Genomic DNA, 135,486 nt, shown 5'->3' with positions numbered 1-135,486 from the left:
TTTCATTTCCGTACAGTTCAGAACCGTGAACCGACTTAGAAAGGTCACTTTTATTTGGCAGTTCAATGTAATCGTCCACCTCGTTGGTAGGTGTTGCGCAAACCTTCCTTCCAACGTATGCCGGTTTCGTATCCTTTTCACCATCTGCAAAGAAAAACGCTGAAAACTGGGCCGTTGTTGTTGTTTTTTTTGTTTAAATTTTACACAACGATTTAGTTTTTTTACTGGTCTGGTCTCATTCGTGTCCCTCCGTTTGCTCGCTCGGGGTAGGAAGGAAAAATCTAGTCGCGACTAAAGTTCAGCCAAAAACGTGCCTGCCAAAAAACTATAATCGCACCTTTCCTGTGCACTCATCTTTTTCTTCTTCTTCTTCGCAGACGTGAAAACAGACGACCCGTAACTGCAACCAGCGGCGGGCGGCAGCACCACCCGTGTGTCTTCCCGCACTCCGCCCCCTGTCGTCTACCACGCGACAACCCCCAACTTTCGTTAGGCCACCCGTTTTTCGATTGCACCGTGCACAATCCTCTCCTCCCCCACCAACCCACTCTTCTCAGGCCGGGGCCGAGGCCGCACAATCGAAAAAAGCAAAAGTGTCGAAAGTGAAGTCAGCTGAAGCCGCCGGCGTGAAGAAAGCACCGGGCGAGTGAAGAAAAACGAGACGGGGTGTGACGGGCGAGAAAAAAGTGTTGGGAAAACGAAGAGTCTGTGATTAAATTCAATTAGAGGCACTTGTTCCGATTTTTACTCCTGTAAAGTGTCATCGCATCGTCGCCGTGTCGCGGTGGTCAGTGTGTGAAGAAAGGAAAGTGTCCAGCGGTGGTGTGGTGTCCTCCCGGGGGGGAGTCGTGTGCTGTAATATAGAGTGTATGGTTAAACCGTTTTGAACTGCAGTATATCCCGCGGAAGGTGCATTGGGCAATAAATCAGGGGACTGCACTTCTCTGACCCGCTCTTCGGAAACCACCTCAGCCCCAGCACGAGTCGGTGACGTGGACGGTGGAAAATAGTCGCCAGGCAAGCAGCCCCAACTCCAACATCCGCAACACACAAACACACCGATCATGGAGTCGATGGAGTACGAAGAAGCGCGGAACATGACGCTGCTGTTCTTTCTCGAGCGACTGCTCGATCGAGGCGAACCCCGGACCCTGCACGATCTGTCCTGCCAGTTTGGGGCACGCGGGTTCACAAAGGAAATGCGTCAGATCGCCGGCGGAAGTCAATCAGGTCAGTACCACCGTTACCGTATTGTTAGGGATTATTGCAACACGGGACAAAGGTTGGTCCGGTAGATTATTACCTGGGTAGGGGGATGTCCTTTTACACGGAGGTTTATTTTCAATCCTCTGGTTGAACTTTTATTTCCTTCCCTTTGCGTGAGGCCACCAGGCCCGACCGAGATACAGTCTGCTGCAAGTAAAATCGGACGCTTGAAAAATGAGACGGTCTGCTGTCTTTCCGCAAGCCTACAGCATTCCCGGAACCGAATATTGACCTTCAACGTATACAGTTCTATTCATTAACTCTTTCACTATGTAAGTAAATTGAAAACGAAATCAAAATCGATTGTTTTACTGAGATACGGCTCAAAATATGCGCGAAGACCCGAAAAGCGGACACGCAAGTAAAATCGGACAGCTAGGTTTCTTTGCCGTTTGGTGCACTTCAAGTGGTCGCATGTCGTTGTACCTGCACATTTATTAGTTGGCCACTATTGTTCTTTGCACTTGATTTATAGGTACCCAAATTATCATACAAAAAACCCATAAAAAATAACGATAAGCTGACGAGAATGCAAACAAAGATTGTTACTATTTCACTGTGGATTATTTGTAATGTTTTAGTTAAAATTTAACTAAAAATGATTTTTTATCATAAGTTTCTCACACAATTCACTTTATGCAATGCAAATAATCAAAACAGGTGTTTGAAATTCAGCATTTTCTCAAGTTTTCACTTGTAGCTAAAAAAAACATGTAGCCGTTTTGGCGTGCTTTCAACTTATTTTTTGTAATTTTCTTTACATAAACTCTTTAGTTTACGTCTTTCAATTATCACAAGAAGTTTTAAATTGGTTTGTAGTCGTACAACCACCACCATAAGTTCCTACAAGTGCTTTGTTACCCACAAGTGTGTTGTTATTGGATGACGGTAGTGAGCAGTTTGGGCAGTTGAATAATACCCATAATCTAGTATCCAGCAATGTGTGTTTTGGATTATAGTCTTGATAGAATACAAAATATTACTTCAAATGTTAGTTATTAAGTGCTAGATTTTGACTTAATTTTGAAAATATTGATGTAATACACCTTGTTCATGATGCCGTGTATGACATGCAGCTTCCCAGGAACTTCGACGGAGTTACGATACCATATGATTGATCAATCATGTCCAAACTTCAAGATTTTTTTAACTGATATGAAAGCTAATGGTTAATACCTTTGACTGTGTTAATATATATGATGAATTTTCTTCATTTAACCATTGTTTTCTTACTTTAAGAACTCTTCTTCCCACGTTTCCAAGTGGGTTACTGGGTTATGCTTCATTGATCTCGTTAAACTCAGGGCTTCAGTAATGAAATTAATAAACTTTCATTTCACAAGATTATCCAATCCTATTCTGGTTTCCTCGTAAGTAGTTTCCCTTCATGTTTGGATCATCTTACTGATCATAATCTGGGCCATAATCCCATCTGATACTAACAAGTTTAAGTTTGTTGCTTCTGTGTAAAATTTGAGTATTTTTGTTTCTTCATTTTGTTGTCTACCTTGCAACTACAAAGAACAATAGTGGCCAACTCATATTTGTGGTACTAGAACGACCTAAAGTCACTTGCAGTGCGCCAAACGGCAAAGAATCCTAGCTGTCCGATTTTACTTGCGTGTCCGCTTTTCGGGTCTTCGCGCACATTTTGCGCCGAATCTCAGTAAAACAATCGATTTTGATTTCGTTTTCATTTTTCTTACGTAGTGAAAGAGTTAACGAAAAGAATTGTATACGTTGAAGGTCAATATTCGGTTCCGGGAATGCTGTAGGCTTGCGGAAAGACCTTCTCATTTTTCGAGTGTCCGATTTTACTTGCAGCAGACTGTACCACCACCCGCTCGCTCTCTGGCATTAAAATAGGCTATCGATTTACTTGTGTTCCACATCTTTGTTCTTTTATGCTGGTGCCTAACCGCCGAGAACTCCCAGCCCCCTTCATGGTTGGTCCTTATTTTGAGCACGACTTCCGGTACCTGGGGATGTTTTATTTTCCGGGGCGACACAAACATACACACACACACACACACCTCAACAAAAGATTGTTGAGAAAGGTGGTGCACCTAGTGGAAAAACTGAAACGGAAAAAAGGTACCGGTAAGCCACAAACCGCCGAAGAAATGGATGAGCGTGAGAAGGCCATAACTTCCTTTCGCTGCTTTAGGGTGGAAGGTCCTTGCCTCCTCCTTGGACCGGTCCCTCGAGGGGGAGAATATATGTATGTGTATAAAAATATACTCTAACAAACAAAGCTTACTTTTGGAGGAGGTCGAGGCGGGTTGTTGTCGCAGCGGAAATCTAGGGCAACACTACACCGCGGCTATAATTGGCTTATCGGCGAGAATTGTTGCTGCCAGCAAAGGTTCCAGCTGCTGCTGGTGTGCACTATGAGAACCGGTCTTGGTGAAGCGTGGATGTAAGCAGTCAAATATTACTTTCGATAAAGATTGTGTTTTTGACAAGTCCAGATTTGGCAGTCGTCCCAAAACGTTTGTTCATAGGTTTTAGTCTGTGTAGAAACCTTAGAAGGCATCATGATTGTAGAGTTGGGTAAATCATGAATCAGAATAACTCCAAGAACTGTAACGAGAAATTAAAATCTTTGAAGATTCGTGAATATTTGCCATAGTTTCAATAATTTCCACACAATGATTTGTAGAATTGGAAACGGATGAACGATTCGCATCGAGAGATTAAAAAACACAATTCTATAAAATTGACCTTTAAAGGTTGGGAGTACTTATTTCATGCAATTTTTTAAAAACATTTCTTCTATGCTAATCCTTAACATCGTCCATCGAGGTTTCGGTAAAGTTGTGAAAGAGGGCAGATAAAAATAAATTAAAGACTTCGGTCCAAGTATCTTTAATTTATTGTAGCGAATTAACTGATGATTGTCCCCGAAGTTAAATTCTGTTTTGCACCATTTTTAATTCAAGCGCAGGAGGAATACTTTTTCCCTTAACTGCTAACCCTATCAATTTAGAAAATAATCGGGTCGCGATAACATCTGGATTGATATATTTAGGAACATTTTAGGATTGACGTACCGTATTTTTAGGTTGTATAACGACCCGCCTAAAAATATACCCAATGTTTATGAAAAAAATGTTTTTTTTTATAATTTTCACCAGTTTTTATAATTTTATTCCTATTTGAATCATCACTCTATGATGGTAGATCTGCTTGGAAGTGATCTAAAATGCTTCTATCCCGCATGATTTCCATTCATTTTTGAGTATTCAATCATATTTAACTTGAACTTTGTTGGAGGCATCTTGCTTAAATTGCGCGAGTTTGAAGACGAATACTAATTAGTTGTCAACAAATCTGTCATAAAAGTCTCGAAAAGTCCAAGTTTAAATCGACCGGTAATCCATAAAGCTAGAGTCGAAAAGTTACTTCCCTCGTATAACGAGCTCTTAATCTGACTTTAGTCATTTTTGAAGTAAAAAGGGGTCGCTATACACAGAAAAATATGGTATTTACGAAAGTATTTGGTAAATTAATTCACCACTTATTATTCCACTGTGCGTTCCTTGTGCCAAACTTCTTGAACGAACGCCACGAGAGGACATCGAGCGGTGGACAAAGTTCTTCGATTGTCGCTGGCGTCTTGTTGCCACACGGTGGTGGTGCCCATGTGGCCCGTGGTGGAGGCCAACCCCAGAAGTGGTCACAGTGTCGTCCCCATACCGGGCCAAGTGCTTGCCCGTGTCTTTGTCTTATCGCAACCCCCGGGATGCTCGGCGGAGTGGGTTATATTTTATTATAGTTTATTGTTTCCTGATTTACATTCCAAACGGTAGTCACTGCAGAAATACGGCATGATGGCAGCAGCGCGCACCCTCTCCGGACATCTTCCCGGGGGGTGGTGGAGCCCATTGCCGGGCGGATTGGCAGAACTTCTTCAAAACTTGTTGTGTTTGTGTGTGTGTGTGTGTGTGTGTGTGTTCGCACACCGGCCCAGTTTGCAAGACAAGGTTATGTTTGACTTGTTCACTCGAGTGTAGGAGAAGCCTCCAGCGAGCCCCGGCGCAGCAAAACCAGGGGCGAAGAAGGTCGGACAAGATTTCTAGACGGCTCAGTGCATAAGGAGCATGTTGTTGTTTTCCTCTCCGATGCCGTTGTGTGCTTCTGCTGCATACGCATACACGCGTGTAGCGTACGGGTATGGAAACCGTTGGCCCACGGCCAATACGAGGGTGGCTTGGGAAAACACAGGCCTCGGAATCAAACAGGAGGCTTGTTGTTGTTAATCTAACCCATGTGTAGTTTGTAAACAACGTCGGCTCAATTTGGTGGAGGAGGGATTCCATCGCCTTGAATTGCCCGCCGCGGCCGATGATCCCTCTTCCAGGAAGACTTTCTGGAGCAGTTGTTGCATCTCTTTCGTCACAACCCTGCTCCACACCTTTCCCGGCATTTATATATATCCTTCGTCCACCTACGACGATCGGATCCGATTCCAGCGAATTGAGGCTCAAGAAAACGGGAGTAAACATCGACTCCAACATGCCTGCCGGGGGAAAGTAATCATGCTACAGCTACTGACCAGTGTTTGGTGCCTGGGGCGGGGTAGGGAGGAGGCGGTGTGTGCCTCGATTTGGAGGCAGGATTTTATGGCAGCCGCACTCTGCCGCAAAACCGTTCGGGTCGAATGCGGGCATGCCGCCATGTAACGAGACCTGAGACGTGTGGTGTAGTGGCCATGGTCGTGGTCGGGTCTGGCCGTAATGGACAATAAATTATATCAAAAATATATACACACCATCAGCTTGAGGGTGCTTTCCACACCCTGTAAAAAGAGAGAGAGCGAGAGAGAGGGTAAGCCAGGGCTCGAATGTCGGTGTGCGTGTGCCGCCTGCAATTGCAGCAAAACAATCAACCAGCAATTGCAACGGACAAGGGCGGCCTTTTACTACGGCTTTAGTATTCCGCCGGCGTTCCGGTGCGCTTTCGAACGATGGCGTGGAGGGGGAGGGAGTACACGAGGAGTTAAAAATGGTTTACGGACTTGAATTTAGCTTCCCTTCGGATGATTGATTTGCGCCGAAGGAGCTGGTCAGTCAGGTTGGCCCTTGATATTTTTTGTTCGTTGTTTTAGTTTGCCGATAACAAGATTTCTGTAGCATTGCGGTTGTGATTAAATGAATGGGTTGCAGTTATTTTCCATCTTGAATTTCCATGACATACATCATGCAGTGGAAGGGTTAGTAAATTTTGTGAAATGGCTTATGTTTTAATGCAGGAGCTTAACATTTTCTAAGATTCTCATTACTTTCGTCACGCTAAAGAGTGCAATGTTTCACTTCAGAAGAATTACAGAGCTATATCTAGGGCTCGATAGTGTCAGTAGTTTAGCGCAGGGTATTTCTAGGCCAAAAGTAGATTAAAAAAACAAATAAATTGAAAAATAAGTTTTGATTATCTCTAACAATCATAAAAGTGAAAATATAGTTGTGAACCACCCGAAGAAAGTTGTACCTTCGTTCCTATAAGAATGGAATAATTTAACCAGTTTCAAATGAAAAATCATAGACCGATCTTGTATTTAAATAGCTAAAATACTTAAGATTTCATTAAAAGTTTAAGTATGTAATTTCTGGCAATGTATTGATATAATTGTTTGTTAGTTTTGGAAACTTTAAATTCATTTGGAGGGTTCCGAATGTAGGTTAAATGTTATGGTAATTTTGACATATTAAAAACAATACCGAGGAAGGGCAATTATTTAGACTTGGGTTATTCAGATTGAGATTCATCAATCTGAATGACTCTTTGCATTGATTTCGGGATTCATAAATCTTTCAATGAGAGATTCATGAATCATTGTATAACCGATTCAATTACACGGGGAACCTCTTGTTTTTGGTTGCTCAATCCATGTAGGGGAAGGTGGGGCAAGACGCCCTGGTGGGGTAAGATGTCCCGGCCTGTTTTAAGCTGAATTAAGCCATTTAAAAATAATTTAAGTAATATAATATGTTCATCAACGTATCTAGTGATGCAACACTACAGCCTATGTAAATTTCACTGCACGAAATAACCATTTCAAAAAGAAAACGAGAAAAAACCAAATTGACTCTAAATGATCTAATATTTTGTCACTTTTATGTAAGGTATGGCATACTTTGATATTATATTTTTTAAACACCCAGGCCTTCTTATACTACCTGATAATGGTATTTAACGAATACCGAAGAGAAACTGTTTTAAAATTCTCAAAATTTTAAACAAATTACATAAAACGGACGATCCTCAGAGTGAGGCAAGATACACCGGCCGAGGGGGGGTAAGACGCCATAGCATTCCAAATGTAAACAATGGGGCAGGACGCTCCATTAAAACAAGAGGAAGTCGCACGGTGCCTCCATTATCCACGCATTGTTGATTTAAATATGTCTTATTTTAAACATGTCATATGAGTTTCATAGAAACGAATAGTTTTTAGTTCTTCATATGAAATTTGTGTTAATTTTTTATGATGTTCAACTGTGTTTTCAAACCACAGATCATCTGGATTACAAAACGTCAAATTTTAACTCTGTCAGAAGTGCTACCTGCAAGGTTGATGTAATTGTAAAGGTTGTACTAAGGTGGTTTGTATAAAAGGTCAAAAACTGATCCGTGAAAATATTCAATAATTGTTCGGAAATCAGCAACGAATTTATACCCAAACTGTCTTTTGAATGCTACACCACAGAATTCAATCCAATGTGGGTTACATGGGCTCAGTATCAGACTGTTACTCGTGCCTCTGCATAGACTAACCTTTCAACAAGCAACCTTGGTCCATCTCCTGCTTGTTTTGGGTCGTCTTGCCCCATGTTTACATAGTGGTGCGTCCTGCCCTACCGGTTGGGCCATCTTGCCCCACTATTGTCAACGGAGCAAAAACTGAAAGGCCCTCCGAAAATCTTATTTAATATGAAATTGATTAGTTTGATATAGTGTTTAATATTTAATAGTGTCAAGATGTTCATTTATCTAACTATGAAAGTTAGAGGCTTTTCAATGAAAGGAATAGAAGAAAATAATGTTTTTCGCTTAAGGGGGGCGTCCTGCCCCACTTTACCTTACTTCAGAGAATCGTGAAGATTCATGAAAGATTCATTCAGATTCAGGGAGGCGTAGACCGAGTCATCAATGCTTTGAGATTCGAATCTTCGAAGATTTAGGAATCAATCCGAATAAATCTTGTAACTCATTTGAATGAATCTTGTCAAAAGATTCGTTAGGCAGAACACCTGTCGAATTGAATATTAAGTTACTTACAAGCTTGAAAGGATTCTGATTCCTTGAGCATTTCATAACCTAATGAGCATTCTATCGAGTGAACGGGAGGGAATATAACTAGTCGTCGTCGACCAGGCTACGTCCGGTCTCTGGACAAGTTCCATATTTCTATCGATAATGCGGTTTGACAAGTTATGTTTTAAATAAAAAAAAAAGAGCAAGACCAAGAAGTGGCGAACCTGTTCCGCATAGATATTACGTGCTGGGACTTTCTCGCCGTTACCTAATATCTCTCCGATCCCCTCTCAGGAAAGGAGAAGGGCACGGGAAATGGACACCTGCGAGATAGTGATGGTTCCAGGTTCAGTCCAAAAAAGGCCACGGGCGACTTTTCGCTGGAAAGAACCCGACACACCGATAGGTTTTCAACGGTGTCAGTTTCGCCTCGTCGATGGGAAATGATTTACCTTCGGGTTCTTGGGTGTTGCTTGGGTCATTCTGGTGCAGTTCTGTAGAATCACTGCACGCAACTTCTCTTGCCTTCACTCACTCGAACTGACGCAACTGCGACGGAACAAAACGACGGACGGTGTGGTTATTTAAAATCCGTTTTAAGTCAAGTTCGACTTGTGCGCGGCACTGTTATATTTTTCCTAACGGCACCGGGGGAACTACGTGACGGGAGCACACCTGCGTCCATTCGGGGTGGCAGTGTGGTAGCATAATATGTTTACATGTGGATACTTTTTTCACCTGGGACAAAGGAAGCAAAAACCCAACCAACCCCCCCTCGTTGGTCCTGCGATCGTAAGCAGTTTTTAGTGTGCTGCACGATTCGGGAAGAGAGGAGGCCACCCGGTTGGCCGTTAGTTCCATCAGGAAAATGAACCCGCGTACCTTGTGGCTTCCTTCCCTCAACTCCCCCGCCCCTCTCAGCATGCGTTTGTGGCCTCACGTCGCAGAAATAAACAACGGCGTTTAACGAGGGGCGCACGCAAGACAAAAAGCTGGTAAGCGCGCTGTCCTTGGAGGGTCAGACCTGCTCTTGGACGTTATGGGGTGATGTAACTGGCGTGTACCTCACCGCCATAAGAGAAGTGGGGGTCGCGAGCAATCATGGTTGAAGCATCCGCTGTGACGATGTTACTCTGCAAGTATTTACGGATGGAATTATTCTGCCAAGAATGTGCCACCCGGTTTTTTTTCTTTCTGAGGACGTTGTTTTGTGTGTACACAGACGTGTCAACGCACACACACACACTCTGTTCGGGGTCAGAATGGGAATGACGATGCATATGATGGCGATAAAAACGCGACAGGAACACTCTTGCTGACATTAGCCACCCTCAAGAGGGTTTCTTCCCCATGTGGAAGACTTTTCTTCCCAATTCAACATTTTGCCAAGCCATTAACTTAGCCGAAGGTACCGGTTGACGGTATGAATTTTTGCGTGCGTAATGAACATTTTTTCTGAACCTTCAAAAAAGAAGTATACTGAAATGGCACTGCCCACGCGTCAGCATATGTGCGTATTGTGCTCCACCATTCACTCATCTCTTGGCTCTCCAGTACCAATTCGAGGGAATGGAACGTCTTCGAGGGAATGGAAAGCGGATCAAAAAAGCAGGATCTTACGAAAAATGTCTTAATCTTAACACTAGAATACAGCGCTTTGGAATCTTGTTCGAATGCTTTTTAGGGGTCATTTAGACCCTTATTTTTAAAACGCTATAACTTCACTATTTTTGAAGATTTTTCAAATCTGTAAACTGTTACTGTTTGTTGTGTATATTTGTTGACTACATTTTAGCGTTTTCATTTTTTTTTATTTACCACTTCATCATTCCGCTAGCTCGGTGTAAAACAAAAAAGATCGATGTGAATCAAATTTGAATACTTTTCAAATTTTAGTTTTTCAAATTGTATCATGTAAATTCAGAAAAAAAGTGTGTGCTGAATAGGTCACCTTTAAAAAATAGTTTCATATCTTTAAGATAACCTTGAAGATGTGGATTTTAAAATGTTTCATTGGTTGTTTCCGTCCTGTGGCTTTGTTCCGTTATTCACTACGCGAGCATTTCGAAGCGTTATGTGGGATACGTTACTATGAGAGTTGGCGTTATTTTTGATCTTTGAGACCAATTTATGGAGTCATTTGTAATTGCAAAAATATTATTTTATTTTTTTAATGTTCCTCAACATACTAACTATCTAGCACACACTTTTTTCTGGATTTACATGATAGATTTCGCATAAATAAAAGCTGAAAACGTCAAATATACTACAAGGTAACAGTTGACGGATTTGAAAAATCTTCAAAAATAGTGAAGTTATAGCGTTTTAAAAGTAGGGGTCAAAAAGACCCATAAAAAGCATTCTAGGGAGGATTCAAGTTGGTTTTCGAAACTGGTCGAAAATAAAAATCTGAAATTTTTGTTTTTCATGTAGCTTGGGATTTTAAGAAAAACCATATTTTTTTGTAAAAATATTCAGCCGTTTTCGAGATATTAAAATCGAAAATTGCGTTGAGGTCAATATGACCCCTATTTGAATTCTAGTATTAATTGTGCAAAGAAAAAACATAAAAAGATTTGACTGAAAATAAAATATATAACTTCAAGGGGAGAGGACAGGTTAGATAAAGGAAAGTCGAATAGAAAAAACAGCATTCGCACGTGTCGTAGCGCAATTGGGCGCGAGCAAAAGAAATGTAAGACTAACAGCGCCCAAGCACAACTGGTCAACGAAGAAACAAAATCGAATGCCATCGAATGTCCGTATCGCGCCACGCACCAGGCAGGGGGCGGCTGGTGGCCAGTGGTCACAGGAAGGAAGGGAACCGCATACACATGTTGCTTGATGGAAGGTGGAAGCGGACGGTGGCGGGGATGCTCGAATTTGCGTGACTTTCCTTTTTCTGGGTTTGTTGGTTTTTTTTTTAAATTTCTTTTCGATTTAGATTTGACGCGCGCATATGAGAGAGACGTTGGCCAAAATTCATTTGGTCACGACCGGGGGGGAAGGGAGGCTTGAAAATCGCGGCCGAACCCAACTCTAAGCCTCCAAATACGGTGCATCGCGTAAGTGCCCGGAATCGAGCAAAGTACGGCAGGAAATGGTTGGGAAATCTTTTTTTTTGTTTGTTTGTTATCCTCCGGAAAAGTGCATTACGATTTCACAATGCGTCTACGGTAGTGCTGCACCAGTGTGTTGTGTTGCGGTGGAAATTGCGTGAGGCCAAACGACCCCTAGGAAACGTATGGGTCTTGTGTGTGTGCCTGTGTGTGTATATAAGGTTCCATTTTGGAGGAAAATGCCAACACCAAGTGTTTTCGCCTTCGCGTGGTGGTCATTCGCTCGCTTTTGACTGCTGCATAGTTTTCCTCCTCCTTTTCGTTGCCGTTTTCCTCCGTTGTTTGGTGTGAAAGTGAGTGGACCATGTTTTGGCGTCTTTTTTCCCCTTACCTCCCCGTCAAACGTCACCAATTGACTTTGGTGGCTGCCAAAACGTTCACTTCCCGGCTTTCGTCACGTGTAGTTGGTACGGACCGTGGACGGTGGAAATTCCGAGGCAGGGTTGGTGGAGTGTGCGTGATTAGAGACATTTTCGGTGAAATAAATCTAAAATCGCCCCTCCTCCCCTAACTACCATCACGAGCGGGCATGGGAAGGGGGAGGGAAATAGGAAAATTATACTAACCGTGATTCCTTCCAGTTTGGTGGTCCAGTTTGTGGTCGATTATTTATGTTTTTGGTGGCATTCGGGGCGAATGTTAGATTGTTGTGGTCGAGGGGTTTTATTTGCCGTGTTTGATGGATTTAAATCTCGTCTCATTTGTGCCTCAGGGGGGAAGTACCGGGTTAGGGTTGTGTTAATTTGTTGCTAATCAATCTGGCTTTGCTTTCGGTAAAGCGCATCATTCGTTTCGGGTACTTGTTGCTATGTTAACGAGCGGCAGATTTAATTTGAAAACATAATTAGGTAACTTACCGGTGGAGTGGCGAGCCTTTTTATGATTAAATTAAATTAAATGAACAACAACAATCCAACAGCCGGGTTGTGTGTGTACCAAGTAAGAAGAAGGGAGTGAGTAGCAGCTTGCTAGTTTAAAAATCTAAATCATCTCGGTCGGTTTTTGTTACTGTTATGTAATTTTGATACCAAGTAAGCAAGTCCCAAACATGTATTCGATCAACAAACATTCCTGAAAATGAAAAAGTAAATGAGTAAATTAAAGAGGCCCCAAGGAGGAATTCTAATCCCCTCTTGTATGACCAATGCTAGTTTGAGCATATTCTAATTCTTAATTGAGAACACTTTTATATACTATTTTTAGATTTCAATCTGGGTTGTAACAGTAAAATACAAACCCATGCTAGGATTGTCCTTTGGGATTCAAATATCTGTTGCGACCAATAATTCATTATGCGTGTTTTAAATCACAAAGGAGTTTATAAACGATTCGAATCATCACAATGTATGTCTAGCATGATTCAAACGTCTAAAAAGAGTTATTATTCCCATCACTAGCAACATCACTAACACGCGCCTTGCAAGCGTTCTAGTAAAAGAGACCATGCTGGCTGAACAAACAAATCGATGTGCTTCCAAAAGTATGCCATCTCCATTACGACCGAGAATACAAAGGCAAATCAAACCAAGTTAAGAAAAAAAACAAACAAATAAAGAGTATCAGAGCAGCGTCTCAGTCATGCAAAAAACCGATCAACTAACGCGCGATAAGACGATCGACTCCGTTCACCCATGACGAAGGAATGCGGAGCGGCAACATTGGTGTTGGTGTTGGAGTTTGGAACTGGGTGGCAGTTGGCTTTATTACTGTTGGATGGCCGTTTGTTTTCCGCGCCCTCTTTCCACCTCATCATCTACGGACGATGCGACATCTCTTTGGTCCTCCCAAGATGACGCTGGAATATGGCCGCGCCTTAAGTTTGTTTTTTACCTTTCTTCCGCCGGCCGCCTTCGTTGCCCTTTTTTGTCACCAATTTACACCGCCCGGTGTGTGTTCGGTGAGAGAAACCTTCGTTGTATGCAGCCGGTTTTTGCGGACCGTTTGACAGTTTCCGGCCTTCCGATAATGATGCCCTTCGATAGTAGAAGCCTTAAATTGCAAAGGAAAGGCGTTATCAATCGGTGGTAGCGGTGGTGGTGCGTGTGGTTCGCTAATTTTTCCCATGGCGAAACTCGATGCAGCTGGAAAATTAAAACCTTTTCAGGAACGAAAAACAAAAAACCGGGCCCACGATTTAATGAAACACAAATTGTTACGCTCTGCTTCCGATTTATTTTGTGTGAGCCCCCGGTTAATTGGATCTGCCGTGTTCGGTGGCGGGTTAGTTGTATCCTCTACCCGTTTGTTTTTCTCCATAATCGAAGAAAAAGGTTTGTATAAATTTATGCTCCATGATAGTTTAATTTGTGTTTGCACAATATATCAAACGTAAAGACCTGTTTCGGATGTGTTTATGTTTCATTCATTCTTTTTCAGCCCAACTGTGAATTTGTTTCCGTTGTTGTGGTCTGTTTTGAAAATGTGTTGCCTGGAACCAAATTAATTGCATAATTGAAATATGTTGCAACATGAACTTGTTGAAACATATGTCCAAACAACAGCTTAACAACATAATATACATAGCTTTCCTCACTCAACAGGCCAAACAAATTAAAATGTTATCTGAAAGCAAAAAAAGCCACTCGGTTCGATAAAGTTGCAGACATAAAAACACAATCCGCCCATATATCCGAGCCGTTGAGTGTGGAAAAGTCCCACTCCTTTTTCGGGTCCCTCCCAAGGAAATATGTTGCGTGCGTTTTGTCGATATCAACGGGGAGGCCAGATAAAAACGGGTTGATTTTCGTGGCAAACAAGGAGCCCCCCCGGGGGGGGGGGGGGGGGGAGGATTGACTTCTTTGATCGGGTTTTTATTTGCCGCACTGATAGAACCCTCGTCCGTCTCTAATCACCGCAGATACACACTGGTTGTCTGTGTGAGTGGCCAACAACTAAGGCAACAAAAAAAATGTGAAGAAAAGAGTTGCGAGTTCAATCCACCCGCGCTTACATCTCGCCGGAGCACGGACCGGGGAAAATGATACAGTTTCACAACTGTTTTTTGGGTTTTCGTTCGGATTCGCCAACGTTTGACTTTCGATTTCTTCGGCACCAAGCACACATGCGTTGTTAAAAGTGCACGATCGGTGCAAATCGTTTGGCGGATCTATCGCCGGCGGATGAGGTGGGGATGGGTGGTATGGCGGTGTGTGGGCCTCTCAGTGAAAAATCTCGTCCAATCTCGCCTTGCGCGAGTTTTCCTCGACGCATCCCCAAAAACACGCAACCAACTGGACAGGGTTTGCTCTGTAACGACTCTTACATCGATTTAGAGCCGAAACATTGCCAGTATGTGGGTGAGAGAGAGATATATAGGGGGCGTGTGGTTGGAGAAAATTGGTGGAAAAGAGGTGAAAATCGCGTACCGACTGAAAATAGCGTTGCTAGAGACGACTTCTCCAACGATCATCGATTCCGACACGTAGTCGCTTTTCCGAAGTTGCGATCTTCACTCACTGACCGACCCCCTACCCCCCAACCTTCCTCCCTCCTCTTTCTCACCCCATTCTACCACACCAGCTTCATGGGTCCGTTAACGATTATTATTCAATTAATTGCCATTTTCTCTTTCTCGCGCGTCAAATGTTGTTGGTCTAGACGGCGCGCGCCGTGTGCTCCTCCGGAAAAGCGGTAATCTGTCCGAAAGTGGGAAAACTTATCGACAGGCCCGTGGACCCGCGAGATCACGTGGTGACGTGGAGGGTTTGTTGTTTCCCTTCCCCGTATACTTCGATACCCTCAAGAGAGCTGGTTACTGGTTAGTAGCATCCCGTCCCGAACGGGGGTTGATCGGTTTGATTTATTTCCGCCGGCTTCACTTTCGACTTGGTTTTTCACTGTTGCCTAGACACTGTTACGATGGACACAGTTTGATTGTGTGCTATCCGAAAGAAAATCCCGCAAAAGAAAGTGCAATTCAAGTTTCGTTAGTTTTATATCCTATTTTCATTGAGTGTTTAAAATTAATCTCGATTTACTTTCAACTGTGGGTAGTGATGTTTTAACAAGCCTCCACGGTTATCGTGTCATGCTTTCGAATTTTAAAAAGACCTTAAGTGACACCTTCTTATTCACGTTTATTGATTGAATGTTGTTGTAAATTGACTGAACCATTGTCCATTATCAGAATCAAGTAATTAACCTTGGTTGTTGTATTTTAAATTTATTTATTTCTTATAGCTATGCTAAAAGAAACAAGATGGTCATACGAAACATAGCACACATTTGCGCTTTGTTCATGTTGGTCAAACTACATTGCGCCAGACCTGACCCAAATTCGGTACACAGGTTTGTTGTGCGGTGAAGTTATTTCGATCTCTTCGCCCGTTTGCAAATATTTTATATGCTCTGTTTTTTTTCTCCAATCACTACTTTCTTCAGCTCTAGCCCCCTTGTGTTCGTCGCGTTGTTCGGCGTTGGAAAGTGGAAGATTTTCCTCGTACCGAAGCCTACGAACACACGCCGCCGCCGCCGCCCGGTGCACGTTCGTCGTCGTGCCCTTCGCATAATAAACACTATAAAAATAATCATGCAATAGTTATGATTACATGTTTATCCCCTCGCCGCCGCCGCCACCAGGGATGCTCAAGGAGAGGGCATGCGGCTGGGGGATCATGCGGGCACGATTGAGTGGAGAGAGGGGAGTGTGTTTTTAATCGGAAAAACGAGGAAATCGAGCCGGAGCACGAACGAAAAACCGGATCAGAGCAGCAAAATGCTTCTCTCTAATGGGAGCAGAACCGGTCCAACCGGGGCGCTACTATCACGGATCAGCACTGGCCTTACCCGCCCCACCTTCCCCATGGTGGGATGATTATAAGGTGGATGGCTGGCTGGCTGGTAGGTGTTTTTTTCCTTGCTTCATTGATGACTTTGATGTCGGTTACGCCAGCGCGATCTGCTCGTTTCTGCAGGATCGCCAGCGGTGATGAAGGAAATGCATCTGTTTAATGCAACGAGGATGGAGGAGGGAGCGAGTGAGGTTTATGTGTGGTCTAAAAAAGGAGCGCAAGAGGTACTTCCGCCGCCCATCGGCATCCCGAGCCGCTTGTCTCTCGTCGATGATGATCACCACCTCCACCACCACAGCATCATTTCCGTCGATGAGCCAGCAATGATGTGCACGATCGCAAACATTATGCATCATCCTCTTTATGGATCGCACATACTATCACCGCCTTGTGGCGCAGGATTTCTTCGCACCAAACACCGTTGAGTGATTGATGCTCCATGTCTTCGTTTTCTGATGACGAGCTAAATCCGCAAGACACATGACGTGAATGTTGACTGTACGAGTGCTGGAATGTTGACATCTTGGGGAGAAAAACTTGATCCCTCGTGGCCTCGACACAAATAATCCAATATTTTCGGAAGAAAAAGCAAAATGGCGTGATGTCGTATGTAATTTCAAGGAATGCTGAATTTAATTACTTAATTAATGTATTTAAATAATTATTTAATATATTTCAATAATTGCTGAATGGCGGGATCTGCAAGATAAATGTGAACTTCAATTCATCTGCAGAATGAAATAAATCTGATACATTGGTAATTTTATTTTTAGAGATTTATTGATTTTCCAATTTATCTTATACGCTCCGTTTGGAAAATAAAAATAAGTGTTAAATAACGATTGCATTAAAAAAAACACATTTCAACGACTTTTCCTGCAAAAACGGAAAACGATAGCAAATTTCTATTGAAAGCAAAATAAAGAGTAGCATTTCTTTTAAATTTAGAACAAGTTTGACAACTGTATCACTTAAATTGAATCCACAAAAACATAAAAAATTAAGCTTTATCGCGGACCACGTGACCAAAGATTATTTAAAGCCAAACGGGGACAAGTGGTAAAAAATCCTGGTACTGTATGTTGCTTTTGAAGCTTGATACAGTATATTTAAAATATTTTGGAGTCCCTCAACTCCCATAGAACGCCCACATTTCGGCCAATTACCGTAAGGCCGGCTTACTGACCGTTGGAATATTTTTTGAAAGTACTTAAAAGATGTAACTTTACTATAAAATATACGTCATTCAATTAGCTTGGTAAACTTTTTTATTATCACCGAGGAAAGTATGTCTATGTTTTTTAATGCAAAGGTTATCATTTGTTAAAACGTCGTGTTGGTCAGCTAATTCTGTTTGTTTTTCTACAAATATAAAATCCAGTCATTTTAATAAATTGAATAATAGGACATAAAGTTACTGCCATAAATTGGGTCCATAATGAGCTCATCGTCATCAGGGCATGTTACTCTGCAAAGTATAGAGATTATCGACAACCATGGACCGAAACTTGTTGTACCATCCTGCTGTAGTAGCATGCATTATGAATTATTCAGATACAAATATTTGCCTCCTGCTTCCCGGCAGGACCCAGCGAATGGAGGTCGTAAATTACCCCTCGGTGCAATTATTATTAATTGCTCGGCGGAGATTTCTTGTGGTAGCAAAATGGAAAATAAAAATCGACGTCTAAAACAAAAGCAAATCCTCCCGCGTCGTTCGGGTCCATTCATCCGCGACGTTGCTGTGGGCCAGCGCGTTGTTGTGGGCCTTCCGAAGATTCGTCGACCGAATTTAAACGAGGGAAATTCGACGGAACATCGACGAAAAGTGAGAGATGCCTGCCGGTGGGCGCAAGTGGAAAGCAATCGCCGTTGTTAGCAGTGTATTATTTCCTTGTATTATTACTACTGGCTATCTTAAGGCCCTCGGGCTGCTGCTACCAGTTCTTCGCCGACCAGTATGTTGTTGTTTTTCCCGCTCCCGCTTTCCTTCACGATCACGATACACAACAGCGGGGCAAAAAATTGGTTTTCCAACGCACCTTAAAACCACTCTTCTTTTCACTGGGCGGTCACCGTGACGACTGGGCCATCACTGGGATTGGGTGCGTTTATTTATTCCTCTTTCTTTTCGGTGGCCACCCCGGTTTTCGATCGCCGCTGCTGCCCCGTTTCTTGAAAATAAATAGAGGGAAAAACAAAGGCTACTCGTTCGTCTCGTGGTATAAACGAAAGCAGTGAAAGTGAAGTCAACTAAAACTGTTAAAAATCAACACCCCCTCGAATGGGGTTTAATTATCGAATGCATCCGTTTTATCTTACACAACCCATTGTCACTGTCATCTCTATCGATTCGTTTTTGATGGAAGGAAGGCCGCTGTTTTTCATTTTACTCAACCTAATTTTGAATCTTTTAATTTTTTTATGGTTATTTTTAACAAATTTCCAGTTTTAAAAAATCATACGTTTTAGTTCAACCGAAGTCTTCAACAACACAAAGTTTCTTGCTAATGAAGATTTCTCTTCTCAAAATCAAGAAGATAAAATCTAGATGGATTTATAATAAACGCGTGCGAGCGTAGAATAATTAAGCAGAAGAGCCTCTTTGAGTTAGGGATATATCAACAAGTCATTTCATATCTGTAAAACCACCACCCGTATATCCCTATTGCACCGTATCGATAATGACGATATTAATCTTCCGCTCAAACGATCTTCTCTACCATCTGATAAGAAACTGCAATCAAGACAGATTTCCATCGCTGCTGATGACACTGTTTACGCAAAGGCTGTGGAACGGCGGGAGAGAAAGAGTTAAAACTGTTCAAAATGCAGACCGCCAGAGTGTTGGCCTACATCTATAAGCTGTAGTTATTTCTTCGCCAGTCTCAAGGAATGGAACTGCTGGAGGCTCCACGTTCCACCTCGCCGGCGGATTGTGTACTCCGAGAGTGCTGATTAGTACCTTCTTCTTTGCTGCGGTTGCAACCGACCCGTCGAGTCGAGATGAAGAAATCGCGGTGCACTTCACATTCTATTTAAATCCGTTGCCTTTTTTTTTCTCCCGGCCGGTTTTGATGAAACTTGTGTAAATATTCATTCACACCCAAATGCACACCGTTATTTGCCAATCTCCGTGTGTCGTCGTTGTCGTCGTCGTGGTGGTGGTACGGGAGATGGAAAAGAGTTGTGAACCATTGGGCGCCACGAAGAAAAAGCCAAACCATCTCGCGCCATCATCTCGTTAGCGAAAAAAAGTGCCACCGTGTCGGCACCGATTTGTCACTCCATTTGTTCCTTTTTGCCTATTGTGATGGTGGTGGTGGCATCTTTGAAAGGGAGTGTCTTCAACGTAGGGTTTTTTCTTACATATTTTGTTCTGATGACCTCCTTCAGTAGCTGCCTGTCAGGAATAATTTCTTTCACAGCTTTTCTCCCATCATCCACCATCGGTAATGGGACAACTTAACGCCTTAGCGCATTCCTCGCACACTGGGTGGAAAGGGAGAGGGTGGCAAAAAAGAGGCACGGCCATGCATTTTATTGTTTATTATTGTGACCCACGGTGTGTCTTGACCGTGGGTTTGTGCTCACCTGGGTGATCACGTTTCTTTTCTTGCCGTTTTAAAACTATGCTTTTCCAACCTCCCACAAAAATGTACCCTCCTATCCAAAGGGATACACATACACACACACGCGCGGGATGATCTTGTTTAAAGTTTCACTGCATTCCTTTTGGTGCGTCCGACTTTCAACACAGGGTTTGTTTGTGAGGCACCCTGTGACCGTCGTAAATTATGCTTGGCCAATGGGGGTTGTCTTCAACATCATTTTTAGGCCAGGTTCTTAGCATAAAACAGCTCCCGAAACGTCTTAATTGAAGGTGAAGTAGGCTTTGTTTTTCCGGAACGACCGCACAGTGGGAAAAAGGGGCGCCAAGCGAACAGAGTTGCATTTAATTATGAGTTGCATTTAATTAGACGAACAAATGGAAGGTTTGATTTTTGATTGTAGTTTTTGATTTATTATATCATAGGCTTGAATTTAAAAACGGCCTGTATTAAGGCCCTTTTTAGAGAAAGGTTTACTCAAATATTGTTTTCGAATTAAGCTTTAGTTGAACATAAATATTGTTTTAAATACAACAGGAAGGTATAATTTTGTTTTTTATGATACTGTGGCATTTGGATATAAAATTTAGAATATGAAACTTTTAGAAAGATCTATCTTAGTAACATATTGTTTTAAAATTAAACTAGGAAATAAAAGTATTAAATCAACATTAATGTAATTGTACATGAAACATGAAAGATTTTTTACAATTTTTTGTATGTTTTATTGGATATTGGAATAGAAATAGTTTCAATTTGTTTTGTTTGCAAACATTTCCAGTGTGTTTGCTCGTTTTGCTTTTCTTTATCAAAAACTACTACATAACTCAATGTTTTAACTTTTCTTGTTGGTTGTCAAAGTTGTTCAATCTCATAACTTTAAGTGAGGGGTAGTATTACTTAAAAAGATTTTGTAGTGTTTTATCATTGCTCTTCTTACATTTACTTTACTGTTCTTTTAGACGTCGAAAACCATGTAAAACACACCGAAAAAGGAGATTTCTTTTTCGTTTTGGCAGTTTATTGCTCAGTCGCAGTTGTCGAAACCGTTGACCAATCGATGGGCAAAGTGTGTTTACCTTTTCCTTCGACACGGCTCTGTTTACCGCTGTTTGCTGGCAAATCTCACCTTTACTCTAGGCTCACTTTAAACGTGCCACAAATTAGCTAAAGAAAAACTCCACCAAACCAACCGATCGGTGGTATGGTTGTTGTTGCAGTCGTTGGTCGTTAACTTCCGCCACTTCACCTTCTTCGTTCGGAGTGGCCATTTTCGCCCTTTCCGGTGAATCAATGGCGGGCCGCGCGGGGTTGTCGATTGGATCCACTTGATTTTTGTTGGTGCGTTTCGTGCACTTGACCGCGAGTTCAGCGTTTATGTTTGTAATGAATGTAATTGAACGCCGATCGGGCCGAATTCCGTCGCGGCAGAAGATCGCCAATTGTGCGATATAAAAAAAAAAGAAAACAGAACCAGCAATAGACTTTTTAAGGGTCAACACTCATTGCGTCATTCGTGATCGAAATTTGCTGCCGCGCGGGGTTAGTTACAAAGTATTTCGTAACCTACCATTATCATTTTTCCTCCGTCCTTGAAAACCACCCCTACCCTTGCCTAACGCCCATTTCCACACCGATCGGTTTTAATGAATGCATAAAATTATTCAAATCGAAATGTATGCGATAATGATCATAAGGTGTATATTACATCTTAATTCGTACCGAAGCGAATTTGGGCACCCAATTTGTTTTTTCTTCCACGCCTCTCGCGTCTATCTTTCCCATTCATCGGTCTTGAGTGTGGGGGCTTTACTTTGCGGGAAATGCAGGTCAAGTGGGTTGCGACCAAGCGTTCCTCAAGTAGGGCTTAATTTTCATTGAAATGATATTAGGGGAGAGAAAAGAGGCGTCGAAGCGTGTGAGTGTAAGCGACACCGTTTAAGATAAAAGGTTTTCTGGCGTAATGGATTGCCTTAAAAGTGTGATTTAAATAAACTCGGTTAGATAATAAACTATTTTAACGAAATTCAATGCATGGCATAAATGGATGTTTGTGTTTACATTAAAAAAAAATTAAGATAATCCTATTACGAGCAACCATCGGGTATTTTTTGTGGGTGATATGTTGTTGCGAACTCGAGATATCTTAAGGGCCGGTTACACAAATCTTTCGGTGGTTTTCTAGGCACACAAAGAACGAAGGTATTGGGCACGTACTGCCTCAGCTCCCGTACCTCGCGCATCCCCCACGCCGCCTCCAAGAAGGTTAACGGTTATTTAGTCAAAGTGGTTCCAGTCGATCGACTCCGGGTTGCGACGACGTGCACCGAAACCATAAGCAGCAGCAGCAGGATCCAAGCAACCACCGAATGCCGGCGACGTGGGACTGAACTTCCAAACGCTCGTAGACCCGGGGAGGGGGGGGGGGGGGGGGGGGGGAACTGTTGGTATTGGTGCCCGCCACAAGGAAGCGCCAACCTGCCTTTGATTTGTGACATTCAGCGTGGAGAGAGCGAAAGGAGGCAAGTCGTCTAATACGGGAAGAGAACCCTCCCCCCGTGGTACGACATCATCGGCGTCGTCGCCCGTTTCAATTTCGGGGCAGTTGACGGGAGGACGGAATTGGGCGGGTTTGATTGACGTAGGCAAAGGTGAACGCTCCCCAACGCGGCCAGCAGAACACGGCGACGACGGCTGGGACAGGACGGACGGGATCGGAGGGTGGTGTTAAGTGTTATTCGCACCTGATCCGGCGGCTAGCAAAGGAAAACCACCAACCCCCAACTTTCCACTGCGCGCTGGGCTGGGCTGGGCTGGGTCTTTGGGCAAATCTTCCACGCGCCATTCGGAGGCATTTAGCTTGGGAATGTCGAAGGGAGCTCTGGGAGGGGTAAGTGCGGTGTTTAGCTGGTCGACCGGTGCCGATGTTTACATTTTACCCACATACATAAATTAACGGTGGCCGCCGCCGTGTGTTGTGTGCTCGGGTGGGGGAATTTATATATTCGAGTGTACATTTATTTCCCCGGCTGGATTGTGGCCGCTGGAACGTGCTTTTTCCGCGGAGCTACTTCTACTGCTGCTTTCGATGTTCTACATTCCACCAGACCCCAGAACCAGGGGGGCTCTTAAAAATTCGGTCAAAATTGAATCCTAATCTCCTTCGATGCAGCTGCATTCGTGGTCGGCGCATTGCACGGAGGTGAATGCACCGAAGCAACGAGGATAGAACAGTGCTTTGCTGCTGCAATAAATGTTATCCCCGGAGGCGATAAGCGTTGATTATAGTCCACAACATGTGACATTTATGGTATGCTGGTTAAAATTGCAGCAACATCAGATGGGAATGTAGAAGGGCCGGGGGAGTAGACTGACGAGTAAAACCCAATGTTGAATGCAATTGCATGAGAATGCTTTTTCGCTGTTAAAAGTAATTTCGATACATTTTTGTGTTTAAGTTCGTATCTAATAAATAACACAATTTGTCTGAAGGTTGGTTATTTTGGAGTATCTTTATCAAAAGATTAGCTAAAGCTTTTTGATATTGTAATAATTAGAAAATGAGGTTTACATTTTTACGTTTTACATTTCAAAAAGGAAAATCGAATCTTTGAATACAAGAATTATGCTAAACTCTTTCAGGAAAACCCCCGTATTATTCATGACTACTGTTTTGAAAAATAACAATGTTGTTTGATTCGGCTATTTGTTGTATTGTTATTTTTTTATAACAAATTTCTGTATTTCTTAATGTCTTCAAAGTTTTGTCTTACATTTTCGGGTTGTTATTTTTGCTATTTACATTATCAAACCATTTAACATTTGTCTTTATCTGTGGTTCAATATAAACAAGGCACCATTGTTTTGTTATAAACAATTAAAAAGAATTTTATAAAATGTTAAAATTGGTCAATGGTACAGCATTAATGTAGATTTTGTAAATTGTAATTTGAGCATCGGGATAGTGTATTGGAAAGTAAGAATGTTGTTTATACTACAATTTGTTGCATTGCTTCAGCTAGTTTTATCTTACATTTTCGTGCGAGTTGCTATTTTGGCTGATTTAATTTAATTATCAAACCATTTAGCATTTGTCTTTGTCTTTGCTCAACCACTGTTGAGTTTTAAACAATTGTAAAGATTTTTTTTAATTTTTGCGTTTAAAACTTTAGCAATAGCATTTAAAATGCTAAAAATGTTCAATGTTACAGAACTAAAGTAGATTTTATAAAGTTGGATAAGGATTAATAGAACAACAAAATGAGTCAGAAACATCGAGGTAGTGTTATCGAAAGGTGGTATTATACTCGCGCAAATAAGGTTTCCAAAGCTCTTAACGGATACTGTTGTTTCTATCGAAATTACGACAACTTTTCCACAGAAAGATGTCTTCTCTACTCAGTTAATTCTATATGTTTTATTAGGTTGCGCACCTTTAATAATGTTGTTTTCCCAATGGATGGGAAGTGAACGGGATTAAAGTGGATTTTCTGAAGAACATATTCTCCTGAGAAAACTGCACTTCCTTTTCATAACTTTTCGTTCAGTTTCGTACCAGAACCACTCACAATTTTGGCTCTTATGTGTGCCGTTTATTGATTTTTAATGTGATTTCATAGCTCGCAGAAAACTGAACACCAACCACCGGTCGAGCCCTAAGACACACTTCACCAGCATCATCGACTGGTTTTCTGGTCTGGCTTTGGACGGAAGGTGTTATACAAACTGCCCACGTGTTGATGAAAGTGTGAGATTTTCCCCAAACTTCTTCTCTTTGCAAAACAAAAAGTAAGTAAGAAGAACGGTCGAAAGAGAGAGCGACTGTTGACCGAGCGAATGGACTCCCCACCAACGAATTGCTTTATGATGCGTAACGATGGTTTTTGTGGCCAATAAATTGACCCGCTTCGAACGGTGTGCAACGGCCTTTTGCGTAACTTTACGAAAGTCATTCGAACGGAAGCATCGGGCACTTGCCTCCTATAAGTGTCCGTGGCGAAGATGCCATTGGCGGCGTTATCTCTCCATTTGAAAGTCACGTATGGGCGGTGGGGTGGGCTGTTTACAAAATGATAACACTTTTATCGGATATTATCGTTCGAGTGGTGAGATTGGTTCTTGTGGGCACGAGAAGAGGAACTATGATGGAGGGAACGCTTGCTTTGATGTAAATAATTAACAACATTTATCTCGTCGGTCTCTCTTTGGTAGGTCTGAAAAAGTTCCTAGCACAGTACCCGGTTCTGTTCGAGATCAATGGCGACCTGGTGCACATCAACTCGTACCAGTCGAGCAGCCAGGATGACTCGTCGATGTCGGGCAAGCGGGACTACATCAAGGAGGCGAAGGACTACTTCAAGCACAAACTGCTGCAGTATGGCAAGGGGACGGAGGTCCCGATCCGCAGCTTGCTTGGGCATCGGAGTCAGGCGTCGCCCCAGGTGCGCCACATTTCCGGCCAGCACATCCGCGAGTTCACCGAGTTCCTGCTGAAGCACCCGGACACGTTCCAGGTGATCGACAACGAGAACGTGGTGCTGGTGGGCTGCGAGGACGAGGAGGAAGTGCCGGCCTCGGAACGGTTGCATCTGCCAAACTCGTCGATCGACACCCAGGCCACCCAGCAGCTGCTCGATTCGTTCGCGCACGTCATCGAGATCAAGGGCCCCATCCTGGTCGACCAGCTGTTCCACATGGTCACGTCGAACTTCCCGCAGGAGCAGTGGTTCCACATGTTCAAGAACCCGGCCGACCTGAAGACGTTTCTGAAGCTGTTCTCCGACTGCTTCCACATCCAATCGAATCTAGTCACGCTGCTGCAGAAGCCCCGGCTATCCGACTCGCACATCCGCCAGGCGCAGGACAAGCTGAACCTCTCCAACAGCACCTTCGGTGGTGGTGGTGCAAGCCTTGGACACTCCGGGCCCACCCTCTCCCGGTCGGGGGCCGCCAGTCCGCACGGTGGCGGTCTGCACGCCTCGTCGCCGAGCTTTATCGGCGGGCGGGATTTGGGTGGCGGTAGTGGCAGCATCGGCATGGGCAGTGCCAACGGTAGCAGTAACACGAGCCGGACGGCTTCACCGAAGAATATGATCGGAGATTTCAAGCTCAACGAGCCGGTGTCGGTGAGTGTCGGCGGGGCCGGCAGCCCCCTGGTAGCCGGAGCGAACAACAGCAAAGGTGAACCGACGAGCGGCTTCGATAGTTTGCTCATTACGAACGATTTCAAGATGGAAAACTTGTGCCCCAAGAACTGTCCCGTCGTGACGAGCTACTCGAAGTCACTGCAGCCAGCGAGCATCAAAGGGTCGATGAATGACGCGGGGACGAACACTACCACCTCAACATCTCCGTCACAGGATGCCCCGTCGAGGGGTGGAGTCAACGAACGACTGATTAACCAACAGGTGAAGCAAGAACAACAGCAACAGACGCCCAACATAGCCGGGGTTAACGCGAAGAACCAAACGTTGAAACAGCGCATCAACAGCCTCGTGATCAAAACACTTGCCGAAAATCTGGAGAAGGACAAACATGCGATGGGAGCGATACAGCAGCAAGCGTCCCAACAGCAACAGCAAGTTCCAACGGCGACGACGACGACGACGACGTCTTCGGGTTCACTAACGCCGGGAAGCAACGGTACTCAGCCGGGAACGATGTCGCCGACGCCACCGGCAATTGGACAAAACAGTGGCGCAAGTCCGGTGCACTCGAACAACTACTTCATCGGCGACACGTGGAAGATTAAGGTGCTGCAAAACACGCGCGTCATTTCGACCGTCAAGGAGTCACTGTTCGTCACCAACGCCATCCTGAAGTCGGCCCTGGAAGAGCAGGCGATCGTATCGTTCGACTGCGAAGGCATCAACCTGGGCATTCGGGGGCAGATAACGCTGGTGCAGCTCGGGACGACGCGCGGCGAAGCGTTCATCTTCGACATTGCCACCTGCCCCGATATGGTGGTCGAGGGTGGACTGAAGGAGATTCTCGAGTCGGAGAAGGTGGTCAAGGTGATACACGACTGCCGGAACGACTCGGTTAATCTGTACCAGCAGTTCCAGATTCTGCTGCGGAACGTCTTCGACACACAGGTAAGGAAGTGAACCGGACATCGTAATTCGATTGACGACACATACTTTTTCTCTCTCGTCCATTGGGGTTTCAGTCTGCCCACGCGGTGCTCCAGTTCCAGGACCAGGGCAAGCAGGTGTACAAGGTGAAGAATGTATCCCTCAATACGTTATGCGAGATGTATAATGCAACCGTGAACCCGATGAAGGACCAGCTGAAGAACGTCTATCGGCGCGACCAGAAGTATTGGGCGCGAAGGCCATTGACACGGGATATGCTGCTGTACGCTGCCGGGGACGTGCTGATTCTGATCAACGAGCAGCTGTACCTCAACATGGCGACGTGAGTGAAATAAGGAATGCGTAGTGGTTGCGATTTTCTAACCCTCATTCTGCCCTTATCCATTCCCTCTATCAGGTCAATCAAGCCAGAGTACCGCGAGTTGCTGTCGGAGCTGTGCACTGAGCAGATTTTAATGCTAATCCGCCCAGTGGATGTAAAAATGCGCAAGAAGCAACGAAAGGTACGGTCGGAAATACAGGACCTAAAGGTGAAGCTAAAGTCGGCCAGCAAAAACATCGTCCTGAGTAACCGGGAGATCCGACTGTTGAGGTTTGTACTGTTGGGTGAAGACGTCGCGTACAAAGGCACTAAACATCTCTTCCTATCACTTTCAGGTACATGGATCTAACGGAGGAGGAAAAGGAGAAACTGCGCGTATCGTACAAGGTGGCCAAGAAGCTGGACAAGTTGGAAAATTACGACCGCGACCGGTGCGATCAGAGCGATTCGGACGACGAGTGCGATGGGAACGAGCAGGACTACCAAAGCATTGACAGTGTACCGTCGGACAATTCGTTGCCGGGGACTGGCACTGCCGGTAGTGGTACGTTCTCGCCGAAGAACTCCGAACCGCCGAGCCTGACCGAGTCGATGCAGCTGATGGACGAGATCCTATCCAACACGACGATGGATCGGATGGCGAAGATCGACAAGCTGGAGGCGATCTTGTCCGCCGCTACCCTGCTACCGAACGATCAGGTACGTGTAAGTAAGATCGTTAGTAAAAAAGTAGTTGAAGGAACAATCTGGTTGTAGCGAAGCCTTGCTTCTCTTGTTAACGCCTAATTCAAACGAAATACACTCAACACTAACTGATAAACGACGTCGGAATCTAAAAGCAGCGCATATAAACTTACATTGTCGTTGCCATGGTAATTTGAGTCTATAAGTGATGGTTTGAGGTTCAAGAAGCGTTTATTAAAAAAAAGTAAATGAGTTAAGTAGAATAAAGGACACTTAAAGCAACTTAACAAAATTTCATTGTCCTTTGGCATAAACTTTACTTTCGTTTTAAGTTCCTTTATTAATATTAGCTTTTTGATTTTTTGTTTTTCCAAACCCTCCGTTTCCAGTCGTTCGCGGACACAATGTCCAGCTTCAATGCCAATACGATTGTAGTAACTAACGATAACATTCTGCAGCCGGCGAAGGAAAAGGATGCCAGTAAGGGGTAAGTAAATGTCGGCGTAGTCCGATTCGATCAAACGATTAACCGCTGTCATTCGTACCCCTCCGTTCTAGCCGAACGAACAAATCCAGCTCCAAGATAGCAGCCCGACTACAACACTCAGTGACGCCGCCGCCACCACTACCGCCATCTGGCCACGGCCACTACTCCCACCAGGCACCGGCGGTCGCACCACCGCCGAAGGAAATGAAGGAAGCAGCGTGCCAGACGCTCAGCACGGGCGACATTGTGATCACGAAGATATTCTTCAAGGAGGACCAGGACAAGAAGGGTGGCCAGCAGCAGCAGCAGCAACCGGCAACACCGACGACGACGCCGGGTGGTGAACTGCTCAAAAAGAATGGCACCACTGCTTCCGGTGAGATGATGATGGCCGCCACCGGTCATCAACCGCAAGCTCAAAGTGCCTGAGGGTCAAAGCGAAGACGTGAAGTAGGAAGAGCGGGTACCGATGGTGGTCGTCTTCCGGCGAATGGTGGTGGTGGAACTCGACCCCGACGCTCATCCAGACGCTCGAAGAATTGATCGTCGATAGTTGCATGTGTTTTTTTAAACGACTTCCAACACCGAAGGAGGGCACTAATGAACTCACGCAAACAACGGGGAATTCTTGCGATTTACACGGAATGAATGCCACAGCATGGTTGAACACCATTAACTGACCATTAACCCCTTGAACCCCACACGAAAGCTAGCACTTTCATTCGTGACACAATCGTCGTGCGTCGATCGATTTGTTGTCTTTAAATACTATTTCGAAAGCCTGCGCGGATGAAGGAAGAGAACCAATAATTTATGCAGTAATTTATTAACGGTCAGCCAGATGTAGAAAATGTTGTCTCTCCTGCACCATGCATGCACACACCCACACACACATCACCACACCAACCTCATTACACGCGTAGTACATATAACTATATTTTTTATTCAATATTTATACCAACGACGACGAAGACGATAACGAAACTCTCTTGTAAGGAGTGAAAGCAAACAGTGAAGAAAAGGCTGGATTTGGTTTCGTAAGGGAATCACTTGCGAATCATGTGTGACCGTTGAGTTTGTGTATGTGTGTGTGTGTGTGTGGGTTAAGTGAATTGTGAGATTTCGGTTCAATTTGTATGTTTCTTATTTTCACAATTTTTTTTTTGTTTCGTTGAATTGTAGTTTGCTTCGTATTCGCGAACGATTACGGATTTTCTTCGATAGTACGGGGATAATGTTCCCTTTTATGGGTGAGAGCTAATCCAACTAACCATAGATAAGTGCATATATTACATACACGCATTACGTGCATTGTATGAGAAAGGGTAGGAATTATATGTTAAGTCAGCAGAAGGAGACACGTTTATTGACCGCGATTTGGGCGATTGAGGGTAGGGCAGCTACTAACCGCCGACAACACTATTGGTTCTAGAGAGCCATTGATAGTTAACACGACACGAAATGAAATATTATACACGTTTATAGGTATATACACGATCTATACATATATATATATATATTCATGCATACGCGTTTAAAGGAATTGAACCTCTATCACGAATTAACCGGACGCCGCGGTTAACGCGGTCCCTCGCTTCCCAGCAGTGTATTCTCACATGAGTACTCAAGTTTAACATCCTCCCGCCGTTGGGGATGCTTTATACGTGAATATTACGTATAGCGGAATGTGGGACATTTTGTTTTTGTGTTTAGTAGTGCAACGAAACTGGAATTTGAAAGAGAATTTATAAATCCCAATCATAGGGACGACCTGCGGTTTGCAGTAAAGCATATCGAAAACGGCTATAGGAAAATGCCAGTAGAGATATGCTGCTAGGCGGCTTATTATATATTTGTTGAAAGAAAGAGGATTTTCCCGCTTGTGTTGCGATTGAACTAACATTTACACTAACGGACAGATTATAATAGTAGTATGATAACAAAGAGCAAATACTGGTAATGTGTGTTACAGATGAAGCTGTAATAATAAAGCTCGAGGGCTTAAGGAAAGATTTTCGTTTGTTTTCTTCTAGCGACATTTAGCCCCAACAATAACGCGCACGTGGTAGACAGAGGACGTACATACATATTTATACAACCCCATTTGTTACGTCGAAATCCCATCTCTTGTGTGCGATGGAGAACCTGACGAAGGGAGAAAAAACGGGGCAGAGGGAGGAGAGTGTTGAACACAATAGTATTCAATGATATTGAAGAACAATACATATATAAAGAAACGTGATTTATGTGAACGGAAACCACATAGCATTGGCATAAATATATTCATATATAAATGAAAGTGCATGATATAAGTAGCTAAGCGAACTTATACTAGCGTACATTACATATTCACACACCATAAACACAACTACGGGAACCAATTGTTATTGGAGCAGGATGGAGGAAGGGGAAATTTAAGCAAAAAAGTGGAACAGATGGCATGAACTTAGAATGTACTCTATTAGGCAACATGTGAACTCAAGAGCATATAATAGTAGGTTATAAAATGCGAACGGGTTTGACCGATGATTAATGATGTTGAAGGAATGAAAGGGAAATGAAGAGTGAGTGTGTATGCAGGGGTGGGGTTGAAAGCTATAGAAACAAATAAACAATTGTACATTTGCTAAACACATTTGTATCTCGAGCGTGGTTATGTAAAAGTAGAAAGTTATGGTAGAACTGTGGTGCATCCCGGCCATGCTGAGGATTCTGTGTTGGTGGTCGGAGTAGGTTTCAAGAAATACGTTTCCCCTGGTGACTTCGATTTGAAACAAAAGCAATATATAAACATGTGGAAGCTGGAAAGCTGTAATCAAACGTTTGCTATAACGCAATACGCAAAACGAGCAATATAATCAGCAACTGTAGGAGCCTTATATAGCCTTACGCGAGACGGCTCAAAAGAAACGGGAAAAGAGGCGCAGATATATGTACATTGAAACTGTTTGGTAGTCATGCTTTCAAAACTGATCATTTCAATTTACATCGATAACTGTGTACCGAGTGATAGCAAAAACTAGAGAACAATCAAAGTCGTTGCAATTTTTATACGATTTGCTCAACGTCTCAAAACGGTGTTGCTTGTAGCTAAACTCCGTGCGGTAGTTGGAAGGAATAGAATTGTAGAGATCAAAACATGTTTGCTGTTTATTTTTTGCTTTTGATCATCTTCTTGAGTTGGAATATTTTGTTTGTGATTTCCCTGTCATACAGGTAAGTTATAAGTTGTACGCTATATATTTTTGAGTTTGTTAAAATTTGATTTTTATCTTTTTTTAAATTTTTTTTATTTTTCTAACTTTCGAGCGTTTTTCGTTTAGCGTTTCATAGTTCTCATACAACAATTATGGAATAATAACATCGTTTATTTTGTGAATAAAGCAAGATACAAGTTATGTAAAGAAAGTACTTTTTGATTCGTCGGAAACGACTCGGTTAATATGGAACTAATAAAGTAATTTTGTACAGGCAGTATGAATTCTTGAATTAACATGATTTTAATTCTTATTATATAACTTTCTATTTCATATGAACCGCAATAAATTATGCACAAAAAATATAGTGTAAAATAGTGCAACAAAAGATATAACAAAATTGTATCCGAAATAATACATCCACAAAGATTTAGCCAAGACATGCACCTATGGAACAATTTGAAGCGTTTATACAGTTAGAAATTATTCAAGGCGTTTTGAAATGTTTCAGTCAATGGTGAGGTTAAAAATTTGAGAAGTAAAACCATCATTTTTTGAAATTTTGACAACTTAAAAAAAATAAATCTGGTTAAATCTACATAAATGAAATTTTACACTTTATGGGGATTACTAATTAGATGAACAATTTAAATCACTTCCAGTTTTTCTCAAGAATTGTTCGGATATATTGAAACAACATAAATAGTGTTTTTAGTTTTTCTACTCATATTTTTATGGATTTTCAATTATTATTTAAAACGGACAATTCATTATTATTACATATGCGTTCCTACATACATAACGTCTACTACGATGCGCTCGGAAAAACAGAGAAAGGAGAATTTGAAATACGTGTTATTCCTCTACAGCTATTTCATGTACTGTCTCGCTTATCACGCTAGCAAATGATTTTCCACTCCGGATGAATAGAAAATAAACTAGTGTTTGCCATTTTGTTTTCGAACATACTGATTTACAGCGAGAAAATTTTGGAGAATGGTTTCAAGTGCAAAAACCGGAGCAGTAAAATCGTCTCCAAGACGACCGTACAAATAAGAAAAGACCGCAAACTTCGCTCGTTACCCTTTTTACTTTCGCCATCCGTTAATAGGCATTGCTTATAACATTTAAATTAAAACAAAAACGTTCAACCAATCTACGGCATGTATCGGTACAGTTTCTTCACATCCTTCCTGCTTTTGTTTTTATGTGTATACGTAGGGCGAGGATAATTTCGTTTAATTTAACAAATCGTTCACACACGATCCATCTTTTTTCTCCTTACCTTGTTCACTAGCATTGCATGATAGAAAGGGAAATTCTAATGTTATAAAATATTATTGCAAACGAATAAAATTAAAACTAGGAAAAAACGTTTTCATCGCAACGGATATCCATTGGTTGCGGGGAAACCTCGGAAAGCCATTCGCTACAGGAGCGAGTTTTCTTTGAGCTAGTTGGTTTTGTCTACAGTTTCCCAGGAGCTCAAATTCATTGAATAGCGTGTTTCAAAATGTGCAATCTAGTTTTGTGTGTCCTCTATATTCTTTTGTTTTATTACTTTCATCCTGTATTCATGCTACTCTTTCTATATATTCTCTAAGGTCTAACGCCTTACGAAACTGCACAAACTTGTTTAGATACAATTTTTCCGCTATGTGCTACCTTCAGTTTATCATTTTTAAACAGTTGCTTATCTCCTCACCATTCATCTATCGATCGCGCTTTCTTCCCACACGCTACTTACAGTACATTATGTGTTATAAGATCGTATAATCGTGTCTCCTGGCGTTTTCCCCTCCTTGTGCTTCCGAGGAGGGACAAAACGAACTACAACTGTGTACAAAAGTTGGCAAAAAAAAAAAAACGCTAAATCTACACATACGAAAGATAATAAAATAATATAGGAAAATCGATAGGCGAAAGGTCGGATCACCTGCATATCGTTAAACATAATTTTTGGCTCCATGAAGATGATGGTGAAATAGGAGAGGAGGGAAGAGTACATAGGTGTTTGTGATGATTTAAATAAGAAAATAGTAGAAAAAGGTTCCAAAACGAAAAACAAAGTCATTGGTAAAGACTGTGTGGGATGCTTTAAAGAAAGTCGTTGCCGTTTTGCATACTGTATCTGATCCTTCGTCGTCTTGGACGTGCTGGCATCAGCGCAAACATGATCGTTAGGAAATGGGATTTTCAATTAACAGTGAAGTACGTTTGCTTCACTTCGCTTCTCTTACTATTTTGTACAGCCCTCGTTTGTGTTTTATCTCGTCTTTCGTACGATCAAGCAATCGCTGCTTTTATGCTTCCTGTGTGTTACTCCACCTGTTTGCAAAAATATACACTCAATGCTGCGTACTTTTTGCCACGCAACCATCACGTCGTTGCCATGGAAATTGATGTATAATAAACCTAAAACTCACTACGAGGTGGAATTTATTCTCACCGGGCTAACCTAAAGTCGAATGCGTCGATATCGATAAAAAATGATACAGTTTAGACTATCGCACGCAAACATGTAAAAAGTTGGTTTCTTGATAAAAAAAACATCATCGATCCTCGCTGGAGGGTTACGATCGGATCGGTGTTTCCATCCTAGACTCTATACACAGTTCATGAGGGTTTACTAGCATCTCTAAGCTAACGGTGAAATGGACCTAAAAGCTACTGTCGAGGCTGCGGAAAGGAGTTCCGTGTAGTTCCGTGTCGTGTCGTGTTTTGGGGAGCGGATAGCGAGAATGGAAAATATTAGCTTTGTGGCGATGTGTGGGGTTCCGCGCGGAAAGGAAAGAGCGAAGGAAAATCTAATTCGCATACCGTACACCTAGCACGGTAAGTTTTCCACCCCTGATGTGTGTGTGTATCGTTTTATCTGCCTTCTAAGCGAAGTAAGGTAGAATAGCGAGAGAGCATTGTTGAAGATTCTTGTTTCCCCTAAGTGTTTCTCCTTTTCGTTCCCCCGTCTAGGACACGAGAGGTCGGGTTGGGCTGGGAGCCGATGTAGGTACCGTTGTCGGTACCGAGGGAAGGACACCATCCTGCTGCAGTTGCAGCTGTTGGACGCACGAACTAATGCTGTTGGTGGTGTTGTTGATGTTGCTGCCGTTCGAGTTGATGGAACCGTTGCTGGACGTGGTCAAGGCGGCTACAGAGGAGAGCGAGTTCAGTTGTACGTCCACGTTGGACGCCGAATCACGTTCGTCCAGGGGTGAGATGATCGGGCCGGCTTTTACCGGCGACACCATGGAACCGACGGGAGAGGCGGAGGTGGCCGATACGGAGGAGGAAGGAGGTGTCGATGCAGGTGCGGACACGGCCGTCGAGGAGAGTGGGTTCGCGAACAGGACGCCCTCGTACTGTACGCCGTTGAACTCCATCGTCACTACCAGCTTCTGGTCGCCTTTGCTGGCATCTCCTGAGGATGGAGAAAGAATAAAAGAAATGTGTCAGATGGATATGCGAGTTCTCATTCCGATCTAAAGCCAGCTTATGAGTGTTACTATTTTATCTAAGGCTTAGAAGTCAATAGTATAAACGGTTTAGGGAACTCTTGTAGACAATTTGTGCATTCCAAAACTTTGGTGTGTTAATGATGGACATCATCGAGTACGTTCTTCTCAAGTTCTAAACTATAGAAAACTTTTTCAAGACATTTATATTTTTGACGTCGAATCTTTAGTGTTTTTGTCCTGAACTTTGAGTCTCAAATTTGTTTACGAAATATTTGATAAGCAGGTATGTTGTTAGTTAATGCATTCATCATCCAGAATATCTAGAATACCAAGCTTTAATGTTGCATTTTAGACTTGAATCTAATTTTATATCTGCTTTCTAAATCCAGTACTTGAGTCGTGCTCTGACATAAGCTAGGACACAGTATTCACTTAGTGCTATTAGAAAATATGTTCTAGAACGTCAACTTACCTCGACTGATCAGCTTGAACTGCATGCCGGTAATCCCGAGCGGCGAGCTGAATGGATCTCCGAGCCCTCCGGATGTGTTCTTCGAATGGTGCAGATCGCTGTCCGGCGTGAGACTGAGCCGATGATCGCCGTTCTCGTGCTTCCGTAGCTCACGGGCCACCCTCGCCTGCAACTGCCTTTGGTGGTGGTGTTGCTCGAGCAGCTGCTGTCCATGCTGCTGACCCTGCTGATGCTGCTGGCTCTGGCGTTTCAGCTTGTTGTTGTCGGCACTGTCGCAGCGCTGTCGCTCGCGGTCCAGTATACTTAGATCCAGTGTTGCCATGTGTTGTTCTCTCTGTTGCTGCTGCTGCTGCTGTTGTTCACGAGCGGCGGCCACAACCTGCTGCTGGACCCGCTCGCGTTCCCGTTCACGTTGCTGCTGTTGATGGTGCTGCTGTTGCTGCTGTTGCTGTAGATGGTGATCGGCCAGACTGAGGGCGAGCGGATGCTGGTTAACGGCGGCAGCGGCAGCGGCGGCGGCCGCAATCGACGCCCGAATCATGTCGTCCTCGTGGTCCGCCGTGTCGTCCATCGTATCGTCCTCCTCGTCATCGCCGTCGTCGTCTAGCGTCGACGGTCGGTGACGTCCGTGGGCGCCATTTTCGCGCAGATTGATCGGCGTACTGCCCGACCGGGCGTCGTCTTCGTCGTGCGAGGAACTGTTCAGCTTCTGGGGCGTCAGGGAGCGGCTGTGGTGCGAGTGGCTGTGATGGTGGTTGTGGTGGCTACGCTTGGCCGGCGGTGGAAGCCCCGTACCGTAGTCCCTCGGGTCGCTGAAGTCGACCGGATGGTCCCGTTCACGTTTGATCGATGCCATGGCGTGGTCTGGCGACTCCGAGAGATCCAGGGCGCTGCAAACAAGCGAGGAAGCGAACGTTTTAAAGAACCAACCGAAACATAGGAACAAATAATCTCCCACAAACTACTTACCTCTGCATGTTGTTCTCCGGGCTGGTGTTGAGCGAGTTCGGTGGACTGTTCGGGCTCGGGTTGTACATGTTCCAGAGGGCGACGCGCGACAGTTCCAGCGCGTTCAGTGCCGACAGCTTGTCCGGGCTGGCGGCCCGGCTCATCTCCTTCGGCTGGAACATCTTGATGTAGTTGAGCATGCGCTGCTCGAACTCGGCCGGCAGCATGTTCGGGATCTGACCGACCGGGGGCAGCAGCCGATGGTGATGCTGCTGCTGGTTGACGTGTGACACCAGCGACAGCGGCGGCATCTGGGACATACCCTGCGGGATCGGCGAGCGCTGTACTGATGGCTGTGGGGCGGAAGGAAAAAAACTCAGGTTATCAACGATTGCCACTAACAAGTGGGTTTTAAGGTGACGAACAGGTAAAATTAGCGGACGCACTAATGGAGGATACTAACATCTACCAATGAGTGATGGGAGAGTGTTGCATACATCAAGGCGTCAAGGTTTGTAGAGGAATTCTAGTAACGAGAATCAATAAAACATGAACATTTGAGGATTTGTCAGATTAAAAACAAAAGCAAAATAATCGATCGAACTCTAAAACCCTAACATCCTACTGACATTTCCAAGCTCGAAAAAACGTTTTCCCAACCGAAACATGATTCCAGCATCCGGTGATTCAGAGGGCAACATGCCCAGAGTATCCTATCGAAAACGTTCGAATCAATGAATGAATTTTCCATTTCCGTTCCGCATCCTGTTTTGTGGTTAGTTGTGTTGTGCAAATGCATAACAAAAAACATCCGACTCCATTCAACGAAAACTGGTTGCCTTCCCTTCCCCACCGCTATTTCCCGCGCGAGGAGGCGTGATTTGATCCGCCGGAACATCAGTTAGCCCGATGCGGTATTGTTTTTCCATCGACACGAGCCGTTATTTCGATCACGATCACGATGGTGGATCTTGGCGGGTCGATGCGTCGTACGTGCGTAATATGTTTTATAGGGGAAAAAGCAACAAAATGCGCCAAAAGAAAAAGTGAAGGCGACCCGGGAGAGCGTAAAAACCAGTAACACTTGTTGGATACGCGGGTTTGCCCGTTTTTTTGAGTAGCTAACACAGAACAACATGTGTTCCGTACATGATCGTTGTTTTGGTACACATTGTGTTTCGAAAGGCGTCGATGATGTTTTCAATCGTCGAGTTCGGGTTTCTTCTGCCGCTGTTTAGTATATCGACCACTCGCTCCGTACATAAGCATGAATCGAACGTTAGTGCATCATTGCCGTCGTTTTATGTTATTGCAATGGGTCATAATAAAGAAACGATCATAAACGAGACGATTGAATTTCTCCTTCTTCGCGGAGGAACATGTCTTGCATCCGCTCGAACCCATTCGGAAAAATGAAACATTTTCCCTTGCGATTCGAAAACAACACCGCCATAGGAGTGGAGAAAATCAATAGCTGAACATAATTAACCCCGTTGAACCGGCAACCAAGTTGCGTTCTCAACTCTCTAGAAGAAGTAGATATGTTGAGGGAACCGAAGGAATGCAGGTCTAGTATGTTGTACCGGACAGTCCAGACGCCTTAGGCAGCATGGGCACTCATTGTTAATGAAGTCCGAAGGGTAAATATTGCCTCAGATGATCAACTCGGTCCGTCGATCGCGGGAGGAAGGCGTTAAACAAGACGCATAACATGCGTCCTCCCCTTTGCGGAGTATCGTTTCGCAAAGTTTCCACTGGAAAACCGGATTTGTGGGTGAAAATAATAAGTTTTAATTTAGTTTTATAAAAAGAAAGTTCAACGAGACTGTTAAAACTAACCCAAGGCAAAGTTATCGTAGAAGTATAAACGTATGCATTGGATCCATTCGGATGTGCATAAGTCCACCAATGTTGGTCAGTCCACGTCCAACGACGCCTCGATTAACACCTGTACCAACTGGTGCCGTATGGTACGCGGCACACCAGGGCTGAGGAGGATGAGCATCGTTCATTGCACTTACCGGATCAAACTGGCCATAGCTCGAGCGACGTCCCTCGCGCCGATTGCCATCGATGGCCGCCTGCAGTTCCGCCGGGGTGCTCAGGTTTTTCTTCTCGCACTCGTACGGATAGAGATACTTCATGTACCTGGGAAGAAGAAGGAGAGATGGAAAACGAAGATGTTAATTCAAATAAGCAACAGAAGAAGGTAGGTAAAAACGCATCCCGTATGTCTCCGGGGACGGTTAGGATGCGAACTTCTTGTGGGTCTGAAGATTATAGTGTTCTTGTCCCGTCCATTGGGGGGAAACGATGGAAGAGGATTCCATGTGTGTGTGTGAGTGAGTATGATAGGAAGAGAGGTAGGCAGGGCTCCGATGAGCAGGGAACACAAATAATTATTCATCGGAAGAAATTCCAACCTTCTGCGCGCACCTTTGGCGCGACTAGTCTGTCTGTCGAGGGTGTTCTAATTGACTGTGCAAACATACTTTACATGCATTTCTACACCCAACACAAAATGCAGCGTGGAATCAAGATTGGATGCGGTGGCAGCATCGAGTGGAAGCTGTACGATCACGATTCGAGTGGTTGGATTTCCAAATAAAAAAGGGAAGATGATTAAAGAATTTAAATGTAAGTGCATAACAAATTTAAAAATCATTTCCTTATTAAAGCCCAGAACTTGTTATTTGCAAAGCGAGCTTAAAGACTATTCGAGAAAGACCAAGAATTTATATTTTTATGAAATTAAACTCCGCTCTCAACTTACTGGGATTTTTTAAACATTTTTTCGCAAAGCTTAATAATGAAACACAAAGATCGATCATTTGCGAGTGCACATAAATCAATTTTAAACTTTTTCTCGTCGAGAAACATGGAAAAGTAAACCATGATGTGCGTTCTAAAGCATTTGATGGGATTCAAATAAAACCCCAGCCGAATGAAAATTCCTGGAAACATGAAGCTCATCCGATTATTTTTCGAGCAGAAGATGAACGCATCAAACCCGATCGAGATCGTTTCGCCCGATCAGTCGTCTCGTTTAAACGTCGATCGAAGGTTCGATTTTTGGTGGATTTCATTGCCACATTGTGTTTCGTTTGGCCGTGACTATATGTGCGGTTTCCATGCGTTTCCCTCGGTAAACGTCGGTCCAGTCATCGGTTACGATGAATCCTCATTAATAGAGCCCCATTCATGAGCCGAACACGCATCATACAGGAAGGCAAATCCCTGCAACATGCAAAATGGAAACTCTGGTGGTCCGGGAAGGAACGTGCAGATTTTAATACCTTTCGGTCGCCCGAAAGAAAATATAAAAACGGAAGCTCGGCCGTCTCGCTTTAAGGGAATTACATTGGGGCCCCATTTATGGATGCGTCCGAAGCGAACACACAAGCGTGCGAATGATCATTTCCATCCCTGATTCTTCCCCAAAACGGGTTGATCGATTTCGTGCGAACGGGTTCCATTGGGCAGGCAAAAGAAATAATCAATATTTGCAGCGCCTCTGTTTCCCGATTGCGGCTCGTTCTGCAGCGGGCTGCTTCCGAGAAGTGAAGCATAAAAGCCAAACAAAATTTTGATATCTTTTCCTCCGGCCTTCTCCCAAGACCGCCCGTCCCGTGTAGCGATGGTGGGGGAATAATTTAGCGAAGAAAATCCTCCGATCTGTCATTCAACATTGTGATTTTGGTCCGCTGTTGTTGTGGCTGCCGCTCTTCGGACACGTGATGGATTGGTCATTTATTTGAAATCGTTAAAATAAAGTGAACATTTTGAAAGTCCAAGTTCGTTGCTGCGGAGCCAGACCGATCAGAAAAGCGGTTCCGTTCCGGTGCGCGTTCCGGCGAGCAAACGACGACGACGGGGTGCAACCAAGCAGTCGAGCATTTTATTATCATCTTCCCTCAATTTATTGTTGGCCATATTTTTATTTGCAATAATAAATTCATCGATTTATTTTGTCCTGCCCTCTGTTTTGAGCTTCGAATCCCACCGCGATGCTTCATTAAAATGTTCGTTTCGTGCGTTGTCTGCTGGTTTGCCTTTTCTAATGCTTCATATTTTTGATGCGTCTCGATGGTTCTTATTGTTTTAAATGTAATTACTTCGAACATGTCGTTGCTAATGACGAGTGCCCAACCAATGATGATACAAAATTCTTTCGGGTTTTGTGTTTTTGGAATACATAATTCAATTTTTTAACAGCCTCCAACCCAATTCATGAATGATAAGACATTAAAACAAGGGTATTAAATTAAAATAATAAATTCATACATCAAACGAAGGCTTTATCGCGTTCGCCCGCACAATCCTCACCGACAATATTCGGTACTGTAACACCTGCCTGTAATGATGCGGGATGAAGGTGACAAAGAGGGGGTACCAAGATAAAAATTAAAATAAATAAATAAATAAATTGCAAAAGAGCGCATGAAAAGAAAAACAAAAACTAAGTATGGTTCCATCGTCCAAATTATAGTGTCACCACATCAAAGCGACGCATTGAGATCAACTAAAGCGTCTCATTTGGCATGCGGCACATGATAAGCAACATGCACAAAGCGCGTTTGCCGCCCAAAGCACCAAGAAATAAAAACATACGTGGGTTGAAGAAAAGGAAGGAAAGAAAAAACAACCTAATGATGCCAAAATAACCTACCATGGAAAAAAAGCACAGACAATTCGACAACGCACACACGGGAAATAATAAATGTCACAAAATTATCAACATTGACACATTCCACACACGCCACACCCTCCCTTGGGCCCGCTCGGCCCAGCTTTTCCCTGCGGCGTTCGTTTGCGCAAGTCGTGAAAGCGTCACTGGTTGAGGCGCAATGTTTGTAAAGTCGGGGGTGGCTTTGGGGTGTGCAAATGGGGTGTTTTGCGGATCGACCGCAGGTACCGTCACCGCAGCCGACAATCGACATTAATTTTCGGTATGAAGCGAAAATATATTAATTTAATATTTAAATTACCCGTCCGCCTGACTAAGACGGGTGGAGGTAGGATGTTGGATGGAAAAGAAGCATAAAACACGGTTGGATGTTGAAAAGAGAAAACTGGAACGGAGTGTGTGTTGCGTGATCGTTGATGCTGTGGTAGGAACCCTCATTTTTGTGGGTCACCATTTAGGCCTGTGCGGTAGGAAGAAGACGAAGAAGCATCAATGCCATTTAGGAGATCATAAACCATTCAGTTTTTGAGCTCCGGACAAGTGTTTTTTTCTGCGACAGGAAACCACGTTCGTCACAGTCGGCCGTGAATTGAAGAATTCACACCTGCACTTCAGGAGGAAATCCGTCGATCCGGTTGTGTATTTATGATTCATGGCTCGAACGATCAGAGTTGGAGAACATCGGGTCGCTTTTTGATATGCACACGAAAATGATAGGCCTTGGAGTAGCAATAATTCAAACGGGATGAAAACAAAAGCCTCAGACAGACTGAGGAGATCTGGCACAAATTATGGTGTTACCCATGGGGGTCCATATGTATTGAGGGGTTTTCTTTTTTTCTCACCAGCAAACAGATGTGGGTTTTAGAGTCCGTCGCAGACAGATTGTCGCCAAAAAATATGCGGCATTAAGGAGGCAGAAAGTAAATTGGCATTTCGGGTGGCTTCGAATTGTTATTTCAAACGAATTGCTTTTTAAAGAGTTCAAGTCACTTCAAATAAATAGATTTTATTTTACTTTGTCATTAGCTTCAGTTTCAAGTTGGGAAAATTAAGCACGTTTTGAAGTAAATTGTTTCCTACATTTACTAAACACCCACCATTTGATCAATTACAAACCCATCTTCGTCATTGACCAAATAAAAAAAATTTAAAAAAATAAAATAAGAAAACAAACGCGCGGAAAATACTTCCACTAATTACCAACACACAACATCAATTACATCGGCTAAGTCCACGCACACGTGCAATGACACCGTGACTAAATATTTGTCTATTTAAATTCAAATATCCACCCTTTTCCAGCCCCTATCCCTCCCCCGTTTGTGTGTGCGTGTGTGTTTGTGGTTTATGGATGGCCGATGGAGTAAACGGTTTTCACTCCATTCCCTTTTTTCCCCTCTTGCGGATGTTTTCGATCGACGGATCGAAAAGACAACAACACTTGCTGGATGACGGCTTGCGCGTCCAGCTCAACAGTCGGAATCATAAGCCAGAGCATATCATAGCATCGTTGCTGCCCCGTTGATGGTTTATGCACACACACACACACAGAGTCGGTAATTTGGCGTCGGTGCATCAATTGATGGAACACGATCTTCGTTCGCTTGTTTTTATCATCCTGAATCCGGAAAGTGCATGAATAATTTATGATCGTCGTCGGTTATCCCCTTGACAATGTCGGTGTAAATTAAAACAATCATCCAAGATGGCGTGGGTCGGCTAGAGCAAAAAGCAATTCCAGGACGGATTGATGTATTTTTGAAGAAACCAAAAAAAAAACGATCCACCTTCATTCACCTATTGATGAGGAATTGTTTTACGCCGAAGATAAAAAGAAAACTCTATCCCCGAGCGCGTACACACGATCGAAGGAAAACCGATGGCGCGCGGTGAGCTGAGAGACAAACCACCCTCTCTCACTGTTGCAAATGCAACGTGAGTGAGAAAAACAAAGGAATTCTTTAAGAATTTCGCTAGTGGAATAAACTAAAAAATTAGTCCTTTATTCGTATTGGATTTTTTCACACTAAGTCTGTCACGTCTGTGGCCCCCCTTTATATCCTTTTGCCCGTGAGTTCCACGGGCAAAATAATACGTTGGTACTCAGCCCGTTACGTTAAGCTGCTATCGTTACAGGGTTTCTACAAACCATTTGTAACATTCTCCCCGGCAGTACACACACACACCCCTGTGTTGTGTGCTACTTAGACAACCGCAGCTTAATGTTTACAAACAGGCCAGCATCCGAAATCTGGGTAAAATTCGTGCCGGTCACAATTGTCGCTAAATATTTGTCTGTTTAGGCTCCAGCCACAGCGACCCGATAATTGTGCTCGTCTGGTGGTTTGAGCGCACGGATCGGCGGCACATCGTTTGGTGGTTTTGGCCGACGTAATTCTCCATCCAGCAGGATCGCGATTCGTCTGCTGATCACGCCGAAAACCGCCAGGAAAGCAGCCGAAATCCGAATAAAACTACCAGGATTGGTAGCAACACTGCTCCGACCGCTCGCTCCGACGGGATGCATCTCGATGCTGCTACTAATTGCAGCCACTTCTTCGGCCATCGCGATCGTGGGTTGCCGTTGCTGCTCCGGCGAGCCAAGAACATTATCGGAAGCGTGAAATTGCAGCGTTGACGACGGGTCAAGCAGCGCAGGCGATTGTTCCTCCTGGACGGTATCGAAAGGTAGCTGCCGACGCGCGTCCACAGCAGCGACGCGATTAACAAAGGCGAGTTTGTCAACCTCGTCATTCGTTGGTGCTACTGGATCGATCGGAATCGATAGAGAAGCCGATGATGCCCGCACCTCGCCCCCATGGCAGTCCCCGTCCGGCTCAGCTCCAATGGTGCTATCCGCAATGCCAGGTGCGATATCGATCGCAGTGAAGTGCTCCCGTTGTACCGGATGCTCGGTAACATGCACCGGTTGGGACACGATCGATGGCCCCGGAGTATTGTTGGAGGGTTCCGACCTTTCCTTACCCACTGCCACAAACGAAAGCGCCGCTGAAGCAAGTGTAGCTGCTGTGGATGCTGCTGCTGCCGGCGTTACACGGGACACGTCGAACAATACAGGTGGTTTACGCTGCGGACTCTCGCTAAACACAAGCGCGGTATCGTTCTGTTTTTGTGCCGTTACGGTGCGCATCGGTCGTAGGAAAGAACGATTACTTTCTCTTTCTTTCTCCAGGACATTATCCGGCATCGCAATCGTTGCGCTCTGGCAGCCTTCCGCATTCAACTCCGTCCTGCCGTACCGCAATTTTAAGTGTTCAATCGCAAGATGAACCGTCGCGGGAAAAATTAACGACATGTCAACCATTTTACGCGCCTTTCCTTGGAGAGCTTCTCTCAGGCGCTGGAGGTTTTCGATGTCGCAGAAGCCACACAGTTTCGTCGACCTTTCGTAGGCTTCGATAAACCTCGGCCACTGTTTCGGCGACCCCGAAAACACCGGCAATCTCCAATCCGTCACCTTACGTGCGCGTATTTGCTCCTCCGTGAATGGAGCATAAGTTGGACGAACTGCTTCCAAAGGTGTTTTAGTGTTCCGTGGATCGTATTCAGTGCCGTTTGCCGTGTAGTGTCGTGATGTGTGTGAATATGTAGTGTAGAGTTCATTTGCACTTGAAGTGCTGTGTTTCGTGGTGTGCGAAAAATGGCGCTCCGCTTGCGCCAGCGCGTCCGTTTCGCGTTGCCACTGTGTATGCATCGCTCGCTCCCTTGCGATGCGTTCCTTCATGTCGAGCTCGTGTTTTCTTTTTTCGAGCTCTATTTCGTCAAGCTCAACTTGTCTTAATCTAAGCTGATAGCTTTGCTCCAGCTCGTGCTCCCTGTAGTAAGAAGGGTTTGGTGGTCGGCTCGATTCAATCGAGCTCGAGGATGCGCTTCGGTGGTGCCATCCAGGCGGCTCCCAGCGGGCATCTTGACTCGACCTTTGGCACGGCTGGCCCAGTGCATGCTCGTAGCGTAGTGGCTCCGTTTGCGTAGGATACGACCATCCGGGGCTCCCCGGCGTGTAGAAATCACATCTTGCCGGCTGCCCAGAAAACCATTCGCCTTGAAGTGATGTGATTGACCGTCCCCGATTCGGGTATTCCGGCATAGCGCGTCTTGCGCCGACGCCATCGCGTACGCTGCCGATGAATCCCGCCAAATATTGTTGGGTCATTTCACGAGTGTCCGGTTACTTTCTTTTCACTTCATTTCGCGAACGCGTACTTTTGTCGAAATCAATCGCGAAGCACTTTTTACTGAGAATGACTTTACTAATGTACTGTACTAATTTTTTAGAATGTTGCAAATGCAACGTGAGTGAGAAAAACAAAGGAATTCTTTAAGAATTTCGCTAGTGGAATAAACTAAAAAATTAGTCCTTTATTCGTATTGGATTTTTTCACACTAAGTCTGTCACGTCTGTGGCCCCCCTTTATATCCTTTTGCCCGTGAGTTCCACGGGCAAAATAATACGTTGGTACTCAGCCCGTTACGTTAAGCTGCTATCGTTACAGGGTTTCTACAAACCATTTGTAACACTCACCGACAACGATCTCCATCCTTTCCACCCCACCACAAGCAGTATAAAAACAGCGGAAAGGGAAGTGGAGAAATAACAAAACAATCAATTTAGTACATGATATCAAACACGTCGCTGTTTGAACAATTAAGTGATTGTTGATTTTTATTTTTGCCCTCGCTTATTCCATCCTTTTTTTTGTTGTCGTGCGTTGTTGTATTGTGGTCAGCAACGGACATGCTGTGGCGCGTTTGTGGGGATGATGTTATTACTCCGTTTGTGATTTTGGGTGCTTTTTCAAAGTTTATGGCTTTCCATGCGGAGTTGTGTGACATGGGGTGTATTCGAGGGTGATCATGGATACAGTGACCAACATTCGATCATCGGTAGAAAATAGAAAGAATAAAAAGAGCTGAAAAATTTAGGAATCAAGTATTGAGACATCATTTTTATCTTCTCAAGTGGGAATGGATAAAGAAAATAATTTGTGATTAAAAGTAGGGTTTTCAGAGGTTTTAAAGAGATTCAAAAATATTTTTCTTAAGCTTTAAGGGTTTTAAACCAGGTAAAACAACATTTTTCAAAGCGGTAAGAGAGAAAGTGAGCGAGAAAAAAACTGATTAGCAATTTTATTAAGCAGTAGGAAGTCAAACTCAGAGGCAACGCTGTATTAACTGATGGCAGAAAACAAACCGCTCGATGTGTTTTATTTTATACTATTTAATCAGTGTGCTTGCTGGCCTTTAATGATCAATCTTCATAAATCAATCTCATCGTTTCCTCTCCCGTTCGTCGATTTTCCGGCGCACACGAGTTTTCCTCCCGCCGTCCCCCTCATGCGCAATCAGTTCCAACCCTTTGGCTGGTGCCAAGTTCCAAGTTTTCCTTCCTCCCCGTTTGTATTTTAATGAAATTAGCCAACTTTATTGATGATCCGGCCGGGCCGGGCACGCGAAGGGCAAACCGGTCGAGCACTTGGGTTGGCGAAAAGTATTATACATTTGAGGTGAAAAAATCCCCTCTGCTAATATGCAGTTTAATTTAGTGCTGGCTATAAAACTGTTTCCTTCTCCGGCGGCGTTCGGAGGTTGGGTTCGTTGCGCAAACTTCCAACTTCGCGCCTGCGGGAAGAAAACGGGAAGGGAGCGTTCGGCAAGCAAACCATATGCCTCTTCTTTTGCTCCCCAAGCTCCCTCATCCGTATGTTCCGGTGGAGCATAACTCCTTCGTCGCCGCCGTCAGCGATGGTGAAGCGTGAGCGATGCACCAGATGCAGCTGCTGACCGAGCTGGCAAAAACCTCCCCGGGAGCGGTGAACTAGTTTTCATTTCGTCACTCCCCCCCTTCCCTGCTTGGGCCCGCGCAAAACGTGTCCCCACGTGTCGCGCGTCGGCGTACCGATTTGATCGTCTGGCTTCCCCCCGAATTCGATTGTTGAAACACGTATCCAAATGCACACCGACGACGTCGTACGAAAGTGCGCTCACTAATGAACTCATGCATGCCAAGTAAAGAATAATAATAATAATAATAAAAAAGTGGAATCAAGTCGAGCAAACCGGGAACGGGGAAATGTGGTTAGCAAAACACAGCAAAACAAAAGGAAATTGCAACCTCCACGCTGGGACAAAGCTCGCGAGGGGGGGGGCTGTGAAAACAAAATGAAATCCAATAAAACAAAATATAAATAATAATGCATCGGCCGCATCGAAGGATCGCGCGCAAGGGCGGCATCAAAGCTATAAATCATTGCAAACACTTTGGCAGCCGGCCAGAGCCGTCTCGTGCTTGCCTTTTTTTCACCAGTTTAACATAGACGTCTGGCGAGCTTGGTCTCGCTCTGGCTGATGTTGTGCATTGTGTGTGTATGTGTTAGGATCCACCGAAGGAAAATGTGTACTGTTTTATTAGACCACAGAAAGTGACGTCAAAAGGGGGGGTGAAAAAGGGTTTGAAGAAGAAATAACAATCCGCTTAGTGGTGGAATATTTTCAAATGCAACAACATTGACCACAATATCTGATATTCTATTTTTCACGGTTTTCCAACATATTTACCCTTGTAAAATTTACTTTTTTCTAGCTTTCTTTAATGACTTATTTCTTTAGAATATCAGGTTTCGGTTCTTTTGTTTTGTAGCTTAAAAAATACCAGGGTAACTAAAGTTAAGTTTAAAATATCCTCCATTTTCCAATTTCTAAGGCATCGGTTTTTTTTTTATGCTCATCTCATGCTCTTCGGCACAAACCATCCAGGACAAAACCAAACAAACCGCTCGGCAGATAATGATACCGCTCGCGCGGTCTTATTAGTGCACATTAAATGCATCGGCACAAGAGTTCGATCGAATTATGCATGCAGAAGTTGCGCTGCAACTACTCTTGGTCTATAATTTATGGCCGCTACGTACGCCCCTTTCGGCCATTGGCCATCGTACGGCCCTTCTTCGGTCTTCCGATTCGAGCCGTGGACGAGCTGGAACTCGTTTCCCTTCCGGCGGTCGAGTGCGCGAGGGTCGCGATATCGATTTTATGCGAGCAGCATATATTAAGACGCTGTCTTCCACGAAGGTGGTTGGCCACCTTTTGCCCGAGAAAGAGGGTCACACCGGCATGGCCAACTCACGGTGGCCATCTTGAACGGGGGGGATTCGCTTCATTTCGCTTCCAGCAGCTTCCCAGCCTCTTCCAGATTCGTGTATTCCGTTCACCTTCCAACCGGACCTGACGACACCGGAGTGCGCGAGCGCGCCACGAATATGTGCATCGAACGACGACATTTTGATGAATTAATTGTCTTTATTTTGTTTTAGCGGCTCGTTCGGAGGCTGGAAGCGAGATAGAAACCGAAGAGAAGCGAACCAACCAACTAAATTCAATCCCCCCGTGTCGTTTTGGTGGGGATGATGGAATGCGCGATTACGGTGTACGATTTTAATTCATTCCGGAACGAATCCAACCCTAACGGCGCCGGCGAAAGGGCGTACACACAAAATGGCGTCGAACGGCGAATGGATTCGACTCGGCGTGAAGGGAACACGCGAAAGGATTGGATTTATAGCTTTTGAGTCATTTTAAGAAATATTTAAAATGTTTTGTGAAACTTCCATTCCGTAAACAACATCAGCAAGATGTAAAAACAGTGTAATTTGTTTTGGTTTCTGAATAAATTTTTGCAATATCACTCTCGAAATGTGGGGTTTGGACAAAAATAATGTTATAAAGCATTATAAAACCTTAATCACTATTCGTAGGAATACTTACTGTGTCCTCAGTGTGAACGCGGCGCTGGTGATGCTCGATGGCAGATGGAGCCCCTTGATGATTTCCTGCCACAGCTTCTTGTTGATCACGTCGACGAGTCCACCGCGGGCAATTACCAGATTGTACAGCTCGTACAGATCCAGCACCGATTTGGCCATGATCGGCAGACGGTTGATTGGAGTGCCTGAAAGAAGCAAGAAGCAAAAAAGAAGTCGTCAGTAAGCGGCGTAAAACTCTTCCACGGGCACAATGAGATAGTTTCAAGCGATTTGTCAACCTCGCATCGGAATGTGCTGCGGTGACGGAATGCGTGTTTTCCCCCCACCCGTCACCAATTCCGTCCCACCCGCCGGACGTAAAACCGGAGTGTTACCGGGGCTGTTTTTCATGAAAAAAGAGATGCATTTTTCATTCGAAATCAATTCGAGCAATCGTTCAAACTCAAGTAGTGCCCGGTGGAAAGATGTCTATTTTTATTTATCGCTCGCCTTTTATTATGGTAACGTTGGTGTGACCCCGGCCACCCCACAAGGGCCACCCGTTTTTTCCTGCCCACTCCGCGGGGCGCAGACACGCGGACGGAATATTTTCCCCGACCAAAGATCATTATCCGGTGGCACTGCCAGGGATAGACTGATGACCGCCAGAAGGGCAAAGGAAGAAAAAATAACGATAAATAAACGTATCTGACAATCAATTTTGACATCTTCCCCCCGGTGTGTGTGTGTGTTTGTAGGGCCAAAACATGCATATTTTTGGGTGCCGCGACACCCAGAACCAGAAGCCGGCTACCATCAGCGCCATCAGCATGATCATCACCATCAGCTCCGTGTGGCGATCGTGGCGTCGGATATATAAATGATGAATATATTCATCAGGCACCGACGGTTGGCGACGGAAAATGATTGAAACTCATGGGAAATTATCGTTCGCGGAGTGGATCGACCGAACTGGGTTCGAGAAGTGGATGCAAATAATGGTCGGCTGAGTGGAACGGTTTTCCTTCCGATCACCCGAAGTCCACCGGCACCAAAATAATAGAAACTCGTCTCGCGGACCGTGTTAAATGGAATTGTAGAGTTTGTTAGAAGCATTACTTTTAAATCGCATCGCCCAAACGGATGCGTAATCGTTCGATTTTTAAATAAGCGTACACGAAAGATTAATTTGATCATGTTTTACCTACGTAGACATAATTGCAGATTACAAAAGATACATTTAAAAACAAAATTGGGCGATGAATGGAGGAAATTTAAGAAATTGTGAAAAAGAAAATGTTCATTTTTTTCTTTTCGATGACATCGTTCAAGTACTATCGGGTGCTGATCAGCTTTCAGGAAGAATTATTTTCACATGAAATGAATAATAAACTGAACACAAGAAGTTTGGTCAAAACTGTGTACAAAATATTCAAAACCGCGCGGGACATGAATAAAATAGAATAACGTAACATAATGTGCTTAAATAATGGTGGATACAAATAATCACGGATGTTGAGGTCAATCAGATATGAATTAAAAAAGCAAAATAAAAACGAAGCTCAATGATTTGTGGCGAAATAGAAGAATCAAACAATTTGTATCTTTGGAAAAATTAAATCGTTGAACGACCCCACCGACCACACTGTCATTCAAATAACTCATCACATCCACCTTCATCTGGTTTTGAGATAAATTGTGGTTCAAAATAATAATAATAAATAAAAACATACATGATTAAATGGCCATCGAAGCGACCCATCGCGGGCGACTGAAAATATGTTGACAAATTAGCATCGTCCCGCAGATGGCCCTCGCCTGCTGCCCCATAATGAATGTGATCCAGCTCGTGTGCTAATGCCGTTCGTTTTTTTCTTTTTTTTCGTGAATTTTGTGAATGTTTCCATCTTCATCATCGTCCTCATGATCGCCCGCGTCATCTGCGCATCCCGCGCACCATCCCATCACACATTATCAACTTCATTAAAATGAATGAGAGGAGGGCGCGGGTGGGAGGGCTGGGAAAAGGAATCCATCCACTCGTGCCGTATGACCGATCGCTCTCGCTTCCCGCGTCGTCCTTTCCTGGCCTCCGGCCTTATGGGGCCTTATGGGGCCAAGTGTGTTGTGACATTCGCTTTTCCAAACAAACTCTCACCACGCCGCCTAACGAGTGTCGCGTGGAAAATACTGTCTAAATATGTTCCCGCCCGCTGAGGGGGGGAAACCTGGAATTGAAAAACCGTGGTGCGGATTTTGTTTTGTTTTTTTTTACGTTTAGTGATTCGTTTTTCTTCCCCGAAGGAGTCCACTTGGGGTTTCCACGATGAAAGGTAGGTTAACTCACCCGTCATACTCGCAACCGCAGATGCGATGGAGTTGTTTATAAACTGGTGCGCGTGAAAATATAAACATACCCTCGGGCCGAAGGCTACTATGTATTAATATTAATTATTGGAAAAGCTGCCAAAGTGTGAGTTTCCGCTCCGATGTTGAGTGGCTGACGAAAATTCGTCCGTTGCCTGGGACGGGCCCGGATTCGGATTGGCGAATCTCTATTCTAACATTCAACACAGCTCAACGTTAAACAGAGCAGGAAAATCAATAACGCCATCGGAGGGCCATGAAAAGTTATTCGTAAATTCGAAATAAAATTATTTACGACCCCACCAGCAGAGTATTTACTCGATTTCTACTTTTTATTCGCATGTTGTCTGCTCACCTCACCGCCGTGGAAAATTAGATGCCTTCTTGAAGGAAAATTTGCACCGTTAAGAAAACATAATCCAAACGGGGGTAGGAGGTCAAAGGTTGCGGTAAAATAATACAACACGCCGCAACGTCTGCCTACCGAAGGAACGTGCCCATTCCTTCGATTCGTTAAAAAGTCAAACATGGGTTGCCAAGACAGCTGACGAACACTTTGATATAATCGGCCTATCCACCCGCACAACCGTCCCTCCGGGAAACCACCACACGCGTTCCGACGTCCCGAAAGGCGAAGATACGTGATACGTTGGCCACACTTGGCGGGCTTCCGAAGGATTGTGTTTATTTTTCCTCCGATTGATACGAATCGGATTACATGCGAAAATGCAGAGCGACAAATGACACACACACACACTCGCAAGAGCCTTCATAAAACCATGCACAAGGGCATTTGAGGGGTATTGCTGCGCCAGTGCATCGATAATGATACGGATGCAAATTAAGTTAGTTTGTTATTGCAAGGTTTGTTATACCTCAAGCGGTTTTAGTTCCTCTGTGTCAGTTCCGGGTGGTTTTTTTTCTTCTTTGCCTTAGTTGGACGTTTCTTCCGAAGAAAATGGATACACATCTTTTAGCGGCCACACTAAATAGAGACTGTTTTTTCACGGGCTCAACATGGGGCTCGATTTTATGGAATGCTTTGCAATTAAAACGATAGAATCGTCCCCAGCTTGCCATCACATTGTTCGAGGAAAAACTTCACGAAAAATACCAACCTTCCTCTGTCCCCCAGTTACCATTACGGGCCCTGTGTGACCCTTTTCTTCCCATCTGCATGCGATCATCGGTGGACTGCCCGGCCCTTCCAACTACCCTTCCCTCGCAAGCGATCGTGCACATTTCGATTTTTCATTCAAAAATAGAAAACCCAATGTTACGTATACGCGCTCGCCGGAGTGTGGGTAGGCACGTGGAGAACAAAAAAAAAAAGAAGTTAAATAAAATAACGTCCCGTCAACGATGCATTAATCAAATGCCCGAGGTGCTCGGAAAAACGGGGAAAACGGTTGTCCACCGGATCGGAGTTCACCGGGAGCCCTCGCCGGTAGGAGAGCGTATCTTCGTTTCGAATCTCGCGTGCTACATGTTTTCATCTGTCAGACTTAATTCTCGATCGCCGCCGGATGATTTCCCGAGAAAGGAAACAAGGAAAATTTGAAATCAAGCCCGGGGTAGCTGAGAGAGGAAGGAAAGAGATTGGTTCAGATATAAAACGCGAGCGATGCGAGATGCAGTCGAATTTTCCCGAAAGGAAACCCAAAATAAAAACGCCACACGGTATTGGTAGCAATGGGAAGGACGCAAAAAGAAAACCACTTCCATGACAGAATCCATTAGTTTTGTTAATTTTGGTAAATGTCGCGTTTTTTTTCTCCTTTCTCCCGATCGCACACGTTCAATCGGATTTTCTCCACAGGAAATGGTCATTTCAAAAAGTTGAAAACACACGCTTGATACAAATTAACGTTCAGCGATGTTTGAATCCGATGTAGAATGTTCATCATTTTAATTGGAGAATTTTTGGCTAAGAGAATATTTACCACGGCAGCTGCTAATGCAAACAACAAACAGACGACCGAAAGAAGATCGACTTCGTTTACGTGTCTTGTTTCGACTGCTGTCGACCTACGAAAGTATATTTTAAAAACGATAAAATACTTGAAGCACAAGCGTTCTGTTCGTTTTGATGAAAAGTGGGAGTATACGAAGTCCGATATCACAGAGCGGATTGTTTTTTTCGTGGATTGAAATGATGTCTATGCTATCAGCCGAACGATGAACGATGTGTTTCTTTTTCTATGGCGTTCCAGCGCTTGTTTTGCGGTTGATATCATTTAATAGTTTTGTGTCATATGGTTAACACACGATGATGGGCGTTGTTTCATCATCATTCAACTGTTTCGATATCATGTGATGAGTACATTGAAGGAAAAAATACAAAATTCATTCCTCAATGACGTAAGTCTGAGCAATTATCTCCCCCGAAAGGCTTGGCATGTTTACATCCACTCAAAACGATACTGTATGGATATTCAATCACCGTTACCCACCAAATATTTTCCCGCTAGTCCCTAGTGGTGGAATCGATCGCCGAGAGGAAAATCTTCTCCAACGGTGTTACTTTTCGTTTCAATCAACCGATCAAATCATTGCAACCGCAAGCCGGACGCGTTATAAATCACATTAAAAAACTATAAACTCTACCCGGGCTCTCCTTTCCGAAACTGGCCCATTTGGATCTACCGAAATGAAGATAGGAAAAACAAAAAAATACATCAACACACCATTACCGAAAACCTTTTCCCCCTTCGAGAGCGGCCGAACTCGGGCGGCTTCTCACTTTTCATCTTCCGCAAACCCGCGGAAGTGATGGGTTTTCAAGGGTTTTCCGGGCGGAGGAGACGGTGATATAGATTTTCTTTTTATGTTGATATAAAATTTATTTCTCTCTAGCGTGAACCGTGCAGGGTGTAGGGTGTAGTACTGCCCGTTGTTGGTGTTTAATGTAAACACACATCAGGAGGCTATCAGTTCGGCATAAGAACTGGTGAAAGAGCGAAAGAAAAATATCGTACGAATCCGTAAAATTTGGTTTCGGCAATGATGTGTCGAAGATTTATTGGAAATGTGATAACCTTGAGATGAAGGAACGTTAAATCAAATAAACAGGGAGAATGTTGAGCTGTTCCGGATGAGCACATTATTATTATGGACAAGTCACGGGCAAGGGTTCTTTGACGAAATTATCATCAAAAATTGTTAAAATATAAATTTATATATCAGAAGACCAAAAACTAATTTTAAAATCAACATGAACCACTCAGAATGGGTACATTCTATACGTGCAGATTATTAAGTGCAGACACTTGTATAATGCCAAGGCACGAAGATGCAATCCCCTGCGGACACAATTTAATCAGCACCAAAAGTGCATGCAACAGCAACAGTACAAAAAAAAACATGCTGCAACTTGCTGAGGAATTAAAAATAGAAAGAAAAACACCGCCCAAATGCAAAACAGGCAAAACCGCAGAAAAGATAAGAACACAACGAAAAGGGCAGAAAATAAAACGATGAAAAAGGTTACAATACGAAACGAACTACCCTCGATGACCGTGCAGAAGCGTTTTTTATTCGTCATTCTCCACATCCGTTTTGACATTTAATTGCATTTATTTTCCTTCCCCCCCACCCCGTTCCGGCGCACAACGCATCGCACCTCATGCACATCGTGCATACAAACAAATGGTCGGCGCACAGTGCAAAAAATGTTCTAAATAATCTCAACCTGATTGTGCAAGATAAATGCAGCGATCGAATGTTACGTTTCGTAGCGACCGGTTTTGAAAAGCGAGAAAAGCCGGTGTTTCCAACCAGCCAACCGTTTAGGTACACGCGCGTGCTGCACATTTTCATATTTAAATTATGGCCGCCGACTAATTTTATGCACCAATTTCATTCCGCTGCCCGGCAAAGCCGCCCGCGGTGTGTTCGGTTCAGCATTCGATTCCAGTGGCATTCGAGGTGGTAAAACTTAACCCTGATAATTTTAGTTTTCAAACATAAATAAACTCTTCGTGGTTATAAATATTATGTTCCCAGCTTAAAGGCGATTTTTGGACTTGATTTTAACATCACAAAGTATCACACAGAACCTTAAAACACTCTGGTTTAATAAAATTTCCTTCAATACGATGGCTAAATTTTACATAGAACCTTCAAAGAAAATTGCGTTTCCAAGCTCTGGGATGATTCGAACACTCATTGCGAGGTGGTCAGTTACTTCTCTCGATACGTTTCACTTGTCAAACGTGGAGCGGATAAAGATGACGTGACGTAGCTCAGAAGAGAAGGATGTGTACATCCAGCATAATCTGCATGAATGTATAATAAAATTATTAAATATAATTATTCCTTAACCCCGGCATAATACAATCGTTGCTGGCGATCGCGGGTGCAAAGAAAAGCGCCGAGCTGGTGATCATGGGCGAAGGGCGAGGAAAAAATGGCGTTCGTTGGTCGCAACTGCCCGAATGTAAATATGCTGAACATGAATCTTTCTCCTGTCTCGTACCTCTTTCTTTTGCTTGTTAAACTTTAACCCATCCCTCCGCTTCGTCCACCTGCCCCAGACCGTCAACTTTACAGCCTTCTGAACAAAGGTGGAAAAGTGGAATCGCGCGGAAAACGGCCCAAGCCGAGCCACAACAATTTTAATGCATCCACCAATGATTATCGATCCACCGTGCACAAGAACCGATGCCAAAGTCGGAGGGGAATGGCTTGCGGAATGTTGCTATGCTCGGGCGACCAGAAGGATACCGAACGAACGAGCCTGGAGTGGAGCACATAACGGAGTAGCTTGTGTGGAAGAAGATTGCAATAAAATTAATAACTGACGAATGGGCGATTTTACACAATCCGATCGGCTGTCGCCAAGACGCCATTTCGCTCCGACCAACCTCCTGGGGGTCGATGAACGTATCCTGCCGTCGCCCCTTTTTTTTAACGATACAAATTATGTTATAATTTTAAGACAGTTTTACAGCGCGCCATGCAATTGGCAACGGCCGCATTCTCGGCTGCGATCATTAAATAATGTTACGATGCCTTTAACCTGTTCCCGTCAACTGAAACCATCTTTTGGAAATGGGAAAACAATGTTTGGTAAAAAAGAGAGTAGTCGATAAATTCAATTCCCAAACACATGGGACGGAGGGCCGATGTAGTCCGCGGTCGTATAGATTTTCACTCCCTGTCCCCCGTACAACCGCCCCTGTGTCGTCCCCCACCAAGAAACCCGTTGTGGTGACCGGAACGGAAATCATAGTGAACATATCCATCGGTCGCAAGGCGAGGTAGAAAAAAGTGATGATGCAACGTGCGGAGTAAATATTGATTCAATTAATTAAGTCAATATTGGCCGTTCACAGCTAGCTCTCGCGTGGTGGTTCCTCGCCATCCCGCCACGCTCGCCTCGTCGATGTCGAGTTTAACATCGTTTTGGAGCAACCATAACGAGTGTACTCCCAACGCCTTGAAATTCGGCATGACTCAACGGGGTTGGGACTGGGTGAGGCCCGCTCGGTCGTTGAGACCGGGCACAATCAAGATCCGGTAACGGCACGTTTAATTGACATTGTCTTACCGACCCCCTAGTGCAAATACCAGCCGAAATAGATCGTTGTGAAATGATGTGAAATGATTTCATCAACAGAATAGTAGCCCGGGTGGAGTTTGATCAAAATCGCCTTCCACCGCAACGTGCTACCCGTCAAAAAACGGGCGGCAGCAAGGTGTCAGATTTGACAGTTGACATTCGATTTTCCATTCCAGCAGCATCCGACCACACGGATGGTCCACGTCAACAAAGCAGGCGGCAAAGCGAGGTGATCGTCGCGCCCGGAACAGCTCGTTTGCGAAAATTAATTGCATGTCACCAGACACGGCGGACCGCCAGGAACTAAAAACAACTTTTCCCCGACCCGAAATGGTGCTGCCCTCCGACGCAACGACAATGTTGCGAATTTAGCTGGCTGGTGTGTGGGCCAAATCGGTCTCACATCAATATAGACGCTAAGGTGGGTGAAAATTAGCTGCGGTACTTCGCTTTTTAACCAACGGAAAGCCGGACGAATTCGATTTGGTGCGTTTTCCATGCGTAGCATACTTGCATCTCCCGGTTGCTAAACTGGAAGGTGAGAGCCGTCGCCGCCATATAAAATACCAACTTGATTTACGTTGAGAAGGTTTCACTCCGGTGGGGAGGAAGTTAATTTGAACGGAAGCAACAAGAACCCTTACGCACCACTGTTACTTCTGAACAATGTTCCGTCTGTTCCTGAGAGGGAGAATTATTATTTTTTACTTTTTCTAGCACTATCCCTAAGGAAGGGAAGTCTATACGCACACAAAACACACGCTCTGGTCACCGGTAGTCTCGCCAAAACATTACGCCGGCGACGGATCACGTTCGTTAGATCTTCGGTGGCGCAACTCGAATGAAATGAGAAGTTCGTCTCGAGAGGTCGCGGTGAGGAGGGGGGGTTGGGATGAAGATGGCGAAATGTTTTTACACTAAATTAACATATGTTAGACATCGAATGTCAGTCAAACGGTGCTGCAGGAAGAAGGCACCGAACGCGAGTGGTACCGGCAGAAGTAATTCAGCAAAAATAAAACACAAACACCGACACAGAGCAGGTTAACCCCAGCGAGAACTCCGGGACGTCCGGGAGGGATCGATCGCAATCCTGTCCCCGGTTGGTCGGAAAATTGTGCACAATCCTTCCGCTGTAGCGCCTATTAGTTTTGTTTTCTGATCGTTAGCTTCGACGCTGATCGACAAGACGGCGTTGGAGAATTCGTTCACCCGAAATAGAATTTATAGGCATGCAATCTGAACGATGGAAAATAGTGTCTTAATACGTATCATTAGGAGCCGAGGGAAGATGTCATCCATCAGGCCGGACCGTTCAGTACCGCCATGAGGTGGTTTCAATCAATTTTCCAACCCCGAAAACGCGGCCCGTGCGTACCGTGATGGATCGTCATCAAGCTCGACGGGGGTCTTAAATTAAAAAAGAAAGATCGGCTTCCTCCGGACCGGGTTAGCGGTTTTTCATCCGTACGGACAACGTCGTCACAACCTGTTTCGAGAGCTGGTGTGTAATTATAAAAGCGATGGAAGCACCAACCGTCAATAACCGGAACAGTGGCGGTGGGTGGGGGGAGGCGGGCAGAACTCAATAGGCGTTCGATCGGAAAATGGACTTGCTGCGGTCGCATTAGCAAGTGGATTGAATTTCCCCGGCCTTGGGGCTGCTTGTTTCGGCTTTTAATGGGCGACTCACCGCTCGCCCGCAACTCCTTTGGGTGTAAGTTCAGCCCCGGGGTGGAAAAGAAAAACCCGCAGCCAAACATCCAGGACAGGATCAAGTTTTCCTTTCGTCTGCTTAATTGAAACATATGGTTTTCCGCGCTCGTGGGACGGATTCGAATTTGGAGTGGGTTTTTATTTTTAATGCGTGAAAAATGAGCCGAACAACAGTCAATCAAAGAATGTTTTTCCCGAAAACATTTGTTGCCACATGCATGCCGAAATTGTATAGTCTCCCCGCACTCGGTAAAGTGAATCGCATCCAATGGTAAAAGTGTTGCCAAACTTTTTCGTTTTGGTAAAATTTTGGTCGAATTCAAAGTTCAGATATTTTACTATAGGAAACTTTCAGGTTTGCTGACAATTTTGATCGTAAAGTGGAAAAATAATTAAAGCAGCTTTTTTTCCCCATTTCAAGTGTAAGCATCACATTCATCGCAATCAAATTATTTTATTTGTCTACTTCTTACTTCTTACTACGCCGAATTATACGGTGGAAATGCGTGCGATGTGTCTCTCTCCTTTGAGATTCCGTTTGATGAACACATATTCCACACACTCAGTGATTCCGACGCTCATCTTAGACGGTGCATTTCCTTAATGTTCCTCTTCAGCCGTGTATTTTATTTTGGCATCGGTTCTTATTGGTCTCGCCGGTCCTTGTGTGTGCAATTTTTAATTGCGCTCGTAAAAACCACAATTTGAATACAATGAAACGAATGCGGCGACTTTGCAAGTGCATAAACGCATCGCACAAAAACACAAGGGCCGGCATCTTGCACTGAAGATGTCACGCTCGCGCGGGAAACTGGGCGAGATATTCCACGGCACGATCACAACTTCTTTGCGCTCCGAGACCGCTTTTTCTTTGTGCGTCGATCGCGAAGAGATGGCTCGGGATTTTGATCGATGCCGCGCGGAGCTAACGCGGCACGGGAAGGAAATATTATTCATGGGACAAATTCCTTGAAAAGTAATAAAAATGCCTCATGTATGAACTGCATATCGGTTGTTGGCCGGGTGCGTGCTGTTGCGGCGGTTGCTTAAGAGGAAGGAAAATTAAATCATTCTCGTGTCGGGCCGTGCGGAAGTCCCTTTGTGAGTCGGCAGTAAAGGAAGCGAAGAATAAGACGAACGCCCAACAATTATAGCGCAAGCAATGTTGTTTGATGTGTTTTAGGAGGTGATGTGTTCATCGGTTCGAAGCTGAGTTAAATTGAATTCGTATGTTATGAGTCTATTTTTACTTTGATTACATGTTGCACCAACAGTATCAGCATCAATGTGGTTCGATAAACTGAAGTCCAGAAATAAAAATGTATGAATTAAAAAATGGAATTTTATACTGCTATTCTTTTGAACGCGTTTAATTATACTGAATACGAAACATTGAGATTAAAACCAAAATAATTTGATGCAATACCAAATATACACTTTCAATTATACTTCACAATAAAAAAAGAAAGTCTTTTGGCTCCTCCAGTGAACAGAAAAAAAAACAATATAAAAAGTCCACCATCCCGAAATGTTGCTTCAAAAATGTCGAAACACGTCATCGAGCTGCCGACGGAAATGATGTACAAATAATTTTAGACAAACCTCAAATTGCGTCGCACACAAAGAATTGACATTTCCTCCAACCTTGCGGTCCACATTGATCCGCCGATCCAATGGTGACCATTTTCGGGGCCCGTCGAAGGAGACCTCTCATTTGTCATCCCCGGCTTTTGAATGTGCCGGAGATTGTGTGGTGAGGATTGTTTTTTCGTTTTTCCTACCTTGCTACATTGCCTGTATTTCGGGTTTTCGTGCGCGCTTCGGAATTATTCTTATATTTCCCGCATCGATCTATTTTTTCCGTTCACTTGAAATCTGTCACTTGAATTACCATTATACACCGCCGCCCGACCCCGCTGGTGACATTTTTTGGGTCATGAAGAGGACGGGGGGAAGGGAGGGCAAATACGGCCGCCCACTCAATCAGCACACTCGCCCGATGCGAAAGAGACCTCTGGCGATGGTCAGCCCAAAAATAATACGCCGGAAAACCCGGGTGCCGCAACGGATGCCGCACGCTAGACCATTGTCGTCGCCGCGGGACCTCGTCAATCATTTTCTCATCAATCGGTCGCGCCATCGAAGCCGAGGACGTTGTCGTCGACGACGACGGGAGGTCAAACCGGAGGAACTCACTGCGATCGTGACAAACGGTGCGGTTGTTTCTGTCCACCGTCTGCTCGGCAGGGATCGAGGAAAGCATCTATCGAAACGATAGTAACATGAGGGACACGCCATCCGAAGGGGGAGGGGGGGGGGGGGACGAATGGAGGAAGAAAAATGACAATTCCATCGCGAGGAAGTTCCGCGCTTGCGATGCTCCGATGGGGGCTATGTTTCTCTTTTATCTGAAGTGGTTATTAATAGGCCCGGGGCGGCTTAATGAGCGGGAAAATCGGGACCCCCGAAAACCCGCTGACGAGCTGAGTGACTTTTCCTACGCTTAGTGTGTCGGCCCGTCGAGGATGTGTCAATGTGTTTGGGCCGGTGGGAGGGGGGTCGGGCTTGAACTTCCGTTGCATCTCCGTTGTCAAACGGTGATTTTTCGTAATTACGTTTGCAACGGGAGCAAAATCCTAACCTCGATACACAAAAATCGGTCAGCCAACATGTAACACGAGGTAAAAACCAAAGACAACCAGACACTTATTGATTCGGAGACGGAGGCAGGGTAAAAACAAAAAGATTCTAAATGCTAATAACAAGAATACGGTTCGGTGCCGTCATCTCATGATTCTAAATACAATTTTCCCACGAATATTTCCTTCATCATAATACAACCGAGCGAGCGAACGCAGCGAAAGAAACAAAGTACCGTCAGCCCATTCGTGTGGTAATAATAAACGAGCAATAAATAATATCGTTGAAATCTTGTTAATGCTGCACACGCGCGCCCGCTTCGTTATCACGCAGCCCCCAAACGTCAACACCTTTTTTCCGGCGTGGTTGTTTTTCTTTTCGTTTCGTTTTCAGCACAGCCCTTCAAGCTGCAGCATCATTCGTGCCTTAACGGATGCACTTGAGATACAATTTATAAATATTATAATCGAATTATGCGGCTGCTCGACAGGGATTCCCAAATACGAACTGGGCACGAGTCGATCTGTGGTGTGGTTTTAGTTTGGATTGATAAGTAACAAAAGATAAAATAAACACGAAAAAGATGGACAATATTTGACTTGCGTTATTAAATGATCGTAGGGAAATAATAAAGAATAGCTCAAATCAAAAGTTTAAATCGACCATTAGAACTGCACCGTTGAGTGAAGCACACAACTGGTGTTTCCCAAAAGGAACTTTTCAAGCAAAACGAAAGGCAATCGTATTTCAATTGCCTCTTTTTGTGTAGATGTCGATAGCTACGTGTTTCCACTAATCGATCGTGCCAATTGTCGATTGAAAAAGGCTTTCCCTTGGGCACCATCAAACCCCCCCCTCCCCTCTCCCCCTCCTTCCCGTGCTGGGAAAGACGCCCCAAAAGCTACCCTTTTTAGTGAATATAACACTTCAATTTATCAATTTACTGCCTGTCAATTTGGCGGCGCTGTAAGCGAGACCGCCACCCCGCAGGGAAGCAAACCGGCACCCGGGCCCGGTAAAGGGCACGAGCAGCGGTCCTTGGATACCTTTCTCTTTCGCGAGGTAGCCGCAACGAGGAGCGAGTTTTCTGGTTTGCTCGCCGAAGATCGCGATCGCGCCGTCAACAGCTGCTCGTGCTGCTCCCTTTGGTGACTAACGAGACACACCGGGAGTCCGGGAGGGGTGGGAGATGAAAGTTGAACCGTGGCGCGGAGGTAGGCAGGAAACACACAAAGGAAATGTGTGAAATCTGCCACCTTCGTCTCCGGCACACTACGCGATTACGCGAAAAGGTAGCGAAAGGAGAACCGTACGCCGCACACGAAACAAATCCCACCACGAAACCGGAGCAGCATATTCCGGGGTCCGCGAGGTGTGTGCGCCTTCCGCCAGTCCTTTCGCTTCGGGCGAGCGTGGCCACTTTTGCGAATCACGCGCATAACAAATGGTTAATATAAAAGGTGTAAAAACGCCGATCGCAGATTTATTACTAATTGAATTTTAATTTACAATTTCACTCCCCCCCCCCCCCCCTCCCACCGGGTAGCGATGGTTTCGTCCCTGTTGGTCGCGTTTATCTCACCTTGTTTCGTACCAGCTTTGCGTTGCTCCTGGCCTCTCTGGACACCGAGAAGTTTGTTCCTGTTTTCTCACACACACGCACACGAACCGTCAAACGAGCGGAAATTGAATGAGCATATCTTCGCTTCTCGCGATCGACAGAATCGATTAACATTGACCCGAACTCGCGGGTTCGTGCCAGAATTTGATCGCGATGATCTCACCGTGCCGATCGACTATAAGGGTTGCATCGATGTAACAGATATTTCATTGCAAATTACGAGTCGTTCTAACTGATTGTTTCCATAAGTGACAAGTTGTCATGGAATAATGTACTTGCTAATTCATAAATATGGGTTTCATAAAATAACATTTAAGTTAAAATCAAAGTAAAAATGAAAACTGAAATATTTAAATGCATGAAAAAATATGAATACGATTTTTAGCGAGTTATATTATCAAATTACTTTAAAGCATGGAATGAGCTAAAACATCCATTCCAAATGTTTTCCTTATTATCGAATAAACGAATCGAATTAAATACTTTTTAAATGAAACCATCATTTTTTTTAATTTTAAAACTCTCTTTTTCTCGTACCCTTTTTTACATCATAGTTGAAGTAACAAGCAACGGGCAAAATTAAATTTATTCACATGTCCCTAGTGTCCTTTCTCACAAGAACAAACCAAAATTATCGTAAGTGAATTGAATAGCAAAGAAGTTCCCGTTCGTTATCGGTTTGATTGACGTTTAATTGATTCAAGATACCGAGCTACTGCAGAAGCATGTCCTGACTGCGGTGTGACTTGCACCAACAATGACGACGTAATCTCACGTTTCAATCGAGAGCATCCAACAGTGACTCGACGGAATGAAGGGCAGACGAAGAAACGGATGTCGAAAGAGTGCGTGTGTTTGATCTTGGGAGCATGATACGGAAAATGATATGGCGTTCGATACGGTAGCATTCTGGGTGTCTATAGGTGAAGGGTAGGGTGATAAAAACCGACAAGGGTTCACACACACACACATGCGGTGTATCCTTTCGATGACACAGCACCATCGGGTGAGCTGGTGCGTTTGATAGGCAACCCGATGTCCAAGAGCGGGGACGGCGGAAAACATGTTCCCCCGGGCGCGTAGTTCGGGTTTCGATCAATCTCCATCCGTCGGAACACTTGCTAAGAATTTGTTTACAAAATTGTTTAAGTGCCGCGCGGCTCACGGGCTTCCATTTCAAACGACGCGTGCCGATCACTCTCTTGGCGCATTTTTTGGAGGAGCGGCTCCGAATCGGGAAGTAATCGGGAGATCGAGCGCCTTTTGCTACCACCGTTTCTTCTTGCTCAGGGCCTCCCTGGCCGTAGCATTTCCCGATTTTTATACCGCCTTTCCGATCGTTCGTTGGGACGCTTTTCCCCACTTTCCGTCGATGCGGCAAACATGCGGTAGCCGAACAAGTTGATTATGTTGTGATGTGTTGCTTGTAAACAATCGCGGTCCCGACGCGATCCGGTGGCATTGGGGAGAGAGCAATCGTATTCGAAAAACAACCCCATCACCCCATTTCCTCCCCTTCGTCGAAGCTCTTTTTGCCGGAGTTTTATTATTCGATTCTAGCGGTTCTTAAATCATGCAAACAAATGATCCATCATCGGACGGTTATTGCCGGTACGATTCGGAAGGAAGCACGCCGAAGCGAGCCTTTCGGTGTCTTTTGTTGGAAAAGAGCCGACTGGAACGGGTACCCGGTTTTTCCGATCACTCGCCAGACTATTTGACGCCGTTTCGGATGGGCCGTTGGTTTATGTTTACCATTTAATTGCCGTGACTTTGCGATACAAATGCCTGGGGGATCAATTACGCTGAATACGGTTCAGATCAAAGTTTTTCCGAAGTAATGATTTTACGTTACACTTTCTTACGGGGATTGTTTTGAGGAAATGATCTTTGCTATAAAATGATGTATGAAACCCCCAAACATATTCTGGTTTCCACAGGCAATAATTCTACGAAACAATTATTCAACGATAGATTACATGATCGCTGCGCTTCCCTGGAAACTGGTTGAAAAACGTCACACGTTTTCCCCCGCGCGTTCTTTTCGGAAGCTAAACAATAAAAAACCGGGAAATCGATGAGCGAAGGATAGTATCATTCCATCTTCAGGCCGAACTACAAAGGCTGAGCTGTTGAACATGAAAAACCTCAAATTGTATGGTCCAGAAATCATCACACACACCCACCTACCCGACCCCATTTCCACGCGGATGAGCGCGAGACGATCCGCGCACAGCTGTCGGAAATATCGATCAAGCAAGCGGCCGAATGCGGACGGCGATATTTCCATCAAATGACCACAACAGTGTGGCACACATTTGCCCCAGAATCGGACCGAACACATCAAAGGGATTTCACTTGAGATATGTGTGTCTTTGAGGGGCGGAAAAGAACTGGACCAGTACAGGCGGTGGTAATTTTCGTCCGAAAAACCGACTCATCGCTTCATGAAAAGAAAAATCATGACCCTGTATCAATTTCTTTTGGGAGCAGAAGCATTTGTTGACATTCGCCCGTTTCGCATGGATCGATCGGGAAAGAATTGTCCGTGAATAAATAATATAGCTGGGAAGATAAATCTGGCGCTAGGTTGATTTAAAATAGAAAGGAACATATTTTTTCCTTATTCTTGGTTGGTTCAATCGTGGTTTGTACTGAAAATAACCCCTAGTGAACATTTATTTCGTTAGGCTACTCTACCGTTGATATGTAAACAAAGATAAATAGAAAACCGTTCGCAATCGCTCGGACAAAGGGTGTTTAAATTGTCGATGATTGAAGTGTGCCAATTTGTCGATTGGTTGCTTCTCTTCCTCTCCGTTTTGCGAAACGCTCCTCAGGAATAAAACTGCATCGTTCGTCGCGTCGCGGTAGAAAGTCGGCTGCATCGGAATCAATTCGCGCACGGGGAGCCGTTGAAACGTCGAAGGTGTTCAGGGCAATCAACAGCCAACAGGCAGGCCGGAACCAAACCGGTACCACCCGCTGCGACTCCATTCCAATCGAATCGTGCGATCTTGTTGAGATCTTGTATTCTCGCCCCGAAGTCTGCACCGCGCCTCTGATCAATGCCTGATCATTTATCCACCTTTTAAACACAACTTGTGTGTGTGTGTGTTTCGGTGATGTTTTGACTTGATTGTAGCGCCTCAACATACGCCTCGATGGGTGGAAGGGCTTCAGCTTCCATGTCGGAGAGTGTCCGTCTTTTCCATCGATCCGTCCTAGTCTCCAATTATTCAACATAAACTTTTATTAATCATTCGCGACGACAAGATCACGCGGCGGAACCGAGGGGAAGGAGGACCGGGGGCGAGTGTAAAAGAGGGATGGACAAAAAAGGCTGTAAAGTTCGCGGGCTGAAATATTAGTCTGCCGTCGGCGCCGTCCCGTACGCTACGAAGATCGATGAAGTTGGGAAAACCCAGGGACGAGGAGTTGGGAGCTCCGGAAAGCGACGGAGAAATGCTCTCAAATCGATCGATCCTAGAGAATCAATTCCTGAGGTGGAGAGAAATCTTGATTGGAGGCAGCAAAGGAGTTAGACAACGCCAGCAACAGGTCAGCCCAAGTGGCTCCCAAAAGTGGAGAGAAGTAACGTCCCCGGGGCGATGGACCCGGGCAAAGAGATTGATATATTGATTTCGGATCGATTTGACAGCGAGAAAATTGCGTTTCCTTTTTGATTGCCTCACCGGCCCCATCGACGATCCTTGGGCGAGGGGGAATGGGACGTTGTTGGGTCCCGTTGTTCGCCCGAACGGATTCGATCATCCTTTTTTTCCCGATCCAAATCGTGAACACCATTCAGACCGGAGTCCAGCACGAAAACAACTCCCCCGGTCAACTCGGATAGTCCATCTCCATCCGCTAATGATCGTATGATCACTGGAGGGAAGCATACGTCGGCACACGTGGAAGCACTATGGTAGGCTGGCGTTTGGCCTATCGTTGCCCGACTACCCCCCGAAAACGCCGAGATTCCGATCGCAAGCGGAGGCAACTGGGTGTTGAACGGAACTGCTGCGTCTAGGTTATGTTTGAGTGATGTTTTTTTATTGTATGTTATTTTTTGTACGCTCCTCTCGGCGGCAACATCGCATAAGCGCGCCCTTGTTCGTATCATGAATGATCCTTCCCAGTGAGGGGAATGACGACCGTTTCCCTCGTCGAATCGTCCCGTCGTCGCACAATAAGAGTGTAAATTACGATTATCTCGTACGAGGAGCTTCGGGCTTCTAATTTGACTTTGATTAATTGATTGATAACTGATCCCTGCATCCCTCGGTGTTGGTACGTTTTATTGGTGGCACGATACGATAAAGAAAAAACATGTGTTCTTCACGCCTTTCGATGAGCATCTATAACATGATAAACCGAAGAAAGCACCTCTAACTTATTTAATTCGAATATTATTAAAACAAAAGTTGTAAACAAAACAACAATATTTAATCGACACCTATCGAAAATATACGACACATGTGATTCAAAAATACAATAAAACAAGTCATCTGCTCAAATCGTGTATGAATTTTGCCTTTTTCCTCGATTTGTCGGCAAAAGATCACAAAACTGTATCAATGGCAGGTGTCAATCGCATCGCTTCGAGGCGCAAAGGTGCTAACAAAATCAATCAAACGCTGCCGGCTGGTGACGTTTTTAATTCGGACGTAGGTGATAATTGGGATAAAATGGAAAACATTCTGCAATCGTTCGAAAACAACCCCGCTCACTCCAACTCGTAGTTGCATGTATTGAAGAACCGGGTTGACGTTGAAGTAGTCGCTAAAATTTACACCAAATTTAAAGTTCATTCACAATTTTAGCTCGCGGCACATTTATTGGGGCGCAGAGCACTTTTCTCGCATGCTTAGAAAACAACTGTTTTGCTTTTCGTAGCCCTGGAAACATTAAACACCAGGCCCATAAAACTGCACGACGCTGTCGCCCGTTCTGCTTCCTGAAAATGGCGCACGGAGTAATGATTCGTCGAAATCGCTCCACTCATGCACGGCTTAGGGCACGACGACGGCGACGACGCCGATGCAGATTTTATGAATGTACGTATGAAATCCAAAACCCGTCCGACCAACGCCGCGATGTTTGCCCTCTGCTTCAACGGCAGAATCGTTTGCAAACCCACTTTATGAGATCCCCCATTTGCAGCTCCATTCGGGATTGGAGGTTCTGCCAGCTTGGTGGGATCGTAAAATATTAAATTTGAAACTGCATAACTTGATTTCATCAGCAGACATGATGCATCCGTCAGGATTTTCCTTCCACGGACATGTCCCGCACCCCCTTTACACTCCACCATGCATGCTTTTGGCGTTGATGAATGAAGCGCCACGGAGTGCATAAATAAAGTACGGACAAACTGCTTCACTTTTCTGCGGCAGTTAGAACGTTTCGTTGATACTTGGCCTTATTGCCACCGTTAAATTCCATCGGAGGTTTATTCATCTGTGAATTTGTGAGCGGATTTATAACAGTCTATGGTGTTCCACTTTCTAACTTTAGAACCGCAACGGAGGTTGTTTTTAGGAAGACTGTTTTACCGAGTGGGTGACTACGATTGTGGGTGTTTATGCGAACTTGCTCGGTTATCGAATGTGAATAAAATCATTTATCATTTTTACTCATCCCAAATTGTCATGGACGGGGCAATTTTGAAATTTAATCGTACCCAGAAAACAATTAGCAGGGACAAATTAAGCAAAGAAAGAAACATGATTTGCTCAAAAGGGAAAACAAACCAATAACAGGCCAATTCCAGCAGGTCGGAAAGAATGATTAATTGAATTCTAACGATAGCCCGGAATCGGGAGGGTTCATCATTCGGTGTTGATTCGTGAGAAGAACAAAAAACATGGCGTGATAAACTTGAATGCTCTTGGAATTCGCTAGGATGCTTTCCATGACTCAATGTTCCAGGAATTTCTGCCAGTGGAAATGCTACACTAAATTTCAATTGCTACACGATAGCAAAAGAATTCGATTCTTATACGGAGCCCAGGGGGTAACCTTTTATCCTGTTCACTTCCCTCGCCCTCGTGTGCTGGCCGAACCCGGGATGACTCACACAATCGGAAGTCGTACGATTTGATAGATTGTTTTTACCGGAAAATCAATTACCAGTGGAAAGATAGGAAAAAAATGCGGCACTTACCTCGCTTTTGCATGAACAGGAACAGGTCGTCCAGGAATTCCTTCCGCTTCGGGTCATCGTTGATTTCGTACAGCTGAGCGTCCGGAAGTGCCACCGTCGCGACGATGGGACAAGTAAGGAGAGAAGGAGGAAAGAAAAGAGAAAAAAAATACGATTAAATACTGTACCGGTGCACGTCGAAGGCCTATTTGAGTGTTTGCATTGCGTTTAGTCCGCTTGCAAGCGTTTTGACGCACGTAATTAGTCAATCATTTTCGAGTAAAAAATCAAACTGCGGTCAACCGACAACCGGATTGGCCGGAGCGTGGAGAAGCCGCCGAGGTCGGCGTCCGGCAGTGCAACGATGGGCATCGGAACAGGGTGCACCGATGCACCCTGCACCGCCACCATTACCACCATATCGGCTGTAGTGTGGAATCGCCACGGGGAACGGTGGTGGTGGCCATTCGAACGGAAGGAGAGAAATAGAGTACGAAGGGCGCAAAACAAAAAAATAAACTACGGAGCATAAACGGATCAATAACGTCGAAAGAAGGAGACAGAACGTGGGTCTCAATAGTACATTTAATCGCTGCAATGCACTTGCACTTGCCATTCTTCGATGCTGCCTGAGCAATGAGGCTAAAGTGTGCTTCGGGAAAGTTGTTAGTGCAACGGCACACGGACACAAACGTTCATGCAACCACTGAAACACAAACACACATACACACACCTAAGAAAGGGACCCTGCAAGTGCAGGTTGCAACAGCCGCAAACTCGCACGTTCGAGGCGAGCGCCGACGTATCAACATTAATTACAATTGGCATCAGCATTAAACTTATTTAAATTGATTGCGTGCCTCTTGAAATTATTTTTATTAGCGTCTACGAGAAGTAGCGCAAACCGCACCCCACGCCACTTCACCCACCGGTCGCGGAAAACAATTACACCAGGCGGAGTGTTGTTGTTTCCTTTTGGTTTGTGGCGTTTGAGACGGCTGGTGGGCTGCTTCTGGGGTGGCCCCTGTGTCTCTCACCCTCTCTGTGTGGGTGGTATGGTGGTTATTAATTACTAGACAATGCAATCACCGGATGCATCGATGGTGCAGGCGCGATCGTTTGGAGGGGAGGAGCACGGGACTTCGTTTGAAGTTCCAAGAATGTTTCATCGAGATGGAGATCAGAAGAATGTTACCATAAAAGAGTAGGCGAAGCAGGAAAATAATAAACTGAAACTCGAACTTCGCTGCATACCAGCTTTACAGAAATAATTTACAAAAGTTACGTGTGGGAACTGGGAATGAAGATACGTAATATCGGTTTCTTAAATTGAAGGTGGAAACAATTAGATGTACAATGATTGCCGACACGGAAGAGCATGTTTAAACCCAATTTTATAGTAGAACAAACAAGTCCAAACAAATAAACTGCGACAAAACTAACAACTTAACCTTTCTAAGACAACGTAAGTAAAAATGCTACCAGTCAAGCCACGTCGAAGCGTTAGTTCCAATAATTGTCGCAACTGAACGGGGTCGTCTCACTTGAAAATAGTACTATAATTCGAACCATTTATCCACGGTGCAGCCCGTGTGAATCGTCGGTTGCGCTTTTTCTACCATTCCGCGAAGGGCCCTGCGTTGTCGATTGCGTGTGAAAATGAAGGACATCGTTTGGAAAACCGTTACTACGAACACGTAGCAGCATCGAGAGTCGTGTAAAAAAGTAAACGCTTGTCGAAGCATGTAATGCGATATCCCAACGACTGTTTTAAACTACCGCACATACTGTATGTAGCGCATGTCAGACAAGATTAATGAACAAAAGGAGGAACATTAAATGAAAATTATTCAAGGTGGAGCGATACAATGTAGCACAATTCCAAGAAGAAGTAACACCGGCATCTCAAGTGATAAAACCTATGTAGAAAAAAATCGTTTTAGGAAATTTTCAAATCCTCCTTTGCTTTTCTATTCTTTTTTTATAGCATTCTCAATCTGGCAGTTATTGTTATTATTTTGTCAATGATTATCGTTAGCTTCTGTATTTACTTGCCAGTTCTCGACAACCTGCCGTGTCCGTGGTTGATCACGAGCATAATCTTTATCCTCCCCACACGCCGCTGCCCCGAGTCGTCTTTGTTGCGGGCTTAATCCCGCTGCGTCCGTCTGCATCACGCCATCGTCGTGCTCGTCGAGACATCGCATGCGCTGGAAGCCAAAGCTTCACAAAATCGTGTGTTTCATCACCAATTAGGCTGCGAAAACGAATTCGCGGGATCTGCTCTTTTCATTCAGAAGTTCAGCGTCGAAATTATCGCTATCCCCATTCGCTCGAGGAGATTGACTCGAGGGGTGCAAAGGTGTCACGCAAATGGGCGTGCATGGCGATGCGTGGAAACCGATTAGATGTTTTTGTTTTTTTTGCCGTTGCTGCCGAGCTGCACTTTTCTATCAACCCAACGCAGCACACCGTTTGCCTTAAAATGTTGTTCGGTTCCGATCGATAGCGGGGTCGATAGTTGCATGCTCTCGAGTTGCCCTCACCATTTAATTGCTTTGGATGGCTACATTTTCATAATTCGTTTGCTTTCTCAGTTTCGTTTTTGGGTTTTTGTTTGTTAGCTCTAACATTAACAATCGTTTTTACTGCAGTAGAAAAAGGGAAGTACCCCCTTTAAAGCTAAAATATTCCTGATATAACCGCAAGTGCAATTGCCCAGTTTCGGTGCTACCGGAAATTTCGTCGGTGCATGTAGGCAACTCCCGGCAGCTCCCGGTTGATAGCCGTCAAAGTGTACCCGCGGGCGTTGGAGCCAAATATTGGCTTAATTTTGGCTCGAATCACCGGAAGACGGCCACGAGCACCGGACGAGCGGCTACTGCGGGCTGGAAAATTATATCGTGTCACAAAACGCAGCTCCGATAAACCCAAACATAAACGCTATACAAGATTAACCGAAGGGAGAAAGAGATAATGAAAACAAAAGCACACACACTCGCAAAGAAGCAGGGTGGAGAAAAAAATAATTGCAATTCATGTAAAAGCATAAATTCGACGGCGTGGTAAAAATCGTGAGCAATTTTGCCGTGTTTTGCATACGACATCCGCAGGCCGGCTCGGACACGTTCTTCCCTTCCGAAAGGACTTATTTTCAGCGGCCTATCGAGGATGTTGACGTTTGCTTATGCGAGGGAAAAGCAAACAACCCATCCAAAGCACCGGAAAACCGTCGCTTGGTCAACCGATGTCCACTCTGACACAACGTCACTGACAGCTGTAATTCGAACAGTGACAGTGATGGGTCCCTGGATCAACTGGGCTGCCGGGCTGGAGGGGCGAGGTGGTTTGACTTCTGAAAAGTTGTTTATGTTGAAATCGATAGGTAAAACGTATTATTAACCAGCAAATACATATATTATGCGTTTAAAATAGAACCATCATTGAGTTTTGCTGGTTTTTTTTATCGTTAATAGATACCTATAAGGATGATTTCCATTTCAACACCTAATTATGGAAACTCTGTAGAACGATTTTCCAGAGTCAGTTTCACTTGTCAAACTAAGTGCACCTGTATTGATTTATTTCTTCAAAATCTTAATTGATTTCAATGCAAATTTGTCCCAAATGAAACCTTCCCAATGCGAAACAATAGACACTTGCATGGAAACTAGATAAGCGCAGCTATTTGTCAGTGCCCGCCGTTATGATGTGCGTTTTGCTTCCTTTTTTATTGCAGCGCGCGCGTTTCACATCGTAAAACCATCTTGCGCGAGACATTTGCAACCACCTTTGCCTTCTTGCACATACGCCATCTAAGGCGCCATAGAGAGTGAGCCATGTTTTGTGGTTTTGTGGCAACGTGATGGTTACCGTGGGAAACCGTGGTGCAAGTGCCGCCGAAACGCACCCCTTCCCAAAAGGGTGTTTTCTCTTGATTCGGCGCGCTAAAATGAACAACATTCACGGGGAAAGAAAACCACCCCCGATTGCCAACCGAGGGGCGTTAGTAATTTCCTTTAACCTCCCAACACCGTGCATATCTGCATGGTACTTTATTCAGCTCAATGTAGCATTTATTCGACGTGGCAAGCTTCCCATAGCCGCTTGACACAAACACACACACACACACACACACACACCGGGGTGACCTATAAACGTGGTGTCCCAGAGCCAGCACAACTCAGTTCCGTCGAACAAGGGCGAACACAACCACCATGTGGGGGAGAGTTTCGAAAATAAAAACCGCAAAAGCACATAATTTTTAACACTTTCATTTTTTTTTACGACAATACATTCGATTGTTCCCCGGCTAGTGACTGTGATGGCATTTCGTTGCCTTCACCACGCGGTGAAAAAGTCAACTCCCACCTCGTCGGTTTTCCGCGCCGACGCGAGGAAGCAAGGTGCTTCGGAGGAAATGCCGGGCATGATTAATATTTTGCGCCCCTTCGATAGACGTTTATGTGATCGTTGCTGTTAAAAATGGGGGTTTTCCTATTACTCAGCGTTGTGAAAGTTATGAAACAAGTCAATAAATTTGTGGAAGAATCAGGTGAATCAGTTAAAGCGTTTGAAATGTTATCTGTGAAACGTGAATAATGATCAAAATCATTTGAACCAATAATTTAAAAAAAAACAATTTGGGTTGTATTGCGGTAGAAAAACGATCCTTATGCAAAAGTTAAATTAAATCAAACAATGTGAATCGATTACTTGTGACACGCCGTAAATAATAACCGTAAACCGTGGCGCCGGCGAGGGAAAATCGCCGCAGGATCGTTACCATTTGTCATCGAAAACAGGAACGAAACCCGGACGGAGCGAAACCACTAGTAAACAGTTTTCCTCAAAAACCAGCCCGAAACATGAAGTTCATGTACCTCTCTCGTTGGCGTTGAACAACGGCCCCCAAAATAAAGATTTCGTTCCGTGATGCGCTACGTAAGAGGTCATGTTGAATTTGATTGATGAATCTACCGGAGAGTCGTAAAAGGAAAAGAGGGAGGAAAACAACGAGGAAAAGTCAAAAGAGAATGCGCCATCGGATTTAGCACCTTTCGATGGTGTCGTCGCATCGTTGTGGAATCAAAAAATATATTTAAATTTCGGCTGTAAACTAACGGTAGCATTGTTTTTGCGGTTGCCAAAATTCCTTCCAATCGGTGACTGAAGTGGTTTAGAAAAGTGATTTCAACCGAGCCACAGACAAAAAAAAACTGGTAAGTCCAAGACAGCAACATTGCAATCGCTGCGCCCCGCTAAAGCATGCGTAGTTCCTGCACCAATTTCCACGAACCATCCCGAAGCGATCGTAGCGCATCATTAACCAGATCAAATCACTATTTTCATCGTCAATTAGAAGTGTTCCGTGACGGGCGAGCATCGGTAAAAGGAAGGCTTCGTGCTTCCCCGGGAAGGAACCGTCCTCCATTTTTCCCCCCGCGTGCCTCTAATGGCGTGCTGCCACCGGGGAAGGAAAATAATCAATCATTTAATTTTGATCGCCTCAAACGATCGCCAGGGCCGCCTTGGGGAAACCGGGCGAGAGAAGGAAGATATCTGTAGGTCGTTACCAACACCCGGGACACCAGTGGTCGCCGTTCGTCGATGTTGTTTTCTCGGCACGAAAAATTAATTTATATTAATACAATTTACGATTTTAATGTCTATAACGAGATCATTTACGTTGCGTACGTCCGTCTTGGGTGCTTTTCTTTTTCGTTTTCCCCATCCGGGACAGGTCAAATCTAGCAACGATCTCCCATCATGATCGCTTTTAAAATCTTCACTTGTTCGTCGCGGCTAGACCATCCAAGTGAAGGGAAAATAAGCCCCCCCATTTTCCATCAACATTATCTCGTCTGGCTTCGGGAGGTAGAAAAACGGAGAATGACTCGTCCCGGTCTCGTCCACGATGGACAAATCGCGCCCGATAGAGGGATCTCTTCCACCCAATTAAATGATCCAGCTACGGTCCATCGCTCGCCACAGTCACGCGCACAGCATTTGCCGATTCGACGGCGTGCCGTAACGGTTTAGGAGAAAAACGAAGAGTTGAACCGATCTATTTCACTTTCGAAGCCATTATCATACGAACGCGCCGTTAATATGTTCGATTTTTGGGATCGCTTCAGCGATGAGCGCCCGGTTAGTCGCCGATGGAGCATAGTCTCGGCCGAGTTTAGCCCTTGCGTCGAGGATAATCCCGTGCGATCAATTGACGATCGTGTAGCGGAATAATTTATGCAATCAATCATCGTCCACGAATAGACAAATGAAAGGCCCGGGACGATGAAAGTAGCCAATATTTATTTGCGAAGGCAAACTCGTTCGGGGTTGTGAAAGAGGGTGAACATCAAGGGTTTTATAAAGCATAAAAGTTGGCTTGTAAAACTAGTTGAAGGAAGTAAATTGGCCTAGCATAGAAACATAGAAAAATTCCATTTGAAAAAAAGGAATGTAATAAATTAGAAGATATAGAACTTTTACCAAGTACTGAATGAGCTGACAAATTTCATAAATGATATTTTCAAATTTGCGAAAACCGGTTTTTGATGGAAGCCACTTGGGAAACAAAATATGTATGTTGCATGAATGATGGTAGCAAGATGTCCATCGTTAAAATACATCTTTAATGCTCATTCATAAATTATATCCAACGGACTGTCGCGATGTCTCGGGTCGGTATGAACTGACTATATTCTCCCAGTATGTCCAACACTGGACATGGACTGAAGAAGGGCAGTTTGTTCCCCAGGCTGATCCAACTGCAATGAACTGCATTGAAACGCATCCCACGGTTTTCCGGCGGTGATTTATGGTTCATCCGTGATTTCATCCATCTCGCGAGGACGGATGCAACGTTGTAGCATCAGAGGCTGCATCTTGCATTGAGTTCGTCAGGGACAGGTGCACGAATGCTAAGAAACTCCCTCTACTTCCATCAAAACCCCCCGATGATGGAATTAGGCTTTTTTCTCTACGTCACTAATAAAATCGCAGCAAAAAAAGGAACGATATGATAAATGCCCAACTGCTTGGGTCACTTCAAAGGACGCCGAACGGTGGGAAGGGTAAAATTATTTAACTTGAAACACTTAGTGGGTTGAAGATCTTACGTGTTTCAGAATAAAGTCTTAAATGATCCAAAAGAGCCATATAGCACGAGAGGTGGTTGGGCAACCTACGAAGCGGTTGCTCCATGCGATTCCACCATGTTGATCGTGATGAAAATCGTTTCTTGTACGCAGACAAGGCTTTCCCGTATAAAACAATGTTCCATGCTTCCCTGGGCATTAACTGAAACAATTACCATCAACAGTGAAAGGAACAAACGGAGATTACATCGTGGTACATACATGCGCACAGACACGGAGGATGGATATAAATGTTCAACATAGATTGATTTGATTTGGACACGCCTCTTGCCCTTCGGCGCCTTGATGGTTGCTTTCTTCGTGCTTCGCTTCGTATAAAACTTTTAATAAATTAATATTTTTTCTCTTCTATCCGCGATGGTAGCCATAGTGCACACAGTTCTCCCAACGAGAGACGAGTTAAACTTGGATTAAATTTTTTAAATAAAATCATTAGATATTGGGAGGTTGTTGAAAATGGTTGAGTATAAACTGGAATTCGGATCCTTTGAATATCTTCATTTTAAAGACTATCCAAATGTTCTACTCACTGCGTGCCAAACATTGTTCCTTTCTGGAGGTTTGGTTTGGAAGCTTACCTGCAAGAATAACAATAAGAGAAATAAATTATTTGAAAAGTCATTGTTTGTGTTTCAATTGGTGTAGTAAATTTAAGTGAACCAACACCTTTACGAAGTAAGGGATTCAAATGTATGCTCGCAAATTGATGAGATAAATTTTACGAGCTCAGATAACATTACCAAATTCATCTGAGGTATTCATAATATTTTCACTGTCGGCATATCGTCGCGTTTTGGTCCGCCGAAAGCGATAAAATTAGCAAAACAGCCTTGCTGCCAGTCGATGCACAATTTCAACGTAACAAGCGTATTACAATAATTTACTTAATCCCGCCAGGGCCGCGCACAGGAAGGAAACATTGTAAACGAGGACACGCACGCCCAAGTGGAGACCGATTTGGCGGTTTTTAAAGAGGATTTGTGTTTTTGCCTGCCGGAAGATATTCTTCGGCTTTTACTTCGTTAGCGCAAAAAGATTACAGCGCACGGAAGGATCAAGCGCACACGCTCGCACCCGTACAGTTTTCCTGGAAAGCCGCGGCAAATAAATTCCACAACTTTATGCACCGTCCGTTTGCATCGAACTAACACACCTTCTCCCGCTTCCCGGGCGTTGAAGCGAAAGTTTAATCTTTCCCCCGCGAAGCCCTGGCAGCTTTGTCGGTGGTTGAGGGAATGTGTAAACTTTAGGGGCCCATTTCTTTGTGTTTGATTCGCGAAGCCCATGAAGACGGGAACTTAAGGACACACAAACAATCGATTTGCGATGGATTTTCTCTCGCGCGTTTCACCGTCCTTGGGCGCAGGAGTTAGTAATTTTGCAGTCATAAAAATCGCTTCATCATTTCATTCCGGTCCCGATGATGATCGGTTCGGTTTGGTAAAGCTATACCCTTTTGGTGGAGCCGCTGATTTTATTAGTGTCAAGTCGTATCTTAATTTGTAGCAGTTTACGAGAGAACATCGCAAATCGAATCTTCTATAATGCGGTGCCTCACAACAGTTTAGTTCCTGGTTATTGTGTTTCGCTGATTTTGAAAGAATCGTAAGGGATTTATTTTCACCTTGAAGCCTATTTAACAGTTTAAAGTCATGTAGAGTTTAATGGCTTAAGGTTTGCAATAACATCGTTTAAATTTAAATTTACATGAATAACATGTAGTTTTCATAATTCGAAATTAAATTCCTGGTTTTTTCCATTGGTTTATGATTTTCTTATATGATAATGATCATATTTACGTATTTTTCAATGAGTGAACAATATGTTTTACTAATTAAAATGAAAACTAAAACATGATTCTTGTGTCAATTTCAAAGCAAACGGTTTCCAACGATGGCGAAACATTATTTCCAACGGTGGCAAACATTCGTTAATCTTTTTCCAAGCATTTTGTTCGAAGGCAATGTTGAACAATAGTTGGTTGATTTTCTCCCAGCGGGGGTCATACGCATAAGCTAATCCGAAAATGATGAGCAATATAAACACGTTTCCCGTGTAAGCCATCGGGCATAAAAACGCACTTCTCCAACTCCCTTTTCTGACGGATTATCGGATTGAAGGTTTTCCATCTGGCACCCCGCCTAGACGCAATAGCCTGTCCTGGTGATGCCAAACAACACCAATCCATCCTCGATCGGAAAAACAGAATCCAATGCCACCGCTATTGAACAAAAAACATGAGCTGAACCCTCCGAGATCTCGTCACAAAACCCCGGACGACGACGGAGAGTCAATCGTTTTTCCTCACGATCTAAACCGATGTTTATTCAATTAACTGCTCGAATCTGTTCGCGTTCGAACGCTTCTCGCGCGGTCTTCGGTGGAAGACGTCTTTCTTTTATGTTTTTATTTATCATAATTTAAAAGGATATTCTCACGACCATAATTAATGTGTATTTCAGTAAGCAAATTATTATGATTATGGCTCGCCTATTATGTTCATTATCTGGAAGCTAAGTGGAAGTGGAAGTTTCCCTCCGTGCCTAACGTCAAATCCCGGACCCGGCCTAGAGGTGTCGGATCAGCTCTTCTCCCCCCTCGACCGTGTTTGTCCTGCATTCGTTTTTGTCTTCGCTCCCTTTTCCCGTCCGGTGCGGCTCGATCACAGCTGGATATCTCAAGCGATGACTTTCGACGCACCGATCGACGGCGGGAGAAGTCTAGAAGACGGCCGCAAAGTCCCGTAGACCGAGCAGCGATTATCGGTGGTCCATTTTTTGCTCGCATCCCTCGCACACAAACACACTGAGCCTTCCGTTTTTCCTCCCTGCGAGCAGCGAAACGCTTTCCCAGCCAGCGGACTGCAGGCGGCGGGTGCAGCGCGTTGCAATCGGAGCCGGGACCAATTCCAATTGAGAGCAACCTTGATTAACCTGTGCGAGAATGTGCCAATGCGCCCGGAGGCCCCGAGACGCTTTCCTCCTATCGCTCTACGCACGTTAGTGGTGTGGGAATGTGAACCAGTTTGAGCTCGATGTCGCGTTTCTTCTTCGTCCCGTTTAGTTACTACTTTTTTCGCGAGAGTAGTTGCACACGCTTCCAGTTTGTCTAACATCTTTTTCCCTCGAGCGCCCAGCTCGAAACATGAATGAAACGAAACCAAGAAGTAAAGGTTCTTCGATGGTTTTGATTTTTCCGTTTGTTTTGCTTTCCCTGACGATCGTGCTCACGTTTTGATTTCATCTAATCATCGAAGTTATCCTTCTTGATTACGTGATTGGGTGTCTGGTTTGATGATACCCGGGAGCGAAAGGATAATAATGAAGTATTAACAATCGAAAAATGGGTCTTTTATCGCCCTTTTCGAGTATTTTCCGAGTTTGGCATATAGGCGTTAAGATTGGATTATAGGAATCACAGTGAAAGAATTGCCCGTGTTAGGAAGTAATGAAATGTTTTTCGAGAATTGACTAAAATAATAAAATTATTAAGAACAAAGATGAGTTGTTTCTTAAACGTACGGAAGCTGTCTAATACCATTATCAAGAACGCAATTGCTGGTCAGTAACAAAGAAAACATTCAAAACAAACAAAATTCAATTCAAAAACATCATCCCCGAACACTCAGAGACCAGCGTTTAACTCTTACATGTTTCCTCAAAGCCAACCACTTGACTCCTTCACCAGCTGCTCACGATTTCAGCAGGCTCGAAACGAGCTACGCGCGAACGCCAGCAGTTCATTCATAAACGACTTTGAAAAAAAAACAACCACCAGTCTTCCGTCACCCAACACAACCCACCTTCCTCAGGGAGTCATCTTCGCGAGCCGTCGCCGCCGTTTCTGTGCACGAAATGAAATGGTTAAAAGATATACAAAAACACTTGACACTCCGTTCGAAAAACTCGTTCTCGTGCGCTCACCGGATCCATCGGATATCGGGGTTTTTGGTTGCGATGATGCGATGAAAAGTGCTGTCTCGATCAAAACCCTTTCGGGGGTAGCGGAAGCCTACACTTTGTGCGATACCGTAGGCACTGAGTGGTCCACTTCTGTACGCAGTGAAGATTTCGAGCCCGAAAGCATTTCCCGCCCAGAACAGAGCGTTCTGAGGCCTCTGAAGACGATCGGTCATGTTTAGACGACGAATGTGCTATCGTGAAATCATAGAAACCATAGGTAGGCAGCGTCGAGTTCTTATTGAGGCCTTGATACCGAGTTGCTGATCGTGGCTGATCTCACCACTGAATAGCACAAACCCGGGAGCCGGTGTTGGATCGGTCCGGTGCGCAATAGACACCACGCTCAAACAAGGTGAACTATGCGCATGATCTCAACCGATCAAGTGTGATGATCTTAAACGGGATCTTCCGTTCGGGATCTTTGCCACCACTCAATTGGCTCGCATCGGTCTTCGGGCCAGCGTGTGTCTGAAGTGGCCGCGAGAGGCATGCATGAGCAGGCAGTACCCGAGCATCGGTGCCCACGCGTGCCTCGACCGTGAGTCAGCATGTTTCACGAGCTCCCCATAGGCGACCCCAAGAGCACACGAAAATCCCGAAATACACTAGCCAGGATGACCCTTGTGAAGGTGCACTTCAGAGATTAATTTATTGAAATCTATCAACCGATCGAATCGAAGATGGCTCCGCTTGATGATGGCGGCACACACGGTGAGCTTCGCCACCTTAGGCAGGGAATAGAATAAGGCTTGGACCTGCTTCCTGGAAGTAGGGGGAAAGAACTCTAGAGATGAGCTTCGCCCAACTCCAGGTGAAACCCGTTACACCATCCGGCCCTTCAGAATGGGCGTGTGCTTCTGGATAAACAGAGGAAAACCGAGGGGGTGTTGCCAGAGCAGCATTGGCCACGCGCTACCTTCAGCGCTTCGACGAGCGTTTACCGATCGAATCGGCTTCAAGCCGTGTCCATAAATTAATGTTGATCTTATCAGACCCCAAAGCTGTTGTGGTACTGGAAAACGAACTACGCGCTTCCACTCGCGAAGAGACCTGAACGGAGGCCATTGTTTTAGGGGGGCCCCGAATTGGTGAGGGCACTTGACCAACTACGCATCTTGGCATCGATTTGATCCTCAAGTGGGTGCCGAGCTAATGCTGTCCAGAGCTACACACACACCAGCTCATCCGCGTCCTCTTGTAATCAAAATTGCAAATTAAGATCCACTCGCCCACGGCAAACCGCGGATGAGTGTAGGGCACACGACCTTCTCCACTCGCAATCCGAATGCGAAACCGTGGGAAATTAAAACACTCCAGCTACGCGAGCGATTGATTCCAGCGTCTCGGTGAAACTTCGAGATATTACGAGCTCTCCGAGGCTTTGAAGTGCGTCTACCTGTGCTAGGGGAGCACGTAAGTGAACTTTATGCTCTGTTGTACGTCCGCCACACATCGGCTCAGCACCAACCCAGCGCTAGACAAGCTTTCAAGCGCCAGCCGTATTTTGATTAATATATTCCCCTATCGAAGGACGCGCTGGATTCACGTCCGCCAGAACCACCGCTCGGGAAGGGAGGCAGAGGGACGCTGATCGATGTCCTTAATTATACCGAAGTCCAACCTCCGCCGTCTTCCATCAGACTGTAATCAAAATTCTTGAACTCTGTGACTGTTATTGCATGTGCGCACAGTTCACCACGTACGGTTCGCCGTTCGTTCGGTTCGTTCCTTCGTTCGGATTCCGGTAAAGCTCGCCCCCAATCTACAGCCCGCCGATGAAGTGAACGGCAAACTGTACCACAAACACCACCATGACCGCGACTACGCACCATTTCATTCTCTGTAATTATTCTACAATTAATCAAAATCCTGGCCCAAGTCTTCCCCGGCCCGCGTTTCGCTTCCTGGTGCATACACGTGAGTGTCGGAACGGGGGTCGGGAATCCATCGACATCGACCGTACTGCACCACCCTGGCCACCGCCAGCCGGTTTGAATTTCATCAAAGAACGACGCGAAACAATTTAATGAAGTATTAAAAAGTAACGCAAGCGAAGGGAGCGAAAAAAGAAACAATCGAAAGACTTTAAAACCAAGCGACGAACCCCTCTTCTTTTTGTGCGCTTTGCTCGTGGCGTACGAGTTCTTAATCATTTTGCTTCATTTTATTTCACTCCATTTATGTTTTATATCAGTCGACGCCTATTCGAATGCTTCCTGCGGCAGAAGGCGTTTCCTTCCTTGCAGCTTTTACGATTAATTAAACGTACCAATCAGTGTTGAGCTAGAGCTCTCGAGGAGAGTCTTTTTTTGCAACGATTGAAAATTTCGTATATTGAAGGAATGATAAGGGCGGATATAAGTTATCATAAAGAACAAGGTGTTCAAGAAGTAGTAATGTTTGTTTGACAGTGAATAGAAAAGTATCCTTTGTCAAAATCACGCCAATAAATCACTGCGTGTAAAAAACTTATCATAAGAAAATGAATAAAAAAGAGAGAGTGAGATCAAACGCATTTTCTTCACTTCAGGGAACAATAAAAGATCATTATGATCGATCTTTGAGCAATCGATTCCTGGGAAAACATTCCAATGAGATCAACCGAAATCTAATCTTACCGTTCCTGCAAGTTCCTCAACAACGCACAATATGCTGTACAGGTTGATCAGCATGATCATTTTTTCCTTTTGTTCTTGATGGCTGAATAAAAAGTTTCTTATTAATGAGAAAAACGAAAAAGCCCTCACCACAAACCCAATGTTTGCGTTCAGCAGTTGGACTGGTAATGTGCGTTCAACAGTTTCTCTTGTCTTTGTGTACCCCGTCCGGTTATGGAACATGATCTGTACGAGCATCCCATAAACATCTCCCGTGGCCGGCAGGTCTCCCCCTCCGAAGTCACACTGTGATCGAGAGCGCGAAAACACAACAACAAAAAATCATCATAATGATAAATGAATCTTATAAAATCTTTCATCCTCCACCGGGCCCCTCTTCGACCCCCAATGAGACCCTCGCCTATCAGCGGTCTCGTAGTAATCAGTTTTTTTTTTGTTTCTCTCGACGCTCCTCATCAACCACCGATGATGTTCCGTGGTTATGTTTTGACGTTTGGATATAAAATGTCTTATTACAATTATTAATAACATTTTCCGCACCCGATCCCTTCCGGGCAACCCTGCGACCGCCAACACAACGATCGTAAATTATCGAAGCAAAGGGGGAGAGGAAAAACAAGAAAAGGCAGCCACGCTTTCCATCAGATGAATGTTGTACCGTGTGATGGTCAGTTTCATTTTGAATCAGTCATAAAGTGATCGTGATTGGAAAGCGACGAATAATGTTAAGTTTTGCCATTTTTTAAAGCTTTTTCAAAAATAGTAAAAGTCAAAAATACTATAGATAATTAAAACGAAAGTTAACAAATGAATGCAGTAGAAAGGCTGAATGAATGGATACGAAAGGCTTTTTGTAATCGAGCTTCAATTTGTAGAAACATGTCTGGGTGGTAAAATAAATCAGGTTTATTCAACAAATGAAAGTCTCACGAAAGCCACAAGCAATTTTGCTCGATCCGAAGCAGACTGATCCTCATAATGAGAGGTTATCAATTACGAGCGTAAAAAATAGATCCTCAAACAAAAACAGTAATAAGAATAACCCAACTCATAGGCATTAATAACCGACGTGCAGGCGTTCAATTGAATCTTTCTCCACAAACCATCGCAAATCGGGTCGCGTCTCCCAGGGGAATTGTTTTTTTTTTCACTTTAGATTGGAAGTTGGATCCTCCGAAAGTGAGTTGGACGACTGGGTATTAAGAGTTTGGGGTTTTTCTTCCCCACACACCACAGTGCCATTACCAATTGATATGCTCAACCCATCACGCGCCGAATCAGCTCGAAACGGGCACAATTATCCACATCGATTTCATCATTCAGACTCTGCGTTAATGTTTTCTAATGTTTCTAAAACTCCCATTCTCTGCTCGCTGCCCGTCCGGATGCTACGATTACGATTATTATTTCGATCGGTCGGCCAATTTTTTCCGTCCCGGAACTCACTTCGGGTAACCTTAGTAACAAGGCGCATCGGAATCTTGCGGTCATACTTTGCCCTCAGCGCCATAACGAGGTGGTGCTCGACTCAGGGCATTATAAAAAGGGAAAGAAACATCGCGTTAGATTAATATTCGATGAAATTGAATTAGTCTACGCCTGCGGTGCGCGTTTCGACTCGCGTTCTTCCCGAGAACCCCGTGTGCCTGGAGAAAACGATGCAGAAAATCAAGCACTACGATGGACGTAGGACGTAGAGGCACGGGCCCACGTGGGAGCTGACCCATTCCTCTCCGGAGCTAATGGTGGATTATTACACCTGGTTGAGGGCTTGTTTTAGCCGAGCTGACTAGAAGTAGAACTCGACCGTGCCCAACGGGGGAAGGAACGGCCAAGAATCCCACCGCGTCTTCACCCCGGGAGCCATCAACACCGCGTACGAATTGTAGGGAGGCCGTTAAATCGATCTTCCACCCGAAGGCGCTCGCTTCATTGGCTTTCGTTCTCAAGCACATTTCTTTTTTGTTTTAAGGTGCATTAAGAACAAAAACGAATCAAGGGAAAGGGAAATAGAAGCTGTAAACGAGACGAGAACGTATGTGAGTGGGAAAACTGATTTTTATCGGTGTATCATCCAATTTTCCTCGACAATTTTCCCCCGTGGGCATTGTTTTACGACGACTACCAGCAAACGCTGTTCCTGTATAATCCGTAACTTTCGATCGATTTTGTTCGCTTTTTAACACACAGCGGCAATAAAAACAAGAAACAAACCGAACAACTTTCCGACATCGTACAATAATTCACGCCGAACGATAACCGGCGGGCCCCGAATGCCTCTCGTTCCGCTTCCCCACCTATGTGTTTGTTCTCCCGTTTGGCTGGGAAATTTCCTTCGCCCGAACCAGAACAACCCGACGCGTGCAACAAGTCAAAACAGATTCTTCATGCCTCGAAGGTGGTTTTGTGCAGGTGTGGTGCTGCGGTGGTAGAACACCCTTTGCGACCCTTCCTTACCGTTCGCATATCCTTTTTCCAACCTTCTTCGCCGCTAGGCCTTCTTCGCCGCTAGGCGAAGACAGAATTTTCCTGTTTCTTCAAGGATCGATTCGAAACGAGAGGTGTTCGGAAACCCTACACGGCGGCGTTGTCCTTGAACAGGTATTCTTCCTATTCGCTTCCTTTCTTTTTATATTCCACCTAATTCCAGGACAATGGAATACCGTGTGAGCGAAGGTAAGTGTGTAATAATGGACCATTCGATCCGAGGCGGCAACGTCTCCGTACACGGGTTTACCCACTTTTGCCGCCAGCTCGCTCTCCCTTCGACAAACTCGGCACGATCCCATCCGAGGGAGATGATAAACACATCCTGGCAGGGGTAAACACCGATGAAGGCCCGCACTGCAGGACAACGAACAACAACATAATCTGGTCCACGCACGCTAAATAGACCACTGGAAAAACCGAAACACCCTTGGCAACACAGAACAGAAAGAAAAACGGGAGAAGAATAGAATAAACAACGGACAAACATAATAATAAGACCGCCTCCCGGCAGGTCGCTCAATAAAACTATCACCGACCGTGTACTGTTGCTACTCCTGCTGGCGGATGTTTTCTTGCCGGTGGAAATTTTCTACACCCGTTTATAAACTTTCTCAGCCTGCTTTTCCGGGTGGCGCTTTTTTATACTGTCCTTTTTTGTTTCTAATAGCACTGTTTGCTAATTACTTTTTGTATCAAACAGTTCTAGATTTTGTAATCAAATTAAACTAGATGTTTGTTTCAATTCTTCTAATAGTTTCGTGCGAAAGATGAGAAATTTTTTATTTTTCTCACGTATATTTGGATGATAAAATTGGTTCTCGACGAGACGCAATAAATTCGCATCCAACCCTTTGGCATTAAAACAGTTTGCGGCAAAACCGCTCGTCAACAACCCCAAGTGAGACATAATTCGCGACTTAACCCTCCTAAACACTGACGACCGCGAGATGAGCTGCATGACGATGAGCAGAAGAGCGCCAATCACGTTGAAAACCCCAAACGAACCCAATGAAGCGGCTTATGAAAAATTATTTAATAATAATTAGAAATTTTATGATCAATAAAAACCCGATCGAATAATTTAATGATAGGCCCCCGCTGTATTTTCTTTTCCTTTTTGATCCGTCCTTTTTGTTGAATGGGCTCCGTTTGATGAGTTTGTCCTTATTTGGAGGCTCGGTGATTGCGAATGGGGCTTTTTGTATGTGTCTAGCGATTATCTGCGGCACATGCATGGTCAATAGACCTGACCCAAACCTAGACTGCAAGATGCTGCAAGGTCAGACAACGATGAACGACAAACTATGGGCTGGACAAAGTTAACCGAGCTCCAGCCCAGGGCTCGAGCATTATCGTTTTAAAAAAAGGTCAACTTTAACAGTGTTGTCCTTCGGGAAAGTTATCTAACTAACCTGAGCGTCGTGCATTTATGTTGGTTTTAGCAAAGCCAAATCGACGCAAGATTGTTCACAAACATAACTCGCCGCGGCTTCATCATGAGCTGTTGGTAATTTTTAAATTATTAATCGTTAAAACTATCGCTCAAAGTGGGCGTCTCGCGGCTCGCCCTCCGTTGCCAATTCATTTGCCCATGCACACGGAACCGGCACTTCTCGTTTGTGTGGCGCAACATTGTAGTTCAAAATTTAATCAACAATATTTTATTGGACAACCCTTGCCGCCTCGTCAACGACTGGCAGCGCTAGGGTCGACCGCTGTAGATGGGACAACAGGTGCGTCAGGGACGGTTTTGCTCCTTTGCCCCGTTGCCCGAAGAAGTTCCGAAGCCGTTAAAAAATACTCCATACGCCAAAGGTGGAACTACTGCACCCCGTGCACTTCCTTCCGTCCGATGTCATCCTGCGTTCGCGTGTGCTTTAACGTGAAAATACTTCACGCTCTTTTCATTCTTCGCGACGTGAGATATCTTTTCAGGAAGCCACCCCTAAACGCCACCACCGCTGCCGCCGTGCCAGACGGGCCGCTTAGCATGTCCTGAGCTAACATTGACTAAATGAGATAAAACGAGCCGTAAAACGGGCGACCTCTAAGCCGCTACCGGTGCGATCAATTCCGAGGCGAGCGCGTTTTTATTGCCTTCTTCGATCCGCCGGTTGTAGGGGTCGGCTTTCCTCCCTACTGTTTTTTTTTTTGTTATTCAAATGGTATGGTTACAGGTTGGGAAGATGAGGTGGCCGCTGGTCATTGCCAGCATTCAGACGCGACACAACCGGATTGTCATAACTGGCTAATAAATGCGATTTTAAACAGCCCATAAAAGTTGATATAGAAACGAAACAAAGCTAATGTTATGCATACAATGTTGCATATTGCAGCAAATGGGCAGACGTGTTTTTTATTCGTTCAAAATCAGATGCATTTTAGAACCAAAGCAGTTTCTAATTTTTTGGGGTAATAAATTAATTTTACTTTATTTATAACGATAAGGTAAAGAAACACTTATTGATACAGAGATTCTTGCGCATGGAACACTTTACCACCATTTTTAAAACAACATCGCCATTTTCTATCAATATATCCAAACTTTACCCCTCGAATCACCGTCATTTCTAATGCAGTATATTTCTCCGATTTAATTTATGCACACAGTTCTAGCTCGTCCCTTCGAGCCTTAGCGTTCCGGTAGACAGATAAGTGGGAAACCTGCCCATTTCGATATCGTACCCGCCGCCGATATATAGAGGCGAACAACGCAAAGAAAAACTGGGAGAATATTAGCCGAGACGCCCATTTTAATGCGACACCCGAGGATCGCATGTCTCCTCGTCTGGAACGTTAACGACAAGGACAACGTCGGGCTCGGTTTCGACAACCGTTCGTCCTTCCTGCGGGATATGTATATTTGCATCTACCCGAGCCCAACCCAACCCAAAAGGCAGGCAGCCGCGATCGTTCGAGGCAATAAAAATGTTCAACCGATCGCTCGAGGATTCTCTTCCTCCTCTGCTCGATGCTACCGTTCTTGTTGATCTTCTTTTATTCTTGCTCATTATCCTCTACCATCACCCGGCAACATTTGCCTTCGGTTCAATGAAGTAGAATTCAAGATGTTTGAAAGGGACTTCTTGGCTATTATAATCCTTATGTGCACTCTGCTCTTGCTTCTTATGCTCACTTGCATCCTCCGGCTTGTCGATCTGTCTGTCGCTCGGTCGATAGGTTGTACGAGCATGCATGTATCAGTTTTGTTTTCCCGTTCCCTCACTGCTCACTGCATCCAGAGGTTTCATTCAGAAATGTGTCCTTCGCTCGCTATTCCTTCTCTTCCCTCCCTTGTGTTCCCTCCTTACGCGACCGAAATCGGTGGTCTTCAGAATTTGAATTTGAGCTTTTTCTAACCACCAACCACCCGGGAGTGCAACGAAGGCGTCCTACCGTGGCGTGGCAACGGGACAGCTATAAAACGGTGCCGGAGTCGGCACAGCGGGAGCTTAAGCGAGATTGATGGTGAACATCTTGATTCCGGGTATTCTGCGTTTCCCCTCCGGGTCCGGGTGGACGGGATCTTGCCACTCAATGATGTCGTCGTCGTCGTTGTCTTTGCGAGTAATTTTCCTACAGCAGCTAGATGAGGGTTTTCCTCTCCGCCAGCTTTGGAAAATCTGAATTGATAACTTCCTGGGATCGTCCAAGGGACAAATGGTCCTGGTATCGATCGGTCAAAGTTTCGGGATGTATTTAGCATGCAACACTTAGACGGGGTTTTCAGCTTGAAAACATTGGGTTCTTGCTTCCTCCTTTAAAACCAAAATGGAGAAAATACCCAGGCAGGTCAATATGTGCCCAAGTAAAAAATGCTCTTGTTAGGTGCAGTTAAGAGATAAGAGTGAACATAAAATATGACACCCAATGATTATCATTTAAAAAGAATTCCAAGAATATTTGAAACTCGTATCGTTTTAGATTTAGTTTTATTAATTGTTAGCATTTTTGTTTTGTGTTTAAACATTTGATTGAGCTATCACAAGATTTAAATTAATTTTGCCTTCTAGACAACGAAAGGAAAAAAGTTTGTAACGAAGTGCTGTTGTATTCTGTGCTGCTTCAATTTGTCTGTCTTAACTCAATCATCAGCTGTTATTAATCAAAGATTTGATGTAACATTCAACCATTTGTCGTTCTTCAATGAAACATTCCTTAGGGAAGCGTAGAACAAGTGAATCAAATTCTTGATTGAGATCTCATCAAATCCTAAGAATGGGAGTAGCATTTCTTCAATTCCATTCAGATGCACCTAAACTCTTTTCATCGTCTACCCGGACTGGGTGTAAAAATGTCGTCAATCATTTATAGTCCAGCACCAGCTTCCAACTAAAGCCCAACACATCTCAAACCAACAAAGCAAGGACACCTTCCAGCTTTTGTCCAGAGATTATCCGGCCAACACCCTATCTACAGATCCCACATATGTACGGACAGCTTGAACAGTTATTGCATTGTGCGTGAGCTTCTAATAATTCGGTAATGTATCATCAACCATCTCTTCATTCGTCTCGGCCGGTTTTTCTTCTCGTTCGAGGGCCCGGAGGGCAGTTGAAAAGGCACGGGACAAACAGGTAGCAAAGAGGAGAACGATGATTACAAATCGTTTTCTCCGCTATCGCTTCATCGAGCAACATCAATCGAAATCGGGAGGCGATGGCTTTCCGGAGGTGATCGGAGTCGAGGAAAATAAAAGGCGGCCTTGGTCGGGAAAAACCGTCCAATGAAATTGTTACGGAACGTGTGTAGCCAGATGGAGAGAGATTAGAGTGCACCACGTATCGTTTCGCCGCAGAAAGGACAACCGATTTTGACCGGATAAACAGCCGGGTCGGGCCCGTGCCATCAACGACAGCCGGCGAAGCGTCCTTCCTTTCCCGGTGCCTTAGGAGAAGAGAACCAAAGCCGTAAGAGGGAATAACCCACACCGCACAATGGGTGGAAAAACAATCTCGGTTGGAAAAACGGGGCCCGAAACGAACGACGAAGGATGGGCCGCATGTGATGCTATTTTTGTGTCGCTACTCCTCCGCCAAGGACGGCAAGTCAACAGACAGCTGGAGGAACCGGCACCAAACCGACACCACCGTTTGTACGCCGTCCGACAACAAAGCGATCGAAGAGGATTAAGAGATTTGTCACATTAACTTTCCGGGCCAAAAGAACGCTCGGTTAGTAGGGGCAGCCTCGGAGGTGTGGATGGGTTCCTCGAAGCAGCCGAACGAGACGCCCGTTGAGACGATTGTGAAGATATCGCAGCCTCCGTCTCAATCGACGAGGATTGTGTGGGGGGTCTGCTGCCCGCCGTTTGGGAAAGTGGAGTGTGGAGTGCTGGAGGTAGGGAGGTGACACGGCAGACGAAAGCATGATGGAATGATCATGTTCATGCCGAGGGGAGAGGCAAATCGGGCGGCGTGAAAATGGGACCGTTTTCATTTCAATGGGAATTCCAATGACCGTAAGATTACATTTGGAAGATAATTATTGTACAATTAATGGCACAGATTAAGGGCATCTTAGGACGACGGTAGGAAAGAATTTGAACCATAAGCCATTACGTTGTTTGACAATTATAACGGACAAAGTAACAAATAAAATTACAAAATGTGTCTCCACGTTTGAAGCGTACTCATGAGTTATATTCATAATCAAATAAGAGACATATCTGAGGATGCTTTCAAAGTGAATGCACCCATTTTCAAAACAATATGCTTGGATCAGGAAAAATAGTATTTAAAAAATTGACTATGTTCAAATAACGGTTTTCTTATCGCTATGGTGGTTTTGTCAGGAAAAATTGTTATTTAAAACATCACCACAATCGAGACGGTTCCATGCATAGTGTCCAGCTAAACAGAGAAAATAATTCTTCAATATGCTCTCGTATTACAATTGCAGGCCAGTGTTGGGTAGCATCGAGACACTTTGGGATAATATTTATGACTCGATCCGTGGCGTCGGCAAACAATGGCGACGGCGGGACGGGAAGTCTTTTGTCCCTTTAGTGTATCATTTTTTTCCTTTTCCTTCTACACCATCTTTCAATCGTTCTCGAACAAGCCTCCAATACAGCGATTTGCATATTGTTTCCCTTGGAGTATACGTTCACCAACATTATCTGAAACTCTGCCGAGAAAAAGGACCTTCACGCAGGACACAAATCGTTATCGCAGGCGAAAGATGAAGGAAAACGGAAAATTATTCTACCTTCTAGAACCATCGAAGACGCACACAGATAAATTATAACACACTTGGGTTATAATGAAATATGAAGAGAAAAACTCCCACAATTGCCTGCTATTTTTCACTGCTTAGGGTACAAATCTATCGAAACTACATGTGTAACGGAAAAATATTTTCCAATTTCCTACCTCACTGAGCTGATTATCGACGGGTAACATTTTGACGGCCTGGTACAACGGTACCAACGGTTCGGGAGAAAATGCCGTCGCTACGAATCGCAAACACACCGTTGTTGGTTGCCTCACTGAACCACGGAATACTTTGGCAATTTTTGTACTTGCTTGAATTTTTCTTATAACTTCTTCTACTGTAGTACGATTTCTAGATCATTCCGATGCATGATAAAATCACAAACCCCGTACGCTGGCACTATTTGTTAACTCACAATATCAATCAGAAATCGATTTCACATCACTTTTACACTGTTCAATATTCAATTGTCGTTTTCTCGTTCAGCACGGTAAGTTTTCGCTGTTTGCTTGGATGCAGGCTGCACGAACGATCTTCAAATCACGACGCTGACGTGTTGAATCCTGTTCGATCAATCGATTTGAAATGACGCACCTCGTTACTCTTTCTTCTCTATAGGCGCCTGTCAACACGGGTAAAGGATTCGTTCGCCGGCAGCGAGTGTAAAATATGGTTCAATAAAATTCACTAGCAGACACTAACACAGGTGTTGTCACAACGATAGCGATTTCGAACACGAAGGATCAGCAGGCTTTGCCTTGTGCTGGATCATTGCGTCAAGTTGACAGTGGCAGCCAAAACAAAACAAGCAACTATAATCCTTTTTGTTTCAAACTAACGCACCTACACACATACACGAGCGTCGCCAATGATGTTTTGGTTGATGGTTTTCTCTGGCACGCTACTAATCCTTTGCACTTTTCCACCGTCAAAGGGTTGTTCGGGACAAAAAACGTTTGCGGTTAGAGAACAAGGCAAAAACAAACCTGCACATATACACACTAGTAACTATCGCTAGTCGGTGTTCTCGGGCGTAAAAAGTGTTTCCCCCCAAAGCAGCTGCACACGGAGTCGTACAGCAGCAGCGGTCACACAACTATCGAGAACGATCGCGCGCTCACTTCGATCCCAGCGTCGAAGATAAACTAAAATTAAATACAAGGCAATTTAGAAAAAATTGCCGCTCCTCGTGCGCGTGTCGGGTGCGAGTGAGACGCGTGTGAGCTGGTAGCTGTCGAGCGAGCGAGGACAACGCTGCAGGTTTTCTCACTCTCGATCATGCGCGGCGTTGGTGTGCGTGCTCCGCGAGGTGCGATCGAGTACTGCGCCGTGGGGCATCGACGGCGATGATGATGATGCAGCTGATGCGTTGTATGATGCTGTCTCGCTTCGATTATTAATCACCAACACAACCGCCAGATTGGCCCATCGTCGATTGTGTTTAGATCATCGATATCGTGTACTTGAACGCAGAAGGTGCGGGTTGATGATCTCTCGCTCTCTCCGTCGTTGCTGGCCAGAACCCAAATGTCCTGCGGACGAGCCGATTGATCCGTGTACCCTCCTCGACGACGAGAGGATGGATTGCGGTGACGCACAGCGGAGAGAAACCATAGAGAGAAAGAGAGAGTTTTTGTGCGAAGGGCACAAACGCACACAATGCCAAGCGATCAGCCCGCTGGAGTTATGTGAGAAGAGCACGTTTTTTCCCCTACCTGCTATCTGCGAAGCATGATCGCCAACACGCACACACCAGTCGGTGGTATTTTTATCCTCTCTCTCTTCCTCCCGATTTTCCTTTCTCTCTCGCTCTCACTCGAAGGGATCGAGCAGCGATGCGAATCGTAAGCCCCATCGATCAACACGAGTGAGCAAGTGAGACGACGAATGACGGGCGAATCGAACGCAAACCCAGTGAGATGATAAAATAAATGCCCCATAAATAATACCCAGCCGCTCTCGTTCTCACTTTCGCGCCGGCTGCCCGTGTGAGACAGCTGGTCGTCTCGGTCATGCGATAGGAAAATTTTGTATTTAACACACGGCGGCGATTTTCTTATCGGCACTCGACTGTTCCATTTTTCCATTTCCACCACTCCGAAGCCATTGCGCCCGTTCGGCAAGAGTCCAGTTTTATGGTTTCGTAATACGGATTTTCACGATGCAGGGACAATGTTTTTCGTATCAATTTTTCCTATCGATTGGAAGTTGTTAGAATATGTTAGAGTTTTCACGTAGAACTATTTAATGTTTTCCTTCGTCAAATCAATGGCTCTGATAGCAAAGTGAGAAAGTAAATATAAATGTGAAAGCATCGCAAAATAAAATCCATTTATCTTATCTCATTGTACTCTACACAATCAGTATTCTCAGTGGATTATTTTATTTTTACTCCTTATGCGGAAACGCTTTCTCAAACAGGGCGCACAGTTTTCTCATTCGATTTTTTTTTGTGCCAAATTTCATCGTGAACTTAAAATATCAGGAGTTGGAACACATGTATTGTTTTCCTGTAACGTTTACAATAAAGCGAGCATTTAAAAAATTTATATTGACCTAGAGTACTGTGTTTATAGGAAGACGTTCTTTGAATGTACTAACTAACTTAGCTTGAAACATATTTTCTGGATTGATTAATTCATGTTTGACCTGTAAATAAACCTTCAACTTTGACGGACTTTGCACAAAAAGAAAGAGAAGCACGTTATCTAATTTTAACATAGTTGATCAGAACTTCAATACGAATCACCAACAAAAGTTCATTTAAGCATGACATAAAAAAGAATATAGAAAGTACGTAGTTATTCAAACCCTCATGAGAAAACAAAATACTAAATTAAATTACCACTGGATTTTAAAATGTGTCCTCTTTCTCGCGACGAAACAGAATCGGTGTTCAAGTAAAATAAAGCATTTCCCATGGATGCATCGTCAACGCATTCGGTATCGGGACGCTGACGGATACGATCAGCCGATGCTGAAGGTCAATCGTTGTACGCGGGTGGTTGTGATTTAAAAATATCGATAAGCCCACCATTTCCCAGCCGGTCCACACAAACACCTTCCTTCCGATGACCATCATTATGGCCAGCCCGTATGCCGAAAAAATCATCCTCCCGTCAGCAAAACCGCACCGTGCCTCATCGAACCATCCACGGCCCGTGTTTTGGTGAGAAAGACACATTTGTCTCGAAAGTGCAAATCGCTGCGCCTGTCCCAGGGTCCCCCATGGGGGAAGTGGTTTTTAATTTGTGTTCTATTTCTGTGTCACTCCCTAAGTGAGCGCTTGTGTATTTGTATGCCATTTGGGAAGTTGGGGTGGAAAGTAGCATCGTAACAGAAAAAGGGAACACGCCGTAGGACCATCAATAATAATAATCTTGGGTAATAAAAATCACGCTTTAAAAGGCACGGAAAACGGCTTTCAGTGTGCGAGCCAGCTAATCGGGCGGAAAACGCTCCGGGAGACGCTTGTGCGGGAAATGGGAGAAAAATCTGTCCCATCCTCAACGTCAGCCTCACGATCGAGTCTGACGATTTTCGGCTCCGTATGACCGGCGCGTCACCAGCACCCGCGACCTACACCAACGGGAAAAGTATTGCACAACCCAACCATTCCTCATATTGGCTCTTTTTCCCTCTCCCCCATGGCATGTTTCTACTACTCGCGGTTTCCTCGAAACTGGAACTGGTCCATCATGTGTGGACCGCACGTCCGTCGTCCCCGTTTTCCAGCCTTTTTTCTTCGCAAGCATGTCGGTGGCCGTTTAAAAAGACTCTCAGCTGCAGCTGCAAAGATTGTTCGACTTAATATTTGACCCATATTGAGCGCAATCCACGAAATGCGTTCTTCGTCGCCGTCGTTTGTCGACGTTGGCGTCGTCCAGCAGCATAAGCAGAACAACAATTGACGTTTTGCGCATGCATCGAGCGAGCATCGAGTGACACCAGCCGATACGGGATGAAACAGGCAGCATAACAACCCGGGGCATGAGCTGGGTCAGGAAGGTTCTCACATCATCTTCACGAGTTTGCGGAAGGCCCGGGCGTCGGATGCGTACGTTCGGGTTTCGGCGACGTGCTTGGCAAGGAGGGAAAAGTAATAAAAACGGTACATTTGTCTCGTGACGTAGTTACTTTTACTATCCATCTACCCTGTTCTGCCCTGTCTCTCGCTCTACCTTCCTCTATCTGTTCCTACATTTCCTTTTTCTGTTCTTATACTCGTGCTGCATAACGATCGTGATCCGTAATGGCAAACATGTGGCGACAAGACGTCGCGTTTGCTTCCAACGCATCTTCAGAGTGACGGTGTATTAGATTTTTGATTTTCGCTTTTCAAAAACGAAGCAGAGAGATGGGAGACATTGATAGAGCAGCATGAAAAAGATGTGAGTAGTCGTTCCAATGGTGTTCTTAATCATGTTCATGTTTTTGATTGAAAAAAAAATATCCTAAATAAACTATTGGTGCAGATCGATCTTCTTTTGATTTTTTATTTAAATCCAAGATTATTTCGCACCAGAGATCATATAATACTTCAACCCAATCAATGTTTTCCAATGGAACCGATTATTATTTAAGAAAATCCAAAACGATTTCTTTTCCAAAAGATCCTTACTATTTATTTAAAAGTAACATAAACAACACAAACATAAAGTATAAAAGTATAAAATGAAAAAATATAAAGACATCTAAAGAAATCAAAATAAAGTAGGGAAAATTTCCTAACAACGCGCTTTGCCACATCCATCGACTCACTCGCAGCTGTTACTTTTCCATCACGCTTTTCGTAGAACCTTTGCCCCCTCGCAAGAAATCCTTCATAAGGATACACATTGCATCGAGCGAAACACTCGCCGCAGCCAGAAGAGATGCACCTCTTCCAGTGTCATTATCACCCACTACTGGCCGTGAAACATCTTGCCCCGCTCGAAACGGATCTAATTAAATCCCCGGCCCTTAAAGCGAGGGATCAGTTAACATTTCCTTTTCCCACCCCGAACCAGCATCGGACCGGATCGAACCGTTGCCTTAGAAGACGATTAATTTTGATTGGAAATTGATGAAGTGATCACTATTAATAGACTCACGACTCCGGAACGTTTTCCCAGCGGACGGACGGGTATGAGTGGGATCGCAAAATTCAATTGCGTGCGATCTCGTGCCTCCTCCTGCTGTTAGTGTATGTGCGCATCCTTTAATGGGTCGTTTTGGGAAAACTAAACCTTCAAGAAACACAAAGGGGGAACCCGCGTTGTAGACAGGCAGGTCGAAACAAGCCGTGACAATAGATAAATTAATCCCACCGCTAAATATAGACATCTCGGGGGTTGTGTTAGAACAATTCTTGAGCAGTAAAATTTTCTCCAGCATTCGGAGAAACGAAAGGGACCGAAACGCAACCGACGCCACAGGATGTGTGCATCAATTTTCCTCGCTCATGGGATGCAGAGCGTTCGGATGCATTTATCTGCTGAGCTGGGGGAGGGTTTATTACTGAATTTTATCTTCCATTCCACGGTCACGTAAACTAGATGCAGCCGTCAGCGGAACGGGAACCACCGGTGGCTGCCAAAAATGTGTGGCGAAGGTCGCGCGGGTTGAAAGATAATGGGGAAAATATCGTGTAAACTCCATAAAGCAACAAGCAAACAGGAAACACGTGTACGATCGCTTTTCGTCATTGGATGCGGAATCATAAACGATGAGGCCTAAGTTAAATAAAATCGTTTTGAAGTCGTGTTACAAACACTTAATTCGATAATGTTTTGATTTGGATCACATGAAATTTTACTCAAATTTACAGAAAAATATCAAAATCGTACCCAATTGCAAATGAATCAATACTTCACATTCGATGTGCAATAGAAGATATTTTACAAAAAATAAACAATGGAAAGTAAATTCTTTACTAAGTTATTATTTTTATTCATTTGGGGAAATGCAGGCCCAGCGAAGCTACGAGCAACACTGGAAAATTATATAGAATTTTGTGAGGTGATTAAAGCTTACAATTTCTTCAAATAATTCCAAAGTAAACAAGTTATGTGTAAAAATTGTTTCATTAGTCAACTGTCCTAATCTGGAAGAGCATTAAAATATCTGCATTAGTTTTGCTCCCGGGCATAAATTTATTTATTTTGCCACGAGAAGGCAAAGATCGCATGCCAAACCTTTCCCCAAATCGCTTCTTCAAGCATCCCGAATCTGCCTCCGGTAGTAATTAAGAGCATAAAGCACCTTCTGACCACATGGACCTCGTCACAAGTCACCGAAGGAACCATTTCCCCCTTTCGAGTTCACCTTCCATGCAAAGGGCGATAAAATGTTGCGCCGGAAAATGTCTAAAGTGTAGAACGCATCAGAAGGACTCTGCCTCCGGGAGATGGACGGGCGCGTGTCCCTTTTGTGGTTTTCCCTTCTACCGAGGAGGGGAAGTGGGGGGGAAGGCCGCACTCGGGTCGGATGGTTCCAAACGGGCAATTAATAACATTAGCAAACGTACGGCCGAACATACGTCCCGTGACTCACACTTCACGCGAATTTCTGACACGCGGGATGGGCTCGAAATTGAAGAATAGGAAAATCCAAACAGGAACACATTTACCTTAGCACTTTCACACACACGCACACACACAGATACACAAGGTAAAACTGAACAACTTGGAACCGACGGACGTCCTCAAGGGTTTGTTGTTGGTTGTCTTACCTGCAGAGAAAGAGAGACGGAAAGCGGTAATTAGTACGAATCATTTTAATCAGCAGTAATTACTAGTTTTATATCTCGGAGGCAGGCACCAACGAACACACACGTGTGCACAATTTCGTGCAAACTCGCGCCAACCAAATCGCGGGTTTTTGCCCTCGAACGATAATCCGATGCAACGCCATCTTTCGCGATCTTCGGCGGAAGCGAAGGAAGCAGAAGGCACTCGCGAGCCGGACGCCGTTCGCGGTGAGCGCGGACGTACCGTGTCTCATTTGTCTGCGACCGTGTACGCCCACCTTCCCCTAGCTGCACGGATGGAAAACTGGACTAGGAAAGTGCAGTTGTCCTACGCTTCCTGCAGAGATCCTTCGTCTAGCGGCTCGGGAGCGTCATTCAGTGTCACCGCCGGCGGGACGTGCGATCTTCAGCGAACGTGACCGTCCGATGCACTCTTTTGGGGACCACAATCGACGGAGGAGGCCCCCTGTAATGATCTGATCCGAAGCAAAGCGATCATTAAACCAGTTGCCCGTGGACAGGGTGTGACTTCGAAAGTAGGGGTGGAATAATGATAAATCTCTTTATTTGCAATTTACGGGGGCTAATTATTGTTGCGTAGTAACAGTTGGTATATTTAAAATACGATTTTCGTAGAATTATTATTTCATTATTAAACGTCAGATTCTAATAGAAAATAAGAAGTAAATCTACAAAAATTAACATTAGCATATAAAATAATACATTACAAAGAAATTAAGTGTACACTAAAAGCAAAACTAGTTTGTAAAAGTTCAAACAAAAATAGTTTAACTAATAACACGTTAAAAGATAAACACTAACGTTCACAAATAAGTTTTCAATAATTGGATTTCAAATGCGTATTTGAGCACCTACTTCTGGGGCAAAGATTATTATTTAAATTAAAAAAGACTGAGTACACCAGATCGTTGCAGTATTCGATTTCATAATACATCCCGCATCAAACGAAGCAGTCTTATCCTCGTCCTTTCCTTGCTAGCCGGCAATGGTTCCTATTTGTTTCGTTAAAAGTCGGTTATTTATCGCTCCGTGCCGTTGAAAGGATGAATAATTCCAAGCGATTTATCATTTCACCGTTCGCACCGGCGTTACGTCGTCGAATCGTCTTCGGAACAATCAGGCGGCAGCGGTTCATTTCGTCGTTTATAATCTATTTCATTTTTTTTTATTCCTTTCGTTCGTCATCCTCCTCACCAAATGGGGGTTCTGAAGGAGTGCAAGCAACACAGAAAGACGGGGGACAGTTGCGCCTCAAGACGGAATGCGCAGAAGAATGGACAATTATTGGAGCCTCGGTTTAAGAAAGGGGTGCATATTGAACGTATTTGAAAATAGAAAATAATTATCCCAACCGCGCCGATCGGCGGTGGGCGCGTATGGTTTCTTCTTTCAGACTCCCCCCAGGCTTCCCACCCCCAGAGACTGATGAGAGTATTAATATTAAACACTATTATAATCATATTTCCAACCAATTTGTTTTCCTTTCATCTCACCAAAGCCCGCACATAATGTCATCCGTTCGTTCGCTTTTGGCTCGGTGTCGTTGATGTATCAATTTCCACCGACAGCCAGCTAGGGTGGGAGGGCTGGGGCATTAAATAATTACCGCACAACGGACACAATCGGACGTCTTCGTCAAAGCTTCGGCCGTGGGAGTCGCCGAAGAAGTCTTCAACAGCGGGTTGCTTCTCTTACACTTTGCTGAATGAATGAATGAATGGATGACGTCTTGACTGTCGTGGTTGCTGGTGTTCGTATGGAGCCCTGGCGCACTTTGTTTCGTCATAAAAATCCCAGAAACGGAGAAAAGCTTCTCACCGACCGTTTAATCCTCCCCGATCAATCGCGGTTCCAACCGGGAACGAACGAACCCGCGGACAACATTGAGGCCCGGAGAAACGTTTCATTCATACGGCGGTTTGCTAAATGGAGTAAGATTTGAATAACAGCATCAACACACCGCTGCGACATCGGCTGTCGCACCGACCGTTTTCTCACACCTTTTAGTGCCGACCGCCGTTGAAAAGCAGGGATCCCCATTTTCATTCAATTTGTCCCGAGCGCGCGTTGTATTAATAAGGCGTCAGGTTTACTTTTTTCTTTCATCCGTTCCATACACGCTCGTACTCCCGTCGTTCTCAAAGTCTTTTCGCTGCAACAGACAAGCGAACAAGAGACAGGATAGCCCTCCCATGTGGGATGCTACAATGTTGAGAGAATAAATAAAATTTATATCGCCCATAAGACGACCACAATTTATCAAAAGTGCTCAAAATGCTCGTTTTTGCTTGACCTGTTGCTTCTCTTTCGTGAACAGAGATATCTTGCATGGATGGACACAATTGCAGTTTATCATCATATTTAAATTCCTTTGGAATGATATATTACGAAAAACAGGTCTGCATAATTGAAAAAATAGTTTAAAAAGAATTCCTCCGTTATCCAACGAAATATTTTATGTGAATTTGAATTGGGAATCAATCAATACTTGAATACCGTAAAAGAAAAACATAATAAAATGTTAAAATTATTAAACAAATTTTATAAACATGAACATATCAAGGGATTGTATAGAAAAGTTAAAATGAGTCGTTCAAATATTGTAGGGCACTTTATACAATTATCATTTAATCATTTCGGCTTGAAAAAGAAGTATATTTTATTTAGGACGAACGATAAGAAAAAATGAGAAGAAGACAAATGCATCGTAAACTAACGTGAATGTCGTGCATATGAAGTCAACCCTGGGGGCACATGTTGCGAAAAATGAAGTAGACGACATACATACGAAACGGCTTACACGCATTCACACAAATACTGAAGCTGTGCAATGATACAAAACAAAATAAAGTAAGGCACCTTCAAAGACAAGCTCAAACTCTTTCGTGTGAAGAGGAGCTCATCGCCTTTGGAAACGTGGAAGGATTTGGTACGAAATTAGCATTCTTTTTTCTTCTCGCTACGTTTGCTGCATGCGATGCACTGCGAAGTGCACACACCGCGGATGCACGCGAGACCCGACTGTGATAAATGCACTGAACAAGGGCGAGAAAAAGAGTAATGTACATCATGTAAAACACTATAAAACGTCTATCAGCAAATTAATCTACCACAAACGAGGAGAAAGACAGACCGCAACAGCCAGTCCAATACGTCGTCGACGGATCGGGACCGATTGGATGCGGTGCAGTTTCTGCACATCGCTGCAAATCTTCTCCCCCAAGCAAGCTGGCGAACGAACGAACGGCCAACCTCCCCCCGGCGGGAGGTCGCTCTTAAGCATCGAACACAAATCATCCCTCGTGAAACATGCGCCAATTCACACTTCCACAAAAGCGCGCGCGGAAAAAGGTGCGCCGCGGCCGAGCGAAAAAGACCACCGGCGTTTGGGAAAAGTGGAAAACCGGCAAACTTCTAAGCAGAAACTGGGACCGCGGGATCGTGCGCCCGACGTGTACGACGTGTGAGACCGGGGCGGCGTTTCTGTGTTCGTGGGTGCCGCATTAAATTGTGATACTTTATGGGGCGACCGAAGAGGGAGGGTTTTTTTTGCGAATTTTCCTCCACACAACAACACGACACTCGCCTCCCCAACGCACATAATGCTTTCTCCAGGAAGGGACGTCTTAGAATGTGTTGCCCCTTTTCACCCCAAAACGTCATAAGCGATCTGGTCGGATGTCATTGATGCACTTTTAGTGATGGTAGAAAGTGCATCCACAAAGCCGGACGAGGTGTGAGGCGTCATAAAAACACAAGATATACATCCCGGCTATTGAGTAAAATCGCTTTGAACTGATTCTCACAATTCGGGCGACTCAAACGAAGCGGCAGAAGTGGAATGCAATGAGCATTGCGTTAAATTTGGAAATATAAGACTTTGCCTGTTTGTTTTGTTCCGGTAAATTATTCAAGAGTTAATTGGAAATGGATGTTTGGGAGGTGTAATAAATATTACTAGTTATTAGTCGTGCAGCTACAGCAAACCACACGTGACAAGGATTAAATATACGCGTTCTCAGAAGTTGATTTAACAATAGTTAACTGGAAGGAAAAATCGCTGGATGGAAACTAAAATTGTATTAAAGATACAGATGGGAGTGTTTCACTAATTTAAAAGGACGTTATGACAATATGCATAAAGTAAAATTACTTAACCTGCTAGTTTAGTTAGAAAGAAGCTTCCGAACATAAAGAATCTTCTCGATTTGCACAAAAGTCTATCTGGTTAACAACGAAACGTTATATTAACACGAAGATTAAAATATTTCCACATGGACGTAGTAACGAAATCTGATCGAAAAATTAACGTTACCGATTTCACAGCACACGAAACCGCATTTGCTAATTGAATTAGTGTTCTTAGTCTACATTCCATTTGCAATGAACTATAACTGTACACCTCGCCGCTGGACGATGCCGATAAGGAATGCAATGATAGTCGGTACACAACACTCGATACCGTTTTCTTTCTCCGTAGAACTTTGCACATGTTAATTTGGCGAAGAATGTACCTTTCGAACGGTAAAACATTCTCGAAAAGCTCGTAGCATTATGCTAACAGCACTAAATGGATTCGAATAGTGTGCCGAACACTGCGGAAGACAGGAATGTTTGTTTTTTTATGCTTCTTTCCATTACGAAAAGTTACAATGGAAACTGTTGAGGTAGTATGAATGAAAATAAATAAAAACAAACGAAGCAAAATGATATTGAAATCGTTTAGGAGCAGTAAAAGACCCAAAGATTGATAAATTCAAGTGTTATTTTTCATCAAATGCTGCTCTCCATCAATTTGCATGCATCTGCTTTCCAAAAAACTGCATTCTTTATCTTTTTCTGCAGTGCGTCCAAAGTGCAGTGCCTCGAAACTCTTCCTCCCGGCAAACGTAGCGTTCCGCGGTAGCCAGTCGGCAAACAAATTGACCAATCAATCTTGAACCAATGCACGATGCAACCGTTTCGAAGCATCAGCATTATTTTATTTTATTCTCAACTTTTTTCACCGCTCAACCCCTCCAGCCTGTTCTCAGGTTCGAAGTCGCCTTCTGCCACCCCGATGGATATGTTTAAAATATATTATTTCCCAGCTCCCGAATGCACAATCGCACCGGAATCGCATCATTATGCTCACGCATGTGATAGGAAAATGTTTTCGTCCCAAACCTCAACCCGGGCCGCTTCCGCTTGGGTTCGGTTGTGCGAACTTTGGCCAGTTTCTGCTTCGCACTATGGAGTGGTGGAACTCTTTTCGGCTTCGGGGAGGACAACACTGCGGTCGGATGGAAGGCAGACGATGGCCATCGGACCCCGCGGGCTCAATAAAAGGGATTACGTGAGGATGCTGCCTGACGCCAGACTTCAAATACAGAAGCTTTCGTGATAACGGTCGAGCTTATTTAATATAATTTGAATCTGTTTCTGACACTCCATCATCTTCGTCCTTCAAACGGGAGATGCTCCGCGTGTTTTGTTACTCTTATGAAAGGAGGAAGAAAGGGTAAGTAAACGATATTTAGAAGCAAGGAAACAGCACCTTGAGAAGCTGACGGATGAAATAATTTAGGTAAATTATCATAACTCCCGTCTCGATCGGATGGTTTGAATCGTGCTCCAGTCCGTCTTGAAAACCAATCGCCAAAGAGTGCGCTCGGAAAGACCGATACGACGTCGTGTATCCACTTGGTCACTGGGAAGGGGGCTTAAAGCGTGATTGCAACGGCTCATGACCATCCAATTAATTTCCATACAAAAGCCCTTCGTATGTGAAGATAAAAGGATCATGTGTTCTTTTTTCGGTTACTTTCCGCCGACCGAAATAGAAGCAACCTTGAACTCCACCGATGAAACTGAACCCTGTCCGTTTGGAACGACTTCGAGTGCGGCGAAATAATTGACAGATTCGTGCAGGATGTTTTCCCTGGCGTTTCCGTTTTTTCCTCGCGCTAGAAAAAGCGGGCAAATAAAATGAAACCCATCGCTAGCCAACCTATCCACCAATCCGTGCAGAAAGTAAATCGATCCATTTCGTTGGCCGTAATGAAGCTCGCGGGCGTTTGCATTAGCGGGAGTTATTTTTATCTCCATCCAATGAACCTCGCTACGATGAGATGAAGAGCAGCCGATCATGCAAGGATTGCAAAAGGTAGCTGAGTCGACGGTGGTGGCAGTCTAGGCGATCGCAAGATGGAACCCATCAGAGGCCGCGCAAATTGTGATCAATTGTAGGAAGAAGGTGCGGGTCGGCCGGCTCGGTGTGGAGGTCCGTAAAGACGACGCGACCTGTCACTTGGCGGTGCAATCGTGCGAAAAGGGGAATTGCGAAGCCAAATTAATGGGTTCCAACATCTAATTGAAACTAAACCCGGGCATACAAGGACTAGACGTTTATGAACTTTAAGAATGGGAAAAGTGCTTTAGACAAATTTCCTATGCTTTCTTGATCGAAACATGATCATATGCAAGGTGATGGAGTATAAGAAGATCACATTACTCTTCCTCTAATCATGTTCATATATTGTAACATATGTGAAAAAAATATACGGTCCTGTTGTTATAAAGCTGAGATATTTATTAAAGATATTTTAGGCATTTAGAATAATTCTTTCATCATTCCTAGCATGGCAACGAATTTGTTGCACCAACATATCAATCGACTAGACTGTAATACATTGCAACACGCTAGCCCAGACGGCCTTTGACACGGCCAATTTTATTCCTGAGCATGCGCATCCTAGACGACGCTAGGAAGACATTCCGACCCGTAATGCATTCCGTATCAACTATGTTGTGCATAAAACGAGCATCCAACGAAGCGCCAACCTGGCTAATGAAGAACGGGTGAAGGATAAGTGCGAGATGAAGGGTTTCCCTGAGTGTGTGTGTGTGTGCGCCTCACACTAACGAAATTGAAATGTGACTAAAAGACAAATGCATCGGCATATATTACACATCCGCAAAATAATGAACTGTGCGGTGCGATGCATCGTGAGTGTTGATGCATGCATGCATCTTGTAATGTGCAGCCTCTCTCGGGCATCATTCAGATCCTGGTCTGGCCCCGGCGGGAAGAGGGGTGGCAGCAACCACCTTTCTCAACCACCCGGTCACGACAAGACCGCTCTTGGGGCCACCCCATCTCCCGGGAAACTCGGGAAACCCACCAAACACCGCATACGAGAGCGTGCAGTGCACACAATTAGACTTCCATTTTTCGGCTTCAGTTTCTGTCGGTCGCTGTCGTGCGGTGCGGTGGAAAAATCGTCGACCATCGGGTATTTTATTTTTATTTCAACCGGTGCATCGCCATGCGGTGCTAATCAAATCTCAGCTCGAACGCAACCACCATTTTTCCATACGTCGATGATCGATGGTCTAATTTTCGTCTGCTGCGTGCTGATCACTCAATCCTACTGCAGTCGGTGGCATGAGGGCAGACACAACATCGTCGGCTTTTGGCATGACGTGCAAGGTTGGGTTTTTTTTTACTAAGTAAGTTTATTTCGTGCGATTAATCTTCTAGAATAGTGAGTTATTTCGTAAAGTTGTTTGCAATTGCATCCAGTTTTACTGCTCCTACAATTACCTATCCACCAAAAGAGGATTCCTACAATTACCTATCCACCTCCTTTGAAAGAGGATTGTATAGGACCATAAAGTGTGCCAAAGAAGAGCTTTCTTCACATCCTACTTTAGGTACATTCCATCTAGAAAAAATTCATTCAATTTTGTGCTATTTCCAATCAATCTAATTATGTTTTTCGGAATAAAAAAATCGTTACAGAAAATGAGATGAAAAGAAACTGGTGCATCATTTTCGCTTGCAATCGTGTGAAACCTCGAGTGGCCAAGGAGTGTGCTAACTTCTCTCATTACAGTTCCCCCCCTTCCCTTCACCCGCCATGCCCATGTCTGTCATCGAACGCGAATGTGAATCTTCGTCACCCGCAATAAGCCGTATTCGGTGTCGATCCGTTCGACTTTCAAGTTAATTTAATTAGACGGACGTGACATTATGTCAAATAATATATTGGCGCGCCGGAGCACAGCGGCCACTTCGCACCAGATCGCCGCGGCCAGATTGCGGTGACGAAATGCAAACAAAATCCGACCCCACATTCCATCATCCATCCCTCCGGGTGATCGGATCCGGAGCCGGCGTGTGGTGTATGGTGTTTTTCTTGTTTGTGCCGATTGCTTTATCCCGTCCCGATGTCGCGGCTTCTGGGCGACTGAGTCAGTGGAGCGTCTTTTGCCGGATGTCAGCAGGCGTTCATCATCATCGGGCGTCTTCGTCGGTGTTTTTTTCTTTTCTTTTTCTTTTCGTCGATGGTGGCGGCGTGTCAGACGGTATGCAAACTTGATCGCCACCGGTGGACATGCTCGACAAATTTCCCAAACGCCTCATATGGAAGGCACGAGGCGGGAGAATTCAAATATGGAGCTGTTGGTTGGCCCCCGCGAAGGTCAACATGGCGAGCGATCGATGAAGGGGTGTGGGGAAATATAAAAACAGAAATATTCGTCCAACAACAACGGGTGAGACATGAAGAATCAATCGGGAAAGTTTATTTTCAGCGTCGTAATTTGCATTCGAAAACAAATGGAATTTGTGTGATGTCCGTTAGTGTTAATTAATTTTCGGGTGTTTATTTATTGTAGCCTTATTTTTCCTCAACTGCTGAAACATGTTTGTTATACCTTTTTCAAAAACACACTTAATGAACTCTCGTTTAAGTAATCTCTTGCTTATAAAGGAGATCAACGGGAGGAATTATTAATTAATCATTGTCACTCGTTAATCTTTAAAATAAAAACACATCCAAAACGTGCGTGACATCTTCTTTTTTTCTTCCTTCTAAATTCTCTGCAAGCTGATGCTTATGCTCTAAATTTGTGTTGACGTCCACCCATCTCCGAAACAGACATCGACGAGCGTGGCTGATCATCATCGCATCTCAGATCAGATGCTCCTGCCTATCCTACGCCCGCGACGTGAATGTGCCTTACCACAATCAAATGAAAACGGTTATTTATGGAGTTCGGCGGAAGGTGGAAAAGCGGTACACTTTTCTTTAACCTCCGTGCGCTGGGTTGCGGGGATACGACCTCGCTGTCACCTTCGTTTTGGATCGAGGAAGCGGGACGATGCCGATGCCGAGGGGGGCGATGGCGGAGTCACAAATCGATTAGGAAAAGCATGAAAAGTAATAATATTGAACATAGCCCTCGCGAGCCGGCGATGAACGTTGATGTACGAGCCGTAAATGTAGTTTGAACCGAAGCCGATACCGAGGAGACCAATCGGACCAACGCTGGTCGGATTTCGAGGGTGCAAGGGGGGGAACGGAGACCGTTTTCAAGGGAGAAAAAGCGCAAGAAACTTACAGACACACTCTCAGAAAAGTAGCGCAGAACAACACCAGCTGAATTCTTCCCCGCCAGAGCCCGAGGATTTTCTGATGAGAAAATTTATATCAAATTACGGTACACAATTTTGTTGCTGCAGGGGGTCATCCCGTGGTTCCCGTTCTTCGGTGCGGTATCGTTTATTTCTTCCTTTCGCTGCCCTAGATGGTACGTGACACATCTGAGAAGACGACGCAAACGAATTAACTCAACAGAAATCAAGTGTATTCTGGCTGGCGACCAACAAGGCTGTACAGAGCATTGGCCGGGTTTTATGACCATGACATTCATGTTATTGAAGCTTACCACAAAATGAGAACGTTTCGTAATAAAGACATGTGTTTCAGAGTAAATAAAAAGAGCTATGGTAAACCTAATAATCGAGAGAAAGAGTTGTGGAATGTATTATTTGTTTCTAACCTTTTTTATATCAAAATGATAAAGAAATTAGCTCGACCTAATAGCATATTCACTTCTTTTATTAGGTTATTATACAAAATCATAACTTTTGTTAAAGTCAATATCAAGCAAAATTGATGTTTCGCTTATTTGTTTGTTCTACTACAAGTCTTACTATACTCAGATTTACCATACCTGTCATGTGTCAAAAGGAATACTAGAGCTATGCTAAATCAAAAAATGTAATCCTCCATTTTTAAATTATAATTAATTATTGGAAAAAACGCATTTAACATTATACCTGAATCAACTTTAATTTTAATTAATCAGGATGAAATAAACAAGCAGCTTTCCATTCACTCACGTCTTACGGTTTTTAAAAAAGTGAAATAGCAATAACTTTTCCTACTAATTTATCACATAAAACGGTCTTTCAAACCGATCGATTATGGATATCGATTTCCCAAGCCCATGCTGGATGCAATAAATGGTGATTTTCTCCTCCATCACTCATTTCCCATCAAGAGATCTTCCGCCACCTTTTAACATTTTCCCATTACCACCTGCTTAATGAATATTCATCCCCACGCCACACGGTTTTCATCATGAACGACGACAAACACCAAAGTACGACGCTGAAATGGAAGTAAAAGCCCCCGGATAGTCCCGGAAAGTGGTGGTGCATCGGATCGGTGCATCTGCAATCCGCCCGATGGACTTCGTCACATTCGACACCCCACTCGGGTGGAGACCACTAAACACCTCTTCACCCGGTGCTGCAATCGACGCACGGTTCGCGCTGAGGGTATTAATTAATAGAAACGTGCTATTGACTCTCGATCGCCAATTAATCAGCCTCTTGTGGACGTAATTTATCTTGCGCACTACGCAAACGAACACCATCTTCACATTAACAACCGAGCTAGCGCGCTTTTGACGTACGCTCGGTTGGGTTTCGAACTCAACCCCGACATGCGCAACCAATTCAAATGCCTCATAAACGGTTCTTTTGAGTGGCTGTTTCTTCAAGTGGTTAGCGTTCATGGAAGTTAATTGCTTTAGTCATTTTAGACTAGTTTCAAAGAAAATTTCATAAATCGAATGTGCACAGTTATCCTCGATGTAAATAAAAATAGTTTAAAAGAAATATTGAACTTTGAAAACTTAAATTTTCTTTGTACGACCCTAAGAAACATCACCCTCAGAAATCGGTAAATTAACAACAACTGACATACATGCCGCTTCCGTTTGTGGTTGTGGTTGGCAAGCGTACTCCCCCATTGCATCCCCCGACCAAACGATCAAACGTTCGGGACTTTGTGTGTGTTTATCGTTGCCTTTAATAGTTAATTAAAATTGTAAACATCATGAATGATTGTAACCATAAATATTGATGCTGTGAGTGCATCGCCAACCGCTCTGGCAGCCGGACTGCGCGCCAACGGTTGTGCTCGCGGAAGCGCAATCCGCATCGGAGGCAATAAATAAAGTGCAAAATAGACGCGCGAGCCGATGGTGCGGACGTTTTGCTCGGCTCGCTATAAAATTGCACACTTTTGATTGCAAAATTATGACCGTCGAGATGGTTGGCAGGGAAATTACGGAACGCTTTTCCATCCGTGGAGTGTGTTTGTGTGTTCGTGGGGCAAGCGACGCCATCATGCAGATGCTTCTTGCACCGGTTGTGTGCCTGCCCGAGTGAAATGCTACGATGGCACGATGGCTGACTTACCTGGCGTACTTGTTTGAACTGCTCCTCGAAGCTCCAGCCGTTGTTTTGCTGCGACGAGTTCGACGTTTCGCTGGAGGTTGACGAATTGGAACCGGGATTGCCTGCGGGAAGTAAAAGTTGGAAAGCGCAACACATGCGGTTAATATGGGTTTTATAGCGGCATTGGCTCGAATGGAAAGAAATATATTGGGGGTTTTGCTTAGGAAAATTAAATTAAGTAAATGTCGATTAAATTTAGTACTAGTCTTAAAGTCAATTAATGCACTATATATTAATTAAAATTTTACCCATATTGATAACATTTTTGAAAAGTTCTTTAAGATTTCGCTTTTTAAAAACGAAATAAGAGAAAAGCAAATAGTACGTAACAGGCTATTTTATATTCTCCGGCACAAAATGTTGAACAGGGTATAAAAGTTTAGTTTTTTTCTGGATCTACAATAACAATATTATGTAAAGAACTAACAGCATAAATGAAGATGCTCATAGCAAAGATAACAATGGAATACGTTGTATAAAAGTAAAAAACAGACGAATAAAAAACAATAGAAACATTGAAAAAAATGTTTTTGCGAAATGAAAAACAATTCCAGGACTTTTAAGGAACTGTGTGTAAATAAAATATGAAGTAATGAGGGAAAAGATTGATAAAAATAATAACGTTTACACTTACCATCCTTGCTGATCGGAGCGTTTGGCAGTGTGAACGAAAAGTTCCCACCATTTTGTGATCCAGATTGTGTCTGCGAGTTACCACCTCCACCCCCGGTCGGTTCCCTGTTGGTCATGGACCCACCAGAACTGCCTCCACCACTGCCCGTTCGCGTGTCCTCCCTTCCGGAGCTAAACAGCCCTAGGCCTGCTCCGGAACCGTTCATGTTGGCCGCTAGCGCCTGCCCGAACGGCGATGAGGCCGCGTGGAGGGCGGCAAAGTCGGCCGCCATCTGTTCCCCCATCAGGGCGCCCACCTTCATGTCGCGCACCTGCATCTTCAGCTTCTCCAGCACGTCCCCCGCGTGGTGGCCCGCGGCAAGCCCGGACGCCAGCCCCGACAGACCCGGCACGTTCATGTTGAGCGCCGTCAGGTTGCCGAGCACGCCGAGCGGGTGGTTGGCGCCGAACTGAGCCGCCGCTGCCGCTGCCGCCGCCGCCGCCGTTGCTTGGCTGTCAAATACACACATTGGGGGTTGGGAAATTAATACGATCTTAATTGGACACACACGGGACACCCTCACCTTAGCTCGGAGTGGTGGTCTGGACTTCTGCCAAACTCCATGCCGGATGTCATCTTCGCGTCGGACGGCGGACGATTCACATTAACGCCCTCGTCGCTCGACTCCCCGTCCCGGCCCGGGTCCGTTTCGTGGTCGGAGTGTTCGTCGGCGATGTTGGACTGTGGCGAGAGAGGAAAAGAACCTTGTCACTTGGGTCGATCGAAATTGTTTAAGCTTGGAATATTATATAAAATGATTTAAAAAGTGAACAAGCAATATGGGTAAACTCAATCTTATTTGAAACAACTAACATTACAACTTTTTGGTAAAAGAGATCCATAAATAACCTATAAAATGTTGTGCACGAGCGAAACCAAGCGAGATATAAGACATGAAATAATTAATCATCAAGTGGCTGCAACATGCCCGAATCTTAAGATGAAAAATCGTAGAATAAGATGGGGATGAAATACAGTAAAACGATCATCCCGGTAGGTGACTTCGATACGCCGCGTTGCATTCACCGTCCATCGGCCAAACGCTGCCATGACACGGCAACTGTCGCGAGAAGATTAACCGACACGTCCATATATTTAACACTCGTTTGATACATTGTCGTCGAGACGACGCGGATAGGACTCTACCTCTAGACCCGTCCAAGTGCTTCTCTGCTTGGTGGAACGTGTCTCAAATCTCGTGCGATAGTCAGGCCGGTCAAAGCTAGGGACCAGCCCCCTGTGGTTTCGATCGAACTCTCGTAGAATTCAACGATCATCCTAGGAGCGGCTTTACGGAAATAAAATACAGTAGCGTTGGGAACATTTTTATTGCCACTTTTATAAGCCAGTGGATTTTGGTTGATATTAAACTGTCAAATTAATGAAATTGATGTAATTTTTACTCCCACCATCGCATGTGTTTTTTTTTATCCTCCGCTCGATTCGAACTTCATCCGTATCCACTCCATCGACTAGGCGAGGGATTAAAGAGTAGGCAATTGAGTAGCGAGTGGGGAAAGAAAAATCCGTACAGAAGCGCAGGCGGAGAAATTCGTTTCGTCTTAACGATTAACACTTAACGTACGACCCGGCAAAGGTCCGACCCGCCGTTTCGGGGAAAGGCGCCAACAGAAGGAGCACCGAGGGGAGGAATTTGTCACCACAGACCACTCGGGGGGAGGGAAAATATCAACAACATGTTTGGGGTCACGAAAATGGGAGGGGTTGTGATGTTGTGAATAAATATAAAAATCTCATTCCACTCACGGGGTTATGTCAGCAATGGTAGGGGTTAGAACGGATGTTATAGCACATTAATTTGCACGAAAATGTGTTGTTGTACCGGAATGCCGATGGGTTTCCCTGGCCTTGCGAGAATCATGGGAATTTAATTGATTAATTTATTGACCGAGGTGAAATGTTGCGATGACAGAGCGATCGTGCAATGGTCGTGTTTTATCAGCCGGCTGTGAAGAGAACCACAAACATGTTCATCAAACACACCGAGTGGGTTTTTTATTACCATTTCATTAGGCAATATCAAAAATAGGATAAGAACATTTGGTTCTTTACAACGATCTGTCACCGCTGGTAATGATTTATGTTTCACACCACCACGATTATTTTAAAGAAAAGGAAATAAAAACCAATCGAAAAAATAAGTAAAAAGCAGGTCATTTTAACAAGCAACAGTACATCCAAAAAAACTTTCATTCGGGAATAAGCTCATAAAAATATTTGTAGGAAATGTGTTGGGATTCCCCTCCCTTCAGGCAAACAGTCGATCGATGATCGATAGGGCAAACATAATCTATTTCACACACTTTTTCAAAGGAACCTCTACTTCGGCAAACAGCGTATCCGAAGCATCCGGCGAAGCTAGTGGCGCATAAATTAAACACACATCCGCGGAGTGCCGGACCGGACACGGGTGCGGCCCCGGATAGCCTCGAATCCGAGACAAGTTTCATTTCATCGCATACCGGTTACTTTCCTCCTTCGCTTTGTTTTTATGTGTGTGTGTGTTTTTTTTGCCTTGTTTTGTTCCTGACACGCCTTATCGACCCTGACTCATCTCACCCGTTCGTTTTTTTTGCCGACGGAAACGGCGGGACAAAATGGAGACACATTGTATTTATTGATCCAACACAGAGCGACATTTTTACATTCCGATCCGAGTCCGGCCGGCGCTACGAAGCGTTTCAATCGGCCTGACGCGCCAGTCTGTTTGACGGAATTCGAAAGTCCTCTTCCGGAGGGGGCAACCAGTGCGCGTGCTGGCGGAAGTGAAGTAATAAAAGTTTAACCCGCGGCCTTCTGTTGTGCCGCGAGCGATACATCGATATTGAGTCGGCAGCACAAGATCAGGATCAATCCCCGATGGCGTTTCGTGGGGAATAATCATGGAGTGTAAAGTTTGTCCCGCACGTCAACCATCTTGAGAAGCTCCCTTCGGTTAGGTCACGATGGAAAATTTTACCGCAAAGGCACATCGATCCGGCGCCGTTAAAGTGACGTTTTTTTCCATAAAATTTAAATACGAAAAGGCATATCGATCCCATTCGTACGTATGGAACAAAGGGATCGCAGTGTTCGTCGGGGTGACTTCCTCGTCGTTCAGTACAAGAGTGCCTCAAGCTGTTCCATTCAGTCCGAGTTTATTTTCATTGTACGGTTTTATTTTAGAAAAAAAAAAATCAGAGACGTTGTAATGAAATTCTTTTCTTAAGCAAATAAAGCTCCTCGGACGACCGTTGGGTTGGGGAAGCATAATTTGCTTTGATTTTGTGGTTGTCTTCTTACGTCTACGCTCAGTTTTTAACACTTCTGCATCATCCGGGATTTTTATCTTCATTTTTTTTTCCCTCCCATACACATCGCGTTTCATCACTTTTTTGTACTTCATTTAAACCCTTTTTTCTGAACGTCTTCGTCGAATCAACCCACGCCCCGCGTTTGCATCTCCCGTGACCGGCACCGGACGTCAAAGGAAAGGAAACAGGAAATTTGAAAATCAACACTGGCCGCGCACTGGGTCCGTGATGGAATACGACAATCTTGCCAACTGGAGAAAAACGATCCCAAACGATGCCAAGAAAACACGGTGTGAGGGGAGAGTTTGTCGCACGATCGGTTTTTTCCTCTCTTTGAATTGATTCTTTTTTTTCCTGTCTGAAAATAAAGACCAATTGTGGACCTGACAAACTATAGCGATCCCAGTCGAGATCATTAAATTAACACACCACACAATATGAAACCCCGCGCCAGGGAGACGATCCGTTGTTTGGTAGCCATACCCTTTAAGAAGTAACTCCCAGAAGGAGAGAGAAACGAATAAAAAAAACCCACAACTCCACCTAAAACGGTGTCCGATCAAGAATTCGCTCAAACCGGGGATGTGGAATTGGTTTAGGAGGGAAAAGGAGGCCAGGGTGTTTTTCGATGGACACATCACGAAAAGGATTGACCAGCTTTACATCAACAGTACAGCACCGAAATGTAATGTAAATATTGGCCGATGAGGATCGGGTCGGGCAACAAGTGTTCGGCGTACGTTCGACGTCGTCGGGTGGAATCGAGTGTAAAAGATTCAACAAAAATATGATCCCGGCCGATCCCCCTAGCGAGGAGTGGCCGGTATGGTTTTTTGGCTCTCTATTGGCCGAGCTACTTATGAGGTTGCTTGTTTAAATTGTTCGAAATTCCATCTTTCCAGATTGGTAAAGTAAAGTGTTGCAAGATAAGTAGAGTTTTTGTTTATGGTTCAAACTAATTTAGGGCATAAATTGGTTTATTGCATTGCTTTGCGGAATGGCATACCATTGGCAATAGGGATACAGGTTATCAATTTTAAGCAAGGGTTAAATTATCATTGAATGTTTTAGTTCAGAAGTTTAATTCTCTTTATTAATCTATTTATTTGTTGATGTTGATACGTACATAGAGTCAAATTCGATTCAAAAACTAAATATTTTGATGTAGTTTTATCTAGTTATATTTTGTCTATGTATTTATCCAGTTTCAATCGTCTTACAAATAGTTAAATTAAACTTTTTAAATTACTGAAGAGTTAGCTCTATTAACATATTCCGAACGCCGATTTGGTACATCACTGATCACCACGTTCAACCATCTTTCAAACCAAGCGAACAGCAAGCCGGACATCTTCACCCATGCGGAGGTCATCCTCACTACTCTCCTTTCTTACAATAATTAAACACATTCGTCCCATTCCATCCTGTTGACACATTCAATTTGACTATTGACATATCAAGCGAGAGAAGTGGATAATTAATAAAAATGCGCGCCAGCAAGACAACATCCTTCATCGTCGGCGATGGTGGTCTATGGTGTTATGTTTTACCTGTCCGTGTTTCGTGCCTCGTTTTCCCTCCCATTCCGTGGGCTTCGGATGGCCAAGAAGCAAGCGACGCCTCCAGCGGGGTGTGGAACACCGATGGAAGGACAGATCCGACTCGTCTGAAGGTGATCAGTTTGGCTCCCGCTTGCTTTATTAGTGTTCGGCGCGCGAAAGTGCATTTAATGTGGACTCACTGGTCCGCGACCACTGGGAGCCCTCCAGTCGGTGAGGGATGGCTTGCCTGGTGGTCCCCTTGAATCTCTTTCTCTATTCCTTCCCCCATTCATGTTCGGTTTATTACGTGCGATATAAAGCTTTATAGTTCAACCGTACCGTCCAGGGGTACGTGTCTTACAATCTCCGGACGGCTAGAAGTCAAACAGAACGAAAAATGTAAAAAACCGGCCCCGGGAGAATCGAACATCCGACGAAATGGTGGATTGAAATATCTCTTTCCAAACAAGTCGAAGATCGAAAGCGAAGGGACCCCGGGACCTTTTAATATCAACGTGTGACTTCGGGGCAACGCTTTTCCGGCTGCAACCGGACGATCGCGGATGAGGCGTGCTCACGGGCCGATAAATACATTCGTAAAGGGTAAGATCAATATTTGCTCGCTTATTCACGCACCGGGCGCGTTTCTTTTTAGCCGGCCATCGGTCTCCGACCGGTCCTGGCCAGCCGGCCATCCTTGATCGACGACGCCGAGATGCACGCTGATGAAGACGATGATCGGGATAATGTGGAAGAATTTTATCCCGATCGTTCCGTAGGTCGCGGCAGAAGTGACCGATGGGGCGATGGGCTCGTCTAGCATTAATGCAAACATCAAAACACATACACGCAACCCCCTTCGTGAGACACAATGCCAGTCGGTTCGATGCGATGCTGGCGAGTGATTTGCTAAAAGAATTCTCGACATCTCGTCGTCGTCGTCGAGTGAGCGGCAAAGGTTGCTCATGTTCGTGCATGCAGCACTTGCTAATGAACGATAATTACGAGTTGTCTATAGAGGAGCACTTTTTTTTAGTTCTCCCTTTACCACTTTATTTGCATAGCCTTACCCCTCGCAGTCCCATAGCGTTCTCGGAGGGCAAACTGCTCGGAGCTTGTTAGAAAAATTAATCCAGCACGAAGAATGGGGAACTGCGGTGGTAACGTTATAGCATATTTTATTCCCAAGTGTGATGCAGCAAAGTGCATTCGGTACCAGCGAAACAGTTGCAGCAATACATAATACAAAGTGTTACAAACTTATTCGGACCGTTTTATGAGCTACACTGCTTTGTAGTCAAGGCGTGGGAGAATGAAGAGTTGAAGCAATGTATCTGAAGTCATTCAATGGGAAGGTCTTCGGAAACTTCGTTTGAAAACAAAATCCTTCAACTATGACAATCTTTATAGCCACAAATCAACGCCTCTATGCTAAACTTTTAGATTTAAAAAAACCATTAAACATTCTCTTCCTTGAACTGCGGTTACTGAAACTTATTTGTGTTTCTAAACCAGCCAAAACCAGTATCAATTTTATTTATTTCTTGTGACTTGACCTACCCAAATCAGGGTCCTTAAATAAACAAGCCTTTATAATTTAATAAACAGATATCACTTACGCCCAATCTCGTTAGGGGTTTGTCGCGACCAAACAAGGGAACACGAGTGGACTCCGGTCGATCCGAGGACCACGATGCGGGCTCATGTTTGCCAATTGACCCATCTCATCCCTCAATCGCCCCTTCGATTCGATCGGATATGGGTGACATTACCGATTCCAATTTCCCAATTAACCGCAAACCAAAGGAGTCACCAGCAGTGGACGTTTTCGTTTGGTGATCGTATCGTTGGGTTATAATCCGATCGCACGAAAAGATCCGGGTCAACGCAAAGGGAGACCTTGAGCGAAATGGGACAACTAGTTTGGGAAACGAGTCAACGAGGAGGTTGAAGCTGTTAAATCACTGTCGATTCATAGGTCAATCAAAAGTTCAACCCTCAACCCATACAATTTCGTTTTCGGGAATCGATTGGAGGCGCAAGCGACTTGTCTTTCTAGAACTCCCAGCGGGATTTGGTAGGGCGTGAAATGTGGAACCCGATACAAGAACTATTTTTCCACGCCCGTCCTTACCGTTAATAAAGTGTCTCCTTTTCTGATCCACCTACGCCTGTATGTGAGCTGCCACTTTCCGTTCGTAAGCCCTCGTGCGGGCAGTATTTCTCGAATTCCGGGCAACTTAATTAAAGGGCACAGCAACCCCGGGAGCGGGAGGACGGGTACGGGCAACATTATGACATTATGATTTATGTATCGATCTACTTTATAACCGACCGACCCGAGGACACCCAGTATGTTCCGGTGGGTAAAATAAGTAAACAAAACAAAAGCCGCACCGAGACTCGGGTGTGTGAAATTGAATCCTTCAAATCCTTCCGACGAGCCCGGCCGATGATGGAACGGGGCAACATTATGATATCATTCCCGTGCATTCCCGGTGCGACGGTGTTCCGCTTTTCTAGCTACAGCATTTATTGCGAAGCGGCATCGAACATCGTTTTCTTGGCGATGGCTTTGCGTGGCTTCCCTCCGGCGAAGGAAGCCCTCCGTAGGCGACGTCTTCGGGGCATGACACACACCTGCCGACGACGTACTTGCAAGACGTTCGCTTCGGGCACCACGCGTTGATAGCGATATAAATTGTGGTGAATATAAACGGCAGTAGAAATTCGATATTACAGACGGATTTTAATTTAAATGGAACACACGCTCGCCGGTGTGCATCGGCGGTGGAGAAATGGTCCGAGGTAAGCACATTACTGGTCGAAAACGTGCCCTTCGTTGGTTCGATTTACGTCCCGATTCTTTAGCTTTGAAATACCAAGAAAAATGTTGAGACGACAGGACGTTTTACAGAAGGAATATTGAATGGTATGTGGAAAAAATATACGTGGACAGTGACTGTTTACAACTTTTGCTAATCAGTTTGTGTTGATGTGTTGATAAACATGTTTTACACGGTTTTACTCATCTTTTATTCATTTATTTTACATGGTTTTATTCATCGATTACACATTTTAATATCTGACTGAAATAACAATAAGGAGCAATTTGAACAACTAGTTATTGAATAGTATAAGGGTCTGTCGAAGTTTAGACACGATAACATAAATTCATTATTTTGCAACATAATCTTATCGTTGGTAATTTTATGAATTCAACATTTGAAAGCATATAAAAAGCGTTGTAAGTTGTTGCTTAGGAAGTACTTATTTGGTATGTTCCAGAAAGGAATTAATTAAAAAGCTATTCGAACAATATCCAAGGGCCATCTCACCAACAGATCGATCCGTCATTTGCAGTCATTTATTAGAGGCTTCTTTTGAAACGTGTCCGTACATCTACAATCTCAAGTAAGCCAGTTTATCGAGCTATTGTAGCGCGGGTGTACATAATAATTCGCTACATGCTTGCACCGGCCCTACATAGTTACAGGTTGTTACGTAAATAAACCGTTCTGAGTGGCCTCGATGCGTAGTACAGCACCACAAACACACACACACCCACTCTACACACAAAATCAATAATCCCCACAAATGCGCCCCAAACGGTGGAAAGCAAGTGTGGAAACACGCAGAAAAAGAATCGATTTAAATTAACGTAAATTGCGCGAAAAATTGACCGTCCGCCCAAAACGCTCTTCCTTCTTTCTCCGGCGATTTTGGCTTTTTGCTGAGCGGCCAGCAACTGTTGGGTTGCGTTTGCGATGGCGAGCATTAGGCACGGTTCGTCGGAGTGCGTTTCCGGAGTTCGTCAACGGGCCAATTAAATGCGGCTCAGGGCGAGTTGATAAGGGTTTAAAATTGTTTCGTGGAAAAAGGAATAAGTTTTACGTGGTTCGGTATTGAACAAACATTTACCAAAGGTGTTGATTTGAAGATAATTTTTATCTGACTTTTTTCTTTTGCGCATCATAATCCAAAAAGTTGTATGTAGAATAAATTCAATATTCTCAACAAAACAAAAACACATTTGTAAATTATTTCAGAGTTATCAGCAAAAAGCAAAGTTTTACTTTTTTAGCTTATCTTGTGTTACATCGTTCGCTTGAAAACCCTTACCCTACGGAAACCGCTGTGCATGTGTGTGATTAAACGAATGCAATTAAAATCCCCCACCGAATGCATCAATGTGCAATGGCGACCTCGCACCTTCAGAATGCAAAAAAAAAACCTTTCCGGCACATACATACATACACGCACATATAGTCGATAAGATACACGAGATTGTAGCTGGCAAAGAAGGATGGTGAATTCATCTGTCTTTTTTCTTTCCTTTTACATAATTTAAAAAATACCAACGCATTATCATACATCGCTCGGTTCCGTAGAGGGTCTGATAAAATTACCTCTGCTCGGTCGTGTGGACCCCAACGTGTCGATTGTATTTGTGTGTGTGTGGATGTGTGTATGTGGAAGGGGGATGCATTCATAACCATCTACTGCAACCGTACGTCTTATCCCTGGCCCACAACGATTGCAACAACGATGACGATGATGACGGTTGGGACGTCCGAGTCGTCCACTCAACCGTTGCTGGGGTGTAAAATTGCAATAAAGCTTAAGTGGTATGTACGGCTTACATATCTCCACCTCGCTGACGACACTCTATCGTCTCTTTATCTACCTCCCCGTTTTTAGTTTTTTTTTTCATCTCTCTGTTCGCCACTCGTTGATAAACGCCACGCCTATTTGTAATTTAATTTTTATTACCAACCCTTCGCTTTGGTGGTTATCGCGGCGGTCAGGAAGGACTCGGCTCTGTGTGAGTGCGTGGAAAATGGATGAGAGAGGAGGGAAAAAGGGAGGCCGTGTTCATGAAGAATGCATTTCCAACGACCGATTTACGATTCACGTACACGACACTGCATGCACCGTCTAATTTTGCCTCGGATGCGAACGATCGCCCTTTGCTTTTGAGGTTAACTCTAGTGCCCTTAAAGCTTCCAAAGGAGGGATAAATGCGCAATTCAATGCCATTGAGAAACCAATAGTTTAAACTGATATCGAATAAAAGTCAACAACGCTTGCCAACGTTTGTTCAAATCATTCAAATCTTTAATGCCTCCATCTTGCCACCCGAAGCGATAGCACTTAGTTTTTTGATTTCCCTTCCCATTTCCGGTCGTTGCGGGAAGCATCTTGTGACCATTTTGTGCTGCCTTCAGCCTGTGCTGACTTCGCTCACCCCGATCGTACTTACTTTTGCCCCCGAAGGAAGCGAACCTCATCGGAAAGGTGCCGGTTTGCGATCGTAAACACGGCATTACGAGGAAGAGAACAATTACAGGCCGTTGGCTTTTTGCAGTATTAATTTTCATTTGGCAATTTTTCCCTCCCGGCCGCACTCGCGAACTCCTGTTGCGTGCTCGAGAATACCGGGAGGCCGTTAAAAAATTCTACAATTATGAATTAATATTTGCCATCGTTAAAAAATTACTAAAGCAGAGTACACGCTTCCATTCGCTGCGTGTCAATTTTATGATGCACAAAGATTTGCTGCGGCAGGAAAATCGAATGAACCCGACTAAAGCCACCATAGTTTATAATTATGGACAATTTGATTTGTTTTTTAAAGTTTGATAATTAGAAACAATCAACATCAACTTCTGGATTTTTTCTTAAATTAGACAAGTGACATGAGTCAAAGCACAAATATTACAAGAATAAGCTAAATGTATGCCAATTTAAGTGCATCCATTCCTGCCAGCTTTTTCCCGAAAACCTTGTTTTCCCACCAATGTAGCTACACACCACCACTGAACAGGCTATAATTCCTCCATCAACCAGCAAAGCATCCCCAAAATCTATTAGCAATCGATCACCCACTCGTGGTTACCTTTTGGGTCGATCTCCCACCATTGCTTGCGTCTTCCATCGATGTTCAACCACCAGCGTTAAGTGGCCGTTAATACGGAGGGCAACAATAGGGCCCGGAGATCGACAAATTACCAAAGGTCTGGTACTTGATGCCTACCAGTACCGGTTCCAAATCAACCGACAGTTGATGCACTGCCAAAAGGGATGAATTATCTTCGTGACGCAACATGGCTCACCACATAAACCACTGAATGATCGTCTCACCTACGAACGCCCCCTTCCCTGAAACATATTCGAACCTAATGTGAAGTCGAAAAACCACAAAATTGGTCACCATCACCTTCGCCGGAGCGCCAACATGAACGGGGCTCAATAGTTAACATTTAACATCACTTAATGCCAAACCCCTCTTCGATCGGGATAAGGGGGTAAGCCATGCCGTGGGAGCTAGAGAGACAACGACAGCTTGAATCAAAGGTGAAAAACAGGGAAAACATTCGTTTGAAGTTCCAATCATACTCAAAAGCTTTATCCGCAAGGCAATTTAAGTGATTTTTATTTTAACTTTCGACTGACGATTATTTTCACTCATTTGCATAAACAGCTAAAGTTTAGTATCGTGATAAGCTTCAGCATTAAATGGCTATTTATTACCGTAAAAGTACCGTTCGGACACTCTGAACAATACAATTTATCTATTTCAATTAAAAGTAAATTTAAAAATTTCTTGCAAGATACCTCAGTAATCCTGTAACTACCTACTCCAAGCAATGTTTCTAATAAAAGAAAAAAAGGACCGGTTTAAACAACATTCACAATACACAATAATCTATGATGTTTGCTACACTTGGCAGATTTTACACAAAAAGACCAACTTATTAAAAATAATATTTTGCACAAAAGCTATACAAACCAATGAATACAAAAGCTCGATAAAACAAAAAATATTGAAGTGTTTTTAAATAAGTTGATTACCTTGGAAAATGAAAAGAAATGTTCACCAACAAAAGTGTTTTGAGCAAATGCTAAATCTTACTGATAATAACTCAATAATTTTAATCAAAAAAGTTGTTTCAAAAAAGAGGATTGGCTTAAAGATTTATTATTAAAATGGTTGATGACTTTGCGATAGTAGGAATATTTCCTAATCATATCGTAGCAAAGATTAGTATTTCCAACTACCACTCTCTCAATAACTCATGTGCATGCTCTAGTTGAAAACGTCATCAGTCGCTTTCATTACTTCTTCTAGTTCACTCTAGAATAAAATGATCCACTGCAAGCACTATGAACCGATTACAGACAATTACTCACCGCCAGTCTTGGCGTTGCGTTTACTAAACCACCCTGCCTCTATTATCATCCTGCGCTATCATTCCGCGACATTCACCTGCAACTTCCCACTGCAATGCACTCATTTTTCGAGCTGACAGACAGTCACTGCTGCAACGATCCTTTTACCGGCTTGCATCACAAGTAGTCGGTGCCTGGGAAACAACGCAGATTTGTCACACGATCAATGGAAACAACCCTTTTCCACTGCAAAATACCGAAGCCCGTGCGTCTCGCAAAGTGGCCCATTTTGTTCGATTGTCCAACGATCTCGCCCGATTGTTGCCCGCCCGGAATGCCGGGGCTGTTCGGTGAGAAAATCGGACGCGTGTGAAACAAAACTGCCCCGCTGTGACACACCAAGGAAATGCCTTCTCTTCGGTTTGAAAAAAAAATCGATTGATCTGTGGTGGACAACTTTTCCGAGCTCCAAGGAATGCAAAGATCCTGCCTACCTCTTTTTTTTCTTGGAATGAACGAGAAAAAAAGGCCCACTTTGATTGTAGTTTGTTGGTAAACAGCTCGTTTTGCATCTGTCTGCAGTGGATGCCGTTTTTTCTACTTTTCACTTTCTTCATCTTTTTCTGTTTTTAATTTTTGGCATGACTCGAGCCGTCCGTGCGTGCGTGATTACGTGCGTGCGCACCTGTGTACGCACCTGAGCGAAGTTATACACTCTTTCCAATTTCAATTCCGACACCGGGCCGGTCGCAGCGAAGCCTCAGCTCCGTTTTCGAATATGTAACCGATCGATAATTACCAGCGCTCTTTCTCAAGGGTAATTACGAAGAAAAAAAGCAGGCTTTGCGTCCACTCCGCTCGCTCGCATACAGGGGTCTTTTGCTTGGACACTTTTTTGCTTCCTCCCCACTGCATCGATGATCGGTTTCCCTGAGATACGCTGATGACGGAATATTAATTCGGTCATATCATTTTTTGCCTCGCCTTTGCCAATTGCAGCTTCTGTTTCGATCTCCGGAGGTCACCGAAACCGGTGTAGGTTTGGGTTCGATAATTATCATCCTACCTTTCCACAGCTGTCGAATTCTGGCACCAGGTTGTACAAACTAACAATTTCAAATAGACCTACCGGTTGTGGAATGTAGTTTGCTGTAAGTTTTCTTACAATTAAATGTTTTTGTTATAAAATCTCCAACAAAACAGAAACAGTTCAAATCTCTTTTTTCATACTTCAGTTTTATTCAGCGACATAAAACTAAAAAAGAAAGCTTTGGTGTAAATTAACCTGCTTCACGAGCTGAATAGAAAAAAACCAACTATCGGAAATCCATCATCAATCAATCAATCCGTGCATCGATTTGTTGAAGAGCACAGAAAAAAACTACCGTAAAAAACCTTGTCCATCACACTCATCACAAAACATGTCAAGGAAGGTTTCTCTAAAATCAAGCAACAAAAAAGGGGAAAAATAATCAACCAACCAACCAAAGTGTCACACGACGAAGCGGCGATTTTCCCGTTGTCCCCCGGTCGAAATCGCCCTGCCGATGGCCGGCCGGGCATAAAATGATGCTAATTTCTCCCCGGCGTATCAATTAGCTACAATCACTTCCGTCTGGCTGCGCGAGTGAGCGATTAAGTTTAAACGGTTTGTCTTCGCCGAGACCTCGAGCCGAGTTGCAGTGGCGGGGATGTCATACTTTGGCGGACGCGAATTTGCACGGAAAGTCGCTGATGAAAACGGCTCACTGCAGAGGCAACAGGGGTAAGAGATGGTGCTGGATCGAGGGAAGTTGGGGCGGATTGCGAAACGTTTGCTAAGCCATCACTAACGGTATACACAATGTAGTGGGAAACGGCTGCTTCCCCTTTGGAAATTATGGCGATAGTAAGAAAAAAGCATGGAGAACGTTCACGGCAAACCTGGGTAGGTTTTCACTTCGGTACGCTTGAAATAGATATTTGCTTTATGCAACAACATGTTAGCAGAGGTTCCTATTTATCAGTAAGCTATTAAAGTGATTGCACCTTTTTAAGATCATCAAACCATCAAATGATCTTGCTGATGATGAAGATAAATGTGTTGAGTGTTTTGTTTCGTTTTTTTCATTTGTAAATTTCTTTCTCTGGCTCGGGCTAGCCAAATGATTGAAAAATCATGCATAATTGGTGTTTTCTGTCGGACTATTTGAGGTCTCTTAACAAAATTTGTAAAAAAAAATTTTTAAAATCAGATCGTAAAAGTGATTATATTTTAGTTTCTTTTCGTGTATAAAATGATATAATAAATAACTTCAATGTGTACGTGAGCTCAAGTGTATAGAATGACTTATCACTAAAATAGTCCAAACAATTCTATGGTAATATTGGCCCAAACAAAATGTTACAAAATGTATGAATTTGAGGTGTTTCTACTGCATTTTAAATGTTTTCTGCTTAGATTTGGATCTCATTTGTTCATGTTCAATTAAAAATATAAGAAGAGTTAAATGTTCGGTGTCTGAACATACATATCAATAGTTAGTTAAAGTGCTTTATTTTCAATATCAAATTAGAAAGAAAGAAAGAGAAGAGAGTAAAAAAGACACTGTTACAAAAAGGTATCGTAAGTTTATAGATACGACACCGTCCTATAAAGGAAAATGAAAAGAAAAAAGGTATCGTAGCTGAAAAAGTAATTTTCCACCAGAATAATAAAAAAGTAAATAAGGATTCATCTCATTTCACAGTAAATCTTTTTTGCCTTCCTTTTACGACAATTGTCACACCATCCATTCTCAGTTCCCAGGGCCGTCGTCTGGTGGCCGGGGAAAATGGGAAAAGGTTAAACATTTCCCACCAGCACCAACACCACTACTAGCACTCCGGCAAGGCAAGCAGTCGGGTGGGAATGTTAGACAACCTGTCGAAGCCGGAACGGTGGTTGTCTTATCAGTCAAGTGCACCCATCGTACGCTAAGTACTATTATTTTCCCTTTATTTTGCTCCGTGCCTCCCCCGTGCCATCCCTTACCAACACCACGGTCGCCTGACGGTGTTGAAAAAGCTGACGAAAAGGAGGGTATCGCCGGGCGGGAAAAGCGCTTACGTCGAGCATAACTAGCTGCCACAATCGGCGCAGCGCCTCCCTGCAATGATAATTGCCAGCTCACTCCGCAAACGCCGTCTCCGAACGCGATGTTGCTTCCGTCCGAAAGACGGGCGCCATTTGCTACCGCAAACCACTGCACCATGGCCGCAAATGGTTGTAATCATTTCGTTACCGCTGTTTTATTTTTTTCCCCCTCTTTTGCTTTATTGGTTACCTGCACTTAATTTGTATTAATTGCGGGATAATTGTTTTGAATTAATTACGGCGGATATTGTGTGTACACGTGGTACGTATGTATGTTTATTTACCCACAAACATACACACATATATTCAACACGAAGGGCCATGTGTGTTGCCACGCATCCAAGGATGCGTTGGATTTTCGATTCGAAGTAAATGGTTTCCAGCGTAGTCGTCGTCGTTGCGTTTTCCCTGGGTTTCCCTGCAGACGTTACTTTACTGCTTCACTTTATTTTTAAAGTTTTTCTCAAAAGGTTGGCCACACCTGTGAGTCTGTCTGTACGCGTGTTTTCTTGTCCTTTTCCCTCCGATCTGCACTACACGTGCACATACGATATCAAACGCCAAATGAAGTTTTCCTTCTTCTATTTCCCTTTTGCGCAAAGTTAAATTATCACTCCCTCCTGCTGTATAGGTGGTTCACATACAAATCATAATTATGCATAAAAGGCTACACTATTTTCCGTGCAACCCTGTCAAGAGAGTTTTTCCACCCACACCATGCCAGCAAACGAAAAAGCCTGCCCTTTCCAGGATCAAAAGTCTACATGAAAGAAGAAAACCAATGCGTGAACAAAAACGGAACCAAACGTAAGGCAATTGCGCTGAATGCAGCAGCAACTGCTTTGCGAAAAATGCAATTTGTAAACACCTTTGCTGGCTCCTCCCTATTCTCGCGGGCGTTTTCATTATATTTATTTTAAACTAATCCATTTCTTGCTCCCTTCGTATGCGAAACCGAAGCATTCGTCCTGTTTCGCAGCGTTGCACTTTAATTTTAGTTTTATGTCTCTGCTCGGAAACGATCATAAAACAGGCAGCCTTGACCAACGAGCTCGCAATCGGACAAGGATGGATAAGAACCTCCAATTCGTTCTATTCGGGTGTATCGATTCATCGATGCACTCCCAGGATGGAAACTATTCCCAGTAATTAAAATTTAAAACATTGAAACCGAAATGGAAGTAAAAAGAAAAACGAGAGGATCTCAAGTACGATCACCCGACGTATAGAAAGGAAATGGAGCATTAAAGGAAGGGTACCCCGGACCGTCCCCATTGAGAAACCCTTGATGGAACTGATGCTACCGGAAAGAAAAATAAGCAAGATAAATTTCTTACCCACAGCAACGGCAAGCTCTTTGGAAATCCCTCCATTCCCTGCCGATGGATCAATTACTTTGTTTCCGCAGCCGAGCGAACGGAACCGTTTGGCCACGGTTTGCAGACTCCGTGAAGATGATTAAAATAAAACGTTCAACCTCCCAGCCATGCCAATATTCGCGAACTTGTCGGCGTTTCGTAGAGGCGTTCGAAAAAACTTACCCTTATTAACGCTCGCCATATATTTAGCATACAAGCACAAGAGGCTCATGCATACTAATGGCAGTTAATCCGTGTTGTTTGTAATAAAAATCGGCCGGTTCATGGCATGACCGTTCGGTTGCGATTTTATGTAAGCAAACCACTGGTTAACCGATGCCGAAGGAGCTGAATGCTGAAGCGTGAAAATTTACTTAACAAACCGTTGGTTCGTGCAAAGTGTGTTTCAATGTGTGCCACTTACTAAATGGTTAAACAAAATTTTGTCATCACCAAGTTTACTGCATTTGGGATGGAAAAATGTTCTTTCTTTGTATATTTCAATACTCGCTTCAAATCAATCAGCAACTTTACCCTAACCAAAGATATCGAACAATCGATTTCTACATATAAACGGAGAAGAGAAGCTCTCCTAACCGTCATAGAAAGACGCAGGTATCTGCTTACTAGTTTTCTTTCCATGTTCGTCCACTTACCAAAGGTGAGTCGTCGCCCAGATCGGAGTCAGTGTCCCTCTCCGCCCGGCAATTGCCGCTTCCCGCCATGGCCGCGTACACCGGCGCGGGGTCCCGATTTTTGACCCGAATCTTGAAGCCGTCTAATGGTAAAAAAGTGGCCAAAGGGATGGAACAAGCAGCTCCGATTGGGACCGTAAGACACTTTGTGGCTTAAGTTTCTCCAACTTTGTCTACTTTTGATTCTTATCGTCACCAGAGTAGGATATTCGAACAAAGATCAAGTAAGGTTTAGTTTCACATAACACAAACACTAGTACGTACAAACACGCTATAATTCACACATAAACAATGGTCCATGGAATTGTTATATTAACTTCCTCCGATTAACAAAAGTACAACGGCTTTGGACGGGATGTAATTTTTAGTTAAAGGACAAATGCACAAGATACTATCTGATCGCCACGATTTCCACACAGCCTTTTAAAACTCACAAACACATGGACCCATCACGCTGTGGGTCGCACAGAGAAAGTAATCACTGCTCGAGGGTAATTTGAAAGGACATAAAAGTGGCAGCGATACGATGGCTTTTGCGATCGTTTATATAACGATCCGCTTCCTCTGGACCAATTAATTAGAGACAAAAATGACGCACCAAAAAGCAACAGTTCATGTTGATTGAGCTCGGTCGCACCACACTCGATATCACGCAAACGACTGACGGACGCTCAGCCCTCTAAGGCTAACGAAGGCTAATGAACGGCAAGGACACAAAAAAGTCACACACAGAAGTGGCGCTCATCGATTAAAAAGGTTGCGCAAGAGCAGACCGTAGCAAATGGATCGCCTTTCACATCGCTACTATGGTGACGATCGCATTAATATTAGTGTTACAAAAGCCAAAGCGCATATAAAATTGAGGATAAGCATAAAGTAAAAGCAAATAGTCCTTCGAAATGTTAGATATTTCAATCTTATTGAATATGATAAACTTGTTGTAGTTTTTATAGAGACACTTATAAAAGTACATAGTAACTTAACATTTGACAATCCTGATTTTTGCTATGTTTTTCTAAGGTAAAATACTCAGTATCTAATATATTTCCTATACCAAATGTTATATCCCCATCCATATGATGCTCCGAAAGCAAGAACAACATAAAAAATTGTCAAAGCCCAAAACCAATATTTTTTGAGGTTGCACTTTACTAGGATAGCCTGCCTCCTGTGTAAGTTTTTTTTCGGTTTCCATGATGAAAATGTAAAGGTGAAATAATATAAATACTGAACTTGATATAGTGGTTAACAAAAATATATAAAAATAAACGATGTTTCGAAAAAACTACGAAATGAAAGAAACGTTCACGTATAGACGGTCGATTTCCGGATATTTCCCTTTAAATTAGGTGAACTACAACAATAAAAGAAACAGAACACACAGTTGCAGGTCCAACCGGTTTTCCAGTTGTCTGAACAGTTCTACGAAAACGTCCTCGAAAAACGAACGATATCGTCCTCAGACCCACCGCATAGTTCACTATCCTGATCCCAGGAGACCACCCATAATGATAACGTTTGGTGAGCAAAAAATAAAATAAAGCCCAAAAACAAAATAAAGAAGGGCTCACGAATTGCGCGAGAACGATCGCCCCAAAAGGTGCGAACAATTTCCTCGGCTCGTGGGAAAATATATTGCGACGAAGAGGTAAAACAAAAGGGATGCTCGTAAAATTGTCACTGGCGAATGATGTCCCCAATTTTTTTCTGTTTTTTTTTTTTTGGTTTTTGCTTTGCGTAATTACACAACGTCTTCTGCTCCACATTTTATGTATCTTTTGGATTTCCCGACGTTCTGACCTCAAAACGAGACAAATCCTGATATACGGACGTTGAAAGCATTCAATGCCGACAAAAAGAAAACATTTTTTTCAAAAACGTTTCCAGTAATATCTGAACATTTTTGTTATTTTGCAACAGTTCTGACTTTTTAAAACAAGCAAGCAAGCATACTGACTATATGCTAAAACTAGTAAAACCATTTACAATCCACCTGTGCTAAGCGAGAAGTTTTCGGTCAGAGTCAGAAGTTTTTAAAAACTACATGTACATAGCCACGCATAGGAGATTTTTCTTAAAGTTGCTCACATTTAGGTAGGTTTAATCACAGAAAATTACAAAGTATAGATCATTAAAGTGTTCGATTTACCTTGAATGTCACTGACGGATGAATATTGGCTTAAAGTTGGGTTTTGCTATTAATTACGTATGTTCATGAACTTTCCCTCGCAGTTTTTAAGATCACTCCAATCAAAGATCACGTTTCAAAACAAATGTTGCAGTAACTTAGTCAAATTGACAATGAAATGGTCTTGGTTTGGAAATAATTCACTATTCACAGTACCTCTTAAGTGTTTCACAAACCTATCTGTTCACAAAAGTTCACTAGTTCATAAAAGTTGCTGTGGTCTATAGGTTCTTTTTCGAACTTTTTCTTAATTTTTTGTTGATCTGTTACTCGATCCGGTGTTCGTTCACCGTCACTCTCACTCTCAATGGTGGTTCTGAATGGTAGTTGCAGACGTAAAAAAAAATACAAACTCAACCTGACGCTAGACAGCTCGTGCCACAACAAGGTGCTGTTGGGACACTCGATGACACTTGGTAAACACACAACAATTCCCCCCACAGGCCCCGGTACCAACACCAGCGTCTTCTCTAACGGTTGTTTATACACTGTATTCTGATTAAAAATCCAAAATTTGTCGTCATGTTTTAGGTGCTTTTATTTTCCTCTCCTTCGTTTTACACTATTTCAAGAGATACAATTCCTGTTAATTTTCGGCACGTAACCATAAATAATTCAAATGTCCATTTTTCCTAAACCTGGGGCACAATACACTCGCTTGCCAACACTTTCCAAGATATCACAGAAAAGTCGATTTTCGAACAACACGGAGCAAACTTGTCGAAAAAAAAAATAACATACAGTGTTTACGCGTCAACGCTAAGCACTCGCACTAACTCGCCGGGAAACGATCCTGGCCCTCGCATCTACCAAACACGATCGGATGCTGGTGCTTCTACTATCGTGCCTGATGGAGAAGGAGCACGCGCGTGTGCATCGCACGTTGTTCAAACCGAAACATCAACTGACGGACAGTCGTGGAGTGGAAAATCCAGCACGGCGTCTGCGTGTTCGTGCAACCGCTGAAACAGGTTTTCCTGCTTTTTTCCTCCAAGCGCTCGGAAGAGCGGGGGTCGGCAAAAGGGACGGCTATCTGTGTTTGTTGACGGCGTCGGCGCGCCGAACCGGTATGCGAAATAATAGACATGCGGTGGCAAGGCACCGACACCATCATGGCCGATATGTCCTGTGAGGTCCTGAGGAACTTGTCTGGAGCCGCAATGTATATAGAGATTTTCCTGTTTTAGTAATATTCATTGTCATTTGATAATTAAGAAACAAAACACAAAATTTAAAATTAATTGGAAAGAATTTCCAAATTAACAAATCCAACTAAAAGTATACCACACATCATGAACGGTGAAGAATAAAAAAATAAATAGTAAAGTATGGAAAAAATTACTATTACTAACTATTATTTTTCATAATCCGCTTAATCTCTAATTTCACCCTGTTATACGGAACGTGTTAACAGCCACCCTGTTTAAAGGCGTTTTTTTACCGCATCTGATTCGTCGACAGCCCATCAGTGCTAGTGAGAAAAGGATCACTACAGCTTAGCGAAAGAGATAACGAATGTACCGGCGTGGCTCCGCCTTCCCCGTTGGAGGGAAAGAGAAGGGGAAGAACAAATCAAAAACAGTTTGACACCAATACACTAGCACAATCCATCACAATGGAATGACGATGGTTTTTCAAAAACGCGGGAAAATTTGGCAAATCGGGAAAATTGAGCAAGTCGGTAAAATTTTACAAGATCGTCCCTAAGTCGGACCGAAATTGTGTTTGAAATTAATTTTGGAAGCGACATTGAAATCAGTTTTGTTTTTACTAACTACGAAGCCATATAGGACATCACAATCACAAACCACGAACTTCTTATAAAATTAATTGTAATACACCCTGAATTTGAAACGCCCAATAATTGCCAGAAAAAGGAATGAAAGGGAAACACCCTTTTATTATTGCATGCACTTTGAAGGACTTGTTTGTCCAGGCATACTCTCCGTTTCCTCGCTTCAGCAGGAAAATGGCAATAATTATTTATAACACCCTCCCCCCTCGGACGATCACAAGCTCGATTTGGTGTGCATGCGCATAGACAGCAACATGCTTGTGAAATTACGACACAGGTTAGGTACAGATGTTTTTCTTTAGGGACTAACTTTTAATTTGTCGCATAATTTCTCAATCATTCAAAAGAATCAACATTGCAAGACGCAATTTTCCGAGAAGATGCATAACTGCAGCGCGGTGCGGTTCGATTTATCTCTCTCCACAGGACGAATGCAGGTCGAAGGGATTCAAGAAGCGGCAGAAAAAGATGCGAAAGAGAATCAAAGAATACGAAAAACATGTCGAGCTGCGAACAAGATGTTTGCCACATGTTAATTTTTCAGGCTGCTCAGCCTTTCCGCTCTTGGGTCGGGCTTTAATTCCGAGTTTGGCGTGCGCTTCCTCTCCTCATACTGCTTTTCCACTCGCCTTATAGAGCTCTAACGATTTTCCTTTGAAAAAAGAAGTCTGCAACGCCGCAGGGATCGATTTCCGCCTCGACAATCGCCCCTGTCCAGATGCCACAAGAATATATGCAAATACCCTTACCGTGCCCGTATCTATGCATGTGTTTTTACCATCGGATGCATTCCAAGCTTGAAGTGTCCCCAGGGACAAAGTTTACCAAGATTCGTTTCCGAAGAGCGGCGTCTTGCGAGTCTTATTACACACATCGGAATGGGAAGGCTAATTCTTGGACGATCACATTATGCGCTAACAGTGGGTGTCCGATAGATCCCAATGTCACAAAGGATATGCTGTAAAATGTTAATCTCTGCCGAATGGAGAAAATTATCAACCGCAGCGCCAGTAGCAAATGGTGGAATGCGAGTACACAAACGTGGGTTAATTCGATTATTTGATTGTCCAAAAGAATAATATTGAATAACATGTATTCACCTTACTATACATGAAATTTGTTTATGAGAAAAACCTTATTGGTTTAAAATGATCATCAAGGAGCATTTAAATCTTATGCTTCTCTTGGGAGCTATCTACAAAATCCTACAAACGTTTACCGCTTTCAATATAGATAATAATATATTATTTAATAAGATAAGAATTTAGTTAGAACACGAGCCAATAACGAAATTGTTCAATTGTTTGTTGATAAATCAATGGAATTACTAAAAAACTGTTTTTTTAGATAATACTTAGAATAACAACTTGTTTGTGAATTATTTGAAAAACAAAACTAGTCAAGTTCGATACAACATTGCCCTTTTTAGGCTTTATCACCTGATTAGACTCCATTTATACAGCATTTGCTATAAGATCCTCCATTTTCTTCGTTACTTAGAAGGATTGTAGCTATCCACTGAAGACATTTAAACACAGCAGGAATATGCGCGCAACGAATATGTCCATCCATCCATTCTGGAATGCTTTTTTAATGAGCTGGTCGTAAAAACAGACGATGGTCCAGCGATCCTACAGCCGGGGCCCCAAGGATGTGGCCAATTTCTCAGCTAATGAACAAATTGCTAATTGATTGTATTCAATGAAAGTAATCTTTCGTGGCACAACAACACAAGCGATGTGGTTGTGTATTTGCAACGGATCCTGATGAGTCGTTTTACGAGCGTGGCCAGCCACTGTCGTAAAATGTGTTTCCCACCGCAGGACAGGGAAAGTACGCCAGACTATTTTGCCGGGTGGTAGAGGGAACGTTGAATTGATCGCATTCCCACAAAATCCTATTACAGTTGGTCCCCGCAGTACGCGATACTCGATATACGCGAATTCGTAATACGCGATTTTTTTCAACTGACAGCTCATAGCGTTGCTTGAGTTCTGACTAGTCAATTTTACTTTGTTTTGGTAGAATGAAGTTTTTAATATGCACTTTTTAACAGAGACATAATTATGCAATGTAAGAAATGGAACACTTATTAGTGATTTCGATAAAAGATATGTTAAATAAGCGATTCCCTCTCAGTGTCAACTCTTCAATATGAGGTATAAACGAAATGGCAGAGGAAATCCGCAATACGCGAAAATTCGATATACACTATTGCGTCCGGTCCCAAACATTCGCGTACTGCGGGGACCAACTGTACTTCGTTTTTTTCCAATTTGCTGGTAGGAAAATATTCATTTCTTTCTTCTATGCAAAAAAATTCTTTAGCGGCTTTAAATTTAAGTCGGGTAACATATAATCCAAAGAAAATAAATAGTATCGGTTTACTTTTGATTTTAAAATGATAAAATCAACTCCATTTGTTTGAGTAACAATTCAAACATGATCACCATAAACAGGGTTTCACAGTTGCATTCATAAATGAAATGCAACATATTACACATATCGGTGGAAAATTAATCCTTTTTCCAACTGCATAGCTTCAGAAAAGCGTGGGAGATTTTCCGTCACCACCTCGGGCGTACAATTTTCTCCTCTGTCCCAGCTGTGAAAGCAACCATCCATCATTATGCAAATTTCGTGCTTCTCGCGTCCTAATTTGACTTATCATTTATCTCACTAATTGATTTTCCGAGGCGCCAAGCCAAGTTGACGCGCCCCGGCACGTGATGATGCGCCGTTTCGGCTCCCATTCAACCGAGTGAGCATTCCGCGGCCATTTGCGCCCCTTGTCCACTCGATCGATTCCGGCCACCACTTCCAGCTACGGTATCGGTAATTTATCGGTGCGAATATTAATTGCTTTATATTTCTGACTCTTCTACCGCTAGCGTGGCGTGGCGTGGCGGGTGAAAATGCGCTGGAATGCGCTGCCAAAAGATGTCCGGGAAAGGGCTAGGCGGAAAGAACGTGAAGAAACGTGATGCTAACGAGAGGAAAGCTCGTTCGTTTGAAGAACTTTTCCTATACCCGCTCGCTTGGGTTTTCGTTTTCCCAGGATGGAGGTGGGAAAATGCTTCACCCTGACGCTTTCATTGCACAGCATCCATCTAGTACGTTCCACTTAGGTGCAGTGCAAGTGTATGAAACGTGGATCAATTTGCACACCCAAGAATATATTTAAAAAAATATACAACTTTCAAGTTAATTTTATGAACCAACCAAGTTGTACATTCACGTTTTATAGGCAAAAGATATGTTGGGTTTAATATATATTTTTTCTTATTGAAGTTTAAGCATACTTTCACATATTCGCTGATCTGTTACTTTGTTACAAAAACAAAAAACAAAAAAACCGGTTGTGCTAGCAATTCTGCAAACCACCGTTATTTCAATACAACGTCGAAAGGATACAGAATCAATTGGGAACGAAGCAGTACGCGGTTTCAGAGGCTCTAGTTCTATCCCTCTGAGAGTCGCATTAATTTACGTCTAACGCCACACTAATGCCTGCTGTCTGCACGAACCACGACGAGATCGGAGTAATTGAACGGTTTACAGTGCCAGCCAATGTTTTTGGACACTTGGGAAAATCGCAACAATTTTACTTTTCATTTTTGAGGTACCACAAGGCGTAATTCTTCCGGTGAGG

General features: G+C 44.1%; 2 protein-coding genes across 3 annotated transcripts; one reads left to right on the top strand and one right to left on the bottom strand.

Annotated features, from left to right (window-relative positions):
- The first annotated feature begins 979 nt into the window (after positions 1-979).
- Positions 980-29,099, top strand: LOC131282437 (uncharacterized). The gene is made up of 8 exons (XM_058311907.1): positions 980-1,230; positions 25,255-26,306; positions 26,403-27,137; positions 27,212-27,459; positions 27,535-27,729; positions 27,795-28,158; positions 28,533-28,630; positions 28,702-29,099. Exons 1-8 carry the CDS (start codon positions 1,065-1,067, stop codon positions 29,057-29,059), a joined length of 3,216 nt encoding a protein of 1,071 aa, XP_058167890.1. The 5' UTR covers positions 980-1,064; the 3' UTR covers positions 29,060-29,099.
- Positions 29,100-34,683: 5,584 nt separating this feature from the next.
- Positions 34,684-128,006, bottom strand: LOC131283112 (protein dead ringer). Of its 2 annotated transcripts, XM_058312684.1 has the most exons (11): positions 127,813-128,006; positions 111,179-111,336; positions 110,617-111,107; positions 109,944-110,044; positions 76,898-76,945; positions 69,229-69,301; positions 49,175-49,358; positions 38,724-38,850; positions 36,724-37,055; positions 35,755-36,644; positions 34,684-35,245 (listed from the first exon to the last, which is right to left on the bottom strand). In XM_058312684.1, exons 1-11 carry the CDS (start codon positions 127,879-127,881, stop codon positions 34,794-34,796), a joined length of 2,925 nt encoding a protein of 974 aa, XP_058168667.1. In that variant the 5' UTR covers positions 127,882-128,006; the 3' UTR covers positions 34,684-34,793. The 2 variants fall into 2 exon arrangements, with proteins under 2 accessions (XP_058168667.1, XP_058168668.1); XM_058312685.1 differs by lacking the exon at positions 76,898-76,945.
- Positions 128,007-135,486: the final 7,480 nt, after the last annotated feature.

Source organism: Anopheles ziemanni, chromosome 2 (assembly GCF_943734765.1).
Source record: "Anopheles ziemanni chromosome 2, idAnoZiCoDA_A2_x.2, whole genome shotgun sequence".
NCBI classification, from domain to species: domain Eukaryota; kingdom Metazoa; phylum Arthropoda; class Insecta; order Diptera; family Culicidae; genus Anopheles; species Anopheles ziemanni.
The sequence above is the reverse complement of the archived record's forward strand: the minus strand, read 5'-3'. Positions and strand labels throughout refer to the sequence as shown.

Excerpts from the sequence above, each read along its gene's own strand:
- LOC131282437 (XM_058311907.1), top strand. The coding sequence starts at position 1,065 with ATGGAGTCGATGGAGTACGAAGAAGCGCGGAACATGACGCTGCTGTTC. Across the intron at positions 27,460-27,534 it reads CTGTACCTCAACATGGCGAC|GTCAATCAAGCCAGAGTACC; the intron begins GTGAGTGAAATA and ends TCCCTCTATCAG. Across the intron at positions 28,631-28,701 it reads GAAAAGGATGCCAGTAAGGG|CCGAACGAACAAATCCAGCT; the intron begins GTAAGTAAATGT and ends CCTCCGTTCTAG.
- LOC131283112 (XM_058312684.1), bottom strand. The coding sequence starts at position 127,881 with ATGGCGGGAAGCGGCAATTGCCGGGCGGAGAGGGACACTGACTCCGAT. Across the intron at positions 38,851-49,174 it reads GCGTTCACACTGAGGACACA|GTACATGAAGTATCTCTATC; the intron begins GTAAGTATTCCT and ends TCTTCTTCCCAG. Across the intron at positions 36,645-36,723 it reads CCGGAGAACAACATGCAGAG|CGCCCTGGATCTCTCGGAGT; the intron begins GTAAGTAGTTTG and ends GCTTGTTTGCAG.